The 144179-nt window shown below is 35.0% G+C and overlaps 3 protein-coding genes across 3 annotated transcripts; 1 reads left to right on the top strand and 2 right to left on the bottom strand.

Moving 5' to 3' along the window:
* The first annotated feature begins 46399 nt into the window (after positions 1-46399).
* On the top strand, positions 46400-87745 carry LOC129255476 (SLIT-ROBO Rho GTPase-activating protein 1-like). Its single transcript, XM_064097400.1, has 17 exons — positions 46400-47392; positions 49187-49321; positions 51075-51203; positions 52478-52699; positions 53011-53115; positions 57348-57530; positions 59349-59433; positions 60069-60099; positions 61554-61653; positions 63557-63617; positions 64327-64404; positions 65787-65921; positions 66234-66339; positions 68373-68585; positions 69365-69429; positions 70385-70559; positions 79515-87745. The coding sequence occupies exons 1-17, from the start codon at positions 47339-47341 to the stop codon at positions 79870-79872; spliced, it is 2235 nt and encodes a 744-aa protein (XP_063953470.1). The 5' UTR covers positions 46400-47338; the 3' UTR covers positions 79873-87745.
* Positions 79514-116291, bottom strand: LOC129255477 (mutS protein homolog 4-like). The gene is made up of 19 exons (XM_064096027.1): positions 116288-116291; positions 112364-112468; positions 111786-111824; positions 110991-111071; positions 110553-110743; positions 109899-110031; positions 109408-109461; positions 108693-108877; positions 107231-107243; positions 106977-107022; positions 106452-106576; positions 105221-105315; positions 104411-104458; positions 103752-103919; positions 102980-103052; positions 94112-94247; positions 93600-93703; positions 91929-92017; positions 79514-91723 (listed from the first exon to the last, which is right to left on the bottom strand). Exons 1-19 carry the CDS (start codon positions 116289-116291, stop codon positions 91553-91555), a joined length of 1860 nt encoding a protein of 619 aa, XP_063952097.1. The 3' UTR covers positions 79514-91552.
* Positions 116292-124798: 8507 nt separating this feature from the next.
* Positions 124799-137574, bottom strand: LOC129256203 (mutS protein homolog 4-like). Its single transcript, XM_064096026.1, has 6 exons — positions 137497-137574; positions 130269-130506; positions 128325-128473; positions 125890-125975; positions 125352-125414; positions 124799-124957 (listed from the first exon to the last, which is right to left on the bottom strand). The coding sequence occupies exons 1-6, from the start codon at positions 137516-137518 to the stop codon at positions 124799-124801; spliced, it is 717 nt and encodes a 238-aa protein (XP_063952096.1). The 5' UTR covers positions 137519-137574.
* Between the last annotated feature and the right edge of the window lie 6605 nt (positions 137575-144179).

Raw genomic sequence — 144179 nt, 5'->3', positions numbered from 1 at the left:
ATCGGCCGCGAATTTAACAACACGCGAAAATATTGACACACTTGTAAGTCAGTGCCAATGTCCCCAACAGCAAAGCTTTGCTATTGAAAACTTACTGTGTAGTAAGAAAATGGAGATATGCACCTCTATATGTACACAAAATGAGGCTTAGAAATTACAGTGAGTGATTCAAAAAGTTAGCTAGAATTTCACTTTTTTTAATTTCTCAAACAAAATCAGAGCCTAAAGTATTTTCTAACATTATTTTATCAATATCTATACACTCATTGTAATATTAAAATGTATTTTCCATGAAATAATTTGATATTATTGTCATCTGATTGACTCTATTACACACGTATTGGCAGCTATTTGCATACTCATTAATATTCATAAGTCACATGACCAGAGCTTTTACAGTTGAAGATTCTGTTCACAAAATTCCACATTTTTGCAGTTTTACCAACTTTTTGAAAAATTAATAGAACAAAACACAAATTCTAAAGATTGCTTAACCCTATAAATTACAGATCAAACTGTGGCATGATGAATTTTCAGATCTAAAGGTAAAAAAAATGAAATTTAAACCACCTTTTTCCACAGTTTGTAACTGTTTTTACAGGGACATATTTATGTACAAAAGACACATCAGCATGGGATTTTGAGGAGTAGAGATTTGCACGTGATTAGCACTAGTTTTGCTTCTTTTAAATGCTGTGGAAATGTTTTCTACATCTTCCGATCGCGAATTTAACAACCCGCGAAAATGTCGGGACCCCCGCGATTCGCGAAAAATTCTGTACGCGAAAATAACAGCTTCTACAGTATTATTTGTAATATTTGGCTAATGAGCAAAAGACATTAAAAGGGAAAGCAATTGGGAGTTACTGTAGAATGCATGATTCCGTAAGCCCCATTCAATCGTACACAAACCTTGTACATTATGCGTGTTCGTCGGACTAGTCCAGCAATCTCTGAATGTGTCCGAAAACGAAAAGTGACCGAAGTTAGAGGCTACATGTTTGGATATTTTGCAGCCTGCGCTTTCACTGGATGCGAGCTGGACTGCTCACCGAGCTAGACGAAGCCGATCGATCGCACAGAACACCCAGCCTAGCTAGCTAGCCTGCTGTGTGCGTGGGCCGGGGTGCCGTGAGGGTATATCGTGCATGTGCATGCATGCTCCAACGACAGATCAAGTGAGGTAAATTCAAGCAAAGACAGCAGAATGCGACAACAATGGATTCGTTGGAGGCCGAAAAAAGGACAAAACCCAGTGCAAGGATATGTCTTCACAATGCTTACGAAGAGTAGGTCCGACAAAGGGACATCTTTCTTAAATTGCAGCCTAGAACCAGGCTGGGGCGATTGGATGAGGAGTTCGCCCTCCACCTTCTCCATCGCCATGGCTTGCAGGCCCACGGTCCCCCTGATCCGGAGGCGATAGTGAATTGCACGCAGCGCAGCGAATCGAACAGCCGAGCTATCCCATTTTCTTTCAGTTTTTATTTTCGCTGGTCCTAAATATGGAGGTTATGATGCCTGCAGTCCAGAGAAAGCGAATTGCTAGCAAATACATGATCTTACCCCCTGGCTGGTTGCTGAAGTATAACAGGCTTTGTTATGAAAACAGTATGAGCTAACAAAAAAGCCAATTCTTAAAGTCTTTGTTTTCCTCTCATAGAGTGATTTTCTGCTTAATTTTTTATCATTTTGAAACTCGGCTAAAATGCAATTCAATATAATAATATGATATTGCCAGCTGATTATGGACTGCCAGCTATATACTTACTCATTTTTCTTTATAAATGACTTCATATTTTTGGTACCACCATGATGCATGACCACAATTATTTTGAATACTGTGTGTGTTTATAGAAAGAAAGAAACAATTTTTTTGCCAGCATTATATGATATAAGATTTTGCTGGTCTACCGGAAAGGGAGATGTGAGAACCTACAATGTGCAATATTCATGAATGAGATACATGTACTTGCCTATATAGTTGATTGAATTGTACAATTATATATGCTGTCCAATCTCTTGTTTTTTTTTATCTAGATGCATTTCAAAATAACACAAATACACCTTGTGAGTTTGCATATAAAATTCTAGAAATGAAATGGTGCAGCTCTGTATTTTGATCTAATAGTGTGTTCAATCTAATAGTGTGTTCAATGTCAATTTTCAGATTTAAACAGCAACATGAATCATGATTGAAAACTCAATTACAAAATACAGAACACAAACAGGATCAATGGTTCAGTGTCAAAAACATAAAACTGATTATTGGTTGATCATCTTTAAGTTTCCCTCTTTCGTTAGCACAGCTTTAGTGCCCAGTTTGATCCCTCACAAGAAAGTTCAGTTCTGTCACCTGCTTGTGTAGGCTTCCACTCTGAGAGCAGATTTAAAGATGTTTCAAAACTCAATCGTGTTCAGTGTTGTGTTTGAGATGCTGAAGTTCATAAAATCTTAGCTGATCTTAGCTTATTTTCCTCTGAACCGTGATTTGAAAGACATTTACTTTTCCGACCGGGAATGGAGGACATTGAACACACCCTTTGTTTCTCATTATATCTGCGTTTTGTAATCATGTTTTCAATCATGATTTGCGTTGCTGTTTAAATGTTTAAACCAATATTGAACCATGGACCTATGAAGAGATGGACATTCATCGCTTAGATAATGAATTCACTAACAGGTGACTGTAATTGTCATCTGAATAACCTTCTTTTCATACTAGTCTTCTTTGGTCCTATGATCGTCACCGTGAGAAGGGACTGAAGCAGTTCGTGATTGGACATTTATATTTAACAAATTATATGCGCAGTTGATAACAAATCAATGAAATAATGGAAAATCGATGTGCAGTTTTTGTTTAACTTTTGTAACCTTAGTTCCATGTGTTTTATTTGGGGAAATGTCTGCATATTTTAATATAAAGGCAATATTGTGATTGACTGTTTACCATTTAAAATTCAATTTTCCCAAGTTCCTCCATAGTATTCCAGATATACATGGCACATAACACGTATAGATTGTGTATCTCTAAATATTAATGAGGTCCTTATGTGTGAGCGGAATTTAGCGGATTGATCAATATCATATTTTATATCATAAAAATCGTCTGTTTCTCAAGTTTGCTGCTCCATTATGAAGCATGTTGACTGAAAGGCACATGCTGAAACAGGGTATCATCAGCCAACAAAAATCAAGACCGTGAAACTGTTCCATCTTTGAGTGATCAGATACCCTTGGTAGTCATGGTAATTGCTATTGTTACTACACCTGGGGCCCGTTGCAGAAAGAGTTGCGTTTAAATGCAAGCCAAAAAATCAATCGCAAGTCCCAAATGCGCGCTGTTGATTGGTTGAAAATCAAGTTGCGCGTGACTTTTAGAGTTGCGATTGATTGCAACTCTTTCTGCAACGGGCCCCAGGTGTTCTCATTAAGATGCGCATAACCAGGTGACGGTGACTATCATTGGATCAAAGAAGTGCTCGCGTTAATCGTCCATCTTTTCATAGGTCCATGATTGAACACACCCTAATTCTGACTCCAATAGTTCAAAATAATAAATGGACCTCTATTTTAATATAATATAATAATGTGAAAAAGCTTAATCATGCATATATTTGTAAAGTAGCATTAAACTTGAAGAAGGTTTATAAGAAGGGATATTGTTTGGTATGTTTGTAAAGTAACATTAAACTTGAAGAAGGTTTATAAGAAGGGATGCTGTTTGGTTGCAAGGGATCTTACCCAGCTACCATTGGGAGGAAGTAGTTGAGAGTATGAGTAATTAGTGTTAACAGCAGGTATGAGAAGACAGGAAGTAGGATAGCAGTTCCACTGCCAACGATTAGCACTCGGCAAATTCAAAAATCTTTTCCCCCTACTCTTGTTTTGGTAATACGTGGATATGAGGTGGAAATTAGAGAATAAGTACAGCAATGGATTGTTAGTTGAAAGAATATTAGATGTTGTTTTGGTGGTTTTTAAACAAATTTAGTAATATTGAAGTGATAATTAAGGGAATTTGTTTTTCAACAGGATTAAAACTTTGACCTACTTTCCAATCTTACATTTTCTATTGGAGGGGATGTTCACCCTGACAATAAGTTTGTTGTAAAAATAGCAGAAAAAATTAAACACCGGTGAACAAGAAGGTTTGAGGAAAATCCATTGAAGATTAAGAGAGTACTAAAGTTTTTGATTTGTGAAGTCATATATGAGTATCTTCCCCATTATGTTATGCAATATGAAATGCATAAATTTTATTTTTTCAAGGGTTTGTAATGAATTATCTTTTTTCTTTTTAGGAGCGGGTGTGGAATAATTTGTCTATTGATGGTACAATACAAACCTTTTTCGGTTTTCTGAGAAAATGACATTTCATTGATTTTTTTAATATATGATATGTAGCAAAGTTAAATGACATCAGAAATCAAATGATTAAACTTCTAATAACTGATGGATTTTCCTCAAACCTTCACCATTATTTTATATTATTTTTTGCTATTTTTATCATAAACTTTTGGTCAGGTTGAAATTCCCCTTAAAGGTAAAATATTTGAAATCTATTTGTTTCTTTAATTCACTTAATTTCTTACACGTTATAAATCTGACCATGTTATTTATTTGATATTTTTAATTTCTCATTCACAGAAATAAGACATCATCTAAGTGAGCAGTTGAAATCTTTAGACAATCGGGCCGAGAATCAGAGAGAACTAATCACAGACTACCAGGAGTATTTTAGACAAAGGTCGGAGATTGAAACACAATATGCCAAAGATCTTGAAAAGTTACATGATCGTACTGTACGGAAACAACGGCAAGCACAATCACAGTAAGTATTTCTAGTCTACCTTGAACATTCAATTCCTTGTTCTCATGTCTGTGATTTAATTGGAATTGACAGAATTCCTTTTCAACATAAACATCATCTCCTATTCTGCTCCTTGGACTGGATATGATTTTTACTGTGTCTAGTTTTTCTTCAAGTTCTCTTCACAATATGAAACAAGTTGAGTCTGTTCATTAGTTACGCAAATTAGACTTACAAATCGATGTGAAAGGATTTAGTAGGTGGTCTAGCGTACCTAAGTTAATAGACAGTAATATATTAACATTTGCAGACAAACATACATGTAATGAAGCATGCTAAATTGAGATTATCAAACTTGTTTATTTTTGATAAAATATGTTGCGAATTTAAGTTGACATTTCATAAAGAAGTATTTACATGCCTCCATCCACCATAAGTAGATGCTGGAGGCATATATTTTGGGGTCATCTGTCTGTATGTTTGTTCATACTTCTCGTTTTCATTCTTGTGATGAGTAAGATCTGTTTGAGAGATGTTTTGGGGGTTTTTCTGGTCAAAGAATAGTGGTCACAGAGGAAATCTCACAAAAGCTTAGAAATAGAAATGTTTACTGTAGTTGATCAAAAACTCGTACAAGCGATTTTCCCACTGGAACATCACATCATACAAGGAACTTTTTCTTCAATTGAATAGGTTCTCAAATGGGACACAACTGCACACCTGAATGTCATTCAAGATAGAGTTTTAACAACATCTTTTCAATAAGCTTTCATGCAAACTAAAATGATTATCAAAGAATTATTCTAATGTTTTTATATACAGTGCGAGTCAGAAAAAATGTTACACTTTTTAAATTAAGTATTTCTTTAAAGAAAATAGGGATTCCGAGAGAATTTCTAGCATGTATGGATAGAGTAAATATTCCTTTGTCACTTGGTAAAATTTGTTTCAGTGTTGTTATTATGGTTGAGTGCACAACAGCCATTGTTTGAAAAAGTTTCAAAACCCATTTGCGCCAAGTCAGGTGATTACCTGCTGAAACTGAGACAAAAACATTCACACAAACATTGAGCGTAAAGATTATGCGTATGTTTATTAAGAAAAATAAACAAGATAACCGGTGTATCAATAAATTATCTTCACTGAAAAGTTCCTTTTCATTGTCATTTTGGCCACAACTTGGACAAAGCTTCCCGCCTTCAATCTTTCACATGTTGCTCTGACGATGCGCTGCTGCACGTCATCCAGGGGCGTCTTACAAAGAGTTGCGATTGATCTGATCAATCACAACTATGGACGGCCAGCAACGTCAACATCTAAAATGCATGAATGTTCAAACTGTTTTCTAGATATGACGTAAATTACATATATTCGTTGTTTTCTTGACAATTTGGTGTGTTCGCCTTGGTTTACAAAGGACATTTTGAAAATTTCATGTTGAAAAAATTATGACACTAATGGATTTCCATAGAGTTACGATTGATTGGATCAATCATAACTCTTTGTAAGATGGAGCCCTGGGGAGCTTTTCATGAAAGGACTTGTCGGACGTTTTATCCGACAAGTCCCATTTTATCCGACAGTTACCATAGTAACAGTACCTCTCAGCCAATCAACATCAGAGAAAGATGTCAGATCTGACAACTTGTCGGATGAAAATGTCGATGAAACACTCCCCAGATCTGCAGGTGGGACGTGATATGGGTGTTGTACAGTATTGACTTCAGGTACTCCCAGATGAAGACAGGCAGACACTTCGCAGGGCCATGGCAGCAATGCTTTATCGAGCTCAGAAGTGCATCGAGAGAAATTGACAACATGTGGCAGATTGAAAGTGGGAAGCTTTGTCCAAGTTGTGGCCAAAATGACAATGAAAAGGAACTTTTCAGTGAAGATAATTTATTGATTGACTGGTTCTCTTGTTTCTTTTTTCTTGATAGATAATAATACGCATAAACTTTGAGCTCAATGTTTGTGTGAATGCTTTTGTCTCTGTTTCAGCAGGTAATCACCTCTTTGTAAGATGGAGCCCTGGGGAGCATTTCATGAAAGGACTTGTCGACGTTTTATCCGACAAGTCCCATTTTATCCGACAGTTACCATAGTAACAGTACCTCTCAGCCAATCAACATCAGAGAAAGATGTCAGATCTGACAACTTGTCGGATGAAAATGTCGATGAAACTCTCCCCAGATCTGCAGGTGGGACGTGAATGGGTGTTGTACAGTATTGACTTCAGGTACTCCCAGATGAAGACAGGCAGACACTTCGCAGGGCCATGGCAGCAATGCTTTATCGAGCTCAGAAGTGCATCGAGAGAAATGGACAACATGTGGCAGATTGAAAGTGGGAAGCTTTGTCCAAGTTGTGGCCAAAATGGCAATGAAAAGGAACTTTTCAGTGAAGATAATTTATTGATTGACTGGTTCTCTTGTTTCTTTTTTCTTGATAGATAATAATACGCATAAACTCTGAGCTCATTGTTTGTGTGAATGCTTTTGTCTCTGTTTCAGCAGGTAATCACCTGACTTGGCGCAAATTACTGAACATCCTGCCCGAGTTTCAGGTCACATGACCAAGGTCAAAGGTCATTTAGGGTCCATGAACTTTGGCCATGTTGGGGGTGCTTGTTGATTTATTTTTTATTTATTTATTTTGTTTTATTTACCCAGGGTGGTCTCTTCAGTACAAAACTGCTTTACAAAAGAGCCCTGTTAAAATACAAACATATTACAATATTATACAATATAAAAAGAGTAAAACATTACATACAACATACAGAGAAAACAACTATACAACCAGAAAACACCAACAAATAACAACAAGTACTTAAAAATAGAGTAATACATTAAAATCAGTGGAGGATGAAGACAAATCATACCAGCAACTGCCAGTTAACACATGATTATGGCAGCCTTATCCTTGATTTTTGTCTCGCCTGCGTAGCGGAGCGAGACATAGGTATCACTATTTCCGGCGTCGTCGTCGTCGTCAACAATTGTGTTGTACACCCAATAACTTTCTATAGCTTCGAGGTGGGATCACCAAATTCATACCAGAGGTCCATCTCCTGAAGGCACAGGTCAAGTTCGAATATGAGTCGAATTTGAATAAGGTCAAAGGTCAATGAACTTTCCATGACTGGCACTGTGCTGTGTTGTACACACAATAACTTTCTATAGCTTCGAGTTGGGATCGCCAAATTCATTCCAGAGGTCCATCTCCTGAAGGCACAGGTCAAGTTCGAATATGAGTCGAAATGTGAATAAGGTCAAAGGTCAATGAACTTTCCATGACTGGCACTGTGCTGTGTTGTACACACAATAACTTTCTATAGCTTCGAGTTGGGATCGCCAAATTCATACCAGAGGTCCATCTCCTGAAGGCACAGGTCAAGTTCGAAGATTAGTCGAATGTGAATAAAAGGTCAAAGGTCAATAAACTTTCCATGACTGGCACTGTGCTGTGTTGTACACACAATAACTTTCTATAGCTTCGAGGTGAGATCGCCAAATTCATACCAGAGGTCCATCTCCTGAAGGCACAGGTCAAGTTCGAAGATTAGTCGAATGTGAATAAAAGGTCAAAGGTCAATAAACTTTCCATGACTGGCACTGTGCTGTGTTGTACACACAATAACTTTCTATAGCTTCGAGGTGAGATCGCCAAATTCATAACAGAGGTCCATCTCTTGAAGGTGCAGGTCAAGTTCAAATGTGAGCCGAATTTGAATAAGGTCAAAGGTCAATGAACTTTCCATGACTGGCACTGTGCTGTGCTGTACACACAATAACTTTCTATATCTTCGAGGTAGGATTGCCCAATTCATACAAGAGGTCCATCTTTTGAAGGTGCAGGTCAAGTTCGAATGTGAGTTGAATTTGATTAAGGTCAAAGGTCAATGAACTTTCAATGACTGGCACTGTGCTGTGTTGTACACAATAACTTTTTATATCTTCGAGGTAGGATTGCCAAATTCATACAAGAGGTCCATCTCTTGAAGGTGCATGTCAAGTTCAAATGAGAGTTGAATTTGATTAAGGTCAAAGGTCAATGAACTTTCCATGACTGGCACTGTGCTATTTTGTACACACAATAACTTTCTATAGCTTCGAGGTGGGATCACCAAATTCATACCAGAGGTCCATCTCTTGAAGGTGCAGGTCAGGTTCGAATGTGAGTTGAATTTGATTAAGGTCAATGAACTTTCACACTACTTTGTTCCTCTAGTGACATGAACTTTATAATTTTATCCTTTTTAACACTAACATTTTACTTCAGAACTCAGTACTCTCTATACCTGAACCAGATTTTGTATTTTACTTGTTTATTCTTTAAAAACTGTTATTTATTTAATGAGCTATAGTTCTTGGCACCATTTATAATATTCACACAAATTTGCCAATGGTACAATAGAAAAGCTGTCAAAGTTTCTTAAATGTTACCCTTCAGATTTGACATGCAGTCTCTTCATGACTGCAATATGCAGGCGAGACAACGCTTGGCGTTTGCCTTGTTTTTTTATTTAAAAAAAAATCAAATTTTGAAAATGCTAAATAGGTGAACGTATACATATTTAAAAGGTACATAAAGATTAATACTGAAAACATAGGTTACAATAAAACATAAAAAGAGAGATCCCTCCCCGTTCCCAACCCCACTAAAGCCCACTATGACTATCGTATATATCAGGATTCAGTTAAAATGTATTCAGGTTTAGTTTGAAAAATTGAATTAAAGGTATAGTGTATGATTGGTTCATCTCAGACAAGGGCAGTGAATCAATTGTGAATATATTTTTTTCATTAAATATCTATATCAATGCTCTACTTTAGCACTCAACAGAAATTGGTATAACTCTTCTGTTTTGGTGATATTGAGGGGTGAAATATATATTATAGGGATCGGTTAACCTATTCAATTTGTTTCCGCCCTCTCGAGTTAGAAAATAAATTGATATTAGAACGCCGTTTGATTCATGCATATTCATTATAACATCGTGGATATTCATAAATACGTCATGGCGCATGCGCATTATCGACGAATGCTTAACGCGTAGCGAGAGCAGGGTGGAAGTCATGCACCGGACGCTGCATGCACAATGCGCCGATGGTTAGGCGGCCACTGGCTGCTGATACTGAAGTCCACCTCCTGGACTGCCGAACACACAACACACTACATCCCCATAACATGCATACACACACCCCTGAATAGCCGGGGAAAGTAAATCAATGGGTAAAGTGAATCACTGTGTTAGTTGAATCACTGGGGGTAAGTGAATCAGTGGAGGGCGTGTGTGTATTCGTTGTGTGTGCGGGCGGGGGTACGGTCCGATAGGGTTTGCCCCTTTGGTTTGTCCAATCAATAAAAATCGTCCTGCAGCACATACACACTGTATATATACCAAAGACATACGAGCATGCCCTACATGAAACTTCAGACACGTTGATGAGCGGACGTGAATGACTACGCAATACGGCTTACTGTAGGGATTGTATGTCATGAATCTGAATGTACTCCAAAGACTAATACCCTTTTTACACAGGATTTTCTTAACCCCGGACTATCGCTAACCCCGTACTATCCTTAACCCCGTACTATTTTTTTTCCTTTTTACACATGCCAAATTGTTCTTGCTAACCCCGGATAAGGAATGCTTGCTTTTTACACACGAAACTCGCTAACCCCGGACTAGTGGTTTTTGTCGATCATTCGTAGTACAAGTACTTCACTCGTACCATTTTACACACGCTACAATTTCCTTAACCCCGTACTATAGGTGGGGCCAAATTGCCATTTAGCCCCACCTATAGTACGGGGTTAAGCTTAGCCCACTTTCGTTTTACACTAGCGATCTTAACCCCGTACTATCGCTCTTAGCACCGCAATTGCTGGGATAACCCTGCTTTTTTGCAGGGCCAAATAATCTCGTACTAAAGGTGGGGTTAGCCCACTTTGCAAAAATGCTGTGTAAAAAGAAAGTGGGCTAAGCTTAACCCCGTACTATAGGTGGGGCTAAATGGCAATTTAGCCCCACCTATAGTACGGGGTTAAGGAAATTTTAGCGTGTGTAAAAAGGGTATAAAAGAGATACGATGAATCCCGGAGAAGGCAAGGGCCGAGTTTGATTTTTTTTAATGTCGGATCGTAGCTCTTTATGCACCCTTTCAGTTCCCTCCACATAGCTTGGCGTACTAGGTACGGGAAATCGGTCTCAGAGCGAGGCGATAGCTTACTATACTGACTCCATGGCCTTCCCCAAAGGGAAGAGGGAGGGAGGAGAGAGAAGACAGAAAGAAGTGGATCGGTGAAGGAGAATAGGGAGAACGATCAAAAAGAGAATGTGAACACAACATACCCTAATTTTTTGTATATTTTTAAATCGTTGATCTTTCCTAAAATCATGATATCATATATTCTATAGCGTTTCAGTCAGTTTCAGATTATTTGGCTCCACACACCAATTACAGAGGAAAAGTTTGATAAAAAGCTAAAACAAAAGTGGTTTAAAACTCTAAATAGACGACCACCCCCATTCTGTCTAGGGCCGAGTATGAAGAAAGGGAAGGGCGAAGAGAAAAACAATTTTCAGGGCGGGAAACAGAATAATAAAACATAAAAGGAAGATAAATCAAGTTGATAGGACAATGAGGACACACATTATTGACATGAAAGTAGGTGCAATGCAACACAACTTGATTATTATTCGTTTGTTTAGACTGAACTTGCGAGGTCAAAAGGTGAGCGGAGAAACCCGTTGATGCAAAGTATGTACGTAGCGTAGTCTACATCATGTAGACCTTTGTAGTGTGTGTATGCGACCAATGCAGTTGCAAATTTCGAATAGAGTGTTATTTGGTCAATCTTTACAGGCGTCATGAGAAAAAAAATAAGATTAAACAATTAAAAAAAAACCGGGGGGCAGACGTAATGGGCAAGATTTCTCGGAAAACTCTTATTCTTGCAGCCATCCAAGATACCTAGATATGGAATAAGGAGAAGTTGAGTATATTCAATATTGCACGGCGCTATGATCTACGGTAGAACCACTCTATATACGTATGCAGAGGGGTGAATTTCAGTGCAGAGCCGATCAAGGGGGCGACCAGCATGTTTTACAACAGAACTTTACAAGTCACGCAGTGGGAAACAGGGCAACGAAGTACGTAAAAGAAGACTAAGCAAACTTGGAGAAGCAACGTCCGGGGGGATTGCACATGTACTAGTAATTTACGTCGGCTTTCAACGTGTATCAATAGGATTTCCAGAGATTTGGTCGCAGAGCATTTCTCCAGTGGGGGAGTGTGAGGTAGCCTATAATCAATTCATCGGTGGATGGATGGATGACTGAAAGAATGAAAAGATGGAGGAATAGGCATATATGAATGGATCATCCGATGGCCCAAGAATGGATAGACATGGATACCAATGACAAAGTAATAGATAGGGGCGCCCCATGGGAGCTTTTGTTGAATTAGATAACCCTTAATTATTAAATAAACAATAAACAAAAAAATACAGATGGAAAGATGAACTTTTATTGCAACATAAATGAGAGGCAGATATGCCTACGCATACAGTGTGTGCACGAGCAGTTCAACTGTTCAAAAAATCTGAATGACTGTGGAGCGTGGCGACACGATCAGGACAAAAACATCACTCGCATCTTGATTGACTTATTTAGCAATGAAAGTGGAATTAACCGGGAAGTGGAACTCCCATTTCCCTGTTATATATAAAGGAAAAAGGGAATGATAACTGTTGTTTTATAGCAGAGGAAGTGTATTTTTTCATATTGGGATTGCCCGTGGGATTGGGACCAAGGAGATTCCGGCGTTTCGACATTTTACAACTGATTGGGAAAATAATATGATAATCATTTTGATGGTTGAGAAAAGAAATGTGCTCAGTTCACACTCGGGATTTATTTTTGCTGGGGTTACGTGCTGAAGAAAATTTAACAAAGCAAAATAAAAACATAAGAAAGGTTCTGACACGAAATGTTGGTCATATTCCATACATTTCTCAAATTTGACACCTACCATAATTCCAGGGGGTGCTGCATGCCTGTAGAAAATAATACACGCCGCATCCCCAGCACCCCCGCTTCCAAGGGGCATACAATCGCGGAATAATTAGTCGTATCAGAAAGTATCAAATCAGTCAAGGCGATCGTATTGATCGTATATAGAAAGTGTTGGAATATGGTTCAACTATTTTGGCTATCAGTTGGTATGAAAGGCCAATCGTGCATAGTGGTGGTGATGACTTTCGAAAAAAATGAAATTTTTTGCAAGCCCCTTCTGGCGAGGTTCAATGGGTATACGCTTATTCTGATGTATTTACTTTATGGTGATGTGATGCAAATATGTTGACGATAAAAAATATAATATTTTGCCTTTATGGGTGTTTTACAACTCCAGCGGGGGGGGGGGGGGGGGGGGTGTCAAGGAGATATTTCAGAGTACTCACTGAGAGACACGCCGATCTGCAAAAGGTAAAGCGGTCATGGGGCAAGCAAACAAGTAATATTTTCCTGAAAAGGCATACCATAATAAAGTTAATTGGAGAGAATAATATTGAACTAAAGAGAAAAATAACATTGAGAATGCGAACATAAGGAATACACAAAACCTGAGTTTAGGAATTGTATAAACAGCGAAAAATACAGAAAGATGTTATGAACATGCTTTCACCATATAGCTCCATGCTTTCACTATTCATGATGTATAATGCAATGATAAAAAGGGAAAATGTTTTCAGTTGTATTTAATTTCAACCAGTGGCGTAAATAATGAACATAAATAAATATGAAGGGCATATAGGGCACAAATCTTGATTTTTTTTTTGTAATCTACGATAGATTTTGACATGATATTCAGACCCGGTATTCAGATAACAGTTTTCCTTCTCTCTTTCCTTTTTTTTGGGGGGGGGGGCGTGACAAATTTGGGAATCCATATAGCCCTAAGCCTTATTTTGAACGCCACCGATTTCAACTGAATACAAGGTAGTCAAGTGGGCAGCCGACGCAGCGTGTAAAATAGTATAACTTTCATTGCATGATAATAATAAAATTATAAATAATGTCTTGTGCAGTTAGCAGAAACGAGGATAGGACGTTTTGTAATTCGCTATGCAGTAAAATAATGAGAAAGGCTGAAACGATATATATTCAACTGGATCAACTGGTTATTAGACGGAATGGCATGTATGTACATAGGCCATGTGGATAGTGAACGAACTGATGGTAGACCAAATGATATTAGACGAGTTGGCAATTGGACGATTTGGCATCGGACGAAATAAAAGTAAACCGATCCGATCCATGGACTTAGCGCCTATTATCACGCCGGTATATAAGGAGGTACAATGTTGGAAACGATGCCCAACGGACATGTGCGTATCCAGGATTGAGCCTGACTATTTTGGCGCCCCTCTGAACTTTTCGTAAAATGGCACCCCGACCCGCCCAGCCAGGGAATCATAGGTGCCGTAAATGCAGTTTGAATTATCGTATTTCATAATCACGTGAAAAATACAGAAAGATGTTAGGAACCATGCTTGAACTATTCATGAATACAACCATTGGCGTAAAAAATATGAATTAAGGGGCCAGATATATGTGTCGGGCACAAATCATTTTTTATCGGTGATAGATTTTGACATAATATTCAGATATTAGTTCCCCTTCTCGCTTTCTTTTTGTATTGGCCGTGACAAATTTGGGAATCCATATAGCCCCAATCCTTCCCCATTATTTTGAACGCCACTGATTTCAACTGGATATCGTCAAAAAATATTGATTGATTGATTTTATTTCGCAAGTCACCATAATATATATACAGTAGCATTAAAAACAACAGGCTTACACAGGATGACCCACGAAAGCTCTAAAGCTATTTTCCAGTTGGGAAATAGGCTTTACCTTGTAAATAAATATTACCTTGGAAATAAGCTTTACCTTGTAAATAAATATTTACAAGGTAGTCACTGACAGCAGATGCAGCGTGTAAACACAGTATGAATTTCATTACATGATAATAATAAAATGATAATTACGTAATGTCATGGGTGGTGAAAAAAGGATGGGACGTTTTGTAATTCGCTACGCAGGCTTTTGATAGTAAAGCTGATGAAATACAGGGTTGAAAGTAAAATAATGAGAAAGACTGAAATGAAACGATCTATTCAAAATATAAATTCCATGAAAGAGAAGCGATTCAAACAGAGTATTATATTGCGTTTACATTCCCTCTGATTCATATTCTTTTGATTCCCTTTCAACAATCTACTTCTTTCTTTCTTTCTTCTCTCTCCTCCATGTCCCCCTTCCCTTTCTTGGGGCGGCGGGGGATGGGGGGGGGGTATCGGATATGAGAAAGCATGCAGTTTAGGTGTTATGGCACACTCGGACAAGTTCAATTTAGTGGCCTAGTAGGTCCATTGGTAAATTGCCAAGTCGTCGACTGCCAAGTGCCAACTTGCACTCACCACATGGTCTGATTTAATTTAGTCCATATCCATTCCGTCCATCAATATTTCGTCGAACAACTATTTGGTCCATTATCCAATTCATTTTCATTCATTTTGCACAATAGCACGTTGTCCAATTAGACCAAATGGTATATGGACTAAATGGCTATTGGACCAACTGGTTACTAGACGATAGTGGATGAACATAATTATGGTAGACTTTAATGATAGTAGGCGAGTTGGCAATTTGACGATTTGGCATCAGACGAAATGGAAGTAAACTGATCTGATCCATGGACTTATATAGTATCACACCGGTATAGATAAAGAGGTACAAAAGTGGAAACGATGCCCGACGGACATGCGCATATCCAGGATTTTGCACCATGAGGGGGTCACTATTTTTGCGCCCCTGTGAACTTTTCGGAAAATTGCACCCCGACCCGACCACTCAGGCAATCAGAGTGCCTAAATGCATTTTGAATTGTCTTATTCCACAACCACGTGAAAAAGGCAATCGAAGACCATTTTTTGTAACGTGTCCATGTAAAAAAGATCAAAGTTGTATCCACTTCTTGAAAAGAATAAATGCGACCAGAAAGCATAGAATTTTTAAGCGTTTTGGGGTTTCAATTTAGTTCAACTTTTCATCAGAGTGGTAGACCATACTAAAATTATGTGCGGGAGCTGTAATTTCTTAACCGGGGCTAGATCCAGCTTTCGCCAATAGGGGAGGGGGATATTTTCATCTGTTTTCCGATCAAACATTCTACGCTTTTTGCAACCGTGAACATGATATGTATATGAATTATTTAAACAATTATTATTGATACGAGCGCGAAACGTGAGCTGAATTTTTTTTTTATTCTGACCTAAAAAATTTTTTGGGGGAAAATCTATGAGCACTTTTGGCAATCAAGAACAGGATGGGTATCTATCAACATTTTATGCGATCACGAAGTGCGAACTGACAATTTTTGAATTCCCAATCCAACACTGGACATCATAAGCACTTTTTATAACCATGAACAGGATGGGTATATAGCTAAATAATTAATGCGAGCGCTAAGCGCGAGTTCAAATTTTTTGATATTCTGACCTCGTAAATTTGTGCGAGTGCGAAGCGCGAGCTTAAAAAGTGATTGATATTTTGACCTAAAATTTGGACATTCTAAGCACTTTTGGTAATCATGAACAGGATTGTCATCTAACTAAACATTGATGCGTCCGCAAAGAGCGAGATGAAATTTTTTTCATATTCTTACCTAAAATTTGGACATTTGAGTAAGCATTTTCGGTTATCATGAAAAGGATGATCAGTAACAAAACAGTTTATGCGAGCGCGAAGCGCGAGCTGAATAAAAATCTATATATTTTGATACAAAGTCAGACATTCTAAGCACTTATCTTACCATGAACAAGATCGCCACCTTACTAAACATGCGAAGAGTAGGATGAATTTGTTTTTATATTCTGATCTAAAATTAGGACTTTCTAGGCACTTTTGGTAATCATGAACAGGATTGGTAATTGATGGGAGCAAACATGAGTTTGGCACCCCCTCCCCTCCCTAGGTAAATTGAACCTGAATTTGATGCACCGAGACAAATATCAAATTGGCGTGTGGTGAATATCCATTCGGCACCCCCTAGGTTGAACATCAATTCGGCGCCCCTATATGTCAAACAGCAACTCGACAACCGTATATAGGAAAAATAATTATTCGGCGCCCCATCCCCAAGGTTAAACATCATTTCGGTGCCCCTATGTCGAACAACTATACGGCGCCCCGAGGTAAAACATTAATTCGCCCCCCCCCCCCTAGGATGAAGATCAATTTGGCACACCCTAGGTCGAACATCAATTCGGCGCCCCTAAGCAAAACATAAATTCGGCACCCACTATATACATGCTCTAGGTTGAACATCAATTCGGCGCATCCACCCCCCCCCCCCCCATGTCAAACAGCAATTCGTCAACCCTACGAAAAAAATATCGATTCGGCGCCCCCTTGGTGCCCCTATGTCGAACTTCGATTCGGCACCCTCCTATGTCGAACATCTATACGGCTCCCCGAGGTAAAACATCAATTTCCCCCCCCCCTTCCTAGGTTGAACATCAATTTGGCAGCCCCTAGGTCGAACATCGATTTGGCACCCCCTAGGTCGAACATCAATTCGGCGCCCCCTAGGTCGGATATCAACTCGACGCCCCTTATTTCGAACCACAATTCGGCTCCCCTATCTATGTTGGACTTAAATTCGGCGCCCCTAGGTCGATTATCGATTCGGCCCCCCCCCTAGGTCGAACACCAATGCGGCGCTTCTTTTTTCCCTCCTCTCTTTCTTGCCCCCTTTCTCTTCTCTCCCCTCCCTTTTCCTCCCCTTTTCTTTCCTTCCCTTTTCTCCCTATTTTGGCGACCCCGAATACGCGCATGGTAGAGCTACGGATATAGAGAAATAAGGACAAAGATGTAATGAAAATATAAAAACTCTTGAAATACTTTACGTTTTCTAGGCAAACAAGAATCCAAACTCCAAAGCGTATAAATAACGTCCGGCTGAATAGACCTCCATTTGCATCCTGTTTGATATGCTTTCCTGTAAGTTCCATTGTGGGCAAAATAAAGTGCAAAAGTAAGTCTGCTTTCTTTGAGAGGGTGTAAATGATGATATATTAAAATACCAGCGAGTGCCATAGGTGCTAATCATAGGCGACGGAACGTATTTTCATTTTTTTTTTTTTTTGAGGGGGGGGGGGGGCAAAGCCAAAAAAGGCACTTATATGCAAAAAAAATTTATGCAAACTGATATTTTCACCATGAGATTATCATCTGTGTTAAGTAGTTGTGCGTTTTGTAGTAATTAAATTGAGCAAAACCTTTTTAAAGTCTTTTCTTATTGATAAAATATCTATTTAGGCTTTATTTTTCCGGGAGCGAGCGTAGCAAGCAAGCAGTTTGAACATTTTCAAATCTGAAGTTGTGAAACTCGCCGCTTTTTGGTCAAATCGCGGAAATTATTGTTAAAAGAGCATTCTTGCGAGGTGCTAAGAACGCAAATCGCGAACTATAAATTCTAGACATTGCTTGTACTAACATGACTAATAAGACATGAAAATCAAACATTCCGAGCAATTTTGTTATGAAAACTGGACATTCTAAGCACTTTTTTTAACCCAAGAACTTAATTGTGTGTCTTAATAAATAATGATTGATGCGAAGCGCGAGCCGAAAATTTGTAATATTTCAACCCCGAAAACTGGATATTCTAAGCAGTTTGAAACCGAGAACATAATGTGTACCTTTGATGCGAGCGGAAAGCGCGAGCTGAAGATTTGTGACATTTAAACCTGAAAATTGAACATTATAAGCACAAGTTGTAACCAAAACAAAGTGAGTGCCTTCCTAAAAAATAAATGATGTGGGCGCGAAGCGCGAGCCAAAAAATTTGTGATTTCCAACCTAAAATGTATCGTTTGACTTCAAAAAAGGTATTTTATTTTGAAAAGGGACATACATGTACATCATTTTGAAATAAGTGCACTCTCCATTTAAAAAAGGCATTTTTTTCCTACTGGGATTTTTTATGTAGGGGGTTAAGTGCCCCTGCCGCCCCCCGGTTCCGCCGCCCCTGCTGCTAATAATATAGCCTCGGGTTATAATTTTTATCTAAGTTCAAACTGGTATTAACAAAAAAATGTTGGTATGACTGCATTTTATAACGATGGTTTTCTTTAAAATATATATTTTTTACCATTTCGATCCATCACATGTTTGCATTTTTTTGTCCGTCGATATGCCTAGCGCTGAGAGGTCATGCCAAAACGTGATTTTGCATGAAGTACATTCTCTGAACCATCATCGGAACTTCGGAATCACACAGAGATGGAAGACCCCTTCCCCCAAATAGTTCCGCCTAGCTGTATGTCCTCGAATATATATATATATATATATATATATATATATATATATATATATATATATATATATATATATATATATATTTAATAAGACATCAGAAATGCGAAACACAAATTCAAGAGTAATGCAGTTTTTGCAATGAAATTTGCAATTTTATTATATATATATATCACCATGATAAGTACGTAATTTTATTATCCGAGCCCATGCAGCGGACCGAGGAGGAGTGGGTGGAGGGAGAGGCACCTATAGGAGACGTCATACTTGTTCTTGTTCAGTATATACTACCATAACAAGTTGAAAATAAAAATACAAAGAGAAACTTGGAGGGGGATCGATGATACATTGTTATAACATACAGACCTACGCACCGGTATCATAGGCGGATCCAGGAGGCCGACGCTACGCCCCCCCCCCGATATTGGCGGCGCAAAGTAATATGAACGAAAGCAGAGGGGGGGGGGACAAAATATAAGAGGAAGAATGAATAAAAAAAGGTGAGGGGAATTCAGACTTGGGGAGGGGTGGGAGCCAATCATGTCACTACACATGTATAAAAACAATTTAGCCCGCGCTTTGTGTTCGCATTGCCTGTTCGATGGAACATCTATTCATCTATACCAATTCATTTATTAATTTATTCATTCAGTCATGGTTAAACAGGTACACAAGTTCAGAGTTATTAGTATATAAAATCATAGTAACAAGTACAATAACAAGGTATAATTCATATCAAAATAGTATGAGACATAAAGAAATATTAACTGATCAATGTAATACAAAACACGGAAACATTGTTGAAGGGCTTATAGTAAAACGAACAAGGGAACTAAATAGGCCTTTACTTATTCAAATTTTTGGGCACCTTATCCGTCAGTGTGCATCTTATTTAATGATCATATTGCTCAGATCAATTTTCAGGACACAATACACAGTCCGAAAATAATACCTCACGCTCGCATTTTTTATAGGGCTTAGTACTGTTACGACTATAGATTCCAACAAAAACTAGCTTTGAGCTGCCGATCGATCGGGAAAAATGTGGATGAAAATATTGTTCACCCCGGCCCCGTTATTAGTGAAAGCTGGATCCGCCCCAGAATATATTGTTTTAAAAAAAGGCATAGGCCACGCGGTATTTGTCATTTTTTTGTGATAAATACATTGAGGCAGTATATTGACAAATAATCACTGGAAGAGAAAGAGCATCTTTCGCCCTATATAACGCACAAAGCAAAATAATGAAAAATGGCGGCCAAGCTAGTTCAATACAAAATGATTTCCTTTTCCTTTAAAAAAAATGTTACAACACATTATAATAATGAACAAATCAAAATACAGAACTTGAAGAAATTGATAACAATTCAGTGAATCGGAATCGAAACAAAAATGCGTATGTAAATATAATTATAAAATAGAAATAAAAAACGGGGAAAAAAATAAGAATAGCCCTTTCACAAGCAACCATAATTCTCCCTCCCTTCATACCCTGGACAAGTAAAGAAAAAAAATACAGCTAGAGAAACGAAGCAAAGATGAAAAGCAAGGAAAGGGAAGGAAAGCCGTCTCTCGGTACCTGGTACCCTGCCCAGATATCAAGATGTACGTAGGACCTATTCTCCGCGATTTGAAAAACAACGTGCATAACATCACAATTATTATGATGGTCATTTCAAAAAGTTCCTTGGTTGTTTCCAAGTTATTTAATTTGCCGTCGAGGGACTGCGCGAATGCACACGCTCCTACAGGAAATGAAAGAAAAAGTCGCAAATAGACTCCGCCGTTCAATCCGATACTGTACTGTATAGCCGGTATACAGATCGGCACGTGAGACAAGCGCAGAGGCGATGGATATGAATATTCATGAGCAGGTATTGATGTCATTTGGTCTCAAGGTGGCGCTCTTCATTTTTTATGTCCATTTCAAAATCTGCATCAAAAGAAAGCTCACTTGGCAAAATTTATCTTCTTTATATATTTTTTTGAGAATAAAAACAGTTCTTTTGGCCAATGCAATATATTTTATGGACTCAGAACTTGTTTATGAGTATTTTGATAAGCGAAGAGTGAAATCTAAAAGAAAGTTTTGAAATAAACCAATGTCACAATTTACCTTTAAAATTCTAAACCTAGTTGTTTACAATGCTTCTTAAAAGTCATCATAGCTTTAAAAGTTTATGGATCTGGTTCATGAAACTTGGACATGATAGTAATCAAGTATCAGTGAACACCCTGCATGATTTTCAGGTCACATTACCAAGGTCAAAGAACTTTCAGTGTTGGGGGTATTTGTTGAATTGCCTTCACAAGGCGCTCCACTTGTTTTGAAATGTCATAACTTCTAAAGTTTATGAATCTAGTCCATGAAACTTCATGGTAATTATTATCACTAATCTTATTGCATGAGTTTCAGGTCACATGATTAAGGTCTATGGTCATTAAAGGTAAATAAACTTTACCATGTCTGGGGTATTAACATTGAAATCTTAACCAGGGCTCCGTAACACAAAGATTAGCGATCAATCGCTAAATGAACTGACCAATCAAGATCAATGTTACATGCGCATTTGGCACAAAATACTGACCAGGAACCAATCAGAAGTGTTCTCTCATATTTGCTTTTCATTGCTAATCTTTGTGTTACGGCACCCAGGTTGTTTTTTAAATGTCATAATATTAAAAGTATATGAACATTTTCCTTGAATTTTGGACACAAGGGTACTCAAGTATCATTGATCATTTTGCATGAGCTTCAGCCTTCAGGTCACATGATCAAAAGTCATACAGTAAGTGAACTTAGTGTGTCATATGAATGTTGGTTTTGTGAATAATTGTTCATCTTAGTTGTTTTCAAAGTCATCACTGCTGCTATATTGAATTGCATTATGCAGGCGAGACTCCTATAGGCGTTCCACTTGTTTTCATTATTAAGGTTATTAGGATGGTCATGAAATTGCAAAGTTTAGAATTATGATTGTGAGTGCACTTGAACTTGGAAAACATCAGATTCTTTCCTTTGAATTGCTGTTGAAGCCTACATGTCCATACATGTACTTGTATGTGGAGTGTGTGACTGCTGTTTAAAATCATCAAGATATAGAGAAGCCTGCAAATATGAATACATGACTTTATCATATATCGTTATTGCCTATTAATGGTATTCTCTATACATGATGAAGGTAATGATAGGTAGCTATTATGATAAAAGCTGGTAGTCTGTGAAGGTAGAGTTGAAATCACTGGGTATAATTACTTGCCTGCTGGAGATACATGTAGCATGCTTCTTAGTAGTGTAATTGGATCTGAGATGGCAATTACAGTACATTGTAGGTTTCCTATACAAGTAGCAGTATTATTTGGTGTAGAGATATTTATTCATTTATTCAATCTGAGCTTAGGGATACATTGTATACAAGACAAATACACTGTAGGGCTGAGAGGAAAGCAATTGGGAATTTGAGGTTTACTGACTATCCTACATTTAGGCCTACTTCCCCAAACTTAGGTACAGTATATACATGTAGGCTTATACGCATCATTCCTTATATATACAATATTTTAGCTGCCCCCCCCCCCCCTTGACAGAGCTCTATGCATGTAGACATACATCATTATTAATTGTTGCTTAAATTGCCATTTGAAAATCCTGTTTATATTAAGCAATATAATAGAATACAGCCTCCCATATAGTTTTATACATAGGACCTAAATGGAAAACGTAGGCCTATGTATACTCACAATTATTCAAAAAAAATAATCAAACTTTGTTCATTATGGGATCAAAACTTGAAAAAAGGCAAATCCTGAATGTGATGGTCTATGGACATGTTTGGATTGTTTGCATAGTTTGATGTTCTTTGAAAGAATACAGAACCACAGGTTTTGGCATGTCCATATTTGGTATTGATCTGAATACCTTGGGAGTTCAATTCTCGGCACATTGAATGCCCGAAAGAGGGAGGAGAGAGGGAGACATTAGGGGATTTTCAGTGTTGGTGATGTCGATATTGGAAGCAAGTACAATTTTATTACATTGCCTGCCTGAGCTTCAGGGCCTTATCTGAGTTTACAAAACTGATTCAATTAAATTGATTGCTCATCATCACCCAGTGAGATACATTCTAGGACCAACTTGATTTCAAAGTTGGTGCTGTGTTGAATGTAAAAATCCACCCAACACCAAAAGCTCAACACTGAACTTGAAATCACCCAGAGGGGGAGAGAGAAAGAAAAAGAGAGAATTTGTTACCTCCTACCAGGTATGACCATGGTATTGACCTACCCACCCACTGATATCAGAAGGCAATGAATCGCAAGAATTATCATTACTTGATGTCAGATGTGGCTCTGCAGGATCTATTTTTCAATTTCAAACATCTATAATCCAAGCTACTGTACTGTAGATACTGAAGTTGAAATTTTGTTTTTCATTTTGATGTTTCAACTTTTTTACCACAACTTTCCTTCCTTTCGTCTCTCTTTGGGTCTTTTACCACATTTATTTGTTACCATGAACCACCGTGAAGCCACAAATCTTACAGCTACTTTATGAATATAATTTGTATTCATAAAGCAGCTGTAGGGAATTTATCGATTTTGGGTTTAAAAAAATGTTTGCTAACCCTAGACATAACAAAATGTTATATTTAGGTTAGTTAAAGAGAAATTCCAGTAGTTGCAGTAAACACTGATTTCATGAGAAAGTCTGTAAAACCAGGCTTAATTGTCAGTATATCATCGAGGATCTAGATCTGGTACAGTTACATAAACTGAACTTTGTGAAATCTTGAAATCTACGCTGAAAAATGTTCAGACTGAACTTCCCCAACACAGATAAGGGCACGTGGGACAGTGTATAATTATTGCTTTGAGCGTCGGGCCCGACGCTCTACCCGAATCATGTGCTTATTTGCTGATTTCTCAGCAATTACACAATTTCTTCCAGAATCCTTTGGCACATGCATTTTATTTATACAAACAGACACTTTGGTGGTCATTTCATTGGATTCTGTACGAACTCATTTTGATATCGTTACCAAAACTAGCATTTACCTTTAAATTCTGATGAAGCTGTTGCTCCCCCTCGAAAAAAATATGACAAGGATAAAAATCGGTCAGGTTTTTTTTTTTTTGGGGGGAACAAGGCCCCCTTATGGCCCTTAGCCTTACTTAGCCCCATGGATCCACCCTTACTCCCATGTGCTTATCTGTGTTTTAGCAAACTCTTGAAATTGTTGCTTTTCAGTGTAGGACTAGTTATTTCAAAAAGATCAGTCAACCTGTCGATGTGCAGTACCCCAGTAAGTTACCTTTATTTCAAAGACTTTCTCATTAAAATATTCCTTTTATCATCATCATCATGTTACAAGGTGAGGTAATCCTGTTGACCTTGATCTCTTCATCTGAAATTGCAGTCCATCTCCATACGATGTGTTATTACATAAGAACAAAAACTTGCACACGTGGAGGGTAGAGACGGTTTTGATCATTGAAGATTGAAACGCTCAGACCACCAAAACTTATCGAGTCTTAATTTGAATACATCGATGGAGCCTGAGTCAATAACTTCTTGGGGAGGCTATTCCAGTCATTCACTACCCATACTAAAAACGCATTTGCGTATGTCGAGTCTAGATCGTTCTTTGAATATCTTTAACGTATGACCTCGAAGATGTGAACTTGTCGATGGCAAGAAAAAGTGACTTGAGTCCATCTTGACCATTCCTTTCAGTATTTTAAATACCATAATGGCATCTCCTCTCCTTCTTCTACAGTGCGTATCAAAAAAAAGTTTACACTTTGAAAAAGCCCTGGGAATTAAAAAATATACATGTTGGTAGTTTTTTCACATATATTCTTGGGATTGGGTCTCATCTATCCAATGAAAGTAAAAGTTTTGACAGAATGTTACACTTGAGTGAGCACTGTCCATTTGTATAAAGCTCGCAGAAATCTGTTTGCGCAGAAATGCTTGTTTTCACGCTGTGTCAAGGGGAAAGGGCGAAATCAAACTTACCCTGCGAAACATTTCTCATATATTTCCCTTGCACTTTTAGTCAATTGAAATAAAACGGATACATTCAAGCATTTTGTAACAATTTTGCCACCCAAATTGATATTTCAACACATAGTAAGCACAACATTTACCCTTTTTGTGCCAGCTGGACCTGAGGACATAACTTAATCTGAACAAAAGTTTATATCAGACATATCCAGCATTTTTTCACTAAGTTTTTATTATTTAAAGTGGGTTTACATTTTATTTTTCATTTAATACTTGTTTCTCCACACTTTTTCCAAGCTTGACAATGATTAACAAAATGAAAATCAAGCCTAAGCCATTTCATCATGTTCATGTAAATCACAGGTCATTGTAAAGCAAATATCGTCACGATGGCCTCGGTGTGTGAGGGAGTGGGGTGGGGCGCAATGCACTCTTCGAAGTGTTTTGGACAAGGAAACAAGTTAAAAAATGGTAAAAGATATCTTCAAATCAATTTTACTAGCTAAATTCAACGTGTTCTTCATGATTAAGGTGTACTTTTATTCGCATAACTATTTCAAAGTTCTGCGCTAATCATTTTTCACTCACTTTTCAAAAGTAAGTGGTGCTCACTCAAGCGGAAATATTTTTCGACAGTTATATCGTCATTTGCTTAAATGGATCTGTACCAATGTTAAAATGTGGAAAAATCTTTAGGATATTACAAATGTATAATATTACAGGATATTTTCTAAGTGTAAACTTTTTTTTGATATGCACTGTATAATACAGGGAGTGTAAGTCCAATACTTTTAATCTGTCTGTGTAGGGGAGTTCTTTTATCTCCTGCACCATCTTAGTTGCTCTTTGGACTTTCTCAATTTTATCCGCATCTTCTTTCCATCGAGTGTTCCACAAGATGTTGCCATACTCTAGGTGTGGTCTTACCAACGTCTTAAACAAAATCGGTAGAGTCCTTGTGTCCAGTTGAGTGAAAGTCCGTCTGATAATACCAAGGAGCTGATAAGCTTTGCTTACTTCCATTGATACATGCTCATGAAATTTGAGTTTGGAGTCAATCAATACTCCCAGGTCCTTTTCTCTGGTGGATGAGGCAACTTCATCTCCATTCATGTGATATTTATCTTTCTTGTTATTTCTCCCAAGGTGAAGAACTGTACACTTATTCTGGTTGAAAGGAAGTTGCAATTTTTACTTGCTGCAAAGCTGTGAGAAGCTTTTAATTTACGGACCCTGTTGACTGACTGTTAGTGTATCTTATCTACATCTTTCTGTCTAGGTCTATTTTTCCTGCTTTCATTCTCTAATTATTAATCTGTGACATTCAATATCATAATTTATTTAAATCAAATTTTATTTTCCAGAAGAGAGAAAGATGTTGTCCCTCCTGCTCCCCAGACATGTTGGAATCTCCTCTTAGATATAACCAGGAATCACCATAGACAACATACAACATTAAGTCAGGTCTTCTCTTACAATATGGCAAACAAGTTTGGATCAATGCGAGATGAACTGGACAATGTGTATAGAAAGGTAAGAAATTTTTTTTTCTCCATTGTAAGTATTCTGCAAGAAAAGTGATGACCATATGTAGTCCTTGAAGGGGAAGTTCACCTTGAAGAAAAGTTTGTTGTAAAAATAGCAGAAAAAATAATAAAAAATATTGGTGAAGGATTAAGGAAAATCTTTTAAAGATTAAGAAAGTTTTGAGAATTTAAGTTTTGGATTTGTGACGTCATAAACGAGCAGCTGCCCCATATGTTATGTAATATGAAATTCACGAATTTCAATTTTTTTAATGGTTCCTTATGACTTATTTTTGTTTTCTTTTCATGATTGGATGTGAAATTATTTGCCTGTTGACGTACAAAAAGTACAGTAAAAAACATTTCCATTTTTTGGAGAAAATGACATTTCATTAATATTTTACCATTTGCTATGTAGGAGTGCTGCTCTCATATGATGTCACAAACAATTGAAATTCTAATAACTTTTTAATTCTTTGATGGATTTTTCTTAAACCTTTGACAATATTTGTTATTATTTTTTTGCTATTTTTACAATAACTTTTTGCCAGGGGGAACTTCCCCTTTAATTTATCTCACAATACCAACTGTGGTACAAACATATCCTATCCACCCTTTTGCTATCTGTTATTAAAAAGATCGGCATTGGTGTTGGACCAGTTTTATTTGACAGTTTGTATAAGCAGCGTTCACCCTTATTAAATAGTCGTGACATTTCATGAGATGTTTTGAGTGAGGTACATGTATGTAAGCTTACATCATTTGCAGTTCGTCTACAGGTACATCATGCATGGAATGAATGTAGACAGATGTACATTGTAGTCGTGTTGCACCAAAGAAAATTTCTTTTTGCACCAGCTTTATTTTGGTTGTAATAGAGCCAACAAGTTGTGTAATGCAGATCATATCTCGGCCCAACATCAATTCCCAGGAAGAATTGATAGAGGTAAAACTGTCTCACTCAGTGCTTGCATTCATTCATTGTAATGCATTTTTGTTTGATTGCAATTTGTAGAGACACTTACTTGTAAGTTGTATAGTAAAAAAAAATAGAAAAATAGTCCGTAGTCATATCAGATAATCATTCATTTTCATTTTTGGTATGAGAGGATTTCACAGCTTGCTTTTTATTCCATGACAGTACTTTATCTACATGAATAATTCACATTTATCTTTGAATGTGACCAACTACCTCTATATCAACCAAGGGCCTCCATTCTGTGTGAGGCCATGATTTACTAGCTGCTGATTAACTGTCTCAATAAATTTTGGGGCATAAAACTACACCCACCTCAACTACATGTGCAGTCGTTCTACCGTCCAGTTACACTCCCTATTTATTGCAATGAGTAAGAGTTGCTAAGCAGATGGTGCTATCCATTATATGCCGTGAAATGGATGAATTGTTTACTTTATATCAAATCCACCCAGTATTTCTCATCTTAACTTAATCAGATACAGCCCATTTGGTGAGCATGACTAAATAAGACTACACCACAGTGAAGACCTAAATTGCAGTGAATTCATTTCAATTTTGCATGCAGCTCTGTCATCCAACTAGGGAAGATACACGTATCTCCCTAGAGTATTGTGTGCTGAATGCTAGACAATATTCTCTTTTCTGTCTTTGATCTAGAAAAGGCTGTTTGTATCATTTCTCAATTGTAGGCCTATGCGATTAGTAAATGGGATTATACTTTTGTTCACCTCAAAGCTAAATAACTATTTGTGTTAGGTTTTACTAGCAAATTGTCCAGTTTTGTTCACTATGTGTAAACCTCTGCACCTCTCAAACTTTCAAACCCAACTTACAGAAAAGTCTAGTGCTTGAGGTGCATTTTCGTGACAGAACAAAGGAAAATAAATTCTACATAATATGTACATTTCGGCCTTTGCCTTGTTTAGTTTATCAGGAAATGCAAAGTGATAAGACGATAAATATGGTGGAAATGTGTACGTGTTCAGGTACTGGTCCTCAAATTTCAATATCTTGTTTTGATAAGAAAATTTACCTGCTGTAAATTTTGTCTTTGTTCTTTACTACTGTAAGTATGAAGTTATCCATATTATATTAAAATAGTTATCAAAATTTGCAATATTTTAGACATGAATTTTCAGGATAAATTGTATCATGAAAATGTTGCCAATGTGTAAGTCACATGTAGAATTTGTGATTTTTCAAAGATCGCAGGCCCATAGTCTTACAGTAGAAGACACTAAATGATGTCACCTATGTGAACATATATGAACTATGAGTTCAGTACCAAAGAATCCCCTCCCCTGTACACCTACAATTTTACCCTTTTTACATAGGATTTTCTTAGTCCCGGACTATCGCTAACCCCGTACTATCCTTAACCCCGTACTATTTTTTTCCTTTTCACACATGCCAAATTGTTATTGCTAACCCCGGATAAGGAATGCTTGCTTTTCACACACGAAACTCGCTAACCCCGAACTAGTGGTAGCTCATGAATATTCACGAGCGCACTGAGGGGTCATTCATTGTGTTTATGGCGCGTGCTTTTTCTCATCGCCGGGTTCGCTGTTCATGAATATTCATTATGCTTACCTCTGATTGGACAACAGGGCCGGCTCTGTTGCGGGGCATGAATGGGAGCGCTTAGCCCACTTTCGTTTTACACTAGCGATCTTAACCCCGTACTATCGCTCTTAGCACCGCAATTGCTGGGATAACCCTGCTTTTTGCAGGGCCAAATAATCCCGTACTAAAGGTGGGGTTAGCCCACTTTGCAAAAATGCTGTGTAAAAAGAAAGTGGGCTAGGCTTAACCCTGTACTATAGGTGGGGCTAAATGGCAATTTAGCCCCACCTATAGTACGGGGTTAAGGAAATTTTAGCGTGTGTAAAAAGGGTATTTGTGAAAACTATGTATATCCAACAGAAAATGTAAATTCATTTTTGTACAGAGTTGTACAGTATGGAGGAGGTAGCAAGCATTAAAAAGTGACCCACACATTCTTTACTGATTTTTATCAGATTTACGTGTAGGAAGTAATACCCTTTTTACACACGCTAAAATTTCCTTAACCCCGTACTATAGGTGGGGCTAAATGGCAATTTAGCCCCACCTATAGTACGGGGTTAAGCTTAGCCCACTTTCTTTTTACACAGCATTTTTGCAAAGTGGGCTAACCCCACCTTTAGTACGGGATTATTTGGCCCTGCAAAAAAGCAGGGTTATCCCAGCAATTGCGGTGCTAAGAGCGATAGTACGGGGTTAAGATCGCTAGTGTAAAACGAAAGTGGGCTAAGCTTAACCCCGTACTATAGGTGGGGCTAAATGGCAATTTGGCCCCACCTATAGTACGGGGTTAAGGAAATTGTAGCGTGTGTAAAATGGTACGAGTGAAGTACTTGTACTACGAATGATCGACAAAAACCACTAGTCCGGGGTTAGCGAGTTTCGTGTGTAAAAAGCAAGCATTCCTTATCCGGGGTTAGCAATAACAATTTGGCATGTGTAAAAAGGAAAAAAAATAGTACGGGGTTAAGGATAGTACGGGGTTAGCGATAGTCCGGGGTTAAGAAAATCCTGTGTAAAAAGGGTATATGAGAGGAAACGAGGAAACCTTGAGAATAACATTCCAATATTTTCTTAAGGTTCCAGTTTACTGTATGATCAATCTTGTGCTTCTTTTGGAATAAAAGCCTTTTTGCATTTGGTTTTGTGTTGGTCTTTCCTTAATTTTTATTCACAGACTCTTCATGCTGATTAATCCTATTTTAAAAAAGAATCAATATCACAATTTTTGTCTCGCCTGCATAGCAGAGCGAGACTATAGGCGCCGCTTTTCCGACGGCGGTGGCGTCGGCGGCGTCAACATCAAATCTTAACCTAAGGTTAAGTTTTTGAAATGACATCATAACTTAGAAAGTATATGGACCTAGTTCATGAAACTTGGACATAAGGTTAATCAAGTATTACTGAACATCCTGCCTGAGTTTCAGGTCACATGACCAAGGTCAAAGGTCATTTAGGGTCAATGAACTTAGACCATGTTGGGAAAATTATTTTCAAAATCTTAACTGAAGGTTAAGTTTTTGAAATGACATCATAACTTAGAAAGTATATGGACCTAGTTCATGAAACTTGGGCATAAGGTTAATCAAGTATTAGGGAACATCCTGCTCGAGTTTCAGGTCATGTGACCATGGTCAATGGTCATTTAAGGTCAATGAACTTTGGCCGTGTTGGGGGTATATGTTAAATTACTATCCTAACTCTGAAAGTTTATGGATCTAGTTCATAAAACTTGGACATAAGAGTAATCAAGTATCACTGAACATCCTGTACGAGTTTCAGGTCACATGACCATGGTCGAAGGTCATTAAAGGTCAATGAACTTTGGCCGTGTTGGGGGTATTTGTTGAATTACCATCCTAACTCTGAAAGTTTATGGATCTAGTTCATAAAACTTGGGATATAAGAGTAATCAAGCATCACTGAACATCCCCTGTGAGTTTCAGGTCACAAAACCAAGTCAAAGGTCAGTTAAGGTCAATAAACTTAGGCCATGTTGGGGTAATTGTTGAAGTGCCATCATAACTTTGAAAGTTTATGGATAGAGTGAATGAAATGTGGACATGGGTGTAGTTGACAGTCTTAAGTCTCCGTTCAAATGTCATTTATGGTCAATGAACGTGGTATTATGTCATTATATGAATGATGTTTTTGTGAATGATTATTTTATAGTAGTTTTCAAAGTTAGCACTGCTGCTATATTAAATTGCGTAATGCAGGCGAGACTGCCAGAGGCGTTCCACTTGTTTTCTTATGTATTTTATTTCTTTTTTAATTTCTCATGTATTTCTTTTTTAATTTCTCATGTATTTCTTTGTTTTACGCATTCAATTTTTACTGTTTTTTGCGGAAATCTTTGGCGACTTCATTCTGACCATAAACAAGAGGAAATTAGTTGAGATTGATTAGTAAAAGTAGAAATAATTTTTTCATGAATGTTGACTAAAAACATAATTTGCACTCAAATTAACATTTTTTTGCCATTTTGGGTCTGTCATGCACTTTGGAAGTGCCTTGTGATTTCGTACCCGTGTACCCAGGGGTTGCAAATTTGGTCTCAAATGTTGCGTGAGACTTTAAATGAAAGAGTTGGGGGCACATGCCAGCTTTTCACGTTAGGGATTTAGCAAAAAAATATTGAGGGGTAAGGGCTGAATCTTATTACGGTTAAAACTATTAAAAGCACTTTAATGCAAATCATAAAATAGGAAGATGGTAAGTTTACATTTTAGATACTCCATTTTACCAGTTGTGGCAATAAGCATAAAATTAATTTTACAGAATCTTACAAAATCACCACCAAAGTGCTTCATACCCAACCCGCTCTATCACTAGGTATTAAAGTAGTACCATTTTCTGATCAGGAATTCTAGCCAGATCAGAAAGTACTATGCCAGTGTCCTTTTCCAGACATACTGAGATGCTACTTTCAGCTGTAAACCTAATGAAATCACACCAAACTCATTTTTAGGATTTCAATTGGCAGTCCTTTAAAATGTAGGCCTACATGGAAGGCTATATACCTTTAAATTCTCAGCTTTCATCACATTTCACAGTATAAGTTCAACATAGTGTACATTCTTCAGGTAACATAATCCTTATCATGCAAAGCTGAATCAACCGAACTACCCTGCTTTTCTTGATTACAGGGAAAGGCAAGCTTTCCACATTGGCAATAAACAGTCTGGATTCTCTGGAACGTTCATCATCTTTTGTTGTTGAAATCCGACACAGAATGGCTAAAAAGTATGCATTGATTTGTGGATTGTAGTTATGTGCATTTCCATCTCCACAAATTAGTATGAAGAAAGATATCATTTAAATTATTTTTTTTCAATTGTCAAATCTCAAAGCTTTGTATTTGTGATTTCATTTCATTTTGTCACCATAAGGTGATCAAATGATAAAGCTACATGTATTAAAATGACCTCTTTATTCTCTGAAAAACATGTGGTCAATCATATTTTTCTTGTTACTCATGGGACATATTCAGATAATTTAATCTGCGTGGTATCTGGAGATAGAGTTGGTTTTAAAAAGTGTTCAATGGTAGTGGGACAGAGCATGACCATGACATTTATACCAACGTCTCATGTGCAGTGATTTCATTAGATTTTTGATCCTTCTAATTTTGTGGACAAGACAACACTCTCCCATAGGCCACTGTACAAACCGTTATGTAGTTGTATTAATTGTCTTTATACCTCTCATTGTTTTTGTCTCGCCTGCGTAGCGAGACATAGGTATCACTATTTCCGGCGTCGGCGTCGTCAACAATTGTGTTGTACTTGTACACCCAATAACTTTCTATAGCTTCGAGGTGGGATCACCAAATTCATACCAGAGGTCCATCTCCTGAAGGCACAGGTCAAGTTCGAATATGAGTCGAATTTGAATAAGGTCAAAGGTCAATGAACTTTCCATGACTGGCACTGTGCTGTGTTGTACACATAATAACTTTCTATATCTTCGAGGTGGGATCACCAAATTCATACCAGAGGTCCATCTCCTGAAGGCACAGGTCAAGTTTGAATATGAGTCGAATTTGAATAAGGTCAAAGGTCAATGAACTTTCCATGACTGGCACTGTGCTGTGTTGTACACACAATAACTTTCTATAGCTTCGAGGTGAGATCGCCAAATTCATAACAGAGGTCCATCTCTTGAAGGTACAGGTCAAGTTCGAATATGAGTCGAATTCGAATAAGGTCAAAGGTCAATGAACTTTCCATGACTGGCACTGTGCTGTGCTGTACACACAATAACTTTCTATATCTTCGAGGTAGGATTGCCAAATTCATACAAGAGGTCCATCTTTTGAAGTTGCAGGTCAAGTTCAAATGTGAGTTGAATTTGATTAAGGGCAAAGGTCAATGAACTTTCCATGACTGGCACTGTGCTGTGTTGTACACATAATAACTTTTTATATCTTCGAGGTAGGATTGCCAAATTCATACAAGAGGTCCATCTCTTGAAGGTGCAGGTCAAGTTCGAATGTGAGTTGAATTTGATTAAGGTCAAAGGTCAATGAACTTTCCATGACTGGCACTGTGCTGTGTTGTACACACAATAACTTTCTATAGCTTCGAGGTGGGATCGCCAAACTCGTAACAGAGGTCCATCTGAGTCATATAGCATAGTTTTGACATGCAGTGTCTTCATGACTGCAATATGCAGGCGAGACAACGCTTGGCGTTTGCCTTGTTTATAATTCTCTTGTTTCTATGTTGAATGAAATAAATGAACTTGAACAAAATATGAAATCCATAGGGATTAGGGGAAATCCTTAGGGATGTGGGGGGGGGGATCGCCGTCCATGTGAGGTCCGATCTACTACTGTTGTATTCATACTGGTGGTGATCCTCAGGCAGAACAGATTGTCTTTCATTTATATAGTTCTTTTATTTTATTGGCCAATTCTGAATTGTTCATGGGAGTAATACACTACACTGCAAGTGAGATCATCCCATTGAGCTCAGCTGCTGGATTGGCACAGTACAGACAACTGTAACTGAGCTTTACTCATCATAATGTTCATTGTAGGGGATGTTCTGCTTTTAGATTGTCATGAATGTTTGATTGAATTTTGATTTTACAGAAATTCCCTTTTCAACATTAAAAAAGGTATTCATGACAGTTGGAATAATTTACCTGGTAGTATGGGTTTTGACTGTTAGCTCCATGATATGACTGTCTCATATTTATGGGCTTTATCATGATTATAACTAGAATCAGATATCATGCTCCAAGTTATAGGATATAATGAATAATCCACCTACATACTGATCCAAATGTAGACCTGTAAAATTAATCTTGATATTCCTCAATTTATTATTCTCAAATCTGCATTAAATGCTTTATGTGGATTATTAACAAGACTTATATAGCACGCTTTCGCACGCTTTCCATTTTAATTACATGTAGGCCTATTTGTAGATGATTAAGGCGCTTCAGAGTATTAAAGAAAAATTGCATGTATATCATGTATTTATAAATACATGAACATTCAAACTTTAACAATGATTGAGGTTTTCAAGTTGACAGTTTGGTGCTAATTCTTAATCCTTGCATTTGATAGAATTTATAAATTGGTTTAGCTTCTAGTAATTTTAGTATTAAAATAAATTGTCAGGACCTGGTTCTGATCGACAGTAGTAGTGTATGATGAAAATGTACAGTGTAAGCAGGGCTCCACACTAACCCTTTTTTTCTACTGGTCCAACCTATTCATGTCGGACCAGTAGATACCCAGTTTTTCAATTTTTTACTGGTCCGAACCTAAAATCTACTGGTCCCAAAAAATAAAGAAAACATTAAAAAAAGGCGTGAGTTTATTTTGCTGTCCTTTCTTGTTACCCCCCCCCCCCCCCAAAAAAAAAAAAAAAAAAAAAAATGAAGGAATGAATGAATGAATGAATGAAAGACAAAAAGAAAGAAAGGAAGAAAGAATAAAAGAAAGGAAGGAAGGAAGAAAAAAGCAAAGGTAAAGAAAGGATAGATGTGAAGGAAGGAAAAAAAGAAAGAACTAAAGAAAGAAAGAAGGAAAGAAAGAACAAAAATAAGAAAGAAAGAACGAAAGAAAAAAAGGAAGGAAAGAAAGAAAGAAAGAAAGAAAAAAAAAAGAAGGAAAGAAATGATGCAAGCAATAAAGAAAGAAAAAACAAAAGACAGAAAGTAATGAAAAAAGAAAAAGAAAGAAGGAAAGAAGCAATAAAACAAGAAAGAAAGGGTAAAAGGAGAGATGGAAAGAAGGAAAAAAGAAAGAATAAAAGAAACGAAGGAAGAAAAAAGTAAAGAAAAAATGTGAAGGAAGGAAAGAAAGAACAAAAGAATGAAGGAAAGAAGGAAAGAAATGAAGCAAGCAATATAGAAAGAAAGAACAAAAGACAAAGTAATGAAAGAAAGAAGGAAAGAAGGAATAAAAAAAGAAAGAAAGGGTAAAAGGAGAGATGGAAAGAAGGAAAACAGAAAGAAAGGATTAAAAGAAGGAAGAAATCAAGAAAAGGGAAAATGATAGAAGGAAAAAGGAATGTTGGGAAGGAATAAAGAAGGAAGGAAGCAAGCAAGCAATATAAAAAATAAAAAAAATGTAAAAGAATAAATGAAAGGAAGAACAAAAAAGAAAGACCAAACTTCAAAGAAAGAAAGGAAAGGAAGCAAGCAGTAAATAAAAGGAAGAAAGAAAAGGTAAAAGGATAGATGGAACAAAGGGGAAAAGGAAAGAACAAAAGACAAAGAAGAAAGGAAGGAATGAAAGAGAGAAAGGGCTGAAAGAAGGAATAAAAACAAGAAAGGATGGATGGAATGAGGAAAGAAAGAAAGTAACAAAGAATGAAGGAAAGAAAGGGGAAAAGAAGGAAGGAAATGAAGAAAGAAAGAAGAGATAAATATAGGATGGATGGACTCAAGAATTAAAGAAAGAAGGAAATCAAAAAAGAAAGAAAAAGAAAGAGCATTAGAAATAGAGAAAAATATTAACAGGACAGAAAGAATGAAAGAACAAAAGACAAAGAAAAAGAAAAAGGGAAAATTAAAAAAGAAAGACAGTAAAAGAAGAGAGGGAAGAAACAAAGAAAGATTGAAAAGAAAGAAGGAAAGAAAGATTGAAAGAAAACAAAGGAAGAAAGCTAAAACTATCATCATAAATAAATTATCAGTTTCTTTTTGGCTCAATTAAAATATACTAGTACTAGCTACGAAAGAAACCAAGTGTATCAACACACACACAAATGCATATGTGGGGCTATCATGTATTCAGACGATATCACTCGAAACCCGATCTCTTTGAACTAAAACAGAAGTGAAAATTTCTCCTTTTACTGCTTACAAATGACAGAGTTACCCCAATTTTGGCAAATTTTTAGGAAATATGGACATTATAAGAGCTTTTCATTAGTGTGAAATGTGAATTTTGACAGTTCTGTGAGAGATTTCTGCCAGAGGTTAGCCAAGCTTCGTTCGTGCAGCCAGTAGGAAATTTACCATGTGGGCTGTGTGGCTGGCTAGCCACGTGTACACTGTATGTTACCCTATCAAAAATTGCATGCGATTCATTCTGTGTGTGTTCTGTGTGTGAATGCCAGAATTTAACGGGAGGAAAATGGTTCGCAATTTGAGTCATGGAATATTTTTCATGTTTATGTTGGACTAGCGAATTTGACCATTTCTGAAAAAGTTACTGGCCCAACAATAGTTTTTATTACTGTTTATGTCGGACCCATAAATCTTGCTATTTTTGGAAAAATGACTGGCCCGACAATTATATTTTTTACTGGTCATGTCGGACCAGTAAATCTTGCTATTTCTGAAAATCTACTGGTCCGACAGTAATTTTTACCGGTCTGGGACCGTCGGACCGGCGCTAGTGTCGAGCCCTGGTGTAAGACACCGTTCACACCACCGTCCTAAAACTAGTTTAATGGAAACTAGTTTACATGTAATGAGAATGGTCGAAGCGGTCTTGAAGGCGAAACATGTCATCCAACTGACAGTGTTCCCATGGCAACAAGACCGCTTTACGTGAAGTGGTTTTGAAAACCACTTTCGGGTTATCAAATGGGAATGTTAGCAAAGCAATCTTCCAAACTGGTTTCCTGAACCGGTTTCCAATAACCAGTTTTAGAAAGTATAATGAGAATGGTATGTAAGTTTTATATTGATAATATTTGTTATGCAATAGGTCATTTCCAAACGTAAGTTACACGACAATCGGAGAGGGTTAAGGGCTCATATCTTTAAACTTAAAGGTTATGAATCAATCATGACTACTATATTATATGTAGGGCTGGCATGGGCCACTACCAGTTTGATTTGAATTCTACAATTTGTTTAGTAGATATGATTGAAAAATGATGCGTGAGTGACACGACAAATTTTGGATATGGGTTTCTGACCATTATCACTTATGATTGGATTCGTGCCCAAGTAGCTGTCCAGGAGTACTGTGAGTACCCATACATGTACGTAAATAGTGTACCTATCTAGCACATATAGTCAGAATCAATCAAACCTTCTCTATGGAAAATGGTGCCCTCCTATATACCGTGAGTGACACGACATCCAAAACGTGAGTGACACGACAAGTGCAAAAATACAACATTTATCTCAACAACGAAAGTATTTTTGGCATGATGTACAAGAGTGAAATCCCATCAACCAAAAAACAAGCTTAATTACATAACAACTGCCTTCTTCAAATGTGTCATCCTAATGATTTATTCTTGGTTTATGGTCATATTTGCCCATCAACTCACATTCCCTATACCATACTGCATTATTGTCACACTCGTGCTTCTACCACTCTCCTCTTTGGAGGAGGAGGCACTTGAAGGTGTTATGTGGTCTTGGCATTGACATCAACTCAATCATTCTTTTTGTGGCCTGATCTCATTCAAAATTTTAACTCTTTCTCCCTATCTGTATATGACAGTTTACGGGTTTACAATTCAGCATCCACAGCTAAAGGAATAATTTTTCCTTGTAAGAAAGGTTTTCTCAATAGTCAATCGCATCATGTGGCATGGTCTGGTAGCCAATGATGTCATGTATGACTCCTTTTTCTTGAAATATTGGATTACAATATTATCCTCCTTAAATATTTTAGGCATTGTCCAAATAGGACTTGGCAGCTTCAATGTCTTTTTTTGTACACTGTACCAAACCACAGTTCCTTGGCTGCACACTTCAGATGGACTATTAGCAAATCCTTGAGAAACTTTAATAGGGATCAAGTTCAACTCATCAAGCATTGGTTTTCTCCTGAACACTGCTTGTATGTGGACCCCTCCAAAGACACTGTACCAAAATTAAGAGCTATGATTTTCAGCAGGAATCTTGCAAGCTGCTTTTCATTGCCAATTATCATATTTAATAATAAACCAAACCACAGGTAATACATGGAAAGCCACGAGGTGAAAGACGCATAGTCAGTACCTGATTCTTGCAAAAAGCCACAGCACAGTATGTTGGTATTACCTACAACTACAAGTCATTAGCCTTTCCTTTGATGAGCCCTTGGATGTTACACTGAAATTCAATTCAGCATCCCAAACCATCAAATACTCCCCCTATACCTCCATATGGCATAGCTTTTTCCTGAGGTCCAGCTCAGGTCTAACCAGGGTAACCCCCACGAAAAATTGATCTACATGAAAACACGGCAACTCACCAAAGTTGCTCAAATGCAAATTCGGTCTTGGTTGGGACTTGTTGGGACCTACATAATTTACTCTATCAATTTGTTGTGTGTAATGCAAATCTGCTCTGAACCCACATCGGCCCACTCACAGTAGTTTGCTGTGCAGACCCTAGTTCATCACTAGTATGAATGGTGGCCGAAAAAAGAATGATTTTGAACCAGGCATGTAGCTACATCAAGCAATATCCAAAATGCTCTTTTAAATCTCAGTATATTCTCACCTGAGATGTTCTTGCAAAAAATTGGTTTATTTCATGTCCTTGAATACAAGCTTTGTGGCAAAAAAGGTTAATTTTAATTAACCAGAAGGGAAAGATTTTTTTCTGACTTTGAAAAAATGTTTGGTGTTCACGGAGATCTCTTCATACACTTTTCTACCATTAGAATATTTTATCTATTTCTGCAAATTTCAAATAAGATCCCTGACCTTGCTAGCTTTAAACCTTCCTTAATTAGTAAGACAAAGAAATAACATTCCTAAAAAGATAGGTGAACGTTCTGCTCATTTCCGTAAATGGAGACAGAGAATGTTCAAGTCATACCTGACTAACTTGAACCATCACCAAATCTTTATGTACTGTAAATATGTTCATTACTATGTATAGTGGTTTTTCTCTTGATATTTTCATAATTTTGTGTTGATTATGTTAGTATTTTCTTTTATCTCAGTACATCATTAAAATATGAATTAGGATCTGAGTCTTCACACGAATGGAAAGTTGTCAGGATTTTTGAAACTGAGGAAACCTTGGAGAGGAAAGAAATAGATGAACCAATCGTCAAATTCAATATTCCCATTGATAGGGGTGAAGATGAGAAAATGGAAAAAAATATTAGCCTTACATACATGTAGGCCTAAATGATGTCAGGAACAACATTTTGACTCCATCCCTGAATTTATCTCGTAAAATGCTTTAAAAATTATTCGATGTCCTTTTTTATACACAATATGAGACCGTGAGTGACACGACATTTCGTGAGTGACACGACATTGTGAGTGACACAACAACTTTAACAGTTAATTTTAGCTTAACCTCAACACATTGGACCAAGTTACTTTATATACAATAAGGTATGGGAAAACTGTATTTGCTCCTGTACTGGGATAAATTAATTTTCAGAATCCACAGCTCTAGAAAACTTTTTGTCTTTAAAACGTGAGTGACACGACAACCAGTTTTGAAAACTTTAAAGATCTACTTTTTTCAGAAAAACACTTCAGATTATTTTTTTTTGTTATTTAGGAGTTAGATACAATACAGAGCTTGTATCTTGCCAACAAATATGCTTCTAATACAAATTTTATATTGTGATAGGCAATATGTTAATTTTAATGCAAAAATCAGCATTTTGTAACATTAAATTTCCCTTGCACTAAATTCACTGTATTTCAAGACACAATGAATGATTTTATGTAACTGAAATGGAAAAACATACTTTGAGATGTCTAGTTTCAAAAATCATTAAAGCCTACTGATTTCTAGCAAGTTTTAATTTTCACCCCCATGTCCACTTATGTTTGAAAATGACCAATAGCCATTTCACACAGACCCATCTAACATGGGTATTTTAAGGTATGGCTGTCTTCTTTTGTATTTCTCAATTAGTCTACATTCAATCATGGGGTAGTCATTGAATAATAAATGTAATGGCATTCATCATGGAGGTTGCCTTTGGTTGGATGTGAGTGGGTCATGAATACTTGAACATGGCCGAGCCTTATCAAGGAGTCTTTACACTTGATGATCTGAACACTCATAGAGAGATCTTTAGTTTCACACTACAGTCTTTGGCTGTCTTTCAGGACTCACCATCAGACCTAATAGCAGATATCTCAAAGCACTGCCACATTTTCTCCTGTTTTATGGTTTTATTGTATTTAATCAGTATACATTTTAGACTCTTCGGCCTTTAAAGAGAGAGATTATTTGTGCATTAATACCACCAAATATCTTTATATTTAGGCTATATTGTGACTTATCAGAAATGGGGGAGGGGTCCATTAAAAAAGGATTGAAAAAGGATTGAAAAAGGATTTCCCTGAAATACATCAATCACTCGTTCTCTCTAACAAGTTATCTGTTCTATCTACCCGCTGCCGGCTGCCCCCTGAATTATGACAAGATGGGAAACATTTTTCTCTGTAATCTGGTGTGAAAGCATCCTATGATGCAAGTATGGTAATGAGGTAATCTGAATCCTCACTGCAAACATTCATGGGACCAAGGTGGTGAGAAGAGTGGCTATTAGAAAATTATGATGTTCCCCACACATTAGAATGGGACTCATTCTCATGTTATAGGAGATATATAGATTTATTCAATATCAAATTCCCTCTCAAGTGCACTTAAGAAATCTGCATTATTAGGTGAGAAATGGTTATGGATAAAAAAAAAATTATTGAGGAGCTGGGGGTGGAGGGTGTTCTGGCGTGTGCTTCATTTGAGCAATTCATCTAAAATCGCTAAAATAAAAAAGACCTGGAGTCATGAAATTCACAACAAAGTATGTCATACTCAGAATATTAAAAGAAGGAAAAGTGGACCAAAAAAAAATGACAGGAAGTGTTTTCTTTCAACCAGAAGCTCTGGGAAATATCAATGCCAAACTACATGAAGGCCTATAGGCCTACTCTTGTAACAGATAAAGTCTTGGAGTAGCATGATTTGGCTATAAAATGCATTTGATTAGATTGCTCGAATATATCGCAAACACTGGGAAAATGCTAACTAAAATTTGTTTTTCATTGCAGTCAGGTCAGGTGAGTTGAAATTTTAGTAAATTTAGATTTTTAATAATGACAACTCACCAAATTGTTTGTGCCACTGTAAATGAGAATACTTGGAAGTTGATTCTTTATATAATTATTCCGGATGGTAGAAAATGTATGTCCATCTTTTATCTTATCGTTTTATTCACAAAGTGCCTCATTCCCTTAAAAAAAAACTGAAAGCATACAAGCAGTACAAGGAAATGGTACATGTAAGTTCCATTTCCAGTCTGATTTTTTTTTCTTTAGATACAATTTAACAACAAAACATATAGGCTACATGTATCAAAATCAAAAGAAATAGAAGGAAAAGTGGACCAAAAAAAATGACAGGAAGTGTTTTCTTTCAACCAGAAGCTCTGGGAAATATCAATGCCAAACTACATGTAGGCCTTGTATCTTTAGATACAATTTAACAACAAAACATATAGGCTACATGTATCAAAATCAAAAGAAATAGAAGGAAAAGTGGACCAAAAAAAATGACAGGAAGTGTTTTCTTTCAACCAGAAGCTCTGGGAAATATCAATGCCAAACTACATGTAGGCCTATAGGCCTACTCTAGTAACAGATAAAGTCTTGGAGTAGCATGATTTGGCTATAAAATGCATTATATTAGATTGCTCGAATATATTGCAAACGCTGGGAAAATGCTAACTAAGATTTGTTTTTCATTGCAGTCAGGTCAGGTGAGTTGAAATTTTAGTAAATTTAGATTTTTAATAATGACAACTCACCAAATTGTTTGTGCCACTGTAAATGAGAATACTTGGAAGTTGATTCTTTATATAATTATTCCGGATGGTGGAAAATGTATGTCCATCTTTTATCTAATCGTTTTATTCACAAAGTGCCTCATTCCCTTTAAAAAACTGAAAGCATACAAGCAGTACAAGGAAATGGTACATGTAAGTTCCATTTCAAGTCTGATTTTTTTTCTTCTTTAGATACAATTTAACAACAAAACATATAGGCTACATGTATCAAAATAAAAAGAAATATGTTTCTGTGTACTTAAAATACATTTAGGACACACTTTAAAAAATTGAATGAGTTTGCAACAAATTTCCTTCCATGCACTGGCCATTAGCATAAATTACATTTTCAACAGTAGACATGTACATCAACAGAAATGACACAAGCACAAGTGAGAATGAAGGATTCAAAGATGACTTCAAATTTATTGTCGGCATAGAGGTAAAGATGTAGGAGAAGCCATTATCAATGAAGCATAGCAGCACACGTTATCAGACCCAGTTCATAATTGAAATAAAATTGCATTCATTTCTCTTCTGGTATTGTTCAATTGACGCAATGTCGCATGGCTATACTGCATTGTTTACCCGGGGGGGGGGGGGGGGGGGGGGCAGGTCCATTAACAAGTGGATACCATGCGCGACCATGGGGTCTCAAAAAGCACTCTAAACAAGTATTATCCATATTCTGAAAATGCACCCCCTTAACAAGTATTGGCGTCCCGATTGGCTTGTGAAACCCTACCCTTAACAAGTATTGGAAAAAAACGATACCCTTAGCAAGTATTCCCTGAATTGAACCCCTAAACAAGGACAGCGATATTTTAATTGTTATATGTTACAGACATTGGTTTTACGGCCCAACCTCTCACACCTAGCGTAAATCGGACTCTAAACATGTGGTGTTGACTGTTGGGGCAAAAACTCCCAGAAAAAGTACATCCTTTATAGAACATTTTAGTCTTTTTTATACCCTCGCAAATTTGACCCTAAACACGTAGCTTCCCTAGCGAAATAGATACCCTTTTTTCATTATTTTAGTGTTTTTTGGTCGCGCATGGTATCCACTCGTCAATGTTAGTGCTGGAATGCAATCTGGAAAGGGGAATGCTTTTTTTGCTTACATACTGTACATGGAGGAAGCTAGAGCGATGATATCGTCACCAAGTCAAGTCTTTAATATGCATCTACAATTTTGTGAGAGAACTCCCAGCTAGGTGTCTGTGGTTTCTTCCGGGGGGGGGGGGGGGGGGGGGGGGGGGTTACTCGACCCAAAATGTGGTAGGTATGTGCTGCGGGCGAGACAAATCGGGTGCTTTGGAGCGGGCTTATTGTGAAAAGGAGGGTCCTCAGAACGGGCTTCGGGACTACAATGTTTGTGAAAACGGGGGTCCTTGGAACGGGTCGCCTGCATGTGAGGTGTGTGTGCATCCCTATGGAACAGGCATACTGCATGCAGCTAGCACGGCGGCACAGGCGCCGGGTGCGTTCGCGCAGAGGCGATGGTGGGACAGTGCTCTGCGGCCACTTTTCACCAAAATTGCAGCATCTTGTAGCGGATCAATGCGGCCGGAACGGCGTAATGAAAAATATGTGAAGCTTTAGAACGGATTTCTTTCTTCTTTTTTCTCGATAAGAAGAAAATGCTATGCTTTGGAGCGGCTTTCTTTGTTCTTTTTCTCAATAAGACAAAAATGCTATGTCTTGGAACAGAAATTTGAGTGTAAAAATGGGGGTCCCCTCTGCGGCACATACCCACCACGCATTATATATAGAGCCCCCCCTGGGTTTCGTAGGAAAGAGTTTTTACAACAGTGAATCATGTGTACCTCGACTGACCATAATACAACCATTCTCTCATAAACTCTGTTGTAACCCAAAGCCCAAACCTGAACAAGTGAACCCTAATTGAAGCAATTGCTTACGTAGTATTAAAGTAAAGTGGCTTTTAAAATTGGTTATGTGACTACATGGGACTGTTGTAATTGAGTGCAAACTGTATAGTAACCTAAATGGTCACAAATGGTCTAACAACCAACTGTGAAAGACAATTGTATTGCTAATGTAACATCTATACACTTTAAGATTTTCTCATATTTTCGAAAGCTCTTCCTTTTGTTAAGTGTGAATTGGGCCTCGCTCTTTAGAATTTTCCCATTTGACCGAGGCTCCAGGGATGTCATTCACAGGGGAAAGTGAAGAAGAATTAATTGGTTTTATGGACAATTTCTAGCTTTTCTTCCAGGCCCAAGTAATTTTCAAGAAAGTGCTATCAATTCAACAATTCCAAAAGCATAACTAGTGGCAAGAGCTCTTCACGTTATCAAATAATGATGAAAATAGGTTGGCCAGAGGGACAAGCACATTTGACACTTAGGATGTCCCTGGGATATCATCACTACTTTCTAATGTTAGTTTCAAGCATGCTGCCTTACCTCATTATAAAAAAATGTTTTGTATGATTTCTCTATGATCTTCTATTGCAATTCAAACTATCTTTAAATGGACTTTCTAGATGAATCACTGTCACATATCGTTTAATGAGAAATATGAATCTTAGGTTATGAGCTGTAGGTATCATCATCTATGCTGACTCAGAATGGACATTCCTTGCTCTATTTGAAACCGGGCTTTTTGTACAGGTTAATAAGAGATGATAAATGAAATAAACAAAAAACAATTCCCTTTTTTTTAGAGGGGGGGGGGGGATCAAGGATGGTGTTTTATGCTGACTCAGAATGGACATTCCTTACTCTATGAAACTGAGCTTTTTACCAATCTGCTTTATAGCCTCCTATGACCAATATGTTTGTACATGTATGGCATATTGACTTTATACATTTTTCACTAGTACATGTTGAATATTTTGGATCACTAAACAACAATAATTGTACAGGTTAATAAGAGATAAGTAAATGAATGAAATAAACAAAAATCTTTTTGGGCGGAGGATCAAAAGGTGGTTTCAGACCGCCTCGAAGTTCGTGAGTTCCAGGTATTCTCTGATCGGGAAATTCACCCCGATCAGAAAATACCAGGTATTTTGGTAATGTGAAAGCAAACTACGCGTAATTTCCCCGAAAGAAAATACCCGCTAAATAGTAGGTACTTGGCGAAATTACGAGAACTTTCGCGGGGATTTTTCCAAGGTCGCTGGTATTTTGGCAATGTGAAAGCAATTTACGGGAACTTTTAGCCCAGCGTGTCGTTGGGCGCGGGCGCCGTGGGTGGCTGCTGGGCTAGTGGTTTTGAATCTCGCGCCTTGCCTGCTTATTAGACCATACTGCGCATGCTCCTAACTTCAGGAATTTATCCCGAAGGGTATGTTTCGGGGCGGTGTGAATGCAGGAATAATTAATGGGTATTTTTTAGCCTAAAAATGTTCTCGTAATTTAACGGGGATTCTTGTGATCGAGGCGGTACCGCCTATAGATGGTGTTCTCTCATGATATTGTGATGAGAGAGTTTTTGATTTGGAAAAAAAAAAGTTATTTTACTGCTTTCCATTGTTTGTTGATATAGTTTGTAAATCAATGACAGTGTATATTTTATAAGGATTTGATAGGATTTTATCTCAAATGCTTAATGGAGTGTATTTTGCACCCAGATTTAGTAATAAATCACATATGATTAAAAATATAATCAACTTTATGAGAAGTGGATGAATTTTTGCAACCTGATCCAATAATCATATTGTTTTGTCATAAAAATGCTTGTATTAGATGATAGAAGTCAATATAATTAGAAAAGAAACAAATATATTTTTAGTGCTTGACATAATATATCCCTTGTCATGTTAAGAAATATGAAAAAACCTTTATACTATAGTAAATAACTATATGTAAATAATTATTAATTATTATCTGTTTGATTGCAGTTGAACCAGGAAATGCAGTACTTCTACACATAAGATGCTTTTAATACAGTACTTATTGTGCAATACATTGAGCCAAAGAAAACATTTTCAATTACCACTACAAATTTAACTTCATATATCACAACTGAGACTTGGTTCCCCCATTTCCTGTTGTTTTACATGGAAGTAATGTAACATAAAAAGTTTTGAAAGTGAGGGGAATGATTTACAATGCTTAATGTATTTCAAGCTCTGCCATGAAAAATATGAAGGTTTGGAAATGAAATTTCACTATGTTCAGATACAAAATGTATATACCCTGTATTGTATATTTCATCTAACTGTATTGTAGGATTCTTACCCCCTTTACCAATAAGAAAGTAGTGATCCCATATGATCCTGTTATGAAATTATTTCCTATGCCTTTGTAATTTAATGATTTAATGTCTACGATTATTTTGATTTGATTGTCTCGATAAGTCACTCTAAGATTGTGGATTCATCTGTAAAACTTCTATGGACCCACACAATTAATTTCTTTGCAGCATCCCAAATGCACTCCATGATTCTATGATCGATTGAGCAAACTTTCTGGAGGCATTGGGATGGAGTGATCCATTAGTAATGGCTTCTGTTGAAGTCACTCTCTTTTTCATTCATCAATGTGTGAAGTATTAACAGAATAAATAGAAAAGGAATTCCCTTTTGATCTAAACATAATCAATAATGTATGTGTAGAAAATGGATGTTCAGTCATGTTCTTTCACAGAGAAAGCAAGTTACTTCAATTGCCATATTTATAGAAGGAATAACATATCATTGCTCTAATGCTTATCAAGTGTGCTTCCAGGTTTTCAGGATTGAGTGTGCAAACTTTCTTGGTAAATACAGGCCAGTGATTGAGAAGGAATGATACATCAAGGTATCTGACAAGTTTGCTGTCTTCTTGCTTTCTTTGTCTACAGAGTCGTGAGATGACGGTGGAGGTCCACAACGAGATTCTGAGAGTACTCAATGAATTATTTGCAGTAAGTAATCAATTTTCATATTATTATTACAATATTAAAGGGAAATCATGTTGAAGAGATACATACAGAACACTTTAATTTTATAAATACAGAAATTGGCTTGCAATTACATTAGAAACAACAAATACTGTACTGAGATGGAAAAGCATTATTATCTTATTGCTTCTCATTTCAGATGTTTACTTGATTATAATAGAAATGTTATATCTAGAATAAGGATCTAAGTGCTTCCCTTTTGCAAGCTTGAATACCGAAATTCAACCTTAAGCAAATATATACAGAATTCTGCTCGAGTTTGTGCTTGTCAATTTTAAGTGTTTATGTAGACTGCATTTGAAGTGTATAAGCCAGATAGTCTATTGCATATTCTGGATTAAAGTCTGTGAATTTGTATGCTGCATCTCATTGAATACAACATTATAACGGTAGATAAAATAGAATTTATTATGCTGGCATGAGGATTAATATTTTCAAATTATTGATCTCTATTTACATGTAGTACCCTCATTACATTTTCTGTACTAGACAAGTCTTAATTCAGCACAAGAAACACAGCATAAAAGTTCATTAACATTTATATTATTTAGATACAAAATACTACCCGAATTATATTAATGGATGCACATTATGTGCATTAACTCTAAATATAAAAAAATAAGAAAATAAGACATACTTTTCTATTAAAGTCAACCAACATTAAAAAATAAAACTTCATGTGACATAAAACTATTTCCTTTCTCTTAAACATTTTGTGGTTACCTTGTAGCCTGTTGATGTTCAAACAATGTTGCTGATATTGTATTGTAATTCTAATGTATTGTTGTACCATGTCTAAACATGGCTCTATAGATTTTTACATTTGATATCAATTGATATGCAATAATTTGTGTTTCCTGATTCTTTGTATTTTTTAAATGGAAAACAAGTAGAATCAAGGCTGTTTGAGTATTGATGTCATTATTATCATATTGATTGTTAATGTTATCTTGATTATTCAATATTGCTGATAGGTAGCTCAATTTTGCCAGAGTAAACAAGATTTATTTTTTCTTAAAGGTCAAGTCCACCCCCAGAAAAATGTTGATTTGACTAAATAGAGAAAAATCAAACTAGCATAACGCTGAAAATTTCATCAAAATTGGATGTAAAATAAGAAAGTTATGGCATTTTAAAGTTTCGCTTATTTTTCACAAAACAGTGATATGCACAACTCAATGTCATGCAAGTGAGTCAGTCGATGATGTCAATCACTCACTATTTCTTTAGTTTTTTATTGTTTGAATTATATATTTCATTTTTTACAGATTTGACAATCAGGACCAAGTTGACTAAATCATATAGTATTAAACAATGCTAACTCCACATGTTCAGGGAGGAATTAATCGCTGTTTTACTTGACAATGAGGAGAAAATTCAAATATTTAAGATTTCATATATTAAAATACAAAAGAAATAGTGAGTGTCTCCTCATTTGCATACCGACCAGGATGTGCATATAACTGTTTTGTGAAATGTGAAACTTAAAATGTCATAACTTTTTTATTTTACATCCAATTTTGATGAAATTTTCAGTGTTATGCTTGTCGGATTTTTCTCTTTTTATTCAAATCAACTTTTTGTTGGGGTGGACTTGTCCTTCAAGGGCAAGGGTCTGGGTATAATGATCATTTTGCTAGTTTTTTAATGGAAGGTATTGTACTATATTGGGAAATGTGTAGTTACAAGAGCAAGGTCTATTCTTAGAACGATTGATATGGTATGAAAGTATGTTTTAAATTGTATCTATCTATTCAGGAAACCAAGTCTTACCACACAGCCCATGGCACATTCAAGACAACAGATGACAAGCTACAGCAAATACAAAGTGACCTCGAAAAGGCAAGGAAAAAGGGTCGGAGAGTCAAGGAACATGAGAGAAATTTTGACAAGGTAGAGATATTCTTTTCTCAATAACTCTTGTATATTGATATATAAATGGTTTCAGGGATTCATTTTTCTTACCATGCTGGAGAATTCCATGCTATGCTGGGAATTAATGCTCATTAATTCTGATCAGACCATGCTACTTTCATGATGCCCTTGTAGTTCTTTTTTTCTGTCGATATTTGACCAAGATGATCATTGTGAAGTTCCAATATATTCTTCTTTCTATGTAAGGAGGGATTCTTATATACATTTTGAAAGTTTTGTGTATGCCCGGTAAAAACTGGGGATCTTTGATATTACAAATAATACTTTAACATTAGAAAACCAGATGGTGTATTTAAGTTTATTTCATGACACTGATAGCTGTCTGTAAAGGAAGTACTTGCAGACATCTATGTATCTATTTACTTATCAGTCCAAAACAGAATTTGGATCAAATCCTATATTTTTATAATTTGATAATTCAAATCTTATTTATCATTCACATTTGAAGGATTATAATTGGTATTTTCAAATTTAATGGATTATACACAATGCTCTAATTATCAGAATATCTTGAAAGTGTATTAATAACACTTCGCATAGTTCTGAATTACTTTGTGGCTGTTTGCCAAAGTCAGTATGTGTGATATGCTTCTACAGGACATATCCATATAAGGTTTTCTTTTATGACATTGCATATTGATTGCACATGGTTTTGAAACATGTCATGTTCAACAAGTGTGAAAAATGAGTATGTAAACAACAGATGCATGCAGCCTGTTATAATACATGGTTATGTTAAAAACGTTTCTTCATGAATGTTGTAAAGAAGCAGAGTGATGAGTTTGGAATAGATTGTCCACCACAAGAAACTTCAGTTGAAAATAGCTTTATCTGTACAAAACATGCGAATCTATATGGTTATTATACACTTCTTTGTGGCAACAGTGTACTGAGAAAGTCAAGAGATACAAATGGTTACGGAAAAGAAGATAAGGAATATGAAGAGATCTAGATCTGTTTGAATATTTTTCATTTATTGGATTTTTTAGGAAAAAAAAAAAATTTGTAGTTCAGAATTTGAACATCCATTTACCATTTTCTTTTTACACAAATTTATACTTTAACTTTAACAGATTCAAAGCAATGAAATTTGATAAGTATTTACACAAGTGAAATGATATGAAGACTTTGAAGCATTCATAAAACTGATGAAAGTAAAGTTTCTCTTTAATAACTCCAGATCAATTTCTGATACACAAACACATGTTGTTTTGATTTAAAATTGGTTAAAACCTGACATTTCAAGCTATAGGATGATAAGGAAAATATAAACATGAAGTTTAAAGTCCATATGAGTGTTTTTTGGAAAGGCTACTAGTATAAAAAAAAGTGACATGAATTTTTACAAAAGAGTTCATATCCCAACACACCTTCCATAATAAAATTCTGTAATGTACACTGATGGGGGGGGGGGGGGTACAATTTTATTTTCTCCCCAAATACGTTAAGCTCGTCCTCCCTTTAACTTTGAAACCTACTATATATCTCTGGTATTGGTTATGAATTCTACATAACAGCTTTGGTTTCAATCAGAATCTAGTTGCAGTTTTAAAGACCTAAAATAATATATTTTTTTCTTGTTTGTTTAAATGTTGGTGTGTAATGAAATTTACTTGTAATGGTTATTACTATTCCCAAATTATTAAAATGTGCTTAATAATTTTCATGGGCTACTATGCATGTATTGCATACTGCATTTTGTCTTTAATAGAGTCGTCAAAAACTTGAGAATGCACAGGTGAAAGCAGCAAGAGCCAGGAATGACTACCTTCTTGTTATCTCAGCTGCTAATGCTACTATACAGAAGTACTTTGGACCAAATGTTACTGAGCTCATTGATGTAAGTACTAACTATCTGTCACTTAATTGGCAGTTGTAACTGCAACTAATACTCCTTTATACAGAATGCCTAATTTGAAGTTAATTTTTACAATTCATTGTTGGAAATAGAGTGTTTGAAAGATTTGTTTGTTATCATTGCCAATTTGAAGACTGATGTTATTTCTTGAATGAAACAGACTATCATATACCAAGACAAATAAGGATGTAAATTCTTAGTCTGTTTTTACTCATTCAAGTTGTAAAATGTGAAACATAGTCAGAAGATATAGGCCAAGATACAGGAAGCCTTTTTCCTCAAGGGTTATTTGAGAAGCTATCATCTACTGGGCGATATATATATGAGCTATTGATAAACACGCCTGAGTGCATCATTACAATAGTTAACCTTTCCATTAACATGGATCAGAATACTTGCATGAGTCATCAAGTCCTCATATGTATGATGTTTTCAAACACCACATCCACAGCCAGAATGAAATCTTTGAATGGAACTTCGGGAGCATTTTTGTGTGTGTGTCAAAATTCTTTCATAGATTATTGGCAAACTTTTTTTAGGCACCGATTGTATATAGAGTGAAAGAAAAGTGCTGGTTTTTTTATTACCCAGTTACTTCCTGAAACCTCCCATGATGATTGTTAATAAAAAGATAATACTTCTTGAGCTTTACTCATTAGGCCATGAAATATGAATGGCCAAGAAAAGAAAATGGCAAGAGTATCTATCCTCAATGTAATACTATTTTGTATGTTGTGTGCATTCCGATTTGAGATTTGAGAGTCTTTTGACCTAATGAGTTACGATATGTGCAAGAGATAGATAAGTGTTGTGTTAGTTTCTTCAAATTTTCTCATCAGTTTACTCTCTTAAATTATGTCTGATGATTGATTTATTGTATTTTTAAAAGTTCATGGATATGAATAATAATAATACTTGAGATTGTCCCTTATAGATGCTTACATATAATAAAGTATATCAGGAACCCTTATAATTGACCAAAGATCAGTCCTTTCTTGAACATGTGTAACTAAATGGTGATATCTTTTACCTTGGCTTTATGAGGACAGTCTTGAACTGAAGATGTCTTTTATGATTTTTCTGTAAATCTGTTTTACTTCAAATGCTACTTTGAGAGTATTAATCATGGGTTTACTTATACTATTACTTCATACCAATATTGTCGGGTCTCTTTTTTGCTATCAGAATATTGATGAAATCTAAGTGACAGTATAGGCCACTCATTTACATTTCCACTATATCATCCTGTTTTGTAGTGTTTAGATCTTGGCTATGTGAGGAAGACCCAGAAGATGTTGTATGCCTTCCAGACCTCATTGAACCAGGTGGTCAAGCTCCAGCAGGAAGAGCTACAACGATTGGAGCTTAACATCCGTAACATGAATGCCAAAAAAGATAAGGAGGCTTTCCTAGAGAATCACAAGGCTGCATTCTCCACACCTGATACATTCCAATTCCAACCACATGGGGGAGATAATGTAAGTTTCTACAACTCTATACCTGGTTGCTAGCTTACAACCATTCATGTTTCTCAACAATCCAGTGAAAAATCACCATCACTATCGGTTATAAATTGTTGGTAGATAATGAAATAGGTTGTTGTCACAAGCAAGATGTACCCAGAATGAAATGTTTCTCTCTTTTATTTGAATTAGTAATCAATGAACATGAACAAGAAAGGTAATTGACCCCCCCCCCCCCATGTATCTGAGGTTTCTGAATGAAAGCTGGTACATGTTAAATATTTGAATAATTATTTTGTATGTTATCTTCTTTTGATCTTGTTAAGGTGACATCGATGATTGCAGATATATATCCTTTAAATGACGAACTGAAATCAAAGTACAACACTCTTGGAGAGCGCATCAGTCAGTTAGAATTAGACACTAATGAGGTAGGTACAACCTTTACTAGGTATAGGATGCTAGAAGATCTAAGGGGATCAATTAATGTCAAGTTGCTTCCTTCACTGCAGTATCATTGCTTAACCACAGAAGACTCTTTACATTGAAGACTCATTATTTTTTTTAGTCTAGAGGAAAAAAAATGTTTTTCGGCATTTTTATAAAGTACTTGTGTTTATTTGTGTGAGGGAAAGTGATACTCGGCTAAAAATATAACTGTATTTTGCTTGAATTGCTTAGTGGTGGGTGGAATAGAAAACAACATTTCAAATAGCAATTTATATTTTCATCCCTTTTTGCAATATGCCTGTTGATTTTATAATCCCCTGGAAATGTCATCTGAGTGAATTAATGAATAATTTAGCATACTAGAAATATATCCCCACAGTCACATTGGTAAATAGAGAATGTGTTAAGAACTTGTGAAAAACATGTAATTTTTTTTTAGTACAGACAATGACTGCATTGATCACGTGCAAATGTGGACATTTTGTATTGGACATCATTTTCTCCAGTAATTATTGTGTCATGTTTAAATGTTAGGATAAATTTATTTTTAGTAGCTTCTGAATGAAGCCTGTTATCTTGAAATCTTAAATCAAATTTGTAAATATGTCTTTATGTTTATAGAGAATAATTTTAAAAGCTATTAAAGGGATCAAAAACTTGGCACAAAATATTTGACATTTAGGCCTGTTGCCTGAAATCCCTTTTCTGACGTCATCTCAATAAGATATCCCTCAAAAGGTCAACAGGATATCTCTTGTTCCACTTTCATTCACATTTGAAAAAGATAATAACTGTAAACACTTAATGTCAATTAGCATTGTTTTTCATATACTCTTTTGTATACTCAGATATAGGTCATAATAATTTATGTTTTGGTGTCTCTGTTTTACAATTTATTTGAAGCAATATGCTCAAAAGGTTAATTTACTAGGCTCTCTTCTCTGTTACTATCAATTACTATGTTTATTTAAAAAAATCAGCAACAACAACATCCAGATTTATCACTTACAGCATTCTAAAAATCAGTAAATAGCTAGAACTGAATCAACTAACGTGTTGGCAAAATTAATCAAAAACCTACTAATATTTTGTTATTTTGAAGGTGATTCCTGAAATCTTAGTATTTAGATAATATAGAATTACTCAAAGCACTTTCACCTGACACTATCACAATAACCAGACACATGTGATATGAATTGCTTGTGCAGGACATTCAAAAGTGACTCCCTCAGATCCTCCCCATCTTAATTACCTCACACAGGGTGACCCTAGGGTAATGATGAGACAAGACAGACTGTATTGCTATCAATGTCTACCTACCCCTGTCAGGGTCTATTAAACACAGCATCTGTCATGATACAACAGTGCTAAATCATTCACTTGATGTGATATCCTTACTACATCAGGGCTGCTCATTCAAAGGCACACCAGTATCTCTGATTGCTGATACTTTCATAGATTGTCCAATTAGTCTGTGAACTAATTAACTTTTCTCTTCAGCTCATCATAGGTTTTTCATTGATAAGCAGGATTTTTTTTTAGATTAAAAAAGATTCAGGTTATAAAGGACACTTGGAGCTTGACTCCAAGCAGAGAACTAATTAGTGAAGTTTTCAGCAATATTAAGGTCTTTTTTATTAAAAAAGAAGCAGTGTCTTACTAATAAATTTTGTAGTGATAAAAACAAAACAAAAAACATCCCATACCATATAATTAAAACTACTTGTTTTGCCATGCTTAGTTTTATGTCTTTTTGTAAAACTGTTCAGTGGTATATTTTCAGTATGCCTGTCCAGTGATATTAATAAACACATAATCTCAAATCAAGGAAGTGTCTTGATGTTGTGAAATTTTAGATTTCCTGCCACCATGGTGGTAAATATATTAGTCAGACAAAATTCTGTGTAATCTATCATGGGGATATTCAGTTTTATACAAAGGGATATTTTTTTCTGCCTTCAAGAATGAAAAAGATTTGTTACTTACTGTTCATGTGGTTGATCAAACAGATCATTGCTTTGAAATATTGTCTGGAATAGATGTGTCGTGAATCATCAACAAATAAGGGTTTGAATCCCAATATGGGTAATCCTGACTTGAATGCCCTTTGGCAAAAAACATCTATATTTGTCGTTCTTTACCATGGACCTTTCAAGATATGGACATTCATTGATTATATACTGAAATCCCTACTCGGGTGACTGTTATTGTCATCTTCATATTAGTTTACTTTGGTTCTATAATCATTATGAGAAAGGTCTCTTCGTCATTGGACATTTATATTTCACAAATTGTATGAGCAGTTGATAATAAATCACTGAAATCATGGAAAATCAGTGTGCAGTTCTTGTTACATTTGGTAATCTTAGTTCCATGTGTTTTATTTGGGGAAATGATGTGATTGATAGTTTAGCATTTAAAATTCAATTTTTCAAATTTCCTCCATAATATTCCTGATATACATGGCACATAATGTGTTGAGATTGTGTATCTCAATGTTATTAAGGTCCTTCTGTGTGAGCGGAAGTGAGTGGATCAAATAATATATTTTATATCACAAAAATCGTCTGCTTCTCAAGTTTGCTGCTCCAGTTATGAAGCATGTTGATTGAAAGGCATGATGGAACAGGGCATCAGCCAAAAAGACCCGGGAAACACCTGTATGTTCAGATTAGCATTAAGATGCACATAACCAGGTGACGGTGACTATCATTGGATCAAAGAAATGCTCGCGTGAATCGTCCATGCTCCTCATAGGTCCATGCTCTTTACCAAGATGTAAATGGGTACCAGTGGGTAGAACATTTTCTAGAAGCTGAGGGCACTGTTTGCAGCTCAGCTTAATATCCTACTATTATTTTAACATCTTGGATACATTTTTTTATTGGATAGATTTTCAGTTAAGTATTACACTTATTGGGATTAAAACAAGGAAATTGTGGTACAAATAAAATGGAGGTGAAATGTTAACTCCAAATTTGGCTGTATGTTTCAGGAAATAATTTGTTTTTGTAAATTGTTTAGTGCCAGGGAGAAAGAGAGTATTATTTTTAGACTTTTAGACTAATATCCTTGTATCAAAGTAATGATGGTATTGTGAAGTCAACTGTTTAACTTTGTAAATGGTTTTGCTTTGGAAATTACCTATTTTCCCCGATGATGTATTCAATTTTCTTCATGAAATAAATTGAACAGAATCAGAAGTAATTCTAAATCTAATTTATCCACTTTCCTCTATCAATCATGAAGATTAGGCTCAATTTTGAAAAAGGGGATAACAGAGCACTTTATAACTCAAGCATTTTCATAAATCCACATAACTGCAGTAATTCATGAATTTATCGGCATTTTTAGGTACTCAAGTTTAATATTAAATTCTTTCTGGGAATAAAATTATTTTCAGTCCATCAAATCATGAGACCATATAAAAGTGAAAATGGCTCTAGCAAATTTGTTTCTGTAATATATCACGGTTCTTTTTAACTGTATCTCTTCATATTTACACCTAGAGTGCAATGCAAGGGAACACATTTTATATTTCAAACCTTATATATTAATAGCAAGGTAATTGGCTTTGTTTTGAACACTAGATAATTACCCAGTTTTCAGGTCAGTCATTTAGTCAGTTTTCAACCATAAAATGTCATTTAGTTTCACATGTTGTTAAGAATTGTTTGGTCATTTCCTGGTATGGTGAAGGGGCACTGGAGATTACAAGCAGGGAGTATACAGCATAGCACTGTCATAGATGAAAAATATGATGAATGTAGAATGTTGATTGATTGGAAAAATGGGCAATGAATGAATGCCATTTTGTTATGTAGAGGCTTCACGATGTACCATGTATTATTTTGTGGGCATATGTTTGACCCTGAAAAGGATCACCCAAACACAATGTTTTGTCAAGGATGTTAGTGCCATCTTTAGAAGAAGAAATCATCAGATTTTACTTCAATTTGTTCTATTTGTCTATGTGGGTGGCATTATGCATCAAGATTTCAAATTGTTCATTGTGTTGTTGACCTAATATGTAGACACAGGAATTGTTTTTGAATCAGTCATAATTTGACAAAATACCCCCAGGAAAAAACAGAAAAAAATTAAGGCTTCTATATTTGAGAAAAAAATATTGATCTATGTAAGATTCATAATTATTTGTTGATTTTAAAGTGCTTGTAATGTAATATCTGATGATCTATGTTGTATTATACAGATCAGTAAGACACTGAAGGAGATGCAAGCTAACTGGGAGGAAGATACCTCTAACTCTAATGAAGATGAAGTACAAGCACAGTTCAGGAGTCTAAGGACGCATGATTCTTCCTCAGAACTATCAAGAGCGCCCTCTATGAGACGAATCAAAGCAACACAAGAGAAAGAAATGTTCTACCTTGGAGTAAGTAAACTTGAACTAGTTGACCAATTTGTACTTCAGAAATAATAAAACCGTGAAAGTCATTTTCATAATCTGATTTTGCAAATATTTATGCTTGAAAAGAGAAATAAAGGTGCTCCATAATGATCAATCATGAAGTCCATAGCATTAATTCTGAATCTATTTTGTAGATAGAAATTTCACAATAAAAGAATGTATATCTACTTGTCTCAAATGCTTACATTTTAGAAATATAGACTCTGAAATGAATTTGCCTCATTATATTTTGCAACTCAGACTATACTCTTCAGATTTATCTAAGTACTCCCTGAAGACCTGGTGTAATTCAAAGTGTTAATGAAAGCATTACTGAGCTGTCTACAGTTCGCTGCTATAAACTGCAGCAAATTGTAGACCATGTTAACCAAACTAGTTAAGACTGCTGTGTAGACCATGTTGACCAAACTAGTTAAAACTGCTTTGTAGACCATGTTAACTAAACTAGTTAAAACCGCTTTGTAGACCATGTTAACTAAACTAGTTAAAACCGCTTTGTAGACAATGCTAACCAAACTAGATAAAACTACTTTGTAGACCATGTTAACTAAACTAGTTAAAACTGCTTTGTAGACCATGTCAACCAAACTAGTTAAAACTGCTTTGTAGACAATGCTAACCAAACTAGATAAAACTGCTTTGTAGACAATGTTAACCAAACTAGTTAAAACGGCTTTGTAGACATTGTTAACCAAACTAGTTAAAACGGCTTTGTAGACAATGTTAACCAAACTAGATAAAACTGCTTTGTAGACCATGTTAACCAAACTAGTTAAAACTGCTTTGTTGACAATGCTAACCAAACTAGATAAAACTGCTTTGTAGACAATGCTAACCAAACTAGTTAAAACGGCTTTGTAGACAATGTTGACCAAACTAGATAAAACTGCTTTGTAGACAATGCTAACCAAACTAGATTAAACTGCTTTGTAGACCATGTTAACCAGACTAGTTAAAACTGCTTTGTAGACCATGTTAACCAAACTAGTTAAAACTGGATTGTAGACATTGTTAACCAAACTAGTTAAAACTGCTTTGTAGACCATGTTAACCAAATTCGTTAAAACTACTTTGAAAGAAACAAACTAGTTTATTGTAATCTGTGTCAATGTAGAATTTAAGATTGATTTCAATTGTTAAGCTTACATTTGAATATCATTCTATTACAGTTATCTGGTTGATTTTGATTAAAGTGATCATTTCACTTTGTTCTGATTTAAAAATTCTCCTTTTGGTTCCTAAAAATGGGCTAAACATTAGGCTTATAGTGTAAAAATACCATCCCAAAAGTTTCAAAGTATTATATTTACAGGATCAATTTTAAAACCTTGGAGATGTAAACCAAAGTTTGAAATAATTTGGAGTTGGTTTCAATGACTATGTGTATACAGGGAATCTATGCACCACAACACATTAATTCTAGATGAACACAGCATGACCTACATACAGTGTGTACAAGGTATACACTGAATGTACAGTGCAGCTAATAGTGTGTGTATAGGAGATACACACAACAGAAGGCAGGCAAAATAGCCAACGGACTTTTTGAATTGGAGAAAACTGGTCATAAGCTGAACCCGTCTACTAGACGGTTCTCAAAATCAGGCTAATAAATTGCTACTTGTATCTAAATTAGAGTTTTTCATCCTATATTGTGGTCTGTTTCAGGGTTTTTGAGGACAAATACAGGCACTCATACGCACGTTTCAACTCAGTTGAGAATTTTTTTAATCAGCTGCTCACAAAGTTAAACGATCCCTTTAATGTTAATTTGCCTTACAGAAATTCAAGGAACATCTAGAGAAGGGTAATGCCTTAGCAAGAATGAAATCCAGGAGAGATATCATCAAAGAAGCTCTAGGAACAGGTAAAAATTGTGGTTTCTTGTTTATCATTCACATATCAACTTATGACTCCTGGTGGGTGTTTCATAAAGCTGTTCGTAAGTTAAGAGCGACTTTAAGAACGACTGGTGAACCTTACGCGCATAACCATCGCCAAATAATATACCAATTATCACAAGAAAGGATCACCAGTCGTTCTTAAAGTAACTCTTAACCTACAAACAGCTTTATGAAACACCCACCTAGTGTAACACAATGTCCTAGCTTCAATAGCACAGGTGCTTAATTCCTGGTAGGATTAAAGATGTTATTATCTGTTCATTTTTTCAATTCATGAGGTATAATGTTGCCTATTCATATTCATTGAATTAAGTGATTCTATGGAGAGCAATATTTCTGCTGCCTTTAAGTTAATTTTAGGGTTTGATAATCTTGTCAGTGTAAGTGCGTATCAATTGCAAGTAGAAAAAGAAACACTACTTATTCTAGGACTTATAGAGCATGAATTTTCATATTACTTTGGAAGAATATGTTTTCACTTTATCTTTTTTATAGCTAAATTTAAGTAAAAATATTGTGCTGTAATGGGATGATTTGTAAAATCCTATCCATACATTAAGTGGTCAAATATTCTTGCTTTTATATCTTGTTTCTAAAGCTGGAGAATCAAGAGGAAATATCGGTACAAGGTGAGTTCCTTTTTTAATTCAAATCTTCATGAATAATGATTATATGTCAATTCAGGTAACATTACGAATGTTTGTTTTGTTTTTACGCAGAAATCTATTCAAAATTTGACTTTGAAAAGATCATATAACACACACTTTTTGTATGATCTTGTTTGAAATATTGCTTTAACTTTGGTGAATATTCAACTTATCGTAGGTTGACATACCTGTATGGAGGAGAACAGATCTATGCTTCATATATTGTGCTGTATTGTACCACAATTTCTTAAGTTAGTCTGCTATAATAAAAGCTGCTATGGAGTTTTCACTACAACGCCGCTTTTCCGACGGCGGCGGCGTCGTCAACATTAAAATCTTAACCACGGTTAAGTTTTAGAAATGTCATAACTTAGAAAGTCTATGGATCTAGTTAATGAAACTTGGTAATCAAGTATTACTGAACACCCTGCCTGAGTTTCAGGTCACATGACCAAGGTCAAAGGTCATTTAGGGTCAACAAACTTTCGCCATGTTGGGGGTATTTGAAGAATTGTCATCATAACTTTGAAATTTTATGGATCTAGTTCATGAAACTTTGACAGAAGATCAATCTAGTATCCTTGAACATCCTGTGCGAGTTTCAGGTCACATGACCAAGGTCAAAAGTCATTTAGGGTCAATAAACTTTGGTAATGTTGGGGGTATTTGTGGAACTATCATCATAACTTTAAAAGTTTATGGATCTAGTTCATGAAGCTTGGACATAAGAGCGGCAATGTATTCCTGAATACCCTGTGCACTTTTCATGAACATGGCCAAGATCAAAGGTCATTTAAAGGTCAATGAACTTTGGCCGTGTTGGGAGTATGTTTTTAATTGGCATCATAACTTAGAAAGTTTATGGATCTACCTCATGAAAAATCAACATAAGGGTAATCAAGTATGAATGATTGTTTTGCGCATGTCTTAAGTCACATGGTCAAAGGTCATTTTGGGTCAATGGACATAATAATTTATTATCATATTAGTGTTTTCTTCTGTGAATAATTATTTATTAGCTGTTTTCAAAGGCAGCACTGCTGCTATATCGAATTGCGTGATGCAGGCGAGACTGCCAGAGGCGTTCCACTTGTTTAGATAACTAGCTGTCATTCTCTTTGTCTCTTCATATCACATCCTCTTATCAACTTCTCTGCTTTGTTTAATTATTTTTATTACTTTTTATACCCCCGTCCTAGACGAGACGTATTATGGTATCACACTCGGTGTCCGTCCGTCTGTCTGTCCATCCGTTAACTTTTCTTGTAAACGCGATAACTTATTAAATAATGTTATTAATATTATTATTAATAATGTTTTTTCCTTCTTTAATGTTAATGCTCATCTCTTTCATTTTTGTTTTTGTTACTGTTTCCCGTCTTTATTCCTTTTGTTGCATGTTTGTAACGTATCACCTTTATACCATCTTTGCTCAGACCAAACAATCATCTTCATAAGAATGAAGGGAGACTAACAGAGCGACCGGGTTCAGTCTACATGCCTTTGTTTGGTGCTGACCTACAGAAATATCTTGAAGTGAGTACTTAAATACCTAGTGAACATTTCATGAAGAAATTTGTCAGTGAATCTCTGACAACTGTTATAAGCTACTGAAATCTGTTCATCTGATTGGCTGATAGTGAATTTGTTAGTGAAAATTACAGACAAGCTATTTCATGAAACACTCCCCCAACTGTGTCATCATAAACCAGTGCAATGCCCTGGGACATTGATTTCGAGATTTGACAAAAATCTACAATCCATACAGTCACACTTTCATTTGTATTTATGGATTGATCGGTAAGTTTCTAGTGGGTGGAAATCCAACAATGGTGAAACTTGATTGATATGACAACTGCAAAATGGGAGAAACCAAATGATGAAAAATTGGTTAGTTCATTACAGAGCAATAGGAAGTTATGATTCATGCATGTCTAAAATTACCAATTCGGTTGAGTTGGTCATGTTATCACTTCCATTTTTATTGTCTCGCCTGCATAGCAGAGCAAGACTATAGGCGCCGCTTTTCCGACGGCGGCGTCAACATCAAATCTTAAGCTAAGGTTAAGTTTTTGAAATGACATCATAACTTAGAAAGTATATGGACCTAGTTCATGAAACTTGGACATAAGGTTAATCAAGTATTACTGAACATCCTGCCTGAGTTTCAGGTCACATGACCAAGGTCAAAGGTCATTTAGGGTCAATGAACTTAGACCATGTTGGGAGAATTATTTTCAAAATCTTAACCGAAGGTTAAGTTTTTGAAATGACATCATAACTTAAAAGTATATGGACCTAGTTCATGAAACTTGGGCATAAGGTTAATCAAGTATTAGTGAAAATCCTGCTTGAGTTTCAGGTCACGTATCAAGGTCAAAGGTCATTTAGGGTCAATGAACTTTGGTCAAGTTGGGGGTATTTGTTGAATTACTATCATAACTTTGAAAATTTATGGATCTAGTTCATGAAACTTGGACATAAGGTAAATCAAGTATTAGTGAACATCCTGCCTGAGTTTCAGGTCACATGACCAAGGTCAAAGGTCATTTAGGGTCAATGAACTTTGGCCAAGTTGGGGGTATTTGTTGAATTACCATCATAACTTTGAAAGTTTATGGATCTAGTTCATAAAACGTGGACATAAGAGTAATCAAGTATCACTGAACATCCTGTACGAGTTTCAGGTCACATGACCATGGTCAAAGGTCATTAAAGGTCAATGAACTTTGGCCGTGTTGGGGGTATTTGTTGAATTACCATCCTAATTTTGAAAGTTTATGGATCTATTTCATAAAACTTGGGATATAAGAGTAATCTAGTATCACTGAACATCCCCTGTGAGTTTCAGGTCACAAAACCAAGGTCAAATGTCAGTTAAGGTCAATAAACTTAGGCTATGTTGGGGTAATTGTTGAATTGCCATCACAACTTTGAAAGTTTATGGATAGGGTGAAAGAAATGTGGACATGGGTGTAGTTGACAAGTCTTAAGTCACCGTTCAAATGTCATTTATGGTCAATGAACGTGGTATTATATGATTGGTGTTTTTGTGAATGATTATTTTATAGTAGTTTTCAAAGTTAGCACTGCTGCTATATTAAATCGCGTAATGCAGGCGAGACTGCCAGAGGCGTTCCACTTGTTTTTTTTTTTTTATGTTTCCTGGGAGCTTGCTGACACTGCACTTATCTGTAATTAGAAGGAAAAAAATCTTTTTTTTTTTTAATTAAAGAAGTAAAACCATATTTAATAAACATTATGCTGATATCATTCTGATGATGAGATATAGGTATTGAGGATAGTACTTATCACGAGGAGGAATTTTAAAAAGATTTGTTACAGGTCATTAGCGAAAATGATCAAATTTTATTTTTTTTTATATATAAAGTGAAAAACAAGATCTAATATCACTGTTTTATGATCTTTTTTGTTTCAGTCTGGACAATATGAAATCCCACCCATTGTCCTTAGTTGTATAGATTTCATCTCAGTTTATGGTAAGTCACATCAACTCATATATTTCATACTATTTAATTTTCTGGCATAATATGATGTGTGAACAAAATGTTGATCTCAATAAGAAATGAAGAATTGGTGCTACTCTAGGGAAAATACCCACATTCCAATGACTAAATTAATACATATCAAGACGAGACCATTATCATTAATTGTGAAAATCAGTAATGATCCAACTTTTTAGTTGATCCTCAATTGTACATTTCATTCCTAAATACTTTTTATTGTATATTTCTAAAGATAGAATAATTATGTCTGATGTATACTCATAGGGCAGAGAAAAGACACTTTTTATTTCAAATTTCGAATTAATTTGTTTTATCAAATCAATTATAGTGTTGTATGATATGTATTGATAAACATGTATAGAGAGAGACTGTTTCATTGAGCCATTGAAACAAATCTTCTTGATAAAATAGAAATACTTTTTTTAAAACTGTGGTTTAAGTAATGCATTAAAATACATTTTCTTTTCAACAATACACAATATGAAATACAATGGAAATGGTTGATGGGTATTTTGTTTCATGATTGCATGTATTGACAGGTATTCATTGACTCACTAACTGGCATTGTCAATTGGATATGATGACCTCTCCATTTATCTTTCTTTTTACTGCAATCAGAGTGTAATTTGTTAACCAAGAATGTGATCTCAAGGCCTTTGTACTTTTATCTTATTTTCTTAAGGTCTGAATCATCATGGTATCTTCCGTCTCCCTGGATCACATCTAGAAATCAATGATATGAAAGAAAAGTTTGAAAAAGGTAAACATTGCAAGTATTTCATATTGACAAGCATGATAAAAGGTACACCATTGACCCATGGGGTACCTTGTTGGTCTGATCAGAGAAACTGCATCATGAAGATGGCACAAAAATTCAATAGAAATTTATAAAAATCTTTTTTTAAGAGGTAAGTTCACTCTGATGAATAGTTTATTGTAAAACTAGCAGAAAAATGATTTAAAAAATATAGGTGAAGGTTTGAGGAAAATCCATTAAAGATTAAGAAAGTTATAACATTTTAAAAGTTTTTGATTTGTGGCTTCATATACAAGCAGCGGCCCCATATTTTATGTAATATGAAATGCATAAATTTGACATTTTTGATGGTTCATGATGATTAAAAATTTTGTTCTTTCAGGAGCAGGTGTGAAATTATTTGTCTGTTTTATATTTAAAGTACAATAAAAACCCATTTTCAATTTTGTGAGAAAATGACATTTCATTGTTTTAAATTCACGATACATGTGAAGCTACTCGCATGTGACGTCACAAAAAATATTACTTGTATAACTTTTCAATTCTTTAATAGATTTTTCCCCATACCTTCACCTATATTTTTTTTCTTCTATTTTAACAATAAACTTTTTGTAAGGGTGAACTTCCCCTTTAACGTGTAGAAGTTCGAAGCCTTAAAAATTTCTTTGGTGTGGGCACCTTGTACAACAAGTGAAATTATAAACTATAAAGTCAGTTTCATAGAATTCTTTCTTTTTATAAACACATAATTTCTTACATTAAATTGTACAAACAAAGGCAAGATACACAACAGTCAAACAACTCAATTGTTAGTAAATGAAATCCATTTAATATGCACTTGAAATCATTATAAGCATTAGTTAACTAAAATTAAAAAACTAGATACTCGACACCCACTCATATCTTTAGAATAAAGATCAGTGTTGGTATTGCTGATTTTGTAGTTTTATCTAATTGAAATCATAATACATGTTGAGCTTACATGTAATATGATATGGATTGATTGTAAAACCATATATGGCAGAATCGTTAACGTGTAGGATTATTTTACATAAAGAAGGTAGAAAATATTTGTTTAAAATTCATGCTTTGTATTCTTTGAGTAGTAACATGATGTAAGGTTAAATGTGTATAATGTATTTTATAGCATTAAATATAAGTTGTGTAGATTGTTCAGTTTCATTTATTTCACATTTCTCATAAAAACATTTAAATAACAGATACAATAGATACAATTACATGGCATAGCAATGTAATTATTTATTGGCTAAAAACAAACCTTTCCTTTTTCAAAGCCCCCAAAATGGAAATGAAAAATATTAATATAAAATAGTAATTAAGTATCATGAATCTTATCTGTCAAGTTAAATATTGAATTATTACAGGCCAGGATCCTATCTATGGACTCGGAGAGGCTGGTGATGTGAATGTAGTTGCTAGTGTCCTCAAGGCTTACTTTAGAGAGCTTCCAGAACCACTCTTCCCTATCAGTCTATTTGATGACTTCATGGAATGCATTAGTAAGTAAAATCAAATACCTTGTATTAAACATGAAAATGATAATGCAGTCTTTGTAAGATCATGAAGGATGCTGTAAGATGTGTCATGATCAATGGGTTTGGATATTTGATTTCAACTGGAATGCTGTTACGAATGGGACTGGTTTTACTGTGGTGTTGTTTTGATCTAGATTTACCCCTTTTGTCCTTGCTACCTGCATCTGTCTGCCACATTTTCATTCTCAAGTCAAAGGTCACTCCCATTTTAATAACATTTAAATGATTTTGTTAGAGTTATAGATAAATAAGTGTACTTAACTTGATGTCTTACAGAATTACCACCAGGGAAGGAGAGGATAGATATGCTAGCAGAATTGATTTCTAAGGTGCCAGTATCTGTCATGGTCATCATGAGATATCTCTTTGCCTTCCTAAAAAAGTAAGTAGTTTATCCCCATTGTTTTCTTTCCACTGCCCCTGCATTTCTGCCTTTCTGTCTGTCCCTGTCTATCTCTCTCTCTTGTTGTCTCGCCTGCGTAGTGGAGCGAGACATAGGTATCACTATTTCCGGCGTCGTCGTCGTCAACAATTGTGTTGTACACCCAATAACTTTCTATAGCTTCGAGGTGGGATCACCAAATTCATACCAGAGGTCCATCTCCTGAAGGCACAGGTCAAGTTCGAATATGAGTCGAATTTGAATAAGGTCAAAGGTCAATGAACTTTCCATGACTGGCACAATTGTGTTGTACACATAATAACTTTCTATATCTTCGAGGTGGGATCACCAAATTCATACCAGAGGTCCATCTCCTGAAGGCACAGGTCAAGTTTGAATATGAGTCGAAATGTGAATAAGGTCAAAGGTCAATGAACTTTCCATGATTGGCACTGTGCTGTGTTGTACACACAATAACTTTCTATAGCTTCGAGTTGGGATCGCCAAATTCATACCAGAGGTCCATCTCCTGAAGGCACAGGTCAAGTTGGAATATTAGTCGAATGTGAATAAGGTCAAAGGTCAATGAACTTTCCATGACTGGCACTGTGCTGTGTTGTACACACAATAACTTTCTATAGCTTCGAGTTGGGATCGTCAAATTCATACCAGAGGTCCATCTCCTGAAGGCACAGGTCAAGTTCGAATATTAGTCGAATGTGAATAAGGTCAAAGGTCAAAAGTCAATGAACTTTCCATGACTGGCACTGTGCTGTGTTGTACACACAATTACTTTCTATAGCTTCGAGGTGAGATCGCCATATTCATAACAGAGGTCCATCTCTTGAAGGTGCAGGTCAAGTTCAAATGTGAGCCGAATTTGAATAAGGTCAAAGGTCAATGAACTTTCCATGACTGGCACTGTGCTGTGCTGTACACACAATAACTTTCTATATCTTTGAGGTAGGATTGCCAAATTCATACAAGAGGTCCATCTTTTGAAGGTGCAGGTCAAGTTCAAATGTGAGTTGAATTTGATTAAGGTCAAAGGCCAATGAACTTTCCATGACTGGCACTGCTATTTTGTACACACAATAACTTTCTATAGCTTCGAGGTGGGATCGCCAAACTCGTAACAGATTTCCATCTCTTGAAGGTGCAGGTCAGGTTCGATTGTGAGTTGAATTTGATTAAGGTCAAAGGTCAATGAACTTTCACACTACTTTGTTCCTCTAGTGACATGAACTTTATAATTTTATACTTTTTAACACTAACATTTTACTTCAGAACTCAGTACTCTCTATACCTGAACCAGATTTTGTATTTTACTTGTTTATTCTTTAAAAACTGTTATTTATTTAATGAGCTATAGTTCTTTGCACCATTTATAATATTCACACAAATTTGCCAATGGTACAATAGAAAAGCTATCAAAGTTTCTTAAATGTTACCCTTCAGATTTGACATGCAGTCTCTTCATGACTGCAATATGCAGGCGAGACAACGCTTGGCGTTTGCCTTGTCTTTCTTTCTCTCTCTCTCTCTTTCTATAACCGTCTGACACTTGTTGCTGTTTCAATATAAATGTACAGTTAATAGTATATATAGTAGCTTGTTATGGGGAGCCAAGCAAACACCATACATAATCATATCCTGTCTTGTTAAGGCCATTTCACCAGAAATTATTATGATACCTATTGCTCAGGACACATCAGTGCAATCTGCTTCTGACTAATTTGGTAGTAAAGCAGTATTTTGTTAAGGTTTAACTAAACTTAGCTCTGAGTCATGAAAAATCAGTAATTAGTTCAAATTATCTCTCATAATGCCTGATGATGATCGATGTCCTCATTGAAAAGAACCTGCATTAATTTTCATATGGTCAGATTTTTTTAATTTATAATTTGTGGTCATATTATTCAGAAGTTTTCATTATTTTGTTTTGGTGTCATCATTATAAGTGAAATGCAGAAATTCTTCACTTCAACTGAACAGAGTTTAACAATTTTGATAATGCTTTGTTTATTCTTCAGACTTTCTCAGTACAGTGATGAGCACATGATGGACTCTCACAATCTTGCCTTATGTTTTGGGCCAACCCTAATACGACCTCCTGATGGTTACGATGAGGTCTACTACCAGACTAACATCAATGACCTTGTTGACACCATGATTCTATTTCAGAATGAGATCTTTCCACCTACCCCTGGTCCCTGTTACCAGGGTGGTAATGCTGCTGATATCAGGTAGGTTCCACCTTGATCTTGAAACAGTCTGTCTATCGCATCTTCCTTATATCTCTTCTCTCAATTTCCTCTCATCATAGGACAGTTAAGCCCTATAGCACAAAGATGGTTTTGAATCTGTGGTCTGAAACCATGTTTTTGCTGATGTCATATACTTATTACACTTGATAGATTGCATTAAAAAGACACACTTTTTTCTCAAGGTGCTAAATTCACACTTTTCTTAAGGTCACAGTATTATTGAGCTCACTGGTTTTAATTTATGAGCCTAAATGTAAAATAACTGGTTGATTTCCAACCAAGATAAATTGCAGGTTGATATCCTAGCTTTGCAAAGCCAAATTATCTGTTATCACTTGATCATCTTATCTCTTCATTAGCATCTCTTATTATGACATAATTGATGCAAGGATTTCTCAGATAGAAAGCAACAGATTGCCACAACAGATCTTGCCATTAAAAAAATCAGGCATGTTGCAACACACTATCCCACAATGGAAATAAATGTGCATTGTAAATGCATTTTATGTAAAATTCTCATGTAAAAGGTTGTTGGTCTAATGTTGTAAAAATCATTTAGAAAAAAGCCTCTTAAATAAGACAAAACTATTAATAAATCTAATTGGGAATTATGCATTTGTTCAACATATTTTTTTTTCTGTGTAACTACAAATAATATTGAAGTAAAAAGAGAATTATGAAGAGATATTTGTAAAATTTGAATTCGAGTCATCATTGATGATTTTTTTTTTATGGCTATCTTTTTCTCTCCCTTTCAGCCCCACAGGAAGTTTAGAGACTATTCCAGAGTCAGTTGCTGATGAAACAGATAATGCTATGGATAGTAAGCCTCTTTTACACTTCATTCTTTGATTTGCTTTTTTCACTTTCCTTCTTAATTATCCAGAAAAGTACAATACTATAGATTTTTAGGTATGATATTTCTTCTGCATATTCGAAAAAAGGAGAAAAACCAAAGCAAAAACAAAATCATATAGCAGTTGATTGTTAAAGTCTGTCTAAAACATTGGTGAAGGTTAATAATGTGAATTATATTGGAGTACCGCCTAACATTCATATCTTTGCAAAAGTGTAGTGATTCCTTGTGAAAATTTGAATATTTTGGGATATTGAACGAATGAGTGCTTATCAGTAATGGTTAAAATCATTGATGCAGAAACAGATATTAGGACATTAATGGTCATATAATGTAGTAATCAAATCAAGACGAGACACTTTTAGGGGATTTACCAAAACTTTAGTGCGGCTTTAAGTAATCATAATGAAAGAGTGATGAAAACTAAATTACTTGCATATTCTTGCATCAAACTTTAATGTCACTTTGAAATAATGTTTGTAATTAGAAAAAAAAAAGTTTCTTAAAAGATGTGATTGTTTTCTTTCCCTTTCTTTGGTCTATCATAATCCGCAAAGTGCATTATATCTTAGCTACAGCCAAGGAAGAACATTTTGTGTAGTCAATCATGTTCTTCTCGCTCTCCTTAAAGAAAATGTAATTTTGTGGTATGTATTTTGATAATTACCATGCAAGATAAACTTTAGATGCTGCATCTTTTAATAAATGGTTTCATCTCCTCTGCTGATATTTTAGTAATACTAAGCACTAGATTCATCTTCTTTTTTTTTCAGGTGATAGTAATATTTAATGAATATAGACCATTTATAAAGGAGAAAAAGAACATACTCTCAACCAATCATTCACTTCATCATCTTGTAGAAATAATGACATTGGTGTTTTGGAAAGCCTTTCATGTAACCCATTGCCCTCTCTCTTGCAGTGCCTCTTATAGCTACAGCCAAGGAAGATTACATAGGGAAATCCCCTGATGAGCTCACTTTCACTAAGGGGGATTCCCTAAAGCTGTATATGAGGGTGGATGATCAGTGGTGGAAGGGTGCTTTAGGTGATCAACAGGGGCTTGTACAGCAATCACATGTCGTCTTAGCAGAAATGTAAGTTTCATCTGCTCTCATTTATGCTGTGTGTGTCATTTATATGTGTGGTCCTTTTTAACTTATCACCGCATAACTTTCTATGATTTTAGAAAAACCGTATATAACATTCAGCGGAATGCTCTTTCAGAACTACAGCTCTACCATGGCTTTTCTGTTACATATCATGCTTATCTTCATACTTAACATGAGAAGCAAAATTCTTAACTTTCATAATATTGGGTGTACTCTCTTCTATTATTGACATAATGAAGTTTGTAATTAAATTTAGATTTAATTTAAGATAAATAGTTTTTGGCTAATGTGGCTATTAATCTTTCTTGTATGTCTTTACCAAGATAACTACCATTGTAGCCGGTAGATCTTTCCTTTGCTTGGAGTGAATTATTTGAAATATACACAACAAACATCCATAATTTCAGAACCACTGGGAGTTTTTGATATATTTTCACATGAGTGTGTAGGTAATTTTATAAGCCACCCTCTGAGTGAATGTTAAGGACGTATTTTATGTCATGCTTCAGTGAGCACCGCCAGAAGTAAAAATTGTCACTTTTTAAAAGTCACAAGCAAAATATCATGACTTTGATTCCAGTTTATTGGAACGAATTCCACATTCTCATCATGGAAAATAGTCAGAAGGCTTGAAAAAGGAACTTTCTAAAAGACGATACAACTTTTTTGCTTAATTTCACGGTTGAATAAACAGTCAGATTTTTTTTTTTTTACCCATTTCTATCGATAAAAATGATAGAATATGATGACAATTATTTTTGGGAAGAGTATCTTTAACAATATTTATCATTTCACGGTTCAATGAACATTCAATGAAAACAAAAAATACGATTTTCAAATATCATTGGCAAGTATTGTTTCAATTTGGTAACTGAAATTATCTTTTCTCAACCTTTTTCGTTATGTTCACGACCAGTTAACATGCTTCAATGATTCAAAGGCGTTTAATTAAACATTCACGCTTGAATGAACATGTGGAATGTGATTAGCTCTTTTTTGCATTATTGGAAAAAATGCAATTGCAAGCTATGGATATCTGTCACAAACCTTCTTGCACAGTTAATTTGATTTGATTTTTATGAAAATCCCGATGTTTAATGCTTCAGTGAGCACACAATATTCGAAAATTATGCAAATGAGAAGAAATTCAAGGCCTTGGCCTCATCTGTGCCGTATCGAATGGTTATTTGAGTGTGCGAGCCCTTTAGATAGTGTCACTCTGAAGCCATGTGCGAAGTTTCATGAGAAAACTATTGGCATAAGTTACAAAAACCGTCTATGAAACAAACCCTTATTTCACTTTTGTTAAAATTTTGACTTCCTCTCTCATAGACATTGTGTACACTATGGGTGGATATGTTTGAGAATAAGTAACCCCTTATTCAATATGTTGGATTTTTTTTTCAAAGCTGTCTTTAGCAGTATCATTTGGCAGTAATGTTTATCAATCTATGGGCAGAATTCTATGCAAAAATGAAATCGATTTGTTTATTTATGGATGAGTGAGCACGCCTCAAAGGGGGGAAAGGAACATTTTCAATGTCACAGACTCATTTTGAGGAGTTAAAAAGTGAATAATTGGGGCAAATTCGGTTTCAAATGTAACTTGGTGTTGTTTTTATCATCAATCATTTTCATCACCACACCATTTCCAAACTTTTCTGACTGTCATGGTTGAGCGAGCACACTTGAAAATTAAAAAAATAATACTCTTTTTACTGCATAAATGTATTCATTTCTTAACAATTTCTCAGAATCACTTGAATTCATGGACAAATCAGTGGGGGGATGGGGGGAGCCACTAACATTTTCCAATTTTAACATGTTTTAACAAGTTACAAGAGGATACTACCATAAACCCCTATGAGATGATACGTCACAGAAAAAAATGTGCTCACTCAACCATGAACATACTTTATCAAAATTTTGTGTGGAGAGACTAAATGATGGATAGTAAAACGATGTTAACACCATAAAAATCACAAAAAAAACACCTTTGCCCAACTTTGTATTTACACAATCTGAAAAACGACTCTTGTGACTTTCAAAAATGGTCATTTTTAGTTCAATCTTTGATTACTCATGCATGACCCAACCGATCAATCTCATTTTCTCCCAGGATTTGCTTAATGAGTGTAAAAAACCACCTACGAAATATGTCTCAAAATTATTCCGTTCAAAAGTTAAAGCATTTTGATTTAGGGGAGACTTACTTTTTTTTTTGTGTATAGATATTTTTGTTTATTTGGGGTGGGGGGGGGGGGGGGCTCATTCAGGACCCATCTTTGACAGATTATACCAACCAAATCTCATTTTCCACACAAAAGTATTCCTTGAATAATAATAGTCAGTTCTTGTATAGCGCATAACACATTATGAATAATGTCTCTATGCGCTTCCAAAGGACTTGGATATTTTACCCCGGCTGTAGCTCCAAGCAGCCTTATAGTGGGTTAAATCTAGAATTGCATGTAATGACCTTTGTTTTCTTGGATAGGTTGATTTTAGTCGTAAATGTTGATTTTGTAGAATACAGAAAACAAAACAAGGTTTAAGAAGTTCAAATGAGTTTGCTAGTATCATGTCTTTAATTTGCTAGAAAACCATTGTAGTTTTGCAGATAATGGGTTCAGCAACACTTCATGAAAAAGTTTAGTGATTTCTTTGCAGTTCCAGCACAATAGATTTTTTTTATTTTTAAATTTAGTGCAAGAATGAGAATTATATCTGTTTGATATGATGCAGCAAAGTTAGAAATGAATCATAGTATAAGAGAGTTCTTGTTTTAGTAAATCATTTTACTTTCTTTCAATTCCAAGACAAATTTTTGTAGATCTCATAATTCATTTTTTATCATTTTCATTATTCTTTATGTGCATGATATATGATCCTTTCTCTTTTGTGGGCATGTAGTATTATAAAAGATGTCTACACATTTAATAAATCATTGTTGAATACAAGAAGATGTTTTAATTCAGTATGTATTCAAATGTAAACTTTCTTAAAGCTTTACTTAATCAAATTTGCATGTGCTAGTACGCATGGAGCCTTCAAAATTTGATCTTCCAATGAAAAGGGGGTCATATATTATATTTCCCAAGTTCAGTAACATATAAATTCTTCATTTCATTTTCAATATTGTCTGATTTGCCTCCAAAATAGCAAATAATTTGCATGCGTCCCATTCTGATATCAGTTTTCCAGCATATATTAAAGATATAACTTATGCCTGTGTCAGAAGTAAAATGCATGATGTGATAATACTCAAAGTCTCTCATTTTCTTGCTGTGAAGTTTCCATTTTCATGCTGTGGTATGAAGCTTAAAATACTTGAATCTTAACCAAATTGCTACTGCTTTTACTCATTTACCCCCTGACAGAGTTCATATATGATTCTATTGTAAGAGAAAGCTAAGGTGAGGTATCACCATGCATTGCCTCAAACAACTAACCTTAAAACCTGCATGCTAATATTAACATTAATCATGCATGATTTTTTTATTTGGATATATATAATGATAATAATTACTTCTTATAAAGCGCTTTTTCATAAGTTACAAAGCGCTAAACAAAATGACAAAAACAAATACAATGGGTAAAAACTTAAAATAAAAATACATGATATTAAACACTACTCGCAATAAATCAAAACAAATTAGCGTCTTCTTGAAAACATTAATAGAAGGGCACTGTTTAAGTTTATGAGTTTTGCTAACATTCAATTGATAATTTATAATTATGTCAGTATTAGGTTGTTCAGTGAAGGTTGTTCCATTCTGATAGTAACAAAAAACAAACAAGCTACGAGTAATATAGGTCTGAGTTTGTCATTTTTAAATACCAGAATCCATCCAATGTCATACTTGTTCTTCCAATATCAATGTTCAAGCGAAAAAAGTGATAGCCTCACAATGCATGCTGATATATTCTATCTGATAATAAAATGTTTATAGATATTTTTAATTCACTTTTCTCACAATATAAATGAATACCTTCTAACAAAGTACACCATGAAAGTTGGATTGACATGTTGTTTTTCTTTAATTTCTTTTCTGGGTTTATCTGTGTCTCTGATGTCTCCATTCAAATGGTGGTTACCATTTAAAGTGTGTTTTTCACTGCAGCGGTTACAAGCAATCTCTGTACAGTCGATTATGATGTGAAGTTTTTAAATTGCAAAGCATCCCCTGTGGTGACAAATATTTCATGATACGTTGGCTTTCTTGTGGGAGATGTTAAAAACATTGACAAGTTTGGACAGAAAAGAGAGGACGTGTGACGGACTAATCATGTATTAAATTAAAATCTATGATATTCATTATTTCAACTTGTTCAAGTTCCCGACTAGACACCATCAGAATCTTGGAACATGAGTCAGCCCTGATGTTTCAATTTATTGACAGAGGGAATTTGTGTTTGAATTTTCTGCACACTTTCTTGTTAACATAATGATACTGTGTAGTGAAGGTCCTGAAGTCAAATGGCATGTAATGATGGGCCTTTAACACAGAAGCACATTGGAGATGCAGTGAAGTTATTATCATTATTCTTGCAAATCAGTTTACAATAATGATATTCTTTTTAGTAATGGGCAAGATATTAATTTATTTCGCATATATCACATTCACAATTTCTCTCTTAAAAAAATATATTCACATACATTTTCTGCTCACTTCTATTAGTCGTTTTAATGCAATAGCACATGTGCAATAGTTATTAACAGGTATAGCCTTCTAGTATGTCATTTATAGTGCATTACACTCATGAATTGAAAATATTAAGAAATTCCAATGACTTTATATCACAAAAAATAGAGTTCATAAAACTGAAAGATTTTGAATAAAAGCAGTTATGTAACCCAATATCAAGATGATTCTTGTTTGTTTCAATGAGGGACCCTCTGTGAAATCTGCTGAACATGATCAGAGAAATTATACATATGAGCAATTTCTTCAAGCAAAGATGTATGGACTTATTGAACAAATTCCAACAGTATACCAATCAGGCACGCGTATTTTTAGGATTCACCACTAATTCATAAAAAGATTGGGTTCTAGTACAATGCTTATTAAATTTATTAAGCTGAAGGCCCACCTTCATTGTTTATTTCTTGTTTAAGGTTCACCTTACAGAATATTAATGAGGAAAAAAAATCTACTACAACCGAAATATGAAAAAAGTAAATGGAAGAAATTACATGGATATTATTTAACCACCGCAATGAGCTATATGTTTACTGGTCACCAAATGAATATGATCTCAATACATTGGTGATTTAACTAGTGCTTGAATGCAGTTTACTGACCATCCCATATTAATCTCACCATTGTTCTTAATAATACATGAGGTGTGGCCTTAAAGGTCAAGTCCACGCCAGAAAAATGTTGATTTGAATCGGTTGTAAAATAAGAAAGTTATGACATTTTATAAAGTTTCACTTATTTTTCTCAGGACAGTTATATGCACAACTCAGCAACATGCAAATGAGAGAGTCGATGATGCCCCTCACTCACTATTTCTGTTGTTTTTTTATTGTTTGAATTATACAATATTTCAATTTTTACAGCTTTGACAATAAGGACCTGTTTGACTAAACCATTAAAATTTAAAACAATTGTAATTATCCATGTCCATGGACAAAAGTTTTTTGTTTCAACCACCAATGAGGAGAAAATTATAATATTTCATATAATAAAATACAAAAGAAATAGTGAGGGAGTGACGTCATCAGTCTCCTCATTTGCATACCGACCAGGGCCCCGTAACACAAAGACTAGAGATGAATAGCAAATATGAGAGAATACTTCTGATTGGTTCCTGGTCAGTATTTTGCGCCAAATGTGCGTGTAATGTTGATCTTGATTGGTCAGTTCATTTAGCGATTGGTCGCTAATCTTTGTGTTACGGAGCCCAGGATGTGCATATAACAGTTTCGTGAAATCAAGCAAAACTTTAAAATGTCATAAATTTCCTATTTTACATCCAATTTTGATGAAATTTTCAATGTTATGCTTGTTAGATTTTTCTCTTTTTGTTGGGATGGACTTGTCCTATAATCATAATTATTACTCAAGAACATCTACCCATTGAGGCAAATGAAACCTTATATAAAATGTTAATAAATCAAGATGTATCACATATAAAATATTTGATAGGGGTAGTAAATTTTAAAAATTGTCTCATAACATTTTCACAATGCACAATCCAATAAAAACCAAACAGTAACATGCATTTTTAAAGTTAAGTTTTATTTAAACATGGATCATTAAACATTTGACATGTGTAGCACTCTTTCTCCCATCTGCTGATCAAAAATTATGAATCATTAATTGGTTGTTTTTTGTTTTTTTTTAAATGCCACTTAACTCCATTTTAAAATCTGTGTATTTTTTTTTTTTTTTTTTTTTGGGGGGGAGAAGTTTGGAACCCTTAATGAACAGTAGGAAATCTGTTTGTATGATTCATGTCACAATTTTAATAACATGTTTGACTCTCTTATGGTGATGTGTAATCATATTTTTAAAAGAGATTGTAGATCATTTAAAAAAAAAATTTTTTTTGCATTGTCCACCGAGAGCACTCATACTACATTGGCTGCACCGGCTCCTTAAAAAAAATAACGATAAATATTTTGTTGTTTCTTTTAAAAAAATGAATAAAATAACTGTAAAATATGTACAATGTATGGTTTTTAAGTTCTCCTGCCATTCCTGAAATTGATTTGTGGCTGATATTTACTGTGCACTATTTAATTACTCTCCTTATGACTTGAATACAAACATATGTTCTTTCATGTATGCCTCATGTACTCAAGGTGGATTTAAAGAAATGTGTGGTTAATATGGCTAATGATAATAAAAGGGTATTTATGAAATTCACTGTATTGAGAAAGTGGGTGATAGAGGAGCCTCAGAGGAAACTATCACTTTGTGGATTTCAGCCTATACTTAAAATTCACATTCATCAAATTCTAACCAAACCCTTTTTAATTCATTGTATACAAACTTGTTTTTATGTGGTCCAGACCATGTAAGTAATAGTGTACAGAAAGTTACAGCAAACTATTATGAAAGATGGTGTGAATTAAAACAACTAAAATAGCACATAGTAGCATATGCCTGTCATTTAAAAAATACATTTGAATGGGTTTGTATTTTTGATTAATGAAATCACATTTTCAGAATAAGCTACACCTGAGAAAATGCATAAATTATATCACATCTTGTATACTGCATATATTTGTTTAAGAAAGTTTAAGAAGTACAGATAAAATATTTTCAAAAATTAATGTCATATGATGTTACAAACAGTCAATATTTTATATAGTGCATCAAGGACTTTTGTGCAGAAATGATAACCATTAGCATTTTAAAGGCAGTTTGCAACTCTGTCCAGGATTCAAAATCAAATCACCATTCCAGCTTCTGTCCTTATAATTGGAAACTCAATGTTGCAGTATCAATGCTTTGTACTTCAAAGTTTGGAGTGCTGCTCTCATTCTCTGTCAGATATTCTGTTGAAATAACTCCCGTAGGAACTCGGCAAAGCAGCTTTCCGCTGCATCAACACCAAGCTGGTATATAACCAATTACATTTAGGAAACATTTTACATCTAAGTCACTCAGTCATAATCACATTTAAGAATGTTAGCTCAAATTACTGTAACATGATTCTTATGAATATTCATGGTTTTTTGTGCTTGTCACCTAAGGCATATACGTGTGTATGATTTTAGATGATGCATTTGTTGCTGTCTACCCTACAATAATCATTATTTGTTCCTACTAACAATAGTTCTTTCTTGCCCTTACTTCAGAGCAACCGTCTAATAAAGTATGACACGTCACCTTGTAGATGAATTATTCTGACTTCATATTGAGTTGCTCTGTGCATTATGCTTCTTAGACCAAATACAATATAGTGAAGATTGATGCAAACAACATTTCTCTTCCTGTAACCTGTAAGGTTTCCAAGTTGAAATCATTTGATCCTTTTTTTTATAGTATTATTGTTTTTTTTTTAGAAAGCATGCTACCAAAGAATATATAGACCTCTTTTGATCAGAATGTTCAGTTGTCACCTGAGATACGGAGGAAGTTTTTAATGCATATTCAGATATTGTGATTACTACAATCTGATTGATTTATTTATTGTTATTTTGTTAGCTGCTTTTGGATATATTGGTTATGCACCTTGTAGCTCAATATACCATGAATGCAGCTGATTATTTTGCAAATCAGGGTGGCAACACAGTGGGCTGAAATATCATGCCATCAATGAAATAAGCTAATTGTAAACTAAGAATGAAGTTATTTCCTTAACACAAAGTGGGTCTCTGATTATATGGCCTATAATGAGCTGCACTTTGTACTTTGGACTCAAGACAGTTGCATTCCTGCAATGAATCATTGAGGATGTTATTATTTCTTTATGTTGTTTTTTATAGCCAGAAGTGTGATCACCCAATATCATATCACTATATGATAGTTTTGTTTAGTGGAAGATCTTATAAACCTGATATATTACCCAGTCTTGATCATTCTGGCCTGCATATCCTTCTTTTGTGATGATCCTCAACAACCACATATCACATACATGTACATGACTACACAACACATTGTTTTGTTCCCGAATGTGTTTATGAATTGAGAACAAGGCAAAATAGAGTTAGTACCGTGACTATATTACATCAGGCAAAAGAAAGATTATTACTTCAATGTAGTTTTTCAGTTCCATTACTGAACCCAACATAATACTTAACCTTATGTCTAAACCTAATCCCTTCATCAATCCATCCTCTAATGGAATCACAGTTAATGATCAAAGAAAGGTACCCCAAGTCGCTCAAGAGATAGTAAATCATGGCAGTTTGAAGCTCTTTTGGATACTGTAAATGCTATTTTTACAAACTCCCAACTTTATCTTTTATTACTACTACAGGGATAAGTCATTACCAGGCAGTCTGGCCACCAGCACCTCATCCTCTACGACGGCCAGCCCGGACCACATCCGTCACCTCAGCGATGAGCTAAGGCATACCACTGTAAATGATGCAACCAACTCTGCTTCAACACCAGATATTGTACGAGATGTTGTGAAACCTGTTCATTCCTTCTACCCTCCTTCAGCCATGCCTTTGAGAGTACCAGTAGGTATTCCTACAGGCCCATCATCGTCCACACCAACCACACCTACTGGTTCAGCTAGGAAACCACCGCCAGTCAAGCCAAGGCCATACCGTCCCAAAACATCTTTCACAACCAGAAATGCATCACCATCAAAATCACAAACTCTTTAGTTGTATAGCATCTATTTTAGTTGTACTGTCATATATTTATCATGTCTCTTTTTTCATCATATGTTGTCTTTTGTTCTATCATCCCTTGAATGCCTTTCTGTCTGTTTAATTGCTTTTAGCTTAGCATTATCTCCATAGTTTTGAGTGTTTATTATAATGGCAATAATAAATTGTATACAGGAACTGTATGGTTATATTTCAGGCCATACATATAAATATTTTAAGGGCAAGGCGAATTTTCTATCGGGCATATTTCTATATTACATCAGGAAAAAGAAAGAGGCCACACAAAATATCCCAGGCGAATGAGAGGGCATCCGCATGGCCATGGCCTTTAATGGACTTGGATTATTTGAAGACCTTAGGTTTCATTGTAAAACTGTTGATATATATATTTGAATCTCTGAAGGACCATGCAAGTAGTACATTTCAAAATAAAATATCAGATATTTACTACTTGCATTAACCATGTCAAACCAAAAGTCTAAGACAAAAAGCTGAGAATATTGTGTTCAGTGCTGATTCAGATATTCATAACCAAAGACTGTCTCCAAAAGGAGGTCACAATGCATGATATTAGGTTTCTTTTTAAATAAGAAAATGAAACTGGCATTAGTATTTTTCTCTTTGTATAGATAGCAGTGCAGTTTCAATAAAAAGATCATTAATTTTTAACTAAAATGTCACATGAAGCAGATTTTCAGTATTTTTAACATTTCCTTCATCAGTAAATTAAGAGGACTATGCCTTTTAGAAATATGGAAACCCAACAACTGAAAAAAATGTTTTTTAAATTTGTCATCTCTGCTAGCTTGAGAATTTTGTACACCAAGAAACTTTCTTTTCACCAATATCCTCAACCCTCAAATGTTTTAGTCACTTTTCTGATTTTTGTTAAATCAATATGTTGTCAGAATATCCATCCTGTGGTATTGTTTTAAAACCATTGAAGAAATGCACCCCTATTCTCCTCTTGTGTGGCTCACACCTCTGTGTTTTAAGCTATGTATTGCTGCTTTAGCCAAAAAACAGCCATATGCAGCCTAACAAAGCAGACTATTCAGCAAAATATTATGTTGCAATCACACTTTTGCATACAAGTTCATATATTCAGTTTCACTCATTAAAGCTCACTGGCCCGAGTAAGCTACTCGCCGTTATCATTTGCTATTTTGCTTGTTACCACTCATCCTTGCTGGTATGGATTTTGGTTGCATTCAGTTGCAGATGTTGGAGCAAATTTCAAACTACCAAGCTAGAATGAATGTAGGGTTGTTAGTCTGTACATTCATTCACCTCATAGTAGCTTTTTTAATTGTTTTCCTTGACTGTGATTGTCTTGTGTTCAGGCGATACGCAGCTTAGCACAAGTCTAAATGCAAAGGTGTGAGCCAGAATTAAGGATTGACCCATTTTATATTGCACCAACAAGTTCCATAATCCACTTCAAAGGTGCCTCTGATATTTGTGCCAAACTTCATGTGCTTTTTATCTTCCTTACTACCTTTGCTTTGTCTTTGTAAATCAATTTTTCTGATCATTGTAAACTAGACAACCATTTTGCTCTGTTTATATTGTTTTTTTTTTGCATTGTCACTTGATTTCTGCTAATACAGGGTTTGATTTAAATATTTTATATCCATTATGAAAGTACTTAGTATTGGCAGTGTAATGTCACAGCTCAGAGCCACCTACTGTATGATAAGGTCTATGATATGAAAATGTTTAAAGTTGGTTTGTATATACTTTTCAAATATTACTCCTCTGAGATTTAAGTTTGATTAACCATTAATGGTCTACATTTGGTATATTCACACAAGAGATGAAGGCTTTCTTGTGTTGCATATTATCTAACCTGCAACACAAACTGGTTGTATGGAATGGATTTGTATACCTTATTGTTCTTTTGTGTTCATTCTTTAAGTAATCTTCATTCCTGAATTTGGTATATTCAATGAATTGTTACAATGAGATTGATACCTGAAAAGATGTTTACAACTGACTGTTGTAGTCCAGTGCAGTATTTATGAATAAATGGAATGAAGAAACTGTTTGCTATGCACAATACATGCAAGATTTGCAATGACTTATATAGCAACACAATTGTTTTATATTGAATATTATGCTGTCTGCGAGTAATTATCCTATGGATATGCATTTAGAAAAGTTACCCATGTAAGTATGGAATGTGCAAAGAAAGTGTATTATTGTCATACATTGTTTTCTCCTGGAGATACATGGAATACCATGAGTAGTGTCAAATTACTTCATAATGATATAAGAACCTGAATATGTGGGAAAACATATATGCTTATAAAAATCTATGGAGTAAAATATGATTTATTTTACATTTAATAACTTTCAATCCCAGGTTGTGGGGAAGTGTTCATTTGTGACAGTGGCAAAACTCTAGATCTTTGAAGGCAGAACTTGATGTCTTTTGGATAGAAAAGAGACAAGATTTTGATAAAAAGTGGCTTGATAATCATCTTGCAATAATCTTAGTATTTGGAATTGAATTTAAATTAGTTATTGTAAAACAACACATAATGAATTAGGCATGAAATAATATTCATTTGGGCTGTAATGTGTGTTTTGAATGCAATCATTCCAGCTGTGAGAGAGATATATTTTATTATAATTAGTATTACCCATGGTGATATATTACCTTTCTGAAAGTATCAGAGATTACCTGATTGCAGTCCATTATTCAGCAAAGTATACATGGCAAGCATTGTACATATTTTTGTACACTTAGATATACAGTAATACTAAATTGGCAGTTATTTTGTAAATATATTTTGTAGACATGGGAAATGACTATATTAGAACTGCCCAGATCAATTACATATTTGTCCTGGATTCTTATAACAGAAAAGAATTGCACTTCCATATCTTAGAGGAATCACTCAATAATATTTAATGTGATATAAGATAAAGATTATTGAATATTTATAAAATGTCTTGAAATTTTGATGTACTTGTATTAAACATTCACTGATTATCTGATATGTATATATTTCATTCAAAAGTAATCAATTTTGATTTGATTATATTAAATTCAAGCTGCATTTCTAGTTATTTAAGTGAACAAGAGTAGAATATTATTTCTATAAAATCTCTTTGGTTCATTAAGATTTGTTTTTGCTGAATGTAAAATTGATTAAACCATGGTGTTCAAATTGTAAGATAAAGTCTATGCCTTTTTTGGTGTAAAATGCGGTGCTTCCTTTTTGCAAATCATACTAAATTAAAGTATTTTGATAAAAAAATACCTAGTGACACCTTACTATGCTATCAGTAGCACATGTGTTGCAATGAAGTAATAATTTGTTTTCTTTAGTACTAATGTAACTTGTTGATTATAAACTAGTCTTGCACCCATCTGTGTTAAGTTGCCTATAATAGCATACTATAAACACACACATACACACCTGCTATTGAAGATTTTTTGCAGGTCCTTTTTCTTATTTTATTAATATGAATTGAAATGAATTTTAATAATTTGAAAATTTTGGCTTGTATTTAATATATTCTTATAAAATTTGCAATATAACAAAACATTACCAGAGTCAATAGAAGTATTTTGAAGTTCCTAAAGGAATCTAAACTTCTTGATGCAAAGTATATGTTGGTTATTAAATGTATTTTGTGCAAATGAACTACATTCGAATCAGAATGAATTATATTGAAAATATACAGTAGGATTTATTATTATTGTAAGTTTGAAAGAATTTGCTCTATATATTTTGAATATGTGCATAATACACACATTATATGATTTTTTTATATAAAGTATGTCCTCTTCAATGTACAGTCCATTTTCTTTTCTGCAAAGCCATACCTTTGTATTAATTCTTGTTTCATGTGCTTTTTTAAACCATCTCATAGTGCACTTTCTTGGTTCAATTATTCCAGCTGTTTATAAGGGGTATGATTATAAATACTTTGTATTTCTATGAATTGTGAGGACTCGTTAGAAATAACATAAGCACAATTTGCATTTAACAAGAAAAAACGTTTTATGTTTCATTTATTTGGTTGTCTTTAATATTTATTTTCTGTTAGTGTCAAAATTAAATACCACAAGGAGAAACATTTCAGAAGTCTATATGGTAATCCAACCACATTATCAATATTTTAATTGACATGGAAGTAGAAAATAAGAAACTCTTATAAAATTGAAAAAAAAATCTTGATAAGTTGTTTGCTAGTTTTTGTCTCTTTTTATTAATGAGATCTCTGAAAAAATGTGGATCTTGTTTGGTCAATGATACTGTTCAATAAGCAAATTATGCAGTAAATTTTAGTGAATTATCAGGGCAACTTTCTTCTCAGATGTCCAAAAATAATTTTGAAATTGTAAAGATATTGGATCCCACATGAAAGAAACAATATGAATTGTACATTAAAATTGCATATTGACACAAAAGGGAGAAAGAAGCCAAGCACCTCGTCACAAAATAGTCAACCAATAAAGATATGTCTACCTTAATCATTATAAATCTAGTTTGAATTAACTAATAATAATCGGCTTCTATGATTGCTATGCCTTCTTCATTTGATAAATGTTGGTTGCAGTTGGATTTCCCTTAACAGATTACAATTAGAACAATGATATCAGAGTAGTACTAGTCATGAACAGTGAAATCAGTTATAACTCTTGGTTCATACACAATGAACATTTATATCCCATTGCTATTAGTAATCTATGTGGTTAGGAAGACAAGTCATTTGGTTAAAGCAATTCAAGCAGGGAGGGTGAAAGATCACATCAGATTCTAGATTTCAATCTATAAAGTTTGACCTTTGAAGTTGTCACTTACATCGGGGGGGGGGGGGGCACTTGCATTGACGAGTGGATACCAGGTTCGACTAAAGAAACGCATAAAAATGATCTCTTTTAAAATTTGGGCACGTTACATACGTAACATAATAAGGGTGTAAAAAAAACCACTAAAATACTGAAAAAAGGGGTATATATTTCGCTAGGAAAGCTACGTGTTGACGGTCAAATTGCGAGGGTATAAAAATACTGAAATGCTTTATAAAGGATGTACTAGTTGCCCCAACATCACTACGTGTTTGGAGTCAGATTTGAGAGAGGTGTGGCAGTACTAAACCCAAAGTAAGTAAAGGTAAATACGACGTACATGATCACATCTGTGACATAACCATCAAAATATCACTGTACTTGTTTAGGGGGTCAATTCAGGGAATATTTGTCAAGGGTGCCGTTTTGTTTCCAATAATTGTTAAGAGTAGGGTTTCACATGCCAATACTTGTTATGGGGTGCATTTTCAGAATATGGAAAATACTTGTTTAGGGTGCTTTTCGAAACCCCACGGTCATTCCTGGTATCCACTCATCAATGGAAGTTGCACCCTGGGACCTGCATATGCATACAAGAGTCCAGTTTGAATCTGATCTCTTAAACTGTTTTGTTAGAACAAGATATATTCATGTATGTCATGACCTCTCTGACCAGATCATCCTCACATATCCCTTGTTTCACACAGGCTTGAAAAAAGATAATTCAGAGATAATCACTTCTGAATGTTTACACTTTGATTTTGCTTATTCTTTTAACAAGTTTGCTGAATAAATTATGGATTATCTCATTAAAGCCAAACCATTCTTTAGGCATGCCTTTTTTCTGAATTGATGTTAAATTTGGATGTCCATTCATTGAAAGGAAATTTTAATGTCACATGCTTGGAAACAATTTCAAGAAGTGGCAGATTTACTCTGCAGGTAAAACATATGGTACATCAGGCATCTTTGTTAAGTTATTTATGAGGCACTTTTATTTTCATTAATCACCATAGTAACACAAGCATTTCTGGAACTCTGTGGATGAGATTCTGATAATTAAGCCTAGGTTTAATCCTAGTCTGATCTGGTAACCACACTAAACCACACTTTTATGGAATACTGGCTTCATGATATTTTTCCATATATTTTGATATTTTCCAATTCTTCCCATGTCACAACTCAATTAATCTTTTGAAAACTGTTTGCAGCATGATAAGAATAATTTCAATTGGTAAATAAATTCATAACTGGCACTCAATAAAGGTGTGGTCTCAGTTAAGCAAGGTTTAACAAAACCATGGCTATCAGACCACCACCCTGAGAGGATAACAATGTTCAAACACATGAAGAAAAAAAATCAATTACAATTTTCTGTTTCTACCAGATCACTAATGACGGATGATAACCATACATTAGCTGAAGTTTGAAGTTGGTTCTTCATGCGGTTCTTATCATGAAAATAAGATATTTCAATATATATTAGGACCTCCAAACTTTACCCTTGATACCCTAAAACTAATCAGATCAGTTTACATTCACTTCTCAGATAATCTAATACTACATCAAATATTGATCTACACTACACTTATTCTAATACCCAATTACTCTCATTCACATTTACATACCTGCCAACATTTAGAAATGTAAAATCTGGACAACCAATGTCCGAGGGTCCTGGGGGCCGGCTAAGTCTTTGGTGGGGTCCAGACCCATGCGGGGGTCAAGAAAGAGACCAAGAATGAGTTTTAAATGAGACCAAACAGATAGTAGATAAAGCAGGTGTAAACCAAATGGCAATTTCCAATTAGATCATCAATTACATATGCATACTTGGACCAAGTATAAAGTTGATAAATATGTCAAACAGTTATTAAAACTGGCTGGTATCCCAACTACATTAACATAAACTGAATTTTTCTTTTGGCATAGAAAACCACTTCTCAAGCACAGATCAGAATTTTTGTAAAGATTTATTAGGATGTAGTCTTTAGCTTTCTGGTATGCAATAAAAAAAAATTCTGAGCAAAGGCATTCACAGTGCCTTTTTTTCAAGGAAAATAAAAAACAAGTGAAACGCCTCTGGCAGTCTCGCCTGCATTACGCGATTTAATATAGTAGCAGTGCTAACTTTGAAAACTACTATAAAATAATCATTCACAAAAACACCATTCATATAATGACATAATACCACGTTCATTGACCATAGATGACATTTGAACGGTGACTTAAGACTTGTCAACTACACCCATGTCCACATTTCATTCACTCTATCCATAAACCTTAATGACCTTAAATGACCATTGACCATGGTCAGGTGACCTGAAACTCGCACAGGATATTCAGTGGTACTTGATTAACCTAATGTCCAAGTTTCATGAACTAGATCCATACATTTTCAAAGTTATGAAGGTAATTCAACAAATACCCCCAACTTGGCCAAAGTTCATTGACCCTAAATGACCTTTGACCTTGGTCATGTGACCTGAAACTCAGGAAGGATGTTCACTAATACTTGCTTGACCTTATGTCCAAGTTGACCTTATGTCCAAGTTTCATGAACTAGATCCATAAATTTTCAAAGTTATGATAGTAATTCAACAAATACCCCCAACTTGACCAAAGTTCATTGACCCTAAATGACCTTTGACCTTGGTCATGTGACCTGAAACTCGAGCAGGATGTTCACTAATACTTGATTAACCTTATGCCCAAGTTTCATGAACTAGGTCCATATACTTTTCAAGTTATGATGTCATTTCAAAAACTTAACCTTTGGTTAAGATTTTGAAAATAATTATCCCAACATGGTCTCAGTTCATTGACCCTTATTGACCTTTGACCTTAGTCATGTGACCTGAAAGTCAGGCAGGATGTTTAGTAATACTTGATTAATCTTATGTCCAAGTTTCATGAACTAGGTCCATATACTTTCTAAGTTATGATGTCATTTCAAAAACTTAACCTTAGGTTAAGATTTGATGTTGACGCCGCCGCCGTCGGAAAAGCGGCGCCTATAGTCTCGCTCTGCTATGCAGGCGAGACAAAAACTACCAAGAAAGATCAATAGATACATGTAAGGTAAAAGGTAAAATTCAAATTTCATAAAAGAATTAACATAATTTATTTTTACAGTCACTACACTTTTGTAAGATTAGAACATTAGATGATAGTCTAGTCTTACCAAAGATTTAGATAGAATTTAACATTACTTCGAATATTCCCACAAACTACACGTGACACATCTGAACATTTTAAATCTGTATTATACAGTTGAAAGTACTGTGCACACCAAACTGCAAGCCCAATAAAGCCCAACGCACACACTATTCGATCTGATACGACGCGACTTTAGATGAATCGCATTTTGCATTAAATGTGTGAATTCCATGAAATTCAAATGAAATTAATTTCATTTGAAATTTAGAATAATGTTAAGAATGATAAAATCAAAATTTTGCTTTGCAGCAAGTCCTGTGGTTAGAGTAAAGTCCAAATCGACTTTAAGTCGCAGCCGATGATGACGTCATTACGATTTTGAATTTGAGGCTCAAACTAACTAGTCCTACCACTATTCTGAACTCTAATATACTGTCAATAACTGGGATATATTCATTTGATTTGCTAGTTCATTACGATTAACTTATAAGTGCAGCATCTCCCTACGCACGCCGGGTTCAAGCCTGTACATTTTTCCACAAGTGTAGGGGAAGGCGGGGTAAGTTGAGCATAGGGGCAAGTTGAGCCACCAGCCCCAGGCCAATAATGAATGAGTCAGACATTGTGGTGGTATCATGTATTGATGACCCATTGCATAACCCCTAACCCCACCATATTGTTTTCAAATTTGAAACAAAAATTACTTTTTCAGAGGGAAAATTTTCAGCCCAAAAAGTAAAAAAGGGTGTGAAATAGACAAGTGCTTTTTACACACACACACACGTCTTTAAATATAATAAAGACATAAGAACATTGTTATTCCAGGTGTGGATCTTCATTCTTGTCACAGGGGCCGCGGAACGGTTTTCAAAGTGGGGGGGCTGAGCCAAAAGTGGGGGGGGCTGACCATGCTAAAAATCACAATCATATGGTAATTTTTACGTTTTTGTACACGGTTTTTGAAAAAAAGTGGGGGGGGCTGAAGCCCCCCCCAGCCCCCCCGGTTCCGCGGCCCCTGTGTCATACTCTTTTACATGATGATGCATAAGAAACATGTGGATGCAAAATTGTTGAATTAAGTTTCGATTGGGGTAAGTTGAGCCAGCCAACATGGGGCAAGTCGAGTCATGGTAATTCTTACGGTAATGTATATACAAAAAAAAAAAACCTTAAAAAGCCATCGACATGCAGGCAGAAAGGAGCAAATTTATATGACTATTCTTTTCCTTTTAGAGGATGTTAGTATTTACAATGTATAGAGAATTAGCAAGAGAATAGTCTTTAAATAAAAAATGTACATGCTGGTTCTTTCCCCATACAGTTTTTACATAGTTTTTGTGGCTCAACTTGCCCCACAGATGGGGCAAGTTGAGCCATTTAACATCTCTTTTTTCAAAGGTAACAATGACTTTCAGTGTGGGGGTAGAAAGTTATATAGAGGTGAAAAATATTTCAGAAGAATTAGATATTAAGGCAAGGTACTTATTTCTACAAGATTATTAATCATATCAATTCTAACATGCAAAAAACAAAAAGTGTCACAACTTACCCCGCCTTCCCCTACACATTACTGGTTAGCTAGACTGCAAATTTAACATTATATAAATACATAATGCAGATGCTATCAATTGTGAGTACAGGTCAACATAATTAATTCAAACCTCAGGGGCGGAATTCTGAAAACCGTGTTAGCACAAAAACGGTGTTAGCTAACACGATTGGTATTCTGAAAATCGTGTTAGCATGGAAAACAAGTGGCCCAAGTGGTAACACCGCGCAGGTCATGAAATACGCAGTGCGCAACGCGCAACCCCCATACGCGGTGTTAGGGAGCAAGATAACACGAAATTTGGTATTCTGAAAACGGTGTTAGCTAAAATTTTGTTCAAAGATGACACGAAAATTTAACACTGCGTTAAGGAGAGGTCAAGTTGGGGATGACGACGGCTGCACTTTTTCTAACAGAGGAAAACATGAAAAAGAACACTTACGGGCAAATAGCTATCGTCTGGCAGAATTTACTCAAATTTTCTTTCATTTTTCCAGCTTTAGTATTTTCCATCTACCTTTCTCTCTATACTAACAATGATTAAAGTTTAACAACGATTTCTTTGATATTTCCTGTGAAAATACACTTCAAATGCATTATTAATTATATGCTCATGAGTTATTTATTTGGTTACTTTTTGCCATAATATAAAAAGGACAAAAGGAGAGGAAAAAAATTAAAAACGTCTAAAAAAGCACAAACAAAAATTAAAAAGAATGGAATTGGCGATTGGGGAACTCTTCTATACTATTCACAATTTGTTTTTACCCTTTTCAATCGTTATATAGTTCCAATGATTACAATTTTTTTAATTTTTAAATGCTTCTAGATTATCCTTAATTTATTTATCCCGCCAGTCAATTTATATGCTTCGGATGTGGGGAGGGGGGTGGGGGTCGGACAAAAGTGAAAACAATATATATATCTTTTTTTCTTTTGGGGGGGGGGGGCTAATATCGCTATCAAATTTTAATAAAGAAACTAAAATACAATTTTGTATGTTTGATATTTCTAGTCGGGTTTAATTTTTCTTGAAGTGCTTTTCATGCTTTTCAAAATGTGCATTGCATGTTTATTTTTTCAAGTTCTCAAAATTTTTGGGGCATGTATAACTTATGCTTGCCCCATATTTTAGGGGCGATCGTCCCCTGCCCGCTCCACAATCGATCGAGGCCTCTGTTTCCTGTCATAATTTCGTATCATCCGGTTCTTGTCACATTCACCCATCCCCACGTCTCTTTGTAGCTCTAACTTTTATTTAGCTGTACTGTATGCGCTTACAAAATGATGTCACAATGCAGGCTTCGTGTCACCGAGCGCGCACTCCCCCTTTCCCTGAAATTTGGCGCGATTTGTTTCTTTAACAGCGCATTTGATTGGATTAAATGGATGCAGAGTGGGAGGAGCTGAAGATAACACGAAATGAGATAACACGCAGATAACACGGTTTTCAGAATACCGATTTGGGGGTACGTTAGGAGCGTGTTAAATCAGAGAGATAACACGATATTTAACACGAAAGTTAACACGATTTTCAGAATACCGCCCCTGAAGACCATGTAAATCCGTTACACTTATGCAAAATATCAACTTTGAAGAGGCAATAACAATGCTTTGCATAACCTGGTCTTAAAATTGTCAACCTATGAATTATATGGAGGTTTATACCTCACAATAAAGATTATTCATGAGAAGTTCACACATTTATACTCACTTCACACACAAGTTTGGCTATTTTAACAAATTTTTTATTAACTTGGGATTTTTTTTCTTCAAATTTCTTGATGAATTTAGTTTGATAATTTACATTTGGTTAGACCTGTAAATCAGGTCTGTGAATTTCATGCTTTGATAAAAACCAGCACTCTTTTATAATTCTACAGAAATACCTTGACAGGGTTGTGCTTTATAACTTTTCAGAGAAGCTAAGGGCTTTATTTGAAAAATGAACTATCAAGTTTCAAAGGTTTCAAATATAGTCTCTATTTATTAGGAAAGGCTAGTCTAGCAACTAGATTGGACTTCAGGAAGGTCCCATGCATACAGTTTGGTGTACACATTTAATGGAACCTCCCATTACCATAAGGTACCACCTTAAATCAATCTAGGAACTCTTTATAGCTTTGATGAGTCTATAAGCAAGTTGATATGATTTCCTATCATTCTTCTGATGATCCCATTTCTTTGAAGTAACTCTCCTTCAGTATTTTGAGGTACTCTCTTAGACCAGCTTGGTCTAACTTGGAACTCCTAGCAGCTTGAAGCAACCTGTTGGCTAGTCTAAAGATGGGTCTCATCTTCTGGTCCTTTTTGACAGATTCTTGTTGGGTCTGTAAGAAATCATGTAGAGGGCACTTATTGTTTTCTTTTTAAAAGGACCAATGATTTGGGTAACTTATCTAAGAAATCTAATAATCATTTAATGTTAATTGCTCAACTGTAGATTAAATAATTTTCCAGTATATCTAACAAGAAAAGACAGTATAAATGACAGTAAGCATGTGCATTTAACTAGAGAAAAGAGTATTCACCAACCTTCCTTTGATGAGCTAGTTTCTGCGACAATTTCTTGGCCCCTCTTACAACAGATGGCGGTAAAGTGGATATCTCTGCTAACTTGATACCTGTATTCAAACATAACTCAGATTTAAGGATGTTACACTTGGGAATTCCACAATTTCCATGCCATATTCATCTAAATTTTATAAAACCAAGTAATGTTTGATGTCAGAATTAACAATGAGAAATGGTTTCATAACTGACCCTAGAAAAATATCATCTATAGCAATTATACATGGCACAATCTTTTAAGAGAGATTTCTGAAGTTTATACAAGCATTTACAGAAAATTTACGAAGGAACTTTATTTAACTTCATTGATGAAACCTCGATAGCAAGATTTTCCATGCTTCTTTGAATCTGAATTTATTTGTTGTGAATGGAAGTGTTGGTTTGTTTCTCAATATTATATATAAACTGTAATAACGTTGAGATTTCACTGCCTTCAGTCGTCTTCAGTTATTTAAATGCCTCTTTACAACAAGTGGAATGCCTCTGGCCGTCTCACCTGCATCACGCGATTCAATATAGCAGCAGTGCTGATTTTGAAAACTACTATAACTCGCACAAGATGTTCAGTGATACTTGGTTACTCTTATTTCCACGTTTTATGAACTAGACCAATACACTTATAGAGATATGATGGCAATTCAACAAATACCCCCAACGTGGCCAAAGTTCTTTGACCTTACATGACCTTTGACCTTGATCATGTGACCTGAAACTCGCACAGGATGTTCAGTGATACTTGATTACTATTATGTCCAAGTTTTATGAACTAGACCAACACACTTTCAAATTTATGGCTGTAATTCAACAAATACCCCAATTTGGCCAAAGTTCATTGACCCTAAATGACCTTTGACCTTGATCATGTGACCTGAAACTTGCACAGGATGTTCAGTAATACTTGATTACTATTATGTCCAAGTTTCATGAATCAGATCCATAAACTTTCAAAGTTATGATGGTAATTCAACAGATACCCCCAATTCGGCCAAAGTTCATTGACCCTAAATGACCTTTGACCTTGGTCATGTGATGTGAAACTCATGCAGGATGTTCAGTGATACTTGATTAACCTTATGTATAAGTTTCATGAACTAGGTCCATATATTTTCTAAGTTATGATGACATTTCAAAAACTTAACCTTAGGTTAAGATTTTGATGTTGATTCCCCCAACATGGTCTAAGTTCATTGACCCTAAATGACCTTTGACCTTGGTCATGTGACATGAAACTCAGGCAGGATGTTCAGTAATACTTGATTAACCTTATGGCAAAGTTTCATGAACTAGGTCCATATACTTTCTAAGTTATGCTGTCATTTCAAAAACTTAACCTCAGGTTAAGATTTGGTGTTGACGCCGCCGTCGCCGCCGCCGCCGCCGCCGCCGCCGCCGCCGCCGCCGCCGCCGCCGCCGCCGTCGCCGTCGGAAAAGCGGCGCCTATAGTCTCACTCTGCTATGCAGGTGAGACAAAAACTGGATTTAAGAAAGATCATGCACTATTTGTCACCTAAATGCTTGTGCCAATTACTGGAAGCACAAAAGTCTTGAGTTGTGCTTACATTCAGGAACACATTTTTACAAATCAATACTTCATTTTAAAACATATCATGCATTGCTGAAAATAATTATGATTACCATAGTACTGTTCTGTTGTTCTCCCTCTTGATAAGATGTGAGTGTAGTTGATCATGTTGTTATCTAAACCTTCAGCTTGACTTTGCTCTACTTGGAAGTGATAACTGGAATGAAAACAAGGATACCTGTATCACTTTCCTTTCAACATTCCAGTATGAGCCATTTCAAGAAGAAGCTATTTACTAATCTTCTTTGCATTTTCTGCATTTTCCCCATGCCACTGCCTCCTAAGGAGATATTCCTTATCATGAGCCAAGATATAATGATGAAAGTGATTTGGCTTAAGAAATCTAATAAATATAATCATTTTTATTAACTTTACAGTGATGGTACCATCTAATGTACAAACTTATTTCTTCTACTGTAATCAACATTATAGTTTAAAAAGTAAAGAGAATAAATAAAGACAACCCTTAAGATCTTCCCTTAATACATATGGCTACTATAATGTAAATTACCGTTTTTTAAATCAATCAATTTTAATCTATTAAATGTCAAGTCATGCTTCTTACTTCTCAACATTTGGATAGAGAGCATCCAGATTGGCTAGTTCCATGAAGTGTGTTGCAAAGAATGTGAATGCTTTCAGACTGAGAAGGTATTCACAGATAGCATGACAGATACCAACACCTTCATCACTACTAGTACCTGAGAGAGAAAGGGCAGGATTATCATAAATACAGACTTTTCAATTAATGTTGGCATTACCCTCAAATTGTGTAACTCAATGCAAATCTACACATAATTATTATTAGTATTAGGCTGTAAAGTTTTTGTTTGAACTGTTACAAAACAACAGCTCTGTAGTCTCTCTATTAAGCCTATAAGAATGAGGAAGTATAAAATCAATGCATGCAAATGATTTATTGAGAACAAAATGTGACTGAAACTTGAATAATTGGAGCACCTCTGGCAGACTCGCCTGCATTGCGCGATTCAATATAGCAGCAGTGCTGATTTTGAAAACGACTATAGAATAATAATTCACCAAAAAAAAACATTCATATGATGATAAAATACTATGTTCACTGACCCTAAATGACATGTGATCTTGATCATGTGACCAAAGACTTGTGCAAGACGATCAGTGATACTTGATTACCCTTATGTCCACATTTCATGAACTAGATCCAGAAACTTTTAAAGCTATGATGGCGATTCAACAAATACCCCCAACACGGCCAAAGTTCATTGACCTTAGTCATGTGACCTGAAACTCAAGCGAGACAAAAATGGGAGATTGCACTCCTTTTATCCTGATATTTTATTAGGTTTAGAATTCAGGAATTATTGAGTTTGTCTTCTCAAATATTTATGGTACATAATATAAATTAATATATGAACTACTGCTGCATGACATAAATGGCTCAAATAAAATTCAAAAGCAAAGAGATAATTAACCCATTGTGTAAACATTGCATAATGTGAACCTTGTAGGAGCCCTATAACACCAAACTCAATGGCCCGAATTCACAAAGGTGGACTCTGCAAAATTTTTTTGAGTCCATGGATTCTGGAAAATCCACGGATTCTGCAGTTTGTGATTCACCAACGATGGACTCAAAAATCCGCGGATTCCACCAGACCCACGGTTGAGTCCATGGATTCAACCGTGGACTCGACCAAATCCATGGATTCAACCATGGGTTTTCAATCAAATTTAGGGATTTCCCCTTTTTGAGACTGCACTGAGCATGCTCAGTTTCATAAAAAATAAACATATGCAGCATATACACAATAAACCAAAATATATTATTCTAAAAAAAATGCTTGCTGGTATTGGACCCCCCCCCCCCCCCCCCATTTCCCAAGAATTATGTTTGCTGGCATTGGTTGTTGTGTATCTTTGCACACACACAGACACACACACAAAATAGAAGCACATCATCAGCTAGCTGCACTTGATCAACCGGCCTTGAAGTGGCAGAAAGCAGAAATTCATTATTTAATCGAGTTAATCTCAGATAGACAGGATAAGATATGTTACTGAGAAACTAATCTTTTTTACAGCAACCAATTCCACATCACTAAAGCACCACTGGATCCATCTATAAGAACAAGGTAATCACGGATTGCCAATTCACTTTGAATCACACCATGATCATGATACAATCAGGTAATTAATCATGAATAACATTATCAGACATTCCAATCCTTTATACTTAAACATCATCACCTAATTTAAAATATCAAAACATTATATTCGATTTTGACACACATAAAACATACCATCACTATGATCACTCTTATCAATGGGAATAATATCTGGAATAATACAAAGCACAATCGATTCAATTTGATGACAACAATTTAATATATTATTTTGTCACATTTTCCACACATGAATAACCACACTTTTCATTATTCAACTATGATTACATAGATTATGACTGTTAAAACTAATTTTTCTGCAAGTCGAGTGACATGCATGTAAAAATTAATTTCTTAAAATTCAAATACATCATGCTATCATGGAATTAAATAATTTTTTGGTTTTGGTCAATAATTTTTAGCAGCAATGCATCACCTCGAAAGAGGAGCTTGGAAAATTGTACCCAAGGCATCAACAGAGCTTGTGTGACAAAAGAGGAAGAATATGAAAATAAAATGGAAATTGCCAATGCTGAACATGCTATCAAGATGGACATTTTTTCTTTCCAGAAATGTATTGAAGCAGCAAAAAACAGAGAAGCCCTTGGCTTCCCTAATTCCAAGGATTAATTAATAAAATATCATAAATGGTCCATCCATGCATGTACACATATTCTGTTAATAATTGAATTTAATAAAAATTATAATCCAATAATATAAACTCCTCAAAAAAGTTAGGAAATCTGACTTTGATCGATAATCCCTCCTCGGACTAAGTACCAATGTGTAATTAATATCAATGAATAGACCATTTGAATTTCTTTAAAACGATACCCTACATGATATGATTATGGTTCACATGGAGGTGCAGTGCCTTGAAATGTGGGATAAGGTCAAAATTCAAAAGTTGCAAAATGACACAATATTGAAAGTCACTGTTCTTTTTTTATTTATGATGAGTGGGTTTCTCATCGGTTTCTTTTCATTGTTTTTATGCACCTTAACATCAACATTAACATGGAATCAAACACCTCTGCACAAGCAAACACATAACAAACAAACATAGGTATTTCAAACCACGACTCAAACCATGTTATCTCACAGTACCATCACCTTTGTGAATTCGGGCCAAAGAGTCCATGGATTCTGGAAAATCCACGGATTCTGCAGTTTGTGATTCACCAACGGTGGACTCAAAAATCCGCGGATTCCACCAGACCCACGGTTGAGTCCATGGATTCAACCGTGGACTCAACCAAATCCATGGATTCAACCATGGGTTTTCAATCAAATTTAGGGATTTCCCCTTTTTGAGACTGCACTGAGCATGCTCAGTGTCATATAAACATATGCAGCATATACACAATAAACCAAAATATATTATTCTAAAATAAATGTTTGCTGGTATTGGACCCCCCCCCCCCCCATTTCCCAAGAATTATGTTTGCTGGCATTGGTTGTTGTGTATCTTTGCACACACACAGACACACACACAAAATAGAAGCACATTATCAGCTAGCTGCACTTGATCAACCGGCCTTGAAGTGGCAGAAATTCATTATTTAATTGAGTTAATCTCAGATAGACAGGATAAGATATGTTGCTGAGAAACTAATATTTTTTTACAGCAACCAATTCCACATCACTAAAGCACCACTTGATCCATCTATAAGAACAAGGTAATCACTGATTGCCAATTCACTTTGAATCACACCATGATCATGATACAATCAGGAAATTAATCATGAATAACATTATCAGACATTCCAATCCTTTATACTTAAACATCATCACCTAATTTAAAATATCAAAACATTATATTCGATTTTGACACACATAAAACATACCATCACTATGATCACTCTTATCAATGGGAATAATATCTGGAATAATTCAAAGCACAATCGATTCAATTTGATGACAACAATTTAATATATTATTTTGTCACATTTTCCACACATGAATAACCACACTTTACATTATTCAACTATGATTACATAGCTTATGACTGTTAAAACTAATTTTTCTACAAGTCGAGTGACATGCATGTAAAAATTAATTTCTTAAAATTCAAATACATCATGCTATCATGGAATTAAATTTTTTGGTTTTGGTCAATAATTTTTAGCAGCAATGCATCACCTCGAAAGAGAAGCTTGGAAAATTGTCCCCAAGGCATCAACAGAGCTCGTGTGACAAAATAGGAAGCCAATCTAGAGCTGGACAAAAAAGAACATGAGCTCAGAATGAGGCTTATGCTCGAAGAGCACGAAATCAAAATGAAGTTGATCAATGCTGAATATGAAAATAAAATGGAAATTGCCAATGCTGAACATGCTATCAAGATGGACATTTTTTCTTTCCAGAAATGTATTGAAGCAGCAAAAAACAGAGAAGCCCTTGGCTTCCCTAATTCCGAGGACTAATTAATAAAATATCAATTATGGTCTATCCATGCATGTACACATATTCTGTTAATAATTGAATTTAATAAATTTATAATCCAATAACATAAACTCAAAAAAGTTAGGAAATCTGACTTTGATCGATAATCCCTCCTCGGACTAAGTACCAATGTGTAATTAATATCAATGAATAGACCATTTGAATTTCTTTAAAATGATACCCTACATGATATGATTATGGTTCACATGGAGGTGCAGTGCCTTGAAATGTGGGATAAGGTCAAAATTCAAAAGTTGCAAAATGACACAATATTGAAAGTCACTGTTCTTTTTTAATTTATGATGAGTGGGTTTCTCATCGGTTTCTTTTCATTGTTTTCATGCACCTTAACATCAACATTAACATGGAAGCAAACACATAACAAACAAACAAACATAGGGATTTCAAACCACGACTCAAACCATGTTATCTCACAGTACCAATCACGACAGAAGCAGGGGCTAGATTTGACTGGATTTTTATCTGTATTGACACAGAAAAAAGAATCATGTTCTGTATTGACCCTTCATGACTATTTCTGCTCGTTTTGCAGCTTTCAATTCAGACCTCATCCAACACTTTTGAATCCTGCTCTTTTTACGATGGCATAATCATAACAAGCATGGTATCATTTTAAAGAGAATGATCTTTTAAATGATGTAAAATATGCATTGTGTAAAATTGGGAGTTGGGAGAAATTAATGACCAAACACAGATTTCCAAACTTTTTTGAGGGATTTATATTGTTCAGTGCATCCAAGAAAACTCATTTGGCCGGGGGGGGGGGGGGGGGGGGGGGGGTATCTGAATTTCAAAAAGAAAATCAAATGTCTAAAAAGTTCAATATCTGCTTTTTTATTTGATACCTTAATCACAAAAAATGGTCAAGAAGTTTCATTAAATAAACGTGTTTTCACCGGTTTCCCACAGAAGCTATCACATGGTTAACAAAAGACTTAATGCATGGCTGATCGTCAACAAAACGGAGTGTCAAGTGAGTTTCAACGCTAGCCTGTAAACCCTCTTCATTTTATGAAATTATTGAAATTCAAGCCTTATTTCAAATAACCAGAACTTTGTTATTTCTTGATCATTTTCTGTAATTGAAGTATCAAATAACAGAACAGATATTGAACTTTTTAAAAACGTGCTTTTCTTTTTGAAACCCAGATAGAGCCCGCCAAATGACTTTTTGGTATCCCCTTTTCAAATTGTTTTGCTCACTCATGCGTGAATGAGAAATAATCTAAGTAATTTTAGATGAAAGAGGAGATTTACAATGGTAGGTCATTTGTCTATTGTATTTGTGATTAAGTTATTATAAATCATCGATAAATCTGTTTCGTTTTTTCTGGGACGCACTGCATAAACAATACTGCAGGTTATATTAAATACTTACAGCTAAAGAAATTACAGAAGTCCTTGATTTGCTGATGTGGTTGGGAGAATTCATTTGAATATTGATATCATAAAAACTGTATATAGATATCTATTCATAAATAAGGAATTATGTTGTAATGGATGACATTGTACTAGAAAGACTGAGAAAAACAATTATAGTATACAGTACCTGACTCATTATCAATATTCATGAAAACTATAGGGCAATACATTTTAAATGTCCAGCTCAGATGTCAAATATGGGTAATAATATTTATGTTATCAATATACACATATTCTTCACTCTCTATGATGATTGAGTATTTATTAAATATTGATATATGACTTCGGCATTATCAATTGAAAAATACATGAAGAGCATGACAGTAAGAAAGTGAGTATTCATTTTTAAAGTAAACCTAATAGGAGAAGGATCTGGTCTTTGTCTGAATGATTTTCACACTAAATTTAAAGAAATACAATGGAATTATAAGATTTTGTATATATGTTCATATATCAAACACAAGTATCGAAAGACTCACTTAGATTCTCAGTCTGTAGCGTCTAATGTCTAGATAATAAATTTGTAAGGAAAATGCTCAAGAGCATAATTAAAGGACAAATAAAAACTGTACAGTACATTACAAAGAGAGGGTGCGAAAAAAAAACAATCTAAATTTTAATGCTTAAAAAAAGTCAATGACCGCTATTATATTTTAGTGACATTGGAATGATGATAGGAGTACAAGTCACATTATCGACCCTTTCCCAAAAGTTCAGACTGGCATAACAGAGTATACATTTATATTAAAAATGCAATCTGCACAGTGACAGAATACCTGTTCTTCCGGTTAAGGATGTACAGGGCTTGTTCCCCAACAGGACACCTAATGTAGACGTGAGTCCAATCGATGGCACATATGACAACAGGTAGAGGTTCACTACGTTCTGTATTCCTCCTCAGATCACCCTCAAGCATGTTGATGAGATGGAGTGCAGTCTCTTTTGAGAAGCGATACCGCATTCGAAAGGCTTCATCCATGTACAACTCAAAAGGAATCCAGTCAGGGTCTGGGCCAATTGGCTATCTGTGTATACATGAAAAAGAATTAGAGTAGATAAACATGAAAAAAAAACAGTAATTCAAGATTCCCTGGACAATAAGTAAGGTTTGCAAACATTCAGCCCCCCCCCCCTAGTCTTCTTAGGTACCGTATGGAAATAGCCCAGTCTATTTAGGATTAAGTTTGTTTTTCTTTTCCTAATTTTTTTACATTAATATACACTGTATGCATTGCATACATCAAGTCACATGTTTCAAATAATCTGCTGCTTTAATTGCCGTACTCCTTTCATTCATTTTGACTCCATCCATTTTTTATATCTTAGATGAAAATTGTCACTGCTTGTGCAAGTAGGAACGAAAATTTGCCATGTTGGTTTCATCACTAGTGCTTCAACCAACATCACCTCCATATTTAGAAACAAGTCACAATTTGTCAGTTATAAAAAAGGGTAATATTTTGCAATAAGCACTGCATCAGTTTATTGTTCAATCGAAACAAAAGCTTACCTCTCTGAGCCTGTTGACATGATCAAGAATGAAGATGCATTAAATGAGCACGGTGATTTTCTGCCATTTTTGTTCTGCATAGAAAATGAAATTGACATAGGGTTAAGTTTCAATGGCAAAGAAAATAGTCATAAGAAACTTATAAAAATGAGCATGAGACTAGAATGAGATTCAGACATTGAGATTACAGTTTGACAAAATTCTCTCAAATCTGTGTTATGAAAATTTTCCCATCTTTGCTAAAATAAAAATACATGAGTGAATGCTCTCCCAAATTTATTTTCTTTGAAATTATTCATCATCTCAAATGAAATCTTTAAAATTGCTGAAAAGACTAGCCTGGAGAGTAGAAATCAGTCTATGCCTAAGTAGTCATAGCCGGCCCGTAGGCATACTCATGACCATTATGATTATGGATAGTACTAACTGAAATTCTGTCAGTTCTGAATCTGATTATCAACATGATCAATATCATTCTGACATGACAAATCTGAGAGTGAGACTTGAGTGCACAACTCGACTGATTTTTACTCTCCAGGAGCCTTCAGGCCTGCAGGCTAGAGAGGGATAGACCATGTAGATCTAAGAAAATCCAGCGACAGGGTCAGGAGGAATCAGAAATTTCGGAAGAACCGAGTGAAAAGGGGAAAAAGTCCAGGGTCTAATCGTCTAACGTCAACGAGAACGTCCAGCCGTGTCACAGAGCTCGCGAAAGACAAACACAGAAATGTACTTATGGGGCTACACAAAACCATTTCCGCAAGAAATCTTTTCACTAACTCGACTCTCATTACCGTATGCATTTATGACATAAATTCGGACATTACTTCACAAATCAATGCATAAAAAGTTACAAAAAATATTGCTCATCAAAAAAAATATGTCTAATTACTCACAATTTTCACGGAGCTCGGTCCAGCATGTATTTTCTCCACCACTTTCACGTCCAGTCTTCCACTTTAAATTTTGCTGCAAAATCATCGCCCAGCGGTTGTTTGTCTGCACAAAAATGTACCCAAATGCTGCGCTGTGATTGGCCAATTCGCCTAAAATCCACGGATTCTGTAGAGTCCACTGTTTCAGACCACCCCAAACAGTTGACTCGAAATCGTGACGTAATAGGCTTGGTCGAATCCGTGGATTCGGTCGAGTCCACCTTTGTGAATCACAAAAGCGAATCCGTGGACTGTGGATCTTGCAAAATCCGTGGATTCATCCGTGGATTTTGCAGAATCCACCTTTGTGAATTCGGGCCAATGATTGATCACAGAATGGATTTTGATATTTGTATTTATAGCAAATCATTAGAAATCAATTGAATAGTCAATGGGAAGATTAGTGACACAAGGCAAACATGAAAAATATGAAAAATCTTAAAACAGTTTCATATCTGCATAAGATAGCTAATGCAATTTTTATTCTTGAATTATGATCAAACTGTATAAAACCATTTAATCTCTCAAATTAGCATTAAAACAAGCAATACAGTTAAAAATCAAACAAGGGTAGACATTATTGTATCTGTTTGGTTGCCAATTCAGTACATCTGATCTTATATGCCTATTTTACAAAATGTATTATACTACAAAGATGTAAAGATGATTGTATTTGTACTGTTGTTAACTGTTTAAAAAAAAATTCTGTGTACATCTCCTGGAAAGCCTGAAATTAGAGTTTGTCTACTCAAGCAATTAGTATACATGATAAATATTTCATATATGAACTATTGATGCTTGAAGCACAAAACAGCTCAAATAAAATTCAAAAGCAAAGAGGTGATTAACACACTGCCTATTAGTGAAACCAGGTGATCACTGTACAAACTACAAAGACAATGTGAATGAGAATTTAGTAGTCAAATGGTTAACATTGCTATTGTTATTGTACCCACCTCTTCCTAGTTCATCAATGATGACCAGTGATTCATGAGAACAGTTCTGCACAATATAATTCACTTCTCTCATCTAAGTGACAAGGAGAGTCAAACCAATATCATACTCATTTTGTAAAAGTAAATGTTCATATGGACATGGAAGCATATTTTATGTGAAGGTACTAAAACACTCAGGACATAACAAATGAATATAATTATCATATATATGATCTTTTTCATATGACCTTCTAACAGTCAATCAGAGCTCTGAATGCTCTTGGCACCATGTGTCAATTTTAGCTCCTGTTTTCTTGTTCGATTTTCCCTTGAACCAATTAGTATACATCAAAACTTTCAGTATGTCTGTACTTAGCAATCTTTGGCGTTGTAGTCTTTCTATGCACATCAAATTGAACAGTTGTGATAATCTTCTTCCTCCTTAACCCTTTCCACGCGTACTTCGCACCAATGCACACTTGGTGCCGTGCGAACTTCGCATTTCACACTCAACAAACAATGCATTGTTTCCCTCCCTGAAAATAATTCAGTACAGATGGGTTCATGGTCCAGCGCACAAAGAGTTAAATGCTTATAGGAGCTACTGTGGCAATTTTAGAAGGAAATGGGTACTCAAGTATCTTTTTAATATAGTGCCCCATTCTTTAAATATTAGAGAAGGGATTACTCAAATTACACTGAAATTTCATCTCAACCTTAACTTACATTGACATGTAATACAGGAAGATATTAGTGTTTTTTTTTTACATACTAATGGCTTATTTGTTATTACCTCTAACGTGAATGATGATGCATTTGTTTCAATGTCATCATCACATCCAATCCTTGAGAAGACCTGATCACAGATCCTAAAAGATGCATACTCTGCTGGTACATAACAACCTATCTGAGCCATGATTTGTAGTAATGCTATCTGTTTCAGGTAGGTTGACTTGCCACTCTGAAATTAAAATTAAAATTCAATGAAAATATGAAAAACAATAAGTTAACATTCATAATAAATTTAATTGTGGCCATGCATTACTTGATGAAGCTCTTTGACTTGTATACAATCTCAAAATGTAAATTTTTCAAGATTTAAATTTTGAGGTATTTTCAAAACCAAGAACTGCAGTGCAAACTTCAGCTTACAGATAAGTGGTACACATATTCATAGAGGATTAAGGATTTGCCATGTAATTTGAAAATGACTGAAGAGAAGCTGATGAGAAATGAGAATACAAGAGATGAAAGAGAGAAAGAGGGAATATAAGAGCTATATTTAGGTGAGAAGTAGAATATTCTTTACGTGAGATAAGCTGAAGTCCTTGAATAAAAAATACCCCAGCTATATAGAGTTAAAGGATGCTATGTGATGTTATCTTAGGTATAGAAATTTTCATTTTTTTCATATTTTCATTATAAGTAGAGGAGCAAAAATTAGATATTTACCATATTTGGACCAGTTATGATAAGAAAGTTACTCTCCTCTGATGCATACTGCCAAGTTACAATGAAAGAAGAAAGTGTTGTATTACAGATACATGTATGATTTCTTCAAGCAACCCATGTACTAGACTAATATCTCCGCTAATTCTTCAGAGTTATTTAACATTTTCTTATTTTTATTTCAGTCCTCCTCCTACACAGATGGATGTTGGCCATAAACCTCTTATTGATGGAGGATTGCCTGACGCTTACCTACAGTGTCTACGGGGAAAAGGGTGAGCTATCTCACACTCTTCAATTTCACGCACATTTCTGGGTTTAATCGTCGTAAAAGGGAGCAAGAATTTAAATTAATTATTTATTAACATAATCAAGTAACCACCTTTGCAAAATATATGCTAGGAAATACCAAAGTTTGATGACAACCCACAGAGTCAGGTTCTTCGCTTAATCGTTTGTCTCAGGGGAGCATATCTCTGACTGAAGTAGACTGATTTATTGGTCCACCCATGTAATGCCATTCTTCACCCCTTCTTACTCCCTCCATTCTTTCCTTTTTCTCTTTTCTTTTTCTCACTCTTTCCATACATATACAATTTAGCATTTATACAAAGAGAATGTGTGAGAAAAAATAAGTTTGTTTATAAATGATTGTCATGAAGGATATACATGAAGGGATGATACTGGGGATTCAAAACCCTAGGACCAGGGAAATTTACATTTACTCTCTACTCACTTCTTTGTCACTCTCATTTGTAATCTGTTTTCTATCTTTACAACTTCTAAAATATATAGTAATAATAATAATCTTACAATGTTGTTTGGAATAGGTGGATCATAGGAGATCTTGTCTAGGATTGGGTGCTTTGCCTGCTTGATAGCTAAAGTATCAGTGAAGTCTGGTCTCACTGTAAGATGAGATATACCAAAATACTATCAGTAATTGTATGGAGTGAACCTCATAGGAGACTAGCAATGCCAAGATTTATGATTGATAACAGAACCTATTTTTATAATAAATTGCAGTGATAATTATGTGCATTCTAGTAATCATGAAAAATTAATTGATTATTGAAAGAGGAAGATTACTGATTCCGAGCCAACACGAAAATATAAAGAAAATCTTTAAATACTTTCATATCTGCATTAGATAGCTGATGAAATTGTTATCTTTATTTACATCCACCTCTTAAAAATCTTTTGATCTCTCAAAGCAACATTGAAACGGCAATACAGTTAAAAATTGCACAATGGTAGACATTATTGCATTGTCTTGGTCTCTGAGTGATGGTACATTTAATACTCTTGATCTTATGGCCATTTCTTTGATCTTTGCTATAAAAAATATATTGTAGAAAGTGTTCAGGTGATTGTAATTGTATTATTGTGAACATAAGAAAATTCCATGAATGATTTTGACATTAGAATAAAGCAATTCTGAGATTAAAAAAAGCTCAAATATGAGAAATACTTTCACATCTACTGAAGACATCAAACCTGGGGATCGTTTCATCAACATTTTCGTCCATTAAATTGTCAGGTCTGACAACTTTCCTAGATTATGATTGGCTGAGAGACACTGTTACCATAGTAATTGTTGGATAAAACGTCTGAGAAGTCCTTTTTACAAAATGCTCTTCTGATGTCCCAAATTAAGAGAGTGTTTCTAAATTATCTGTTTAACTACTAATAAATTTCATCTCTAAGTTCTAAATTCAGTTTTATGTCCAAAACACGTTGTACTTGTTTGCAGGTTGAGAAGAAATGCACTGTTGATTATTGTGGTCATGCGAATTTAGAGCGTTGAGTTAATGTTTATTTGTGGTGTTGATCACTAAATCATTTCTAGGACAATCCAACAAATATATACACCAAGTATTGGTTGATATGAATAAATGGCCTGGTCCCATTTCTATTATATGTTTCATGTGTGAAACCAATCTGTGATTTATCAACTTTACTAATGATTTGACTGTGATATGATAACAATACTTCTCCATCATTTCTGAAGATTTTTGCTAATTGTGACTACCCACATACTTACCATAGTCTGAGAGAGTACATGTATGGGCAAATGAAACAAGCATGTCAATGACAGAAACACATTCAGCTAGCTTGTATAGGCAGCCTACATGCTCTCGAATGTCATTCAGTAACTGGCTGACAACACTATAGAGGTGATGAAAAGAAACTACTAAAGTATAAATTAAGAATGATATTTATGATGTTACCAATAGTTTTTCTATGCTGCCATATCTATCATACATAGTGATTGAAAATATTTCGGTGTTTTTAAAGCGTTCAGACATAATAGCAGATTTGGTGATGTAAACAGAGGTATTCATAAGATTGGTTTTAAAATGACTCAGTTAGGTAATTTGATCTGATCTTGTAAATCCAGTTTCATTCTTTTCTACAAATCTAAAAGAAAGTCCTACAAATATAACGCATGCAGAATATTGTCACAAGATATATAAAATATTATTAATGGTACAAAGCTTACCAATATCATTTGGTACAGTAAAAAAAGGAAAACAATTAATACTGAAAAAAAAATCATTGTACTTACACATTAGTCATGAGGTATATCTCGTTCAGTGACTCTCTTACTCTGTCTGTATGAGAAGTAATGGAATTAATTTCAAACTTTCAACCAAATCAAAACTATAATTTAGATATTATCAAGATAATGAAATTGTGTAAAACAAAATGTGATTTGCTGATATTGCATGATGAAAACCTGTGCATTATCACCACTATTTTTTACAAGAACTCAAAAGAATAATTGATAGCTAGGAAAGAAAATACTCTAATTCAACTTACCATTCATTTTGATCTAGGAGACAAGAATAAAAGAGAAGATAATTTGATAAAAGTAATAGAATGCAACAATGATTATATTTTTATAGACTGGACACACCATGATTTTAAATGGCCGACAATAATTTGGCCACAAATGAAATCATAAAATGCCTAATACTTGAAATACATGAATACACAAAAATCTATGCATGAATATTAAACTTGAATTTGAAATAGCCTTTTAAAATAATTGGTTTCAAATGAACTGAAAACAAATATTCAACTTTCATGACTTGTGTCTATTACACCAACAGGACTATGATTTCATATCAATCATACTCCTTAAAAAACAAACATGGAATAATAATTGCAACAAAACAAGGAAATAAATAACAGTACTAAAGAAAAATAATCACAGGTTCTTGTATTATAGTGCTGAAATGTTATACCATCTTTGGTATGTCTGCCAATAGAGGAATTGATCACTACAAGGGATCACGCCAGGTAGATATTTCATAAAGATTTTAGTAAGTTACGAACGACTTTAAAAATGACTGGTGACCCATTCTTGTAGTAAATGATAAATACAAGATAGTCATATAGGTATTGATTTGGTTCCTAAGGAAGGATCACAAGTCGCTCGTAAATTAAGGACAGTCTGTGAAACACCCACCTGGATCAACACAGCAAACTCATTGGGCCACTAGTTCAAAATACTCCCCATGCACATTTTAATTTGAGACATCATATTGGCCCGAATTCACAAAGGTGGTTTTGAAAACCCACGGTTGAATCCATGGTTCATGCAGATTTCCTGTATAAATTACGCTTATTTTACCGCGTATCGGGCGCGTGTATAAAAAATGTCCAATGCTGATGCGCGCTTTTGTCACAGTGCGCCAAATTGACGCCTGTTACCATGCTATTTTATTCATGAGTCAACTGTTTGCAGAGTGGACTCATGAATAAAAACAGTGGACTCATGAAAAAAATAGCGTGGATAACCACGGTAACAGGCGTCAATTTGGCGCACCGTGACAAAAGCGCGCATTAGCATTGGAAATTTTTTAATATACGCAGTAAAATAAGCATAATTTATACAGGAAATCTGCATAAACCATGGACTCAACCGTGGGTTTTCAAAACCACCTTTGTGAATTCGGGCCATTGGGTCTTATTCCTAATTCTTACAGGAAAATCTTAACACTGTCAAATTATTAGAATAATTAATTTTTATTCCTTCATTGTATATTTTGATATCACTTTTATGTAATTATTCATATACATTACATACATTATTAGAAGGGATGAGGTATGAACTTCTTAAAGAATCATTGATTTTTCAAGCATTTTATTCTATGAGTTTGCAATTATCCACATGTTAATCAAATTAATGTTTACAAGTAGAACAGGAATCTAGTTTTGTTGATTATGCCCAATCAATTAATCAAATATGGGAGAGCTCCTTTTAATATAAACCTACCAGATCGGTTGTAGTGAAGCTGAGCATATTCTTTGCCTTGACAACCTTAATAAAGACCGAAGGTAGAGATTCTATAGGGATGCTGTGTTTGCCTTTACTGTAGAGCTGGATAAAAAATCCTCTAGCTGTACTGTAATTGGTCCTAAGCAATAGACCATGTTCATCTGAGAGCTGTTTGATCATCTCTGTGAAAACAAGGCCTAGATCGATACTGTGATCTTGCAAAAAAAATAACTAAATACATTGCAGTATCCATTGCTACTTAACCGAATTGTATTCTAAGCTCATTGCAAAATATCTGTCATACAATATGAAACATCCTATTAATTGAAAAAAAAGGCTATTTCAAGAAATGCTATTCCATTTTACCCACTTCCCCTCCATGCACTTAATGTTTTCCCCCTTTGATATGAGAAATAATGATATTGTATATGTTTGTGGTTGCAGTCTAGCTGAGGGTTCTAGATATTCATACAATTGTGCATCAAAATGAGCTTGTTCTTCAAAGAAACAAATAGGTAAGATTACTAGAAGAAATATTGAGTATAATGTACTGCATACAAGAAGTATGCATAAAAGAGAACATAAAACACTGTGATCTTTTAGCCACCTTGTAAGGTATAGACGTCATTCAAGTTTTCAATACAATTCTTCATATCAATTTTACATGCATGTATAATATAGTTGTGAAAAATAGAAATAATGGAAAAATTACCAGAAATATCGTCAACAAGTTCTGTGTAGGTCCTCCTTGCCACATCAAGTAGACCTACAAAGAAAATAAATTTACTTGACATTCTCCATAACAGAACAAATTCAGAATAAATTTTGTAAGGTATTCAATTTGACACATTCTACAATTGTTTGTTGCATACAAGCAAATAACAATTATCATACAACTAAGCTTTATTATCTTGAAATATTTCAAGGGATTTTTTTTTCTATAGTTAATCATTTGCTGAGTTATCCTTCCTCATATTGATTTTTTGCAATCTAAAATTCTTGATCATTTGTTCATTTATTGAGAATTTTTATTTACACCAGTTTGAGAACTTTGCTATGTTAACACTTGTTGTTTATTGTTTGTCAAATTAAGAGCTATCCAGTATGTGTGGATTCCAAAATAAGCAAGCATTCATCATTTCATTATGTTTGCTGGTACCTGATTAATGTTTTTTTCAGCGGGAGGGGTGACAAAAATCTTACCATTAATTTCTGGTTTGACAGCAAAGCACTTCTGAGTCCTCATGTTAAGAGCCCCTTTTTGATATCTGGTTTCATCATTAATCACTGTGCCAATCTTTTCTAAGATCTGTTGAAATCGACTATCTTGCAAAGTCTGTAGAGCAAGTAATGTTAACGGTAATGCTTTCTTTAACATGGTACAACAAATCTTCAAAAAATCACCCAGGAACAATGGCATTGTGAATATAGTCAATAATACAAAGCCTCAAAATATGTTGCAGGGGTAGGAGAAATCATTTTAGTATAGAGAAATCAATTTTTTTACATAAAATATGGAATTTACAAATAAAAATGCTGAAACACTTTCAAGGATAAGGAAAATAATTTTCAAATGCATGAGTGAAAAATTGAAAAGCAAAGGGAAAGATAAAGACTAGAATGTAATTGTAAAGATCTAGCCATGGAATACAAAGTATTCACAGGCCAAAAATTAAATGCAGAAATGGTTTATTTCTTTGATCTCAAAGCAGGAAAAAAAAGAGAATTTAATTCAATAAAAACAAATGATTACTACTCTCTTCCCTCACTCCTCCTCTTTCCCCCTCTCTCTCTCTCCAAATTTCTCTTTCTGTATGTCTGTCTGAATGTGTCTCTGTCTTTCCCTCTCTCTGTCACCTTGTGATATGCTTGAGGGAGTTTTGACTTGGCTGAGTGAAGAGCCAGACGGAGTGGTTCAACAAGCTCTAGAGTGTGCTTCAGGTAGATGATATTAGTGATCTTTTGCTCAGATGATTTCACAGACTCTTCCTTTGGGATTTGAACACACAATGACAGAAGATGATCCACATCAATAAATCTAGACAGAACTAAGAGATTGAGAGAGAGAGGAAACAAACAACAAGTGAAATGGTGGAAATATATTTGCTACTCTTACAATTTTGGCTTAACCACAATATTCACAGCATGATAAAATTACTAAATCAATTATTACGGTTTATTCTGACTACATGTCAAGTCTCTGTTGTATATCCATTAAAAGTATCACATGTGTATGAAAACTGATATACGATTCATTGTTCTTTTCATGCTAACATCAAAGCAAGGACTCCATACCTGATTGCAGATTGTAAAAGAGTTCCTCACTCTCTGTTAACTCAGTTACAACATCCAAGCGAAGCTTAATGGTTTCTTCATCTTTGAAAAAAAGAAAGAAAGACAGAAAATTATTTCATATCAATAGTATTCAATGTTAAAAGAGGAAAGGCCAAGTGACATTGCTTTTTGGATAAAATTACAAATCAAATTAAATAATCACATTAAGAATACTTTACAGACATTCGATTGTTTTGCCTTTCCAATTCACTTCTACCTCTATCCACATTTTTCTTTGTCCTTATACGACTTCCCATAAACCACTCCCATGATTGTCCATACTCCCATGTTAATTCAAACATCATCAAATTTAGGATTGTTTTGATGTCACTTTTTCATCAAAAGCAAATAAGGAATTAAATCATTTCACAGAACCTGTAAGTTTTACACCCGATAAAAACTGATTGTGTATATCAGGGAAGGTGGACTGCTACATTTCAATTTGACAAACAGGATTCTTAATCAAAGTCTGATGAACATTGAAATAGCCGAGAATAAAATAAGAAGAGCAGTTTGCCTTACATAAATCTTGAAAAATACAAGAGTTCCTGAATATTCATTTCTCAGAATAATACGCTGGCAACAGCTTATTTTTGGATGTGAATGCATGAATATACATGAAAGAGTAAATGAATGATCGAATAAAAATGAATGAATAAATGTATGACTAGATGAATGAATGAATAAAACAAGAAAGCAATAATTAACTTCTTTTGCCACATCCCTTATACATCAGTCTCATTCACTTGTACTTACTCAGTGGCGGCTGTAAGATATTTGACCTCATCAAACGAGCTGAAAGAATATTATCAAACTGAAATTAGATTACACATTCCCCTTGGAAACCACTACAATAATCTAGTGAAAAAGTTGATATTAAACAGGGTTATAGATTGACTTACTTAAAAGCATTTGAAAATGCAAAGCAATAAAGGTTTAATATAGTCTTCCTCTAATCAACAATCATCTATCTCAAACAAACAAGTTAGCAATTACTTCCACTAAACTCCAATGGAGTCTCTTCAGAATCATTAATGGTTTGATATCTAGTCTTTGTTCCAATTGAACAATCACAAGAACTAGCTATAAGAAACCAGTTCAAAATTACTTTTACAAATTTTGAGTATCCTATCCAAACCAAGTTGTGTAAGTGAGTTATATTTCAATGTCAGATACAAATTTCATTCTAGAAATATAAAATGATTATAATCTGATCAACACTGTTTGTATGATTACTTCCTCTTTGATACACTTTAAAATACCATGAATTATTAATGACATGTCTGTTTTAAGATGTTAATGTATTAAGCTTTATATTGTTCTATATCGTTTACCTCCTCCCATAGTCTTTGTGTAATTGAGAACGCCGAACAATGTGTGATCACTCTTGGGATCTTTACGGTTCTGAACAAGCTCAAGGTTTCTAGCTGTAACTGCATCTATGAAATGAAACAAAAATCACCTCAGTATCATCTTTCACATTTAGATAATGCAGATTAGGTTAAAAACTGTTTTGAATATAATGATGATGGCTGTAATGATAATAACAATAATGATGATAATAATAATAAGAATAACAATAATGATAATAATAACAATATTAATATTAATAATCAAAATGACAATAGTGATAATAATTATATAAACAATAATAATAATCATGATTATGATGATAATAACAATTATAAATGTTGCAAAATGTACCATTAAAAATGAAATAGGATTATAGATCACATCTCGATATTTTTGTGGCACCAACAATTTTGAAATAATCATTTTCTAAATATATGAAAAGAGTTTGCATAGTTTATATAAGGGTTATCCCTCTTCAAAATGGGTCAATGAAGAGGGAGCACATGTGTGCTCTTCTAGTTTTCTTCCTTGGACTTCATTGATACTTCGGTCGTCATGTAATTGTGCTACATATTTTTATATAGGTCTCTTGGAGACTTTTGGAGATCTTTTTGTAACATGATCGTGAATGGACTTTGATTATTTTCCTGATTTTGTCTGGAGATATTTTGTGTGATTCATCTAGCACTGTGCTTACTGTTGTCCCACCCATAGTACTTTCTGGGAGTATAATGTGATTCACTTTCACATTCAGGTCACTTTCCTCTTCTGTATTTCTTTCGAGCGCTACCTTCTCAAACTCTCTTTTATTGCTGCCACCTGTCAACAATCTGTCAGCCGGTCAGGGCTCTGTCCATCAATCACTACTAGTCTCACTTCAGAACAGTCTTCGTATTGTCCCATTATATCCATGACATTTTTTAATATTGGAATTTTCTTTATATCTGCTGCTGTCTCATTGTTGTCATGGAGCTGATCCATATCCAGTCTCGTGGAGGAGAATCTAAGAGGAGCAGGACAGATGAAAGCTGGAGGGGAGAAGTCTGGCTGCCAGGGGTGCCATAGGGCACATGAGAGTAATTCAACCGCACGCAAAGCATGCCGGACAGGCGTAAGTAAAGATCACATGACTTTATTGATTAAAATAATTCATTAAAAATAGACAAAATGTTGGAATATCAAAATATAAATGATAAAAACAATGTCATGTTCATACTCTTTCATAATTAAAGCCTTTGGGGAGGCTAGACTGCATTTTTGTATTATCATTACCCACAATGCAGTTCGGGTTTTTCTGGCAATGAACTGTGTGTGTGTGTGTGTGTATTTGAGTTTTGTCAGACGTGTATCAATCAGATATGATTATTTACGTCTGGGACCGACCTTTAACGTCACCATCCGAAAGACGTGACCAGGGCTCGAACCTCTGCATCAATTTGTAACTTCCCCACAGCTTGGATTACAGGCGCACGCCACAACGCCCAGTTGGCCGAAATTATGGTTAGTCTTATTTCAGGCCATTTAACTTTTGATTGAGCTGGACAAGTACCCGATTGACATATCAAGTCTTAATGTACTGTTAATTGTGACTAATGTCAGTGAATTAAAGCAAAATCTATCGAAGGATTGATTTTTGATGATTTTTTGATGAGCTATGATTTAACACGTGAGTGAATGGGGGTCTGTAATACTCATGTGAGCCCCATAGGATCGAGGCTGAAGTAGACGACACTGAGGGACTCTATGACTGAATATTATGAACTTTTATGCAGTATTGTAGTTTGTAGCATCGTAGTTAAGTTTACGTCTTTATTCGAGTTTCTTTTTATCCACGTTTAATTGTCTTTGTATTTTGTTTCTTTTGTTAAACACTGTTTGTTGGTGTGGGACTACACTGAGATGAATGTATTAGTACTTTATCTTTTAATTTCTATAATATGTTCTCATAATGTCAACACAATTTCTCAGTATGTTAGTCTTCCAGCGATAAAGCGTTTAAAATATTTCCGTTCGCCTATTTTGTACTATCATAACTCTGTAGCAACCTTTCAAGCCGAATTATGTCCACCTAGTAACCATTTTTCTTATCTTTTGTTATTATCTGGGGATGTGGAAACAAATCCTGGTCCAAATTATAAATTTCCATGTAGAAAATGTCAAAAGCCTGTGAAGAAAAACCAAACTGGCCTCCGGTGTTCTACTTGTAATAAGTGGCACCATTCCAGATGTGAAGGCATAAGTGAACAGGAGTACACAAGATTATATTACAACCCTAATGAATGTTGGACTTGTTTAACATGCTCTTTACCGCCTTTTTGTGATTCCTTATTCTTGCACCCCATTCAAACAAATGTTGGTCATAACGAACCACTTTTGCCTCCCACTGAACATGTAAATAATACCCCACCTTCCGATAAAACAACAGTGTATAAGTCCTTTGAAGAAAAGTTTGAGACAAAAGGGTTGCATTTCATTCATTTAAACATGAGATCAATATTGAATAAAATATCTGAACTTCAGCTTCTTTTTTCTAAACGTAAAATAGCTATTATTGCCATCACTGAAACATGGTTAAACTCATCTGTAAATGATGAAGAAGTATGTATAGATGGATACTGTATATTACGTAACGATTGTGAATGTGGGCTAGGTGGTGGTGTTTGTCTCTACATAAGAAACGACATTGCATTTAATATAAGAGAAGACTTGACTTCAAGAAATATTGAATCATTGTGGATCGATATTCTATTGCCTCTGACAAATTAAAGCCCATTACACTGGGTGCTCTTTACAGACCCCCTAAAGATAATAATTTCATTGAATCACTCTCTGACACTTAAAAAATTTAGAAAAGATGATGAGATTATAGTCTTAGGGGACATGAATATTTGCCTTTCGAAAGTCTCCTTTATCCCAGAAATATGAGAATATACTTAATCTAAGTGGTTTAAGCCAACTTGTAAAGCTGCCCACACGTACAACTCAGACATCTTCCTCCCTGATAGATCACATATTATGTAGTAAAGTAGAGCATATTAGTCAAAGTGGTGTTATTGACCTAGGTATAAGTGATCATTTATTAATTTATTGTTCAAGAAAGATTGTTAGGCCCATATTTGGGCACCACAGAACTGTATCCATCAGGAGATTAAAAGGTTTTAATGTAGATAATTTCACTTTAAAGTTATCCCGATCAGACTGGTCCAAGGTAACTGAATGTAACGATGTAAATATGGCTTGGGCAAATTCTAAATCTATATTCTTATCAATTATAGATATGAGCGCACCTCTGAAAGAGGTAAGAATTAAGCAATCAACTGAAAAATGGATGAACCATGAAATTATTGTTTTAATTAAAGAGAGAAATGTAGCTTACAAAAATATTAAAAAAGGAACATTGGCAATTTAGACATTGAAAGAAAATATAAAGTTTTAAGGAATTTAGTTCAAAGGAAGGTAAGAAGTGCCAAAAACGAATATTTTCAACAACGAATCGAAGAAAACAAACATGACTCTAGAAAATTGTGGAAGAATTTGAAAGGTTTAGGTCTAAAAAGTAAAGGGAAATCTGATGAAAAAACGGTTATTAATGTGCAAGGTGAATTAAGTCATGATAAGGCTAAAATTGCAAATGAGTTTAATCGTTATTTTACGACTGTGGCCGACAAGCTAGTTTGTAAATTACCAGTAAATGGGCCATTCTCCGAAAAGGGGCACCAAAGGATATTTTCGTGTCTCCAACCTTGTCTAGGCTATAAACCATAATTTAATTCATCAGGAAACCAATTTTTTGACTTTTATTTATACTACAGAATATGTTGAGTAAAATTAAAATCAACTGAGGTCACCCCACCTCATGAAAAAATTATATACGACACCACAAAATATATATATGCTCATTATACCCATGTCTCCAGCGACCTGTGTGATTATATTTCATACTCCCGCTCTTTACCGTAATATCCGAACTTCATGTTTTGTCCACTAATTTATAGTGCCTTCGGTGCCTAAATAAAAAAGCATATTGCTTGGCGAAAAAACTTTTGTATATTTTTTCCTGCGGTCTTAGCGAAGGTGTCTCCAAATCGGGATAAGATACGTTACTTTTTGTATGACGCCCTAAAAAGAACGAAGACAATAATGCAGTGATCTGTATTTCGGTGTAGTGATTGAAGTCCATTTAAAGACTATATAAATACAAATAGTGTATACTGAATCTCTATAATAATGAATATCTTCAGACACAAAGTTTTCAATTGTGTATGTTACCATTATAAGGTAAAATAAGATACGTTACTGAAACTTTGCTCTATTACAGAAAAATAACTTGGTTAACAAAGTTATAATGTATTTTGTTTTAGAGCACTCTACATTGCTTATGGTAATACATGGGAGTTACGAAAGAATAGGCTGTTATTTTGTGAAAACACAAGGTTGATCCTAAAGGCCGTCATATACGTTACCGCATTGCGCGTTGATAGGCCCATTCGCGCATTCTCTAATTTTGCACACGCTTTTAGTGCTTCTCCACCCTTCAAAGCATTGAGCGTTACGTGCTGAGAGTCTGAGGGAGATGTAAGGCTTCTCGCCGTTTGTTATTCATCCCAGCTACGTGGTTGGTAAGAATTTTCATTTTTTGAATATTAACAGAATATAGTTCATTTATCAGTTTGACATTATGATACATTTGAGAGTTATTTGAAGTTGATGGAACAGTTATAGGCTTAAGACATCTAACACGTATGCATGCGATTGTTTAGTGTGTGTGATAGCTCGCATGAACATTATAATGTTACCAGATAGGCACGGTAACGTATCTTACCCGACTGGTAACGTATCTTATTAGATATTAATGTCATGTTTTTATGTACACGACGACTAACTATTTTATATTTATTTGGTATTAATTATAAAATAATGTACATATAAAACTCCCATGCTGATATTTTTCCTCTGTCTCTCGTTTATTTCAGAGAAAAAAAAGACATGGGTCAAACGCGTGCTGAGATCCGGAAAGTCGGAGAGAAAATCTGAGTTAACCATCGAACAGTTGACACTAATCGAAGATTTGGCCAAAAAATATAAAGAAGCACAAATTAAGTAAAAGGATCAATATTAGAATTTGCAGGAGACAAATATTTGGACAGCATTACGTGTATTTATGCACTTTCCATATCCTCCTATTTTTCGAACAATCTACAAAGAAAAGGAATCCTTTCCCTGTGATGCAAGAATGATGAAAATGGCATATTTTGATAAAAAAGGAAAATAATGACGTTATTAATTTTTTTTTATGAGCAAGTTAATGATGTAATTCCCTTACAATTTTCTCCACATTTAATTTACAGAAATCCTTTAAAAAATCCATTTATCAAATATGATACAGTAAAGTTTTCCTATTCAACTAACCCCAAATAAAAACAAAATGAATGAGAGATGCTATTTGTTCTGAAATATTTGTTCTGACATATCTTAAAGGGGTATGGTTGCCTCAATGCTGGCAAAAAAAATCCAAAATGTCATTTAAACGTGACAAATTATGAGGGGATGACATTAACAACTTGCTCATTAGAATATGTTTTCTGAAAATGTGAAATTTTGAAATATAATATTTTCTTTACTTGCTGTCGGTTGTTATCCGGTTTGTATTTTCCTTCTTAAATCATGCTAATCATTTTTTTTACCCGGCTTTTTGCTTTAATACTTGTCACATTACGTACAAGCGGCAACATAATGTTAATTGTCAACTGATATTTGGAAGGAGAATATTTTGATTCCGTAGTCTAGTTTTTTTTGTCTTGGCTCTCTAAATGTACAAAAATATGAAAAAGTAGAATCCGTCAATATAGTGTAAGCTTTAATGTACCGAAATATTTGAGTGGATGATGAATCAGATGTGCTACAAAGACATTTTAATAACTTGAGAGTTGTGTCTGCTACGTTACCACCATTATCTACCGTATAGCTCCTTGGCTCTCTTTAAATTAAAAAAAAAAAATTATGACAGAACATGTGGAAATACATTAATTTATACAAATCTTTTTATAACTATTCAGTGTTAATAATTGTTAAGAATGAGATCTTTTATACAATTTAAGAAGGTTCTTTTTTTTGGGAGCAGAGCCGAAACACCAAGTATAGCCCAAGTGAAATAACATTGTAGGCCTACTTATAAGTTTATATTATCAACAGTCAAATACGTTACCCTACGTTGCAGTTATATATTTGTCTAAATACTCGGATGTAATCAAATTTATCATGTTTTTCCAAACTGCATGATGTTACATATTTCATTAAAAGTTAACAAAGCTACATAATAGACTGTACACATTAGAAATCAAAAGCTTTGGTCATATATTTGAAACAGTATTATAATTATGTCTTACATATAGGTTAATTTTGTCTGTGTTTGTTTATCGATGCATAATTTTACTTACTGAACTATGTCAAGGTGATCATCATAAATAATCATTATGTTCGAGGTGGATATAACATTTTGATGTAAGACAAATGCAAGAGTGAGTTTACGCATGTTACTATTATAAGTCACAGTAACAACATTTTGTAGTATAGATGTCTGTAAGATACGTTACCATATTGACATATTACAGTTATATATTTGCCTTGCACTCGCAGGTAATAAATTTGATGATATTGTTCCATCTTAATAGTGTTAGATATCTTATCAATGAGTTTATAGAAGGAAATGGACTACATTGTGCACTTCAAATCAAAAGTTTAGCTCATACATTTCAAACAGAACATAATTATGTTATTGCGTAAATTTTGTTTATATGTATGCACGTATACATGCTATAGATGAATACATGACTTTGCATTACTGAGCAGTGTTTTTTAATCGGGATGATAAATCTGAATGTTCGTAGTTGATAATTCGTTTGGATGTAAAATATATTGCACGATTGAGTTTATCGTTATCTTGAGATATAAACCACAGTAAACGAAATTTTGTGGAAGTATGTCAGATACGTTACCAATTTTCTCTTTTCTTGTAATTCAGAATGTATGAAATCTGTAGTAAAGTGTGCTTACAATGAAATTTCTTTAATAATTTCAGTATTTATGTATGATTTTTATTAATGTTTCAAAGCAATATAAGATCAAATTATAGTAGAGATATGAATTGCAATTTAGGTTATGTATTTTATCTGAAAATATACTATTTTTTTCGCGCTGATTTTGACTTACAGACTTCTAACATCTATCATTTTGATACATCTCGACCAATCAAATTTCAAGAACTACTTTTTAATCATGTGTGTATATTAGTTACGTTTACTTTGAAATATTTACTGATACTATTGGTCCACAAATGATACATCCACAGCGATTTTCTTGTCTAAGGCCTAATGGTAACGTATCTGACGGGTGGTAAAAACTATGTAAAAAGGTGTTCAAGTTCAATGCTATTTCTTGAAAAATATGTTGGGGTAAAAAATCGCCCGTTTGTTGTTATGTGTTCTCAAAGTATTAAAGTTTCTGAATTCAAATGAGTTTAATTAATTTTCGTATGTCGAAATTTGAAAGTTTGTCCAATCCTATTGGTGCACTTTTGTGGAGAATGTAATAAATACAAACAAATTTCATGCAGAAAGTGACCAATTTCAAAAGTTTTATGAAGAAAAGGGTATTTCAAAAGGTAGTTTTCATTTTTCCCCTGTTACAGAAAAATTTGTTTTAGATTAACTAAATAGGTTGAAAATATCAAAAAGTACTGGTCTAGATATGATACCTGCAAGATTTTCAAAAGATGGGGCAAGAAATTTGTACAAACCTTTGAATTATGTTATTAATTTATCTCTTATGTCTTCTACCTTTCCTGATGATATGAAATTTGCAAAAGTTACCCTGCTACATAAAAACTGACGTTAGTAATTATAGGCCTATAAGTGTATTAAGTGTAGTGTCGAAAATCTTGGAAAAATCTGTTCATGCTCAAGTGGAGAAATACTTTCAAGAAACCAAGCTAATATATAAATTTCAGTCCGGCTTTCGTAACGGATATTCCACTGAAACTTGTTTAATACATTTAACAGATTTTATCAGGAACAAAATTTCACATGGGCGCATGGTTGGAATGGTTCTCCTAGACTTACAAAAAGCCTTTGATACTGTAAATCATAACATACTTTTAAAGAAATTAGAAGTGATGGGTTTAGACTCTGCATGTGTGACATGGTTTAGATCATGTTTATCTAACCGTCATCAAGTAGTTACCATGCAGATGGTTCTTTCTGATTCACTGCCTATTAAATGCGGAGTCCCTCAAGGAAGCATTTTAGGCCCCATTCTTTTTATGTCTTACATCAATGATATGTGTACTTGTATTAACGAATCTAAATTAATTTTATATGCTGATAATAGTGTCTTGCTATATTCAGATACAAATCCCAAGATAATTGATAAAACACTTAGTGCAGATTTGGCAAATTGCATTGAATGGATGTCTGACAACAAGCTTAGTTTACACGTTGGGAAAACAGAAAGCATTTTATTTTGTTCAAAACGAAAGTTAAGATATACACACGATTTCAAGGTTTCATATAATAATCAGGTAATTGACAGAAAAGATTCTGTGAAATATTTGGGAATTAATTTAACATGTAACCTATCATGGACGGGTTTGGTAGACTCAATCGTCAAAAAGGCAAATTCACGCTTAAAATTTGTGTATAGATATCAAACCTGTTTGAATATGAAGTCTAGACGTATTTTATGCTTTGCTTTAATACAATGTCTATTCGACTATGCTAATGCGGCTTGGTACGGTAGTCTGGGTGTTACGGATAAGAAAAAGCTAAGAATAATTCAAAATAAAATTGTGAGATACATAAATGTTTTAGGACCAAGAGCACATGTCGGATGTAATGAACTTGAAAAGGCAGGATTACTTCATGGAGATCACAGATCACAACAATTAGTATTACACCATGTGCATAAAATATTATATTCGGATACATTAGATCATTATATAGCAAATAATTTCACCCGTGTATCAAATATCCATAGGTACGATACTCGAAATAGTAATTTTAATTTTGTATTACCAAAACGTGAAGGACATATAGGGAACACTTTTTATTTTAATGGCATCCAATCTTGGAATGCTCTTCCTAACCAAGTAAAAGCAGTTAAAATATTTTCTCAATTTAAGAGTGCATTAAAGAAGCACCTAAAACTGGAAGCTACTCGAGAGCAGTATTACCAGTAAAAATCACACATTTTGTACAGTTGGTTTCTAGTATTGTAGATAATGTAGGGTAAGTTAAAATATAATCTTGTTTCATATATTAGGAAGATTGTTGTTTGCTTCAGATGTTTGCATATTATTTGACTGATGGATATGTATGTATTTTATTTGTTTTTTCTCCATATTCCAGTACTTGTCGTAGTTAATACTTTTTGTTACAATATGTTAATGTTTTATACTAACTATGGGACCCCATTGGAAATAAGCCTTTCGGCTTTCATGGGCTATCCTGTCAAGGTATTCTTCAAGTTCATTGTAATCTCCTGTGATATTCTTGACGAATAAAATAAAATCAAATCAAATCAGAACCGCAATGCGTTATGGGATCGAAAAGGGGGCAATCAAGCTAGCTCCCCGCACGCGCGCTGCAGAGTATTTAACCCCTTTTCAATCCCATAACACATTGCGGTCCTGATAGTGATAAACCTTATAGGGTGAGTTTATCTCCAAAGAGAATTTTTGCCATATTGCTTGATTGAAAGCATCATAACCCTTTTGATAACATCCTACACTTAAATTATTTTTACTTTAAATAATCTCGTTCCAGCTAACAAATATGAATACAAATCAAATCAATCAAAATATTTAATAAACTGTCTCCAAAATAGTGTAATAAAGCACGGAGGGCACACACCCATCTATGTCATAATCTACAATATGTGCATGATTTTTTCACCACAAGATAAGTGATAAGTGGTTTGTTTGTCAATAAAGAACAATAAGCAAACACTCTTTGAGTGTAGCTCAAAGAATCCATATGATATTGTTGTTCTAAACAAATCTAGATTAAGAAATATAAAATGAAACTTTTAAAGTCAAACCTGTTATTATAGTTTACATAGTAGGTTTCATGTAAGTTCACTAAGATCTTTCCCCTGTTTTAATGGTAAAGAAAAAAAAAACTATTAAATTTACCGTTTCAAGATGTTTTGTAAGAAGTTTGTAATTGTTAGTGTGCCAAATATGATAATTATTACCTAGTTATGGAGAATTGCATCACATTTAGCTATCCAGGTTAAACCACAACTTGAGACCATTTTAGACACAGAAATTAATTTCACTTCAGGCCCACAAGCTAAAAACTTTAAGGCGTTATTTTTGTTTACTTAAAACTTATTTCATTTTAATCATTCAGTTTGATATGCCAAATGTAAATTGAATCACTCAATCTCCACATTATTATAATGTATGTAGATTCCTATGCATTTGCATTGAAAAGAAAAGTAAAACAAACAAAACAAGCATGTCACATTTGCATTGCATACACTAAAATTACAACAGAAAATAGCTAATGATTCAAGCTGTTGGGGTACCCAGATAAATAGTGAAACATTTAATCTACACTTTTTCAAATTATGCTTAAATGGTTTATATTTACAGATAATATTTTCAGTAAAGAAAGAGTATAAGAGTATGATAGGCAACATTCCTATTGATAAGAAACATCATGGAGGATTTTCCTATTAACACATACCTATTACAGCTGATTGCTCACTCCCTTTAAAGACTACTTTCAATGAATTTGGTGCATAAACAGAATTCTGGATGAACTCTACATACTTCAATAGAGCAGCTGCTGCTGCAAGGCAGTAGTATCTAACAAAGGGAAAATAAAAAAAAGTTTTGCCTTATTAATAGGAAACATTAAAGGAACAAATGATTATTATTTATAACAGAAGAAATGAGTTTGTGTTGGGGGTTAAATATGAAATACACATTGTAACTGGCTCTTGGTTAGTGTACTAAACAAAGTGAGAATGTGAAAATGATCTTGATTGGCCATCCAGATTCATATTCTCAAACTGTCTTTGTCTCATAAAAATGAGCATTACACAATTTTGATTATTAATAAAGCATAAGTACAGACAAGGTTATCTGACTTAAGTCATCCAATACTGTATTCTATTTTGCAGTGTTTATAAGATCAAAGTCAACTGTGATAACATTTTAACACACCCAACTTTTTAAGTGGTTTTTGGTGCATTGTAGTTCATTTTCAAAAATGATGTAAGCATCATCTTTAACTACATTTGTGAGAAAATTGTGAACATGGTTTTCAATACAATGATGTTTAAAAGAAAAAGTGAATTCATTTCAAAGATTTACATTTCACTCTTCTTTCTTATATACTTTGAAACACTTTTCACAACCATTATGATGGTGGTGAAAAGTGATGTTATACTGTATTTTTCATCTTTGTGTATACTTATTGGTAAAGCCATTGGAAACCAATTTTTTTTTAATGCATACATTGACCACTAAATGAATCTTGAATTAACATATTCTTTCCAGTCAAACTTCAGTCATTCAGGCAACAATCTCAGTCATTCCTCAACTGTTTTATTTTGCTATTGGATTGACCATAAGCAGTGCTATGCTCAGCGTGGCGCAAGGCAGATCATTTTGTTGGAAAAATAATTCTAATTCTGATATTTAATTGTTGGTAGAATTAGTTAAGAAATATCCATACCACGATTCCAACTGTTATGTGGGTGATTTTTTTTAATTTGTGCGTCATAAATAACAATATTAATATTGCTCTCTTTCTCTATTCAGGAATTTATTGACATTTTTGGGAATCAACTTAGTATGTAACTTCAAGTAAACTATAAACATTAAACTGTTTTAATTTCTATACTACTGATTCAAGTTATTTGCTTGTATGAAAAAAAAGGATGAAGGGCTGTGTTTTTTACTCTGAGAGATCTAATGTTTCAACAGATTCATTTTGAAAGAGTTATACTCACTTTGATGTGATTTCCATTTCAACTGCACTGAAGTCTGCAACACATAACTGCTTGACTACTGACAGCCCTGTAAAAAAATGAAGTTACTGTAACTAAATTAATTCAGTTTTACAAATGTATACTACATTTACTTGTCATGTCGATTTCTTCACATAAATTTATTCAGCACACACATTAAAAAACAAAAAATAAATAAACATGTTTCAACCAAAGCTGCTTCCATAATGACAGGGTCAATAATTCATTTACAAAATTGATTACAGCTCAGTTATAAATTCAATACCAAATTTTACTTAAGACTAATATTTTCTGATCTAAAAAATTCTATTTCATATTTTTGATTTTTACATCTTTGAATATAAAACAGATAAGACACCAAACAAATGCTGTGAATAATGTCATGTCATTTCAGTATTGCTACTATGAGTAATACCTTTTGTTTCATTGAAATATTTGCGTTGAACTGTTGTGACATCAAGACCCTGGAAATTATCACTAATAAGCTTGAAAAGCTTTGTCATTGCTCCTCCTTCACATGCTGTATGAGGCATAATGATCTGTAAATAACACAACAATATATAATGCAACAATTCATATAAACCAAAATTGACAGCTTACAGAAGAAGATAAAGCAATGTACTCCAAAATCAGTAACCATCAAGAACATGCTATCAGCAAATACATAAATATCAAATTGGAAAAAAATGCCTTAATATCGTTCAAAATATTTTTTAAACAAAAGAATGCTAGGGTTTATTTATTTAGTATTTATTTGGCACTTCAAACATATTCAAGATTACAAAAGCAATATTAATCATTACATAGTCTCTAATAAATGATCTTGTTAGTACAAGCATTCCATAATACATTTTTTATAGTGCTCAGGGCTAATATTTCAGATAAATTTTATGAATTAAAAAAAATGTGTATGGTATTTTGCAGATAACTTACCTCAATCGGCTGCAATACTTGAAGCTTTGTTGTTACTTTCACATAGGTCTGACTATCTGAGAACTGAATTACATAATAGGTTAATATGCATATATCAAATCAAACAAATGTTTGTTATGTCTATGAATATACTATATATAGATTAAATTAAAGAGAGAAACAAAATAATGTATAAATCCAGTGATATATTCATATATCTCAAAGTAATGAACCAAGCATCACAAGCAATAGTGCCCCACACACACAAGAAAAAACAAAAATATGGAATAAAAAAAATTCAATTTATGGTGAAACATGGAAAATTAAACATTTGAAAACAGCGTTAAGGCGTTGGTGGGTTTTTACATATCTAAGAAAGACAAAGAAGGATCTGGTGTGCAACCTTTCCATGGATTTTCAACCAAAAAAAAAAGATGTTGAAAGTAGGTTTTTGAAAAGTAGGGAGGGGATTATGAATGTATATGAACATTTATTAGTCATATTTTGAGCAAGTCCAATTGAAATATATAAATGAAAATTAAGAACATCAAGGGCCTACCTGTGATAATATCAGTTCAGGCTGCTTCAGGTCAATACTAGCCATCCCTATTTCACCCTGAGCTATACCTCTCCCTTCTACAATGGCTATTCAATAAAATACAGTCAAGATAATATATAGAAAGAAGATGAAGTACTTTTGGTATTTTTGGTATATATCTGATTATATTAACTTTAAAATATTTCCATATCAACCAGTTCATTGGTCCATAATCCTCATATTTTTTTTCTTTTGTGTGCACATTATATAAACAATATTTTGACTATAAAGAACAATGTGATATGAATTTATATTAAGCATGCATTTTATGACATTTTGTTGTTTTTAATCATTTTTTTTTCTTTTTTTTTAATTACCTCAGATCTAATAATGAAATTTACATTCCTTAAATCAATCATCAGCTCATTGATCTAATCTCTGCTTTGGGAGTATTCTCACAGGTTTCATGAAATATGCCTTTTATAATACCAACATTTTCAAAATTTTCAAATTTAAGTGTTACTCCTGATTAAAGATATCTACGTCTTTAACTTTGGCAATTTAAAGGATGTTATTGTGGCTCATTTCCCAGCACTTAGGCATGGGTTATACACTGTAGTAAATATACATGTGTATGTATATTGGTGCATTAATGGATCATGTGCAGCAGGCCCTTAGTCCCACATACATGTATCATCCTGAAAGGTATGTAAAGCCACTTACACACTAAAGGATTACATGATTTATTACTCTACAAAGCATTATATTCATGTCTAACTAATTTTTGTTATGAACTATGCCTTTTGGCACATTTTTACATACCTATAACATGGAAAGTATTCATCAGTGCAATTATACAGGAAAAAAGAGAATCTGGACATTCTTAATGCTTACAATTTTTTTCCCAGACTTTTATATAATAGATTTTGAATTAGATTTCAAAATTAAGTGTTGAGCAAAACTTTATCTCATGACCTTATTTTGAAACCTCTATTTGAAAGCTATACCATAAATGTGAAACCGCAAAAATATATCCTACCCCTATCAAGGCCAGTCAATAATCATTAGTATTTCTTTTTAATTAAAAAAAAAACAGTCATGAAAATCTGACACAAGCTAATTCATCTCATGTCTGTTTTGAGGGCTTGCATTTTGGGGGGTCAAAGTTGAATTGCATTTATCTGAAGTGCACTAAAGATTGAAAGAGGAGAGATAGACAGATCTAATCAAGACAGGATGTAGGGAAACCTTCAAATAGAAATTAAAACTGTGTCATAATGAAATTGAGGGTTCGTACGTGTATTCCTATATTTCCACATCTACCTTAGATAGTGTAAGCCCTTGGTCCAATAATAATGACACTGCAATCACAGCTAGGTCTACTTTAAAAATCAGTTACAAACATCTTAAGCAATACCTGCAAAACAGGAACTAGATGGATTCAAAATGTTAGTCTCCTCTTTTATATGGTATAATGTAGACGATTCCTCATGCATGTATGAGTGAGTAAAAACAATAAGAAAGGATACGGTACAAAGAAAATCATTTGGTGAACAATATCTGGACTTCAAAAAAAAATCACATGTCCCAAAAGTTTTGTAAATATCTGACTTCAATTTTACATCCATCAATTAACTTTCAGGTATGATTACTTCATATTGTTTTACTCACTCATGTGAGAATGAAGAATTATTCAAGTTATACCAGGTGAAAGAAGAAACTCCATGCTTTACAATGATAGGTCATTTATATATAGTATGTGATTGAGAAATCATCAATAATCCTTGGTTCTGTTGTTCCTCTGACCCATTTTGTGGCAACATTTAAACTCAATATCTTTTAAATATATTCCGCACTGTCATATCATGATATGACAGTTAAGACGAATGTTGACAATGTCATACTTCCGCCATTTCCAGATCAGATCTATATTGCAGTGTACACCTATTAACTTCAAAAGATCAATATGATCCTAGGACCTCTAAACTTGTGACCCCAAAATCTAATTTGATTATGTTCACTCAAATATGCATACATTAGATAGGCCATGAAAGGTTGAATTCATTCCTCAAATTTTTCTTCATATGTCCCAAGAAATATTATCAGGTATAATGACCTAAAGATATGTACTTTGTTACCTTGAACCCCCGAATTTAATCAAAACATCTTTGTTTATATAATTCATGAGTCAAGTTTTAAATTATTCCCTATGATTGTGCTTTGGTTATTTTATACTCCAATGCATATGAATTCTGTGACCCTTGCCCTCTGACCTTATGACCCCAAAACCTAACAAGATCATTGGTGCCTTAAATGGGTTGTTAGTTAGTTATCATGAGCACAAGATATTTCAATGTAAAATGACCTCTGTGGCATTTGAACGTTGATCTCTTAATGTCTTTGGCAATAACCTACAACAGTCATAGAAGTACATTATGCATAACACTGCAACATACCTACAAGAACCGAAGACTGAGGATTGACGCCAAGGGTTGTACTTGAGCTTCCAAATACTGTACTCCTAGACCCAGGTGTTCTCCCAGGGGTCCGACCAGGAGTTCTTAGTCTACCACCACTTGATGTAAGAGGGGTGTAACTCCATGATCTAATATCAAGTAAGTAAATATCTTCAGACACTGATGACAATGTAGCTGCAACCACATTTCTATTGTTATTATCATGTCCTCACTTTTTCCAAGTTTCAATCATAATTTGAATTTGAATCCATCTTTGTTAAATTTTTGAAAATTTGTAAAATATGTTTACAGAAATACATTTTAAATTCATCTTCAGATTGCAAAAATGGGTCAAAACCTAGCTATGCCTCCATCAATACCAGATCAGAAATATTACACACCTAATATGTTGAAATAATGACCTCGGTATCCTTTGCCCTTTGACAATGTCATCCAAAATCAGAAAATTGTCACTACCATTTGCACACATGAGCAAAATTTGAAGTTCATTCCTTACGTGATTCTCGCAAGAACAAGAATTATATTCAATATATCAATATATTACCTCTGTATGGCAATTTACATTTGACCTTGTGACTCCAAATCTAACAATATAATTTTTACATTGCATAAACCAAGATTTAAGTTCATCCTCAAATAGTTATTTAGTTATTACAAGAACAAGACATTTCAATGAATGCTGGGACCTTTGATCTTGATGCCACCAGATCAGATTTTTGTCAATTTGCCAGATGCATTGATCAAATTTGAAGTTGATTAAACATTTTGCAAGAACAAGGATATGAAGGACAGACGTACAAATACAATCATTCCCAAAACATAATCCCTGCCGGAACCAACTACTGTGAGTGCAGGCATAACAAACTATACATGTATATCTTGAAATCTTTAGATCTTGAGTGCCTTGGTGCTAAGAATTCCAAGAGTACCAGGTATTTAAAAAGGACAAAACGTTATGTCAGTTAAAAAGGATGTTATCATATCTTATTCCTTGTTCATTTCATTTTAAGAATTCTGAGTACCAGGTATTTCAAAAGGACAAAACGTTATGTCAGTTAAAAATGATGTTATCATATCATAATCCTTGTTCATTTCATTTTAAGAATTCTAAAACATTATGTCAGTTGGAAATTATGTTATCATATTGTGTAGCGTAATGAGTTATACCTTTAAGATGTATCTCATAGTTTAATCGTAGAGGGCGATATGTTTATGTAGTGGTATGCTTTGCGATTATTGGAGAAGTACGTCAGTTTGCTGGGAGCTGCGGTGGCGTGCGGTTGTAAGATGTAAGCTCCGAATAAATCAAGTTCAACTGTATACTGAATATCTCCCAAGTTGCTTCATTTGCATGATTTAGGGTGAGTGAGCGGGTGATTTGGTGCATTTCATAGGAGTGTGAGAGTGTATCACGTTGCACAATAGACTTTTGTGAGCGAATCTGCCCAAAAGAGATATAAAAGTGAGGAGAAGCGTGGACCGGGTTCTGGAGACTGCAAGACGGCAGATCGCTACCCCCTGACAGGGCCCGGTTACGCCACAATATCATAATCCTTGTTAATTTCATTTTAAGAATTCTGAGTACCAGGTATTTCAAAAGGACAAAACATTATGTCAGTTAGAAATGATGATATCATATCATAATCCTTGTTCATTTCATATTTTTACTAGATTTATCTTTTATATGGCGTACTCAAATTATATTTGTATTTATTCAGAAACAACCACACTATCATCTTGACCTATTTAATTTGGTCTAATATTTGGTTTATGTGATATTGATGACTGGGTGACATGCCTATTTTTATAATAAAAAATAAACTATAAAACATAGCATAATTCTTTAGTTTCTTAAAAACAGCATCAGGTATTAGCAATTGTTTTACGATTTGGGTTATAGCAAGAGTAAAATATTCTAAATACCTTCCAGAACTAGTAGCCCTCTGTAGTGCCCTACTTGTTGCTGATGACATCAGAGTTGTATTAGCTCGGGATGACATAGGCAAGTTTGATGACACTGTACCATATTCCTTAGAGCTGTTGCCAGTGATACATGATACAGATGTGGATGGTCCAGTTGTGCTCCATGCTGAGTTATTAAGAGGCCTGGTGCAAGCAGGAGTCTTACTACTACCTGCAGCTGTGCCATAGATTTCAAAATCTGTATCCAATCAAAAAAAGGAAATCAAAATTGTTATGATAAAAAGGTACTTTATTATTATAATGGCCAGGCAATTTTAACTCATCCCACAAAAAAGGTGGTTTGTTGTGCTTTTCGAAATTTCAGTCGGCTGAACATACAATATCTCAGTAGAACAGAAAGATATTTTCATGAAATATATGTGATTTAAAGCTGAAAACTATCATATCTGTAAAACTGAGCACATTACCACATAACATGAAATCACAACACAGCAGATTAAATAATGAACAAGTGGAACGCCTCTGGCAGTCTCGCCTGCATTACGCGATTTGATATAGCAGCAGTGCTGCCTTTGAAAACAGCTAATGAATAATTATTCACAGAAGAAAACATTACTATGATAATAAAATATTATGTCCATTCACCCAAAATGACCTTTGACCGTGATCATGCGACCTTAGACATGTGCAAAACAATCATTCACACTTGATTACCCTTATGTCAATGTTTCATGATCTAGATCCATAATTTTTTTAAGTTATGATGCCAGTTCAACACATTCTCCCAACACTGCCAGAGGTCATTAACCTTTCAATGACCTTTGATCTTGGCCATGTTCCTGAGATGCGCATAGGGTATTCAGGGATACATTGCTGCTCTTATGTCCAAGTTTCATGAACTAGATCCATGAACTTTTAAAGTTATGATTACAATTCCACAAATACCCCCAGCATTACCAAAGTTTGTTGACCCTAAATGACCTTTGACCTTGGTCATGTGACCTGAAACTTGCACACAGGATGTTCAAGAATACTTGATTGCTTGTATGTCTAAGTTTCAAGAACTAGATCCATAAAATGTCAAAGTTATGATGACAATTCCTCAAATTCCCGCAACATGGCTAAAGTTAGTTGACCCCAAGTGACATTTGACCTCAATCATGTGACCTGAAACTCGCACATGATATTCAGGGATACATGGTTACTCTTATGCCCAAGTTTCATGAACTTTCCATAAACTTTTTAAGTTATGATGACAATTCCTCAAAAAACCCAACATGTTTGTTGACCCTAAGTGACCTTTGACCTTGATCATGTGACCTGAAACTCGCACATGATATTTGGGGATACATGGTTGCTCTTATGTCCAAGTTTGATGAACTAGATCCATAAACTTTGTAAGTTATGATGACAATTCCTTAAAAAAACCAACATGGCCAAAGTTTATTGACCCTAAAAAGACCTTTGACCTTAATCATGTGACCTGAAACTCAAGCAGGATCTTCAGTAATACACTATTACCCTTATGTCTAAGTTTTATGAACTAGGTTCATATACTTTTGAAGTGATGACAACATTTCAAAAACTTAACCTTGGTTAAGATTTCGATATTGATTCCCCAACATGGTCTAAGTTCATTTACCCTAAATGACCTTGACCTTGGTCATGTGACCTGAAACTCAGGCAGGATTTTAGTAATACTTGATTATCCTTACGTTCAAGTTTTATGAACAAGGTCCATATACTTTTTAAGTTATGATAACATTTCAAAAACTTAACCTTGGTTAAGATTTCAATGTTGACGACGCCGCCGTTGGAAAAGTGGCGCCTATAGTCTCGCTCTGCTATGCAGGCAAGACAAAAATGGCAAGGTGGTGGAGGGGGAGAGACATTTCATATGTTAAATGTATAACTTTGTAGCTATATAGAGATTTGATTCTGGTCTAATTTTAAAGCTTTATTATAGTAGTATAATAATTCAACAACTCTTTACAATTCAACTGATTAATTGTAATTAGTGATAATTAAGAAAATCTTGAAAATCCTTACAGTATAAAAACACCAAAAATTCTCACAAATTAACATATGATTATGATTTTTTTAGCTCAAAGGAGATGTATTGTCATGAATTTGGTGTCCTTTGAAAGCATAGTGTAAGCTGTATTAGGGTTGATTTGATTTGTTGTTTTCTTCTGCATTCATAACATTCGTATACAATACATTTTTCATTACATAATACATTTTATATTTTTATATATATTGGACTTTTTGGGTTATTGATTTTTGGCTTGAATCATAAAGAAAAAAATGGACTAAATAAAAAGTCATTCTAAACAAATATGATCTACTTATAAATGATTTCAACATTTACAGTTTGCAGAAGGATTGTCATTATAAGCAGATTGCTTGAAAAAAAAACTGACAATCCCAGAATAAAACTCATTAAATTAATTAATACATTTATATAGCAGAATTGTAATAATTGTTCACAATTGTAATGATGAGATGGAGATGATAAGAATGATAATGGTGAAAATGAAGGCTATGAAGATGATGATGATTATGCTGGTCATGGGGGAGTATTTGATGATGATTAAATCATCATCATCATCATCCGTTTAAGTACAGTCCACCAGGTTGGTGTATTATCATACTTGTAAAAAAAAATAATAATAAATAAATAAATAAAAAATAAAAAAATCAAAGGGTTGATAAAGAATGCAACATCAAGTTGCAACACTTCACTTGATATATAATGAATACAACGAGGGTAGTTGAGGGAGGGTTGAAACAGTAGGCCTACACTCTATGGGATTGCACTGCTAGTATCAAACATGCATAAGTTTGGTTCTCAATGTTGACTTTGGTCTCATGTTACAGCTAAAAAAAACAGGTACAACAATATGCCTCTATACACATCAGAGAATCATGTTAGAAGTTTAAAGTACTTAAAACAAAATTGGTTATTCAAAATTTACATAAATTTGCATAAAATGACGCTGATGAAATTAATGAATCCATTTAAAATGCATATCACCTGAAATGGAATTTCATTGGCAATACAAATATGTTAAGTAATTAATAGTATGGGCCAAAAGAAAAAAGGAAGATTGAAACAAAGAATATTGGGGGTCCTTAAATTCATTTTCACCTTGAGATGTTGGCAGTTTACCTGATGGAATCCTCATGAAATTTCCTTTCTGAAAAAGTATACTTCTGCATGGTTAGGGTAGAAAGTTTTGACTATTCTTATACTGATAGGTGTGCTATCATTAGATTTTGTTGACATATCACAATTTTTGCAAATTTAAAACATATGGCCAAATACTAATGCATTATGACAATTAGACCAAAGCTTTGATCTCTGTACATTGGTTGATTTACTTAACTATGTCTGTATCCAGTTCAGTGAAAGAAAATTATGCATTGTTCTCTAATGTAGGCCATTAGATAGATAAATAAAGAATGTCACAACACAGAAATGGGACATGAAAGCCATGTTCTTGGAAATGAGCAAGTGGGACGGCTGTCAGAAGACATTGATCAAAACCCCCCGGGGGGGGGGGGCACTCAGTATATAATGCATAGTGGGTATGTGCCGCGGAGGGGATCCCCATTTTTACACTCAAATTTCCGTTCCAAGGCATAGCATTTTTGTCTTATTGAGAAAAAGAACAAAGAAAGCCGCTCCAAAGCATAGCATTTTCTTCAATCGAGAAAAAAGAAGAAAAAAATCCGCTCCAAAGCTTCGCATATTTTCCGTTACGACGTTCCAGCCGCAATTTTGATGAAAAGGGGCCGCAGAGCGCTGTCCGACCATCGCATCTGCGCCAGCGCACCCGGCATGCACGTATGCCCGTTCCATAGGGATGAATACGCAATCACACGCAGGCGACCCGTTCCAAGGACCCCCGTTTTCACAAACATTTGTCGTTCCGAAGCCTGTTCCGAGGACCCTCCTTTTTACAATAAGCCCGCTCCAAGGCCCCCGTTTTTTGTCTCGCCCGCGGCACATACCCACTACTTTTTTGGTCGAGTGCCCCCCCCCCCCCCCGGGTCAAAACCCATTCCACAGAACAAAAGACAATTGAAAGACAGAAAATTTGCAAGGTTTTTCAGCAATCTTCAAGATCAGTGAAATTTGATGTCTCTGTGGAATGGCTCCAAAAAACCCTGAAAGACCAAAAATCATTTCCAGCAAGATTCCTGTAGGACCCTGAAGACAGCTGAAAGTTTACTGAGAGATCAATGTGACCATTGAGAGATCACCGAAAGATTATCTGGTGTACTGCTAGAGATCTTTGAAAGAGAAATCAAGTTCTATGAAAGACTTTCAAGGCCTTTGAAAGAACTCTGAAAGAGTGACCTAGACCCCAACAGCAACTCTGAAAGACTGACAGGGATCTTCTATCAAAATGAGACTGTTGAAAGACCATCGAAACAACACCGAAAGACCAATTTTCTGAAAGACAACTGAAAGACTGTTTTGAACCATTTCAAAACATTTTGGAGATCACGAAGACCACAAAGACCACTGAAAGATCAACCAGGAATCCTGAAACACCTCAGAGATCTTTGACAATTCATTGAAAGACCTTCGAAAGATCAAGCAAGTTTCATGGTCTTACAGCGTTCTTTCAGAAGGCATCCTCTCTGTGAAATGGGTTTTATTGTGACTGAATCTATATCTACATTCAGAAAGAATGTTCACAATGGTATGCTTTTGTTAGGATATAATATAAGTTAGAGTCTGACATTAGACCTCTAACGTTACTTCAGAATGTAACTTAACTTTTAGGTCTAATGAGTAACACTTTAGACCTAGATCTTATTTCATGCTTCCAGTCACTAAGTTAGATGGGAATAATCATCTTCTTAACAATTTCTGACATTTAATCAAATTAGGTAACATAGTTCAGCAGAACAACCAATTGCACAGAGACTGAAGCTGGTCTAGTCCCCAGAGTCTACCTAAATGTTCATGTCAAGATGATAAGTTTAAAATTAGCCTTTGGCTTAACTTAAGAATGCTAGGTGAGTCTAGATGACTAGATCCAAAAGTCTACATCTATGTTAAAGATGGCACTATGGGGTGGTCTAATGTTTGATTGAAAGCTTCAGGTTCAGTCTCACTTCATTAGTTGTTCCACTGGACTAGGTCTTATTCGATATCTTATTCCACTGTACCTCCTCCATGTAATCTAATGTTGGATCTAGGCCCCTAACTCCCTAGTTTGGGGGAAAATTTTGAAAAGTCATAAAATGTTTAAACTTTAAAAGCTCCTCTAAACAGATGGATTTCAGCTGTCTAACTTACTCTAGACTGGCAGTTAGGCCTAGTCTAACATAATAGATCTCGGACTCGGAGAGATTTAACATTAACACAGGATTGACCGTTTGTTCTGGGGATTTATTTAACGATTTCCAACATTTTACTGAGTTGAGCCAATGTATGGCAGTGAGTCCAAACTTTGTGTGTCCATACTTCACGGACAGTCATTATCTAAAAAACTATCTAATATCTGACATTATCAACATGAAAAATGACCTAAAACTACCCTTTGGCGTAAGTTTCTTAAGGATGAGTTCAGTATTCATGAAAATATTGACGAAAGATCAGCAAATTTGTCACCGTTAGCGCCCGTTCCGAAGAAATCTGATATTCTCAACAAGCATCACGATATCTAACCCAGGGAACTATATACACGGTAAGCCCCTGGGCTCCCGCCCGCTGCGCGGGCGGGAGCCCAGTGGCTTACCGTGTATTTGACCATACTCACGGGACTAGAGTGATTTATGGTCTAAATATTTCTCCAAATGAATTGTGAAAACAGAAATTATGCACTTACCACGATTATATGGATGAAGGTCTAACGAGTGGCAGTTTCCTGACATCGAGGCACAGACTGGAAGTTCAAAAAAACGAAAAGTTCTCTCCTTCTACCCCAGTCTCGATCGGCCATTTTGTTACACGATTTCATCATTTTGCAAGCAGATATCATCAAAAATGTGAGTTCAATGTAGTACTGACTGATTCTAGACTATAGCTTTTTGTCGTCAATCTGATATAAATAACTCACCTTTTGAGCTTGAGTTTTTTTTTTTATAAATCTCCACAAAAACTTTGGTCCGCGAAGTTAGGTCACACTTTTTCAGAACGATTTCCAGCACAACGTCAACGCGCATTCGTCGATCTGAATAGAATTTTGAGATTGCGATACCGGCGAAACCTCTCGACCTACCGTACTGTCAATTATTTCATAGTTCACGATATTGTCGTCAATGTGATAACTATTTCTTGAATTGGTTTTGTATAAATTATATTTTGTTAAAAAATTTAAGCCTGATGAATATTTTTGAAATGTCCGCGAAGTTTGGATACCCCAGGCATCATAGTCATACACAGACTGAAGCTTAAGTTTTGGTCTAGACCTCTAGGCCTAGTTGATATTGTAAAGAAAAAATGTACAAACTAAACTATAAAGTAAAGACAGTGTACAAACTAAGAAATAAGAGCTACATTTCATAAAACTTAAAAGCAGATCTTAATACTGGTATAGACAGCTGGCAGCCGTCTGTTTCGAGGAGTTTATCATTTTTATTTTTTTCTCCTCATACACAAACAACATAACAGAGACCGAAGCTTTTGGTCTAATCTTAATAATGCTAGGTATTTTAGTATTAACTATTAATATAGGACACCGTGCACGCGAGATTTATCGTTCATCCGCGAAGAGGAACTGTCCGACAGAAAGAGCGAACCAAAGGCAACGGAGAGAACCGTCGCGATGCATCGGCTGAGCGCGGACTGAGGCGAGGCTATGGGCGAGGCTCAGCTCAGCGCAGCCGCGCCGGCTGAGGATTGATTATGTATACCCAGTTGTTGTGTGTCCGGACAGGTTGTGTGTCCGGACAGGTTGTGTGTCCGCACGATCAGCTTTAAAAAGTCATTTGGAAAAATTTACAAGCGAAGTTTCATAAATGTTTAGTAAAAAATGTTAGGAAATATTATAGAGAACAAAATAGAAGATGATTACAAATATTGAATTCATATTTTTAGTGTAATCCAAAGACAAAAAAAAAGGCTTCAAAAATATAAAGTGTCCTACCAATACCATTTACCGGTACCAATCATTATATCTAACTTTAGGCCTAACGACTATCTGCGGTAGATCTAAAGTTAGACTTAGAGATCTGCAAAAATAAATATTCTTTCTATGTTACTCACTGTATTTTGAACCCAACTTCATACCGCTCCAGCTAGGTCTAAAGTGAGGTCTAAATTTGTTCTTCTCAAGACTTTTTCCAGTTATATTCTTTATCGTAAGTTACGCCAGAGTGGAGATACGGTACGCGTGCGGTTAAAAAAATACGAACTTCCACCAAACTGATTTATGTATACCAGTACCGTTTCTACCCCCCCCCCCTTCCCTTTGAAACCCTTTCCCCCTTTTTTTTGCGGGTCAAATTTTCCACGGACGAAATGACCTTCAATTTTAGATGAAAACCTTTTTTCTTTTTCTTTTTTTTTTCTTCTTTTATTTTTTGCTTGTCAAATTTCCATGGGAAAATGTACGTGCCCCATTCCCGCTCGAAAATCCTTGATCCGCCCCTGCTTGGGACGTACAATGAAGAAACTACCAATTTCGCCGTTAGTGAATTGATTCGCTCTCTCTCTAAAAATAATTTACAACAACTTCTTGGCTGCAGGGCCCTGGGAACGATTTTTATAGGAATGCTGATTTGGAGGAAAAATTGGACAAGCAAAAAAAAAGGTTTTCATTCCATTGAATGGAAGGGGATTTATATCAGGAAAAATTTGACAAGCTAAAAAAAAGGAAAGAAAAAATTCACTAAAGGTGATTTTGGTTACATTTCTACTTTTTAGCACGCACCTATAGCTACCAGATTCCCATGGGGTGCTGCCTGCCCCCGGGGGGTCACTCTCCGGCAACACGGCCTGCTACGCACCCGCGTCCAGAAAAAGCGTCGAAAAGGGTCCCGTTTCAGGCACTCTGGCGTCGTCGACGTCTTTGGCAAAAAGGGTTGCATTTCAGCACCATTCGCTAGTAAATCGCCTTTTAGGGTAGCCTTTTCTCTCTCTCTTCACGCCATTTAGGGTTGCTAATTTGGTTATGAAGATGACGCCTTTGAGGGGGGGCCCTTATGAATAGATCTACGCCGTTTAGGGTTGCAAAATTTAGATTCGGGAGCAGACCTAAGCCATAAACACCATGAAGGGCGTGATTTTAAGGGATACGTCAGCATAATATAATTATTATGAGGTCTTTGGATACAGCATAATCCTCGCACACGCCGGCCAGCGCATCATTATGATAGAATACCCCCGTACAGTAGTCTCTAGTCTTACACCCGGCTCTATAGACCTTTACCATTTTGTATGATTCATACCGGGGATTCCTTTGATTTGTTTTTTAATTATCAATTAAAACAAAAAAGAATATATAGAGAGGTTTAATTAATGTATGTATTTTTCAACACATTAACTGGTATGGATTCCATTTTTTCAAGTTTTGATGAAATTGGTAAAACGTATGGTAAGTGATGCATCAGTCAGTAAAGGCAAGCAACATTTTTCACTTGCATTCATTAATTTAGGCCCTTTTTTAGGCTAAAAGATGGCTATTAAAAGTGGCTAAGAGAGGTAAGAGAGTAAATTATGCTGGCCTTACTTGCAATAATAAAAAAAAAATGCCGGGAATTTATACCTGTTGTATGCATCAATTTAACATCAGTAATCAGTATGGTATCAAATTAATTGATTTCGATATTTTTACGCCACTTAGGGTATCGAATTAGGGGCTTTTCCCAGTTAACGCCACTTAGGATGGCTTTTCTCATGGGTTACGCCATTTAGGGTTGCAAATTTAGTTAATGTAGTTACGCCGTTAAGGGTGCATTTCTGAGGTTGTCGGACACGGGTGGGTAGCAGACTAGCAGTCCATGTGGAGAGTGACCCCCCCCCCCCCCCCCCCCCAGGGACCTGGGAACGATTTTTTCAGTGGGGGTGCTGAAATCTCTCCTCAAAGGGGGACAGACACAATTGAGTTTTCCATAATTACACACACACACACACACACACATATATATATATACATATATATGACAGTCACTTCTTAGCTTTCTTCTTGTAAAAGAACTTGAATATATAATTAGATAATTCGAGCGCTAAGCGCGAGCTATTTTTTGTGGAAATTTCATGTATTTTGTCCTGAAAATTGAACATTTTGAGCAATTTTTGTGGTCCAAGATGCGTATGTAATAAATAATAATTGTGAGCGCGAAGCGCGAGCTGAAAAATTTGACATTCCGACCTAAATACTGGACATTCTAAGCACGTTTTGTAATTATGAACAGGATAGGTATATAACTATATAATTTATGCGAGCGCGAAGCGCGAGCGGAAACAAAATTGAGATTTCAGACAAAAAAACCCTGAGAGATTCTAAGCACTTTTCTAATCATGATGAGGATAGCTATAAAACTATACAATTGCGAGCGGAAATAAAAATGAGATTTCAAACCTAAAAACGAGACATCTTTTGCACTTTTCTAATCATGAACAGGAAGGTATATAACTATACAATTGATGCGAGAGCAAAGCGCGAGCGGAAACAAAATTGAGATTTCAGACCTGAAAACGGGACATTCTATTCATGTTTTGTAAATCAAGAAAATGATGGGTAATTGGATATATTCTTAAATTTAAAAAAATAATGTGAGCGCGAAGCGCGAGCAGAAAATTTTTGATATTCAGATCTGAAACTCCACACTGAATGTAAAATGGTTTGAACAGATAAAGAAAACTCAGACGAACATAAGAATAAATATTTGATCAAAATCAGACAAGGAATCTCACAGTTATTGCATTTCAAAGATTAGTATTATTCCAGAGAAACAGTTTTAGACATGTCATCATTAATATTCAATGAGCAAAATGATGATGTCATATCCCCACTTGTTCTTTTGTATTTTATTATGTAAAATTAGATTTATTCAATATTTTCCTTTCAAGAACCAGAACAGTTGAATTGACAACTGATTTAGTCCATTAGATATTCTTTGCTGCAACTTATTTCATTATAAGAGAGACATAATCATTCACTCTGGTATGAAAAAAATGAAACAATTTTGATTCCATGTAGTAATACAAGAAACAGGATAGTGGGGATGTGACAGCATCAGTCCATCTATTAAATATTCATGACGACATGCATATCACCATTTTCATAAAATATTGCTAAACTTTAGAATTAAATAACTTAACTAATCGTTATCAGATTTTGATAAAATTTATTTATTTTGATAAAATGTATATGATATAAATATTTTCAGCCCGGAGTACCCCCCCCCCCCCCCATCAAGCTGCGTATCTGAATAAACATGCATGCGCGTGTTTAGAGTTAGACCTAGTATCTGGGCATTCCAAACACATTTTTTTACTATAAAAATCAATAATGCGAGCGCGAAGCGCGAGCAGAAAATATTTGATATTCCGATCTGAAAGAGGGTGAATTTAAACACTATTTCAAGTAATGTGTCGGAAAATTCTGAGGGGGGCGGGGGTTCTACAAAACGTCGTTCATTTTCATTACTTTTCTGTCATTTATCATACCTACCACTAGATTTCCAGGAGGTGCGCTGCTTATGGAAAATAAAACACGCAGCACCCCCAAATTTTGGGGGTGCTTCACCCCCAGCATCCCTGGTTCCCAGCCCCCAGGGCCATGGGGCAGGGCGAAAAAGACTGTGAAATTTGATTTCTATTGTCTGACCTGTAATTTTTGTGTACAATACACGGGCGGTCGGGCGCGCGCTCACTTGATTCGACATAAAACCTGGAAGTTTCAAGTCCAACCCATAGAGATATATACTAATCTCTATGTTCCAACCACACCCATGTCCCTCCCTGCTATCGAAGAGTGTGTTGGTTACCACGTATTGCGCGCGACCACGTCTGTATCGGAGTGCTGCCCCGCTGGAGCTTGATTGAGTCGCGTTATAGGAGGGATGTTATTGGAATATGTGAAAGACTATGTAAATGATTTGCGATTGTCGGATGTGATAATTATGTACATTATAACATATTTAAAAAAATACAGAGGGAACCTGATTTCGTGGGGGTGCTGCCTATGGAAAATAATACATGCAGCACCCCCATGATAATTTCTGGGGGTGCTTCAGCACCCCCAGCACCCCCGCTTCTCAGGTCCCTGCCCCCCCCCCCCGTGTGCCTGCCTATAACAAACGCAGCACTCCAGCTGCATGCAGGGCTATATGCTTCGCTGATTATCCAGTAAATTTTAAGGGGAGTTAATTATTATCTCATTAAATTCATTTGGGTTTGAATATCTACAGTGTGAGTAAAAAAATACTTGACACCTCACAAATCCCCAATTTAAGGTAAAACTATATGTCATGATCATAATAATATTATATGACCTGAAAGGAGTATGTCCTCCCCAGGGCCGTCGCTAAAGCCCCCCCCCCCCTACTCTGGATATCGTCGGTATATAAATCTGCGCTGCCGTCGGGAAAAACGAAGAAAAGGGGTGAGAAGTTTTAAAAAAGAAAGGAGAAAGAAGAATGAAAAAAGAGACAGAAGGGAATTAAAAAAGAAAAGAAAGGGGTGAAGAGAAAGAGGAAAACAAAATGAAAATAAAAGGCAAACAAAAGGAAGGAGAAAATCGGAGATAGAAGGGGATGGGGTAGACGAGGTTTTGATCAGGTAAACCAGTGTGTCGGTTTAAGTAAAGATTCAGAATCTGAGAAGTTGGAAAAATGACAAATTGTCTCTTACGCAAACGCAGGGTTGTTGGACTGGTGCCTGTCGGGAAAATGACAAACTGTTGGGTCACGCAGCTATACTGTGGGCTGTTACAACTGCTCCATACCTTGTTTTGTTCGGTCTTTGAGTTCCATTCATTGATCTTTGTCGATAAATGTCAAATTGCATACTCTAGTCGTAAAATTGTGATGTTTTGTTTTTTTTTGGCAATGAGAATGTAGGAAGCTCTATGTACAGCAGAGGCGTCGATCCTGGGGGGGCAGGGGGGCGATCGCCCCACCAATGAAAATATTGGGGGGCAAACATATCATTTTGCCCCCCCCCCAATAATTCCGGATATGCATTAAAAAAAACAAGATTGTAATGTTCAGCAAGCGAGATTGAGATACACAACTCGTTCTTTATTTAAAATCGTGCTCAAAATGTCCGCTTTTCAGATTGGAATATAAAAATTTTCAGCTCGCGCTTCGCGCTCGCATCATTTCTGTAGCAAAAACCCATACTTTTCATGATTAAATTGGTGAATGTAAATGTCCCATTTTCAGTTCTAAGCCTCAAAAGAACTGCTTCAATTTGCAATCATCTTTTCTTGGATATATAGCTTGTTCTTTATCAAAAACGTCCAGTAAACTGTCATTTTTTCAGATCGAAATATCAAAATTTTCAGCTCACGCTTCGCGCTCGCATCTATTCTCTTTTAGATACAAATCTTAATCATTGGTACCAAAAATGCTTAGAATATCAAGTTTTCAGCTCAGAATATAAAGAAATTTGAGCTCACTCTCGGCACTCGTACTATCTGTGTAGTGAGATATACGTGTCTGTGTCTCATGAGTCATACATATATATAGATATATACATATATATATATATATATATATATATATATATATATATATATATATGTGTGTGTGTGTGTGTGTGTATATATAATATATATATATATATATATGTATGTGTGTGTGTGTGTGTGTGTGGGTGGGTGTTTTGTACGATCGAGCGCCTTTGGAACGTTAATGATTTCGCCCCCCCCCCCAATCTGAAAAATGGATCGACGCCCCTGATGTACAGACAGTTATTAGAATGTCCCGGTTAAGGTTTAAATGTCAAACAATTTTCAGCTCGCGCTTCGCGCTCGCACTATATATTTAATGACATTCATATTCTCTCCACAATATGCCTTCATGTTGGACATTGCTTAAAAGTCAGCATATCAAAAATTTCAGCTCACGCTTATCTCTCATCGTATATATACCATAATTTCGTTAGATCCATATCCTCTCCACAATTTTCTTTTATGTTGGATATATAGTGCTTCAATGGTTCACATTCGTGTCAATAAATCAAACATTTTAGATCGCGCTTCGCGCTCGCATTATGTTTATTGAGATACACAGAGATACACAGTATATTACACACTTTCCTTTGCTTTTTTTTTCTTTCCTCTTTTTTTTCTGTTTGGTTGTAAAAGTTTTTGGGGCCATGGTCCAAACTCATCCATACAACAGTGCTTTATGGGTGGGGTCCAGGGCGGAGCCCAAGAACCTCGTGATATTAAAGCCATTTTAAACCTTACAGATTGCCACTAATTTAAATCAAATTGCGTGTATATTTATATAGCTTTCACACAACACATAAATTCAATGCAGTTGTGTAGTGTAATCATCTAAATATTTTGAGGGGCACACCATACATGCCATAGCAAATTCGTAAAAAGTCGCCAGCGAGCGAAGCGAGCCAGAAAGAAAAATGGCCTTTTGAAATGAAATTCTAATTATGTGATAGATTTTTACATCATAGCAAATATCATGTCATATATATATTTTTATTCATTCATCTCATTTCGCTGCCTCCTTTATTTTCCTTTATTTCCCCTTGGCTGTGGAACCACCACCCCCCCCCCCCCCGTACGCCAGTGCTTCAACCAGTTGGCTTCAACGTAGAGCTTAACGTAGGAATGGTCCATATAAGGGCCCAGTATAGAGCCCTTTAAAGGTTACAGATGAAGAGCCCCCACTGCATGGGGTCTCGACTCTTGGACAGAGCCCCAATAGCTGTGGAGATTTAGCAAATTTGTCATAGACTTTCATACGACATTATGC

Source organism: Lytechinus pictus, chromosome 3 (genome assembly GCF_037042905.1).
Source record: "Lytechinus pictus isolate F3 Inbred chromosome 3, Lp3.0, whole genome shotgun sequence".
Classification (NCBI taxonomy): domain Eukaryota; kingdom Metazoa; phylum Echinodermata; class Echinoidea; order Temnopleuroida; family Toxopneustidae; genus Lytechinus; species Lytechinus pictus.
The sequence above is the reverse complement of the archived record's forward strand: the minus strand, read 5'-3'. Positions and strand labels throughout refer to the sequence as shown.

What these genes read in the sequence shown, in the direction of transcription:
- LOC129255476 (XM_064097400.1), top strand. Translation starts at nt 47,339, where the DNA reads ATGACGGTGGAGGTCCACAACGAGATTCTGAGAGTACTCAATGAATTA. An exon ending in TACTCAATGAATTATTTGCA is followed by an intron (nt 47,393 to 49,186) that starts GTAAGTAATCAA and finishes CTATCTATTCAG; the next exon opens with GAAACCAAGTCTTACCACAC. An exon ending in GGTAATGCTGCTGATATCAG is followed by an intron (nt 68,586 to 69,364) that starts GTAGGTTCCACC and finishes TCTCCCTTTCAG; the next exon opens with CCCCACAGGAAGTTTAGAGA.
- LOC129255477 (XM_064096027.1), bottom strand. An exon ending in TCCCTCAAGCATATCACAAG is followed by an intron (nt 110,032 to 110,552) that starts GTGACAGAGAGA and finishes CTTGCTCTACAG; the next exon opens with ACTTTGCAAGATAGTCGATT. An exon ending in CATCATCATTCACGTTAGAG is followed by an intron (nt 103,053 to 103,751) that starts GTAATAACAAAT and finishes CTTGTCACTTAG; the next exon opens with ATGAGAGAAGTGAATTATAT.
- LOC129256203 (XM_064096026.1), bottom strand. Translation starts at nt 137,518, where the DNA reads ATGAAGTTGGGTTCAAAATACA. An exon ending in GAAGTTGGGTTCAAAATACA is followed by an intron (nt 130,507 to 137,496) that starts GTGAGTAACATA and finishes GATTGGATACAG; the next exon opens with ATTTTGAAATCTATGGCACA. An exon ending in AGGGCTACTAGTTCTGGAAG is followed by an intron (nt 128,474 to 130,268) that starts GTATTTAGAATA and finishes ACTTGATATTAG; the next exon opens with ATCATGGAGTTACACCCCTC.